We start from the raw sequence: 144,179 nt of genomic DNA on the forward strand, positions 1-144,179 counted from the left end.
TTTTGCGATATTTCGAGACACTAAACGGCAGTTGCCATTTTGCAGCCAAATCGAAAGAGCAGCTCATTATATTCTCAGTTGGTATATTCTCTGCAATTTTTGAAGCTACTGATGTGTCTGCTTTCTTTGAAAACGTGCATCTGCCAACTTTTGGAAAAGAGAGCTCACAATATGCTTTGTAAATGGTAAATTTAGGAGCCAATTACATCAACATTACAGTGGCTCAGTCTGTTAGGCAAAGTTATGCAGTGACAGAGGTCGTATGTGTGAAGCAACATCAGGTCAGATTTTTCTTTAAATATTAAAATTGCCTCCAAGTAGCAGCGTGCAGTGCAGTATGGAGTCCACATTAAACTCGACACAAGTAGGGAATTACCTTCAGAAATGGTTTATTTGTCAAAATTAAACACTGAAATGTCTAAAGCCAAAGCATGTCCTCCATATTGTCAACCAACTACACATATCATTGAAGAACAGCATCAGTGTAGCTACATTTACACTGCCCGCAATGCGATGCCGAGCCGAGCGGAGCGATGACGCGCTGAAATCGCGTGACAGTGGGTAGGCTTGGTTCAAAAGTGGCAACAGAGCGGTGCCCGTTTAGACTGCAGGCTGGGCCGAGCGATGTGATGCGGTGCGATTCGATGTCTCCGCTGTAGTCGCAACCGAGTTTGCGTTACGCGCGAGTGTTTGGAGCGATTGCTTGTTTGCGCTTGCGTCTGGAGTAATTGCTTGCTTGCGATGGACGTCGAAAGACTAATTAACAATGTGCGTGAACGCCCTGTGTTGTGGGACCAGAAAAATAAATATTACCACTACAGGGATTTTGTTCGTCAAGCATGGAATGAAATACCATGTGATTGTGGAACAGACAGTAAGTACAAAAAAGTAAAATAAATAGCTAGAAGACTCCAAGAAATAAGTAACAGTAACCGTTTATTAGATGTGTATAGATACTATTACAGTATTTTGATAATGAAATGACGTTCACAATAGTTACAGTATTTGATAATTTCGACATGAAATATATTTGCATTAATGACTGTTGACATAGTTTTTGAAGGCCTCTCTGACACTCCTCGCTCTTCTTGAAGCACTACTATTTGCTCTGTCATTTTGGAAGCATGCTGCTAAAGCACTGTGTTCTGTTATGTCCTGGTAAATAAACAATTGAAGGGAAATAAATGTCAGGCCCATCTTTATCGATTATTATATTGTGCAAGACACAGATGCACTGAATAATAATGTCTGCACGTTCTACAGAAGTTTCGAATTCCTTTCGGAGAAGACGCCATTTGCTGGCCATAATTCCGAAAGTGCGTTCCACCACCGTTTTAGCCTTCGACAGCCTCCTGTTAAATAACCTCTCTTCCTCAATCAGTGACAGTCCAGGGAAAGGGTGCATTACGTTTTCCAGTAGTGGAAAGGCTTCATCTCCAACCAACATTAATGGGGCTTTTACTCAAGTACCTGGTAGTTCTTTCGGTGGAGGCCAATTTTCAGTTTCGTTCAAAATATTATTCTACAAGTTACTTGCTCTAAATATGCCACCATCTGATTGCTTCCCATAGCCTCCAATGTTAACTGCTGTTAATCTACAGTTAACATCGGCTACAGCTAGTACAGCAAGCGAAAAATATTTTTTGTAATTGTAATACATTTGTCCCAGAATGAGGGGTTCATTTAATCCGAACATGCTTACCATCAATGGCCCCCACACAATTCGGAAAATTCCAGTTGACATACATGTGTTTTGCAGCGGTTTGAAGCAGTGGTATAGTAGGAGAAAGCAGGTGTACAGCGCTCAGAATTTCACATATTGTGGGGCACGTTTCATGCACACATTGTGCGAGTGTAGTTAGACCCATCCGAAACGACTGTGACAGTGCATGGAAAGACATCTGAACCGACAAATATCTGAAAAAGAATTAAATGAGCGTAATTGAAGGATGTGTAGGATTTGCAGTTAATGTGCTAAGGACAAAAAATGTATTAAGTGTACAGTGTACTTAATTATTTACGCATATTTTCACGTCTATATTTTCAGGTGAGGTACTGAAGAATAAATGGAAGAACCTACGTGACAGTTTCCGCTCTGAACTAAAAAAAAAACTCGTGCTGAACGTTCAGGAGACGAAGGTGGCATGCCGCCTTTCCAATCCAGTTGACTGTGGTACGAGCTAACGACCTTCCTGACTGACATAATGACGCCACGGAAGACGAAAACTAATGCTCATCACAGTAAAAGAACAGCATCGCAACACATCGACGCACACGAAGACGTACCATTCTCACCAGCTCTTACAGAGAGAGAGAGAGAGATTGTTTCACCTGGTGAAACCAACCAAGACTGACTGTAAGTGCAGAGGGTAGCGTTTCGATTCCCCCTCCCTCACCCACCCTATTCACAAACCAAAACAAGATATCCAAGAAATCGACAAACTCTGAGTCGCTAAATATAGAGAAGCAAAACTTGAGGCTAATTGAGCAGCAAATGTCGAGATCAGAAACGCAAAATGACAGCTATCATTTCGTAGTGAGTTTGCTGCCAGCAATGCGAAAACTATGACCAGCACTTCAGTTGAGAGCCAGGATAAAAATTCAGCAGGATCTTTTGGAAGAATTGGAACACTCAACCACTTCCACTGCACATTCACTGATGTCGCCCTATGCACCTGAAAATCCAGTTGAAATCGTAATTGCTGGAAATCCGCAAAATGAAATAGTAATTTCTGAAATTCAACCTGATGACACTGTTATTTCAAGCCACCAAGATTCTGAAAACTTTGATACTTAAGTGAGTGAACTGTGATGTATTTTACTTCTCATTGTTTGAATCTATCACAATTTGTAAATTTTTCATAATAAAATGATTGCTGTAAACTTAATATTGTGTACTTACCTGATGGTGACCATAACTTTCTCTTCAGGGGTAATAACCATTCTGAAATTTGTGTTTTGCTTCTGTAATCTATTTGAAACAGAGGACACTACATAATCAAATGTCTCTGTACTCATTCTGAATGTTGTTGTTGTTGTGGTCTTCAGTCCTGAGACTGGTTTGATGCAGCTATCCATGCTAATCTATCCTGTGCAAGCTCCTTCATCTCCCAGTACCTACTGCAACCTACATCCTTCTGAATCTGCTTAGTGTATTCATCTCTGGGTCTCGCTCTATGATTTTTACCCTCCACGCTGCCCTCCAATGCTAAATTTGTGATCCCTTGATGCCTCAGGACATGTCCTACCAACTGATCCCTTCTTCTAGCCAAGTTGTGCCACAAACTTCTCTTCTACCCAATCCTATTCAATACCTCCTCATTAGTAACGTGATCTACCCACCTAATCTTCAACATTCTTCTGTAGCACCACATTTCAAAAGCTTCTGTTCTCTTCTTGTCCAAACTATTTATTGTCCATGTTTCACTTCCATACATGGCTACACTCCATACAAATACTTTCAGAAATGACTTCCTGACACTTAAATCTATACTCGATGTTAACAAATTTCTCTTCTTCAGAAACGCTTTCCTTGCCATTGCCAGTCTACATTTTATATCCTCTCTACTTCGACCATCATCAGTTATTTTGCTCCCCAAATAGCAAAACTCATTTACTACTTTAAGTGACTCATTTCCTAATCTAATTCCCTCAGCATCACCCGACTTAATTCGACTACATTCCATTAGCCTTGTTTTGCTTTTGTTGATGTTCATCTTATATCCTCCCTTCAAGACACTGTCCATTCCGTTCAACTGCTCTTCCAAGTCCTTTGCTGTCTCTGACAGAATTACAATGTCATCGGCGAACCTCAAAGTTTTTATTTCTTCACCCTGGATTTTAATACCTACTCCAAATTTTTCTTTTGTTTCCTTTACTGCTTGCTCAATATACAGATTAAATAACATTGGGGAGAGGCTACAACCCTGTCTCACTCCCTTCCCAACCACTGCTTCCCTTTCATGCCCCTCGACTCTTATAACTGCCATCTGGTTTCTGTACAAATTGTAAATAGCCTTTCGCTCCCTGTATTTTACCCCTGCCACCTTCAGAATTTGAAAGAGAGTATTCCAGTCAACATTGTCAAAACCTTTCTCTAAGTCTACAAATGCTAGAAACGTAGGTTTGCCTTTCCTTAATCTTTCTTCTAAGATAAGTCGTAAGGTCAGTATTGCCTCACGTGTTCCAACATTTGTACGGAATCCAAACTGATCTTCCCCGAGGTCGGCTTCTACCAGTTTCTCCATTCGTCTGTAAATAATTCGTGTTAGTATTTTGCAGCTGTGACTTATTAAACTGGTAGTTCGATAATTTTCACATCTGTCAACACCTGCTTTCTTTGGGATTGGAATTATTATATTCTTCTTGAAGTCAGAGGGAATTTCGCCTGTCTCATACATCATCTTCACCAGATGGTAGAGTTTTGTCAGGACTGGCTCTCCCAAAGCTGTCAGTAGTTCTAATGGAATGTTGTCTACTCCTGGGGTCTTGTTTCGACTCAGGTCTTTCAGTGCTCTGTCAAACTCTTCACGCAGTATCGTATCTCCCATTCCATCTTCATCTACATCCTCTTCACATTTCCATAATACTGTCCTCAAGTACATTGCCCTTGTATAGACCCTCTGTATACTCCTTCCACCTTTCTGCTTTCCCCTCTTTGCTTAGAACTGGGTTTCCATCTGAGCTCGATATTCATACAAGTGGCTATCTTTAATTTTCCTGTATCTATCTTACCCCTAGTGAGATAAGCCTCTACATCCTTACATTTGTCCTCTAGCCATCCCTGCTTAGCCATTTTGCACTTCCTGTCGATATCATTTTTGAGACGTTTGTATTCCTTTTTGCCTGCTTCATTTACTGCATTTTTATATTTTCTCTCCCCCATTCCTGTCAATTGTTCCCTTATGCTCTCCCTGAAACACCATACAACCTCTGGTTTAGTCAGTTTATCCAGGTCCCATCTCCTTAAATTCCCACCTTTTTGCAATTTCTTCAGTTTTAATCTACAGTTCATAACCAATAGATTGTGGTCAGAGACCACATCTGCCCCTGGAAATGTCTTACAATTTAAAACCTGGTTCCTAAATCTCTGTCTTATCATTATATAATCTATCTGATACCTTCTAGTATCTCCAGGATTCTTCCAGGTATACAACCTTCTTTTATGATTCTTGAACCAAGTGTTAGCTATGATTAAGTTATGCTCTGTGCAAAATTCTACCAGACGGCTTCGTCTTTCATTTCTTAGCCCCAATCCATATTCACCTACTATGTTTCCTTCTCTCCCTTTTCCTACTGTCGAATTCCAGTCACCCATGACTATTAAATTTTCGTCTCCCTTCACTACCTCAATAATTTCTTTTATCTCATCATACATTTCTTCAATTTCTTCGTCATCTGCAGAGCTAGTTGGCATTTGGCATATAAACTTGTACTACTGTAGTAGGCATGGGCTTCGTGTCTATCTTGGCCACTATAATACGTTCACTATGCTGTTTGTAGTAGCTTACCCGCACTCCTATTTCTTTATTCATTATTAAACCTACTCCTGCATTACCATATTTGATTTTGTATTTATAACCCTGTATTCACCTGACCAGAAGTCTTGTTCCTCCTGCCACCGAACTTCACTAATTCCCACTATATCTAACTTTAACATATCCATTTCCCTTTTTAAATTTTCTAACCTACCTGCCCGATTTAGGGATCTGACATTCCACACTCCGATCCGTAGAATGCCAGATTTCTTTCTCCTGATAACGACGTCCTCTTGAGTAGTCCCCGCCCGGATATCCGAATGGGGGACTATTTTACCTCCCGAATATTTTACCCAAGAGGACGCCATCATCATTTAACCATACAGTAAAGCTGCATGCCCTCGGGAAAACGTATGGCTGTAGTTTCCCCTTGCTTTCAACCATTCGCAATACCAGCACAGGAAGGCCGTTTTGGTTAAGGTTACAAGGCCAGATCAGTCAATCATCCAGACTGTTGCCCCTGCAACTACTGAAAACGCTGCTGCCCCTCTTCAGGAACCACATGTTTGTCTGGCCTCTCAACAGATACCCCTCTGTTGTGGTTGCACCTACGGTACAGCTATCTGCATCGTTGAGGCACGCAAGCCTCCCCACCAACGGCAAGTTCATGGGGGGCGGTCATTCTGAAATAATTCCAAAATTTATCCTCATCTTTTCTCAAGTCACTGTAGAAATGATGAAATTCTCCTAAAGCCCTCCTCTCCTTGTTGATTTCATGCAACCATTCACGACTGCGTTGAATTCTCAGAGCACTGTTTTCTAATGAAAAAGTATTTACTGGGTCGAGGAAAAACAACATCGTGCCGAGATTGCTCAATAACAGCTGGACAGATCACGCGCGCATGCTGTATCGTGTGCAATGTGAACGCTCCATCACATTGCATCGCTTTGGCCGTTATGCCTCACATCGCATCGCGTCGCGCCACATCGCATCACAGGCAGTGTAAAGGTACAATGTGTCTGAAGTTGCCCCAGTACGTTAGTGTATTAGTAAAGTTTTCAACCTCACTAGGGAGACAGACTGGTGCCAGTCTGGCTTATTTGCTGAGAGACATCAGGGAAATCAGTAGACTATCTCTGACGCTAAATTTAACTTTTCATTTAGATTCAACACATTTTTGCAGGCATACTTTCATTGCAGATGATGATAAATAATGGACTGAATGATTCTGTTTACGAGGAAAATGGGTCAAAGGTATTAAAATACATGGAAAAATAATCTATGGCATCTTATGCCATTCTACATCTATGCTTCATGTGTCAGGGCAGATTACTTTTCTTAAACACAGTGTCATTAGTCATGTCCCAAGCTTTTAGGATTGTGATGAGTAATGTTAACGAAACTTCGCATCTTACTGACATCATATGTGTAACTGGTCGATAAAATGGAGAATATACTTTGGCGTTAGACATTTATGTCTCTAATTTTAACAACTGAATCATTTCTGAAGGCAATTTCCTACTTGCGCCGAGTTTAAATTCTGTCCCACGCTGCTACTAGGCGGCAATTTTTGTATTAAAAAATAATAAAAATAAATAAGAATAACAAAATGAAAAAGTGATCCTTTCTTAATTTTTAAAGACAGGGCTTCTTTCAGTGCACAATTTCATTTAATTGAGCATGATGCCACTGTAATGTTGCAAACACTCCTATATTTACCAGTTACTGTGAGCTCCTTTTTTTTCAAGTTTGCTTGTTCACATTTTCAGAGAAAATAAGCACATCAATACTTTCCAAAATTGCAATTAATAATTGAGAATAATAATGAGCTGCTCCTTTAATATGTCTGCATAAATGGCTACTAAAACTTAGCATCTCGAATGATCAAAAAATTCAATACATGGTCTCTGTCGTCTTTGATGCAATTGGTACACATCATAATGATATCACATGTGATGCTACCAGTGTGCAATAAGATTTACCCACCCAATTCCCCTAAGTATAAACTCTAAGATGGTAGACACAAGGGCAGACTTGAAGATGTCAGAATCCAAAATGAAAGTCCAATATGGTGGACCTTGGGGTACAGGTGTGGGCTGCACAGTTTTCAGGTCAGTTATGCTAAGCGTAGAAGCATGTATAAAATGGTGGGAAATTCAAAAACGCACTTATCCTAAATGTAAAATGGTGTCACATTAAACATTTACAATGTGTGTTTGTGTAACAGGATACGAACAACTACGTTTTGTTTAAACATATGTAGGACATCACAGGGAGTGCCTCTTCTGCAGCCACCACTTGCTTCACATCATGCCATGCTGTGCTGCAGAGTGATGTGAGTTACGCTGCCACCTGTTGAAGAAATGTAACATTACTTTCTCACAGATATTTAACCTTGGAGAACGGGAAATAAATTGTCCATGACAGTTCAAAGTGTGTATACATTTTTTGATGCACCCTGTATTTATTAAAATTCACTGCAAAAAATTAATGTGTGGGAGGAATGTCAGCTATTAAACAAGCCATTCTCGTTAATAGCTAGATCTAGATGTGTCAAAACAAGTGAGGCTTATATGCACCAAGCATGCACCCTCTGCTTTTGAGAGCTAAACTCGTTCATATGAAGTCACAAGTTGAATCGTAACTACCAAATACCTTTCAAATACAGGTTATGAAAAAGATCAATATGGCATTAGAGTAGCAGCCAACAGGTTAATTGCATACAGCATTTCAAGACAAGAAAACTTTGCCATCATTAGCAGGAGAGTGCAACGTCATCTAACAGATAGATGCTGAGGCTGTAGCCAAGTGCTCCACAGGTAGGTTAATGGCAGCGAGCTGATCTCATGCATCACTGGATTGTGAGATGCCACACAGTTGGATGGCAATAGTATCAGAGCAGCAGCTGTAAGCTGTGAGTCATCCCTCAGTTAATCATTTCTCCTAGACAACCCCCCTATTACATAGACGAATTTCAACTAGTAGCCTGTAGAAAAACTAGCTTTTAAGTGTAGTTGCACGAGTAGGTCTAAAAATAATATATTCATTAATGTTAACACTGATCATGTACACAAATCTTGTAAATTGACTCATTCCATATCATTTCTTTAAAGAAATCATTCAAGTGGTCTATGGAACCTGTAACTAACTAACTTAAGGAAGACATTGAACCAACTCAAAGATATGCGGTCATTCTTTTTGTGTAACATAAGTCAGAAATTTTAAAGAAGTTACATCTATGACAGACTGCAGAACGATTTCCTGCCACAAATGTGTAACTCACATAATAACATCAAAGGCAAGAACAATTACAGCTCATACGGAAGCACATAGATGTGTCCATCTCACTAAAATATCATTACTTGATGGTTTGATAGTCCAAAACACATCCTACAGCACTTGCAGTGATATGCTAGCTTGTTAATTTTTTTGCCATGGAATTTCTAGGAAAAAGACAGAAAAATGACAAAATGTGATAGTCCAGACAACTGTTTTTATGTCCGCTGCCATGCAAATATAATGAAAAGGATCTAGATCTAGATCTACATATCCCACAAGCCACAGAATGGTGCTTGACGGAGGGTACCATGTGCCACTATTAGTCATTTTCTTTCCTGTTCCACTCGCAAATAGAGTGAGGGAAAAACGAACCTCTATATGCCTCCATATAAGCCATAATTTCTCGTATCTTATCTTTATGGTCCTTACACATAATGTATGTTGACAGCAACAGAATCATTCTGCAGTCAGCTCTAAATGCCAGTTCTCGAAATTTTCTCAATAGTGTCCCCTCCAGTGACTCCCATCTGAGTTTCTGAAGCATCTCTGTAATACTCACATGTTGTTCAAACACATTAGTAACAAATCTAGCAGCCTGCCTCCAAATTCCTTCGAAGTCTTCCTTGAATCCAACCTGGTGTGGATCAAACACTTGAGCAGTACTCAAGGAGAGGTTGCAGTAGTGTCCGACACGTGGTCTGCTCTACAGATGAACCACACTTTCCCAAAATTCTCCCAATAAACCAATGTCATCCAGTTGCCTTCCTTACCACAGTCTTCACCTGCTCATTCCATTTCATACTGCTTTGCAGCATTACGTCCAGATATTTAGACAACATGATTGTGTCAAGCAGGATGCTACTTATGCTATATCCCAAAATTACAGGCTTGGTTTTTCTACTTGTCTGCATTAACTTACATTTCTCTACACTTAGAGCTAGCTGCCATTCATCACACCAACTAGAAATATCTTTGTACGTCCATAGTTGAAATGGAGGACAGTGGGACATTAGCTGGTATAAATTTATATTAAAAATGAAGAAATTCCTCCAGTTATATTTAAAGTGTCGATTTTATTTTGGCAACTGGTTTCAGTGTTGTAACACTGTCATCTTCAGGCCCTATAAAATATACCATACATACAACAACCAATGTGACATCAGTAATCTATGAGTTATTATGTAAACAAATATCTTATAGACATATTACATAATGGACGAATACAATAAATTTAATTACATTTTGGCCATTTTCATTAAATGCAATCATTCTGGAAATTAACAATTTGTATGTGATTCTTGAGTTTCTCTCGGCGTATTTGATAATCAAAATATCCACGGGCGTACTGCCGGTCTACAGTGTCCAACGGGCACAATATTTCAGCGATCATACATGTCGCCATCATCAGGTGAACTGACGGACTGAGCTCCTGTGAACGTGCCGGCAGGGAGATCCGTACGCTATGACTGCTCAGAGGGAATTGGGTTCGGTCGCGGCGGCGGCCGATTTAAATACCCTCCGCCCGCGGCGCGCTCCCTCCGCTGTCCGCGCCCCGGTCGCGCGGTAGAACAGATTGCGACGGCGTCTGAGATAACGTCGGAGTGATGGCTCGGTCCGCAGTGGTCGTCACAACTATACGTTTGCTCGATTTACTCTTGATTAGCCCACTGATCTGTATTTGCACGCAGACAGCTGCCACCACCCTTCACAGAGGAATGGGGTACTTAAAACTCGAGTACATAGGGCGCGCACTATCTCTGACGCAGAGAGTCTACCGCAGGAATTGGAACATCTGAGAACTGTATTTCGAAAAAATGGGTATACAGAATGGCAGATTCAACGTGCTCTCCGCCCAACCACTACAGCACAACCTGTGGAGATGGATGAAATCGTGAGGGAGGAGGTAGGCACAGCGTTTATTCCATATACAGGTGCACTCTCGGGGAAAATCACCCGCATTTTGAAGAAACACCGGGTCGGAACTGTGTTTTGTCCTCCGAATAAAACTCGTGCACTGGTGGAGAGCGCCAAAGATGACCTCGGTTTTAGGAAGGCCGGCAGGTACCAGATTCCGTGTCAATGAAGCAAGTCGTATATTGGTCAGACGATGCGTACCGTCGAGGATCGATGCCGTGAACACCAGAGGCACACTCGACTGATGTATCCGAGCAAGTCGGCGGTCGCTGAACATTGTTTGTCGGAAAATCACGCTATGGAGTATGAACGCACAAGGATTCTAGTACAGACGTCGAGATACTGGGACAGCGTTGTTAGAGAGGCCATCGAAATTCGCAGCAATGACGACCTTATAAACCGTGACTGTGGCTATAATCTTAGCAAGGCTTGGGAACCAGCGATTGGGTTAATCAAGAGTAAATCGGGCAAACGTGTAGTTGTGACGACCACGGAGGACAGAGCCGTCACTCCGACGTCATCTCAGACGCCGTCGCAATCTGTTCCACCGCGCGACCATGGCGCGGGGCGCGGACAGCGGAGGGAGCGCGCCGCGGGCGGAGGGTATTTAAATCGGCCGCCGCCGCGACCGAACCCAGTTCCCTCTGAGCAGCCATAGCGTACGGATCTCCGTGCCGGCACGTTCACAGGAGCTCAGTCCGTCAGTTCACCTGATGATGGCGACATGTATGATCGCCGAAATATTGTGCCCGTTGGACACTATAGACCGGCAGTACACCTGTGAATATTTTGATTAACAATTTATGTGGTTCCAATAAGTACAAATGAAATTATATATACATGATCGTGTTATTGCAGATCAATGTCAAGCATTAAATGAAATGGGAGTATACATAAAAAACCTAGGTGACAAGCCGTTACGCTTACGGATAATAAACGGTGCTAAAAAGAATATGCATTGCTAATCAGACATATATAGGGTAAGATCCATTGTTAAAGAATAGTAAAGGACAGGAAAGGTAGAAATAGTTATGTTTGCATAACACTGCATCATACTAATGTGACAGTGAAGCAAGTTACTGAAACCACGTCAATCATAATGTCACAAAGCGAATAATAAGAAACCGGAAAAGAAGTATGGAAACTAGTTAGTGAAAGGTACTCTGTGGAGTAAAACACATGCTAATCAATCTTAAACCTACTTATTCGAATAAAAACGTAAGTTAACATGCCACTGAAAAACCTTTTTTCAACGTCTTCGTCTCATTGACAGCAGTAACCTTGGTGACAAGTAGTGTAATTCTAGTATGCTTACATGGTCAATAGAATGATCAAGCTCATAGCAATACTCCATAAGCTCTCATTCATTTCACTTATCCATATACATCAGTTCTTGTGCAAGACTAATAATTGAAATATAAGCTGTCCACTGACTATGAGAACAAGCACTGAGAGTGGGAAGTAAAATTATTCTGAACACAAGGCCTCTTAAGTGATTAAGATGAAACTGACTCATAACAGCGAAAGACGATAATGTGTCCAGTATGGAGTTTGACAAGGGAAAGCGAATTCTCTATCAAATTGATCATATAGTGAACTCCATAGTAGGTATAACCGAGCACAAACATATGAACTACTACCTTATAATCAATACTAATGGATAAATCTCTATATATAGGGGTGTCAATCCAAGTACATGAATTCACATAATCTAGAAGCCAATCATCAACCACAGTATGGGAAAACATGAGAATCTGTACGGATGATTGGCATCCCGTAATTGTTAACAGGTCGACATCTCTCATGATAACACGTCACGTAATCAAAGGAACAACATCGGTCCTACTTACACCACAACTTATGTAAATATTTATGATACTGGTTATCTGCACTATCAAAAATATTTACATAAGTGCAAATGTGCACCTGTTGGCTACATCATTTGAAGTAGCCAGTGTCTGACTTTCACCCCCCACCCCCATTTTTCACCCAGTATAGCAACACAGTGCATTGACACCGAGGACCATCAACAAGGAAATACAGCAGGCAAATGTCACAATGAATACATAGTTCATACAGAGAAATTTATGTGGTGCATGTGATAAAAGAATAATAACTAAAATTAATTATAGAAGACTGCAACTGGTCTATGCCTTTATGGTTTTGGCTAAGCTTAATATGCTTCTAAAGAATGGTATCTACAAAAATGGTGGGACAGGAATTGTAGAAGGCATACAGTGATATGTGGTGTAAATTGTTACAATTTTGCTAAACATAGAGGTGTATTGGGTATTTTCTAACAATGTTGTTGTGACATGTGCAATATGTTACTATTTTGCTGTAATACAGGGTAGTTTATCATAATTGTCTGTCAAATGCCAATGTATGAAGCATTTTGTTTTAATTTTGCTATTACTTGACAATGTATGGAGTTATTCATTACAATTTTTGCTGTAACATGGTGATGAATGGTGCTGTTAGTGAAGTTTAGGATGTCCGGGAATATGACATTGTGATAGAGCAGATATGTAAATGTAACCTAGCAGGAATGTTGTACAATCTATTTTTAGAGCCCACTCAGCTCAAATCAGCTCCAGGTCCGCAGTGATCTGTAACTGCAAGTTGGTCGGAATGCTGTTACATATCTTTATTTCTCTGGCAGATGTGAACTACACAATTTAGTTTTAAGTATTTTGAACAAACTACTAGAGTGACTATGGGGAATCCCTTATCCCTCATAGTCACCTATTTCTCTATGGAAAATTTTGACAACAGAGTGCTGAGGATGGCTTTTTTTAATCCTGTCTGTTTTTGGAGGTACGCCAGCAAAATGTTTATCATATGACTACGTGGACAAGACACTCTCAACTGTTACTGGGAGCACTTTAATTGCCCTCACCTCAACATCAAGTTCTCAATGGAGGTTGAAAGGGATACACAGGTTCCTTTCCTGGATGTTCTTATCTGTAGGAAGGACGATCGGACTTTGGGATACAGTGTCTATAAAAAATCAATGTACACATTACCAGTAATTGCATGTGATGAGTTGTCATCTGCCATATCAATGCACAGGGAAACTGTGGATGTTAGTAAGGAGGGCTTATGCAGGTTTGGATGAAGAAACCTTGACACAAAAACCAGAAAACAGTAAGCTTGTATTCAAGCAGAATAGCTATACAGACAAACAGATCCATCACGCTTTCGCGTTTGGACCTGTGCCAGGACCATTATGAGACATATGTAAATAGATTTGTTTCCCACCATATTTTGGTAGCATATAATCTATGATAGGAAGGATTTTTAAAAAAAAGATTTAATATTAAAAGTGTGTTTCATCCTCCAGCCAATATTAGACCTCGTTAAAGATGATCTGGGATTGAAGTAGTTCAGCATTAACAGAATACTTTGTCACTGTGATAAAACAAATGTTAATCAGAGGATTTGTACTATTCACAGCCATTGCTGCAATGATTACTACAACCTGAGGAATCTGCAGTGGTGGGGTACTGTCTTACAGGGACACAGAATGATCTACGGTGAGGCAGATATGTGCTCCAGCATCCTGCTATTGGGACTATACCTGAAAAGAATCAATTGAAATTAGACTAGTAGATAATATTATAAATAGAGACAAGAGTTATCCTTTAAATAAAATGTGGAATCCCATTTTATCTATAATTACAAAGCAATGGTCTTTGACTTGGCTATCGGAGGCTCATATTCTTTTCATTGTTTCTGCCAGCTTTCTCCACTGGGGCACTGTACCTTCACACTGCATTATGGGGCAGCAGCAACAATGTCTCTCTCAGGTGGTTTGGTTCTCTGTGGTGTAAAAAAGGGTTGATGCTTGTGGCAGGAATACGTTTTGGCAAGATTTAACAAATGGAGTCTTCACCTGAAAATGGTTGCCAGATGGGCAGTATGATCTGGCTGCAGACGTGAGAAGAATGTAACAATAATAAAGCTTTACTATCCAGCCAAAACTATTTTAAGTGCTATGATAGATAGTGCTGTCCCTAGCAGTGGAACTTGTGCAGATGTTTTAACGTAGAGGGCAAAACTGAGGCAGAATTCTGCAGTCACAAATAAGCTCCTTGGGTTTCTCATTTTGCAGAGGGTATGGAAATTAATACCACCACTTGCCAGTACAGCACCCTGGCTGTTTGAAATTGCACTTTTCCCAGGTAACCAAACCATTGCCTTCCAGAAAGACTCCAGAAAAGCAGCCAAACAACTAAACATAGAGACTAACTACTGCACTAAGTGTTCAGCTTTGCTCCGTTCAACACTTCATTTGTTGGGTATGTACGTCATCAGATCTCAGTTGTAGGAGAAGCCGTGGTCATCTCAGAATGCAAAGATGTGCCACATTCTGTTTGCATGATTGCTCGGAATAGTGCCCACATTAACCCTCAAGCAGATGCACCTATGTAAAAGTGTACCAAACACAAATCAAATTATTTTACACTGTTTGATTGTTGTTTCACAAATGAGGTGACACCTATTCCTTCATTATTGCTTCAGCTAACACAGTGATAAGTTGTGCTGTCATACATCCAAGTGAGCAGCAGTAATGTAAAATAAAAAGTGAGCTAGGTTAGAAAAAAATAATGATTTGTGCAAGAAAATGATCCACATTATGAGCTAGCAGCACAATCCTACAATGAGGCTGCTGTCTACTAGATGATGAGTAATCAAATAACCAGTCGGCTGGGATATGATGCAACTGCGCTGTTTAATGCTTCAAGTGGGTCATTACTGTGTGGTAGCACCTGTCTGTGGAGACAGAGTGCTATAATGAAAGTTTAGTTCATTATTGTGTAATTAAACAGTCCTTCATCTCATATTATGCAAGTTTATTTTATTGTTATTAGTTAAACTAAGATTAAAATATTATTTTGCTCTTACACGTTTACTTTGGTAAAATAAAGACAGCTGTTTTTTGTGTGTACATGCATGCCCGCTTGTGTTATGCAGATCGGCTCACTCACTTGAGGGTTAACAATATGTTTAGCCTGGATACTTTTCAAGCTTTTGGGTTAAAAATTTCAAACCTAGACAGTTTTTTTACTGCAGCAGACAATGTTGCAAAGCCACCATGGGAACTGAGACTTATACTCACTTCATACCAGCCTCAATCAGGTCTGTCTACTCAATCCTGTAAATTAGTTAGTTAGTTAGATACATATTCCATAGATCATTTGAACAGTTCTTTTATGAAAATGAGGAACGAGTCAGTATGATGCATATACATAATTAGTATTAATATTAATTGACACGTTATCATTTTATTCCTACTCATGCAATTACACTAAAAACAAGTATATGCACAGTTACAACTAAAAGCTTCAGTTTGCTGTGATCTGGTTCATGGTCCTTTTTAGTTGCTTTCTGTGCAGTGACATGTTTCTTTCATAGTATTTCAGTCATAGCACGATTCTGACACCATAAAGCGCATGCCAACTACACTCTTCATACCTGTAATCCTGATCCTAGAATTCACAGATCCAATATGTTTCCTTTATTGGATGTGGAAAGCAAGATCTTGCTCAAGAAGATGGACAAACATAAAGCAGAATAGGGGCATTCCTCTTGTGCACTCACAGCAACGCCATTCTCAGCAGTCTTGCCTTTATATGAAAACGGTCACCACCGCCACTCTTATTGTAGGGGACCAGTCCATTGCAGCATTGATGGCCTTCCATTCCAGGAAATCCTGATTCTGCTCATACAGTAGCAGACCACTGTCACAAAGCTACCTCTTGCTGCCCTGCCTTCTACTACAACCAGCAACACCTCTGGCACACCGCAGTACCCAGGGCCAGTGGCCATTTCAACAGCTGTTAAAAAATGGTGCAAATGGCTCTGAGCACTATGGGACTTAACTGCTAAGGTCATCAGTCCCCTAGAACTTAGAACTACTTAAACCTAACTAACCTAAGGACATAACACACATCCATGCCCGAGGCAGGATTCGAACCTGCGACCGTAGCGGTCGCGCGGCTCCAGACTGTAGCGCCTAGAATCGCTTGGCCATTCCGGCCGGCTCAACAGCTGTCAAGGATACTAGCACTCAGTATTTCACTTACGGACCTTGACAAAGTACAGGCAGTCATAACCGCCAAGCTGCTGGCAGCAGGTACAGCACTGCCCTTGGCATCAGTGGATCACCATTGTCATTACTGCCAACACAGTAGCAACAAGACAACAACATCTGATGAGTTATCACCACACCAGTAACCTCAGCACAGAATCTTTATAGTAGTGCCTTGGTTGGAAACTGGGCACTGCGTCATTCATGCAAGAAAACCATGTGTTCATAGTGGCAGGTAACATCAAACAATGAAGACCAGTCTTTTCCCAGAGTGTCCCATTGTTCACCAATGCAAAACCATGTGCACAATACATCAATCAGTGATGAAGGGCATGACTCTTATTGGCCCCCAAACAGAGATACACCTGTGTGTCTTTTAAGAATAGAAATAATCAGTCATCAGCTGCACAAATTTTTATTAAATTTACTTCTTGACTAGTTTCAGCAAATTAATTAGCCATCCTCAGAACATCATACAATTAAGCTTACATTGGAAAGCAATCATCAAGCAAACTCTGGACTATAGAGTCCACTGTTAAAATTTTTAAATAGTATTGTCAAGCAATTAAAAAGTAACATAAAAAATGTGAGGATATGGTGACCAAGCAACATTGCATCGTAAAAGCAATATTAAAAAAACCGTGAGACATATGATGATTAGTACCAACAGACTAGATTAGTCTGTTGGTGCTAATCATTGTATGTCTTGAGGTTTTTAAATATTTTCCTTACAATGCAAAGTTTTCTGGTCACTATATCTTTGCATTTTTTTTACATAACATTTTAACTGTTTGACAGTACTATGTAAAAATTTCGATGGAGGACTATATTGTCTAGAGTTTGCTTGATGATTGCTTTCTGATGTAAGCTTAATTGTATAATATTCTAAAGATGGCAAATTAATTTGCTGAAACTAGTCAAGAAATTAATTTAATAAAAATTAGTGCAGCTGATGACTGATAATTTCTATCCTTAAAATGTGCTTCACAGCTGCTGACTGACAACCATGAATAAAATTTTATACCTGTATATCTGATAGCCCAGTCACAGGGAGGAGGAGGAGATTACTGTTTAAAGTCCCGTCGACAACGAGGTCATTAGAGACGGAGCACAAGCTCGGATTAGGGAAGGATGGGGAAGGAAATCGGCCGTGAAGGAACCATTCTGGCATTTGCCTGAAGTGATTTAGGGAAATCACGGAAAACCTAAATCAGGATGGCCGGACGCGGGATTGAACCGTCGTCCTCCCGAATGCGAGTCCAGTGTGCTAACCACTGCGCCACCTCGCTCGGTGCCCAGTCACAGCCATGACTAGTGGTACAGCTGCTCTCACTGTCTAGCCAGTGCTCTCCACCCCCCTGTCCACCTTCATGACCTGCCTGCCATAGATGATGACAGCACTAATGCTTTGCCCACCATCCCTGCCATTTCCTCAATCAGCTTTATCATTGTGGGAGCAAAGCTAGCAGCCATGCCACCTCTGTGACTGTAGGGTGCAACCACATCTACCAGTGCCATTAATCTGTTACCACGACCCACAGATGCAGCCACTGCCGCAGGACCAAAAGTCGCAGCCACTGCACTACTCATGAATCCGGAGCTACTGTCTCCACCAAAATTTCCAGGCAACATCTGACTAAGAATGTTGCAGGACCATCATCCACACAGAGATCCTGGCTGCAATGGCCAGCACACTGAACACTGAGGAATATGGTGTTCTAGCCAGAGACAAATGGTTTAAAAGGGCATACCAGAAGAGATGAAAACCTCTATGCCGTTACAACCATGCCTGAGTCAATGGCAGTGCCCCTGCACTCAGAAATGGACACAACATCTGGTAGATATCTGACTCCTGAATAGAACAAACACTGCAAGATGACCACTTGTCGCCATACTGAGTCACTTTGGTTAGTCATGAGTGTGACTCTTGGATTTGTTTGTGGTTTATTTCTTGCAACCATTGGACTTGTTTGTGGTTTGTTTCTTGCAATATTCTCTGTGTATTTTGTAGTTTGTTTATCTTAATAAAGTGTAGCATTCAAGATAGAAGACATACCAGCCACAGTCAGAAGAATAATGGGACAGCCTTAGTAGAGAGTAGAGATCAGGGTGGGAATTGAATAAATGAAACCCCATGCATAAAAGTCCTCTGTATCCAATTGGCCAATAAACTGAGGTGATACTGTTAACCAAGAAGCTCAGTCTTGCCTACTTTACACTTACAAGTTGCTTTCACTGTGTCTATCTGTGAACAGGATGCCTGGGATACTTTCACTTGGTACTGTACTATGGTATAATATTCTGGGGATATGCATCAAATGTCAGGAAAGTATTTACTCTGCAAAAGTACGCATTTAAGAATACTGTGTAAAGTTGGTAACCAAACACTTTGCACCAGCCTCTTCAGGGACCTATAGATTCTTACTCTTGCATGCCAACACACATATTCTCTAATGGTATTTGTAGTGAATTTAATATGAGAAGTGAAATCCACAAACACAATATTAGAAGTAGAAATAACTTCCACATAACTGTAAGTTTCTGTCAGGGATTCAGAACAGTTTTATATTCTGTTGCAAAAGTCTGGAAAAGATTGCCAGTAAACATCACGTGGAAGATTGTAACCTTAAAGATATTTAAAAATAAAGTAAAAGACTATCTTATCAGCCACTGTTTCCATAATTAATAAGAATATTTGGATCTAGGGATGTAAGGTTTATTAACTGATTCAGTATATGGACAGCTGATAATGTTCTGTGAAATCAATAAAGTTACATAAATGCTATGAATGAAAATAGTACCTAAAAACAGAAACTGAATAGTATTAAAGAGAGCATAGTATAATCTAGAAATTCCATAATATCAGTGTGAGTAGATTAGCATTATTCAAAAATTGTTGTTAGCTGACGTTGTAGAAGTGGAAGCATTGATTTACTCCATATGCTGGAAACATGTCACATTATATCAATTTCAGTTACATGTATTAATGAAAAAATTAGATGTATGAAACAACTGGTCTCCATTCATGAACAAACAATGAACAAGGGGTAACTTCGATTCTAAGGTTTTATGACAGATATACTATGTGATCAAAAGTATCCGGACACTTCCAAAAACATATGTTTTTCATATTAGGTACATTGTGCTGCCACCTACTGTCAGGTACTCCATATCAGCGACATCAGTAGTCATTAGACATCATGAGAGAGTAGAATGGGGCGCTCCGTGCGGAACTCCTGGACTTCGAATGTGGTCAAGTGATTTGGTGTCTCTCGTCTCGTACGTTTGTATGTGAGATTTCCACACACGTAAACATCCCTATGTCCACTCTTTACAATGTGATAGAGAAGTGGAAACGTGAAGTGACACGTACAGCACAAATGCATACAGGCTGACCTCGTCTGTTGACTGACAGAGACCGCCAACAGTTGAAGAGGGCCGTAATGTGTAATAGGCAGGCATCTATCCAGACCATCACATAGGAATTCCAAACTGCATCAGGATCCTCTGCAAGTACTACGACATTTAGGCAGAAACTGCATCAGGATCCTCTGCAAGTACTATGACATTTAGGCAGGAGGTGAGAAAACTTGGATTTCATGTTTGAGCAGCTGCTCATAAGCCACACATCACGTCGGTAAATGCCAAACAATGCCTTGCTTGGTGTAAGGAGAGTAAACATTGGATGGATGAACAGTGGAAAAATGTTGTGTGGAGTGATGAATCAAGGTACACAATGTGGCAATCCGATGGCAGGGTGTGGGTTTGGAGAACGCCATTTGCCTGCGTGTCTAGTGCCAACAGTAAAATTCGGAGGCAATGGTGTTATGGTGTGGTTGTGTTTTTCATAGAGGGGGCTTGCACATCTTGTTGTTTTGCATGGCACTACAACAGTACAGGCCTACATTGATGCTTTAAGCAACTTGCTTCCCACTGATGAAGAGCAATTGGGGATGGCGATTGCATCTTTCAACACAATCGAGCACCTGTTCATAACACACATCCTGTGGCGGAGTGGTTACACAACAATAACATCCTAGTAATGGACTGGCCTGCACAGAGTCCTACCTGAACCCCATAGAACACCTTTGGGATGTTTTGGAATGCCGACTTCGTACCAGGTCTCACCAACCAACATCGATACCTCTACTCAGTGCAGCACTCCATGAAGAATGGGCTGCCATTCCCCAGGAAACCTTCCAGCACCTGACTGAAAGTATGCCTGTGAGAGTGGAAGCAGTCATCAAGGTTAAGGGTGGGCCAACACCATACTGAATTCCAGCATTACCGATGGAGGGCACCATGAACTTTTAAGTCATTTTCAGCCAGGTGTTCGGATGCTTTTGATCATATAGTGTACCTCAATGTAAATTTTGAAAGAAATATCTCTCACAGAATATGGAGAAAGGAGGAGCAGAAAATGTGTGTGCATTTTAAAATGAAAACTTTGGTGAAGAAATGTGAGCCTTCTAATGAACAATAGAAAAGAAAGGTTTGAATTTTGTAAGACAGTAACTCTCATCTGGTGACAGTGACAATGGATTGGCCCGATACAGAGGAAGTACTGAAAATATTTTGGAACAATATAAATAAAGAAGAATCCTATGATTTTTTCTGAGTAGTGACAGGAAGGAAGACGAATTAAGTGATTGGGAGATAAGTAATGTTGAATAGCAAGAACAGAATGTACTTAGTTACAAGTTTCTACGCTGTAGGAAATAAAATCATATTAAAAGTGACTTATTTATATCTTATGTAATTTTAAGGAGGAATATACATCAATTTCAAGGAGTATCTATCTTGTTAATAAGAACACCAATGGGATCAATAAGAACAGTTACAGAAAGAGTGAGCATGGAGAAGTCCAACTGTGATAGAAACCTGATTTAAAACTGAAAGAGAAAGGTAGGTGCTGAAAATTGGAGCACATTAACTTCAACACAATGTTAAGAAAGTTGATATAACAATGCATTCAGCAACAAAGGAACTGAAATGCTTAATATGCAACTGATGTGTTCTGACCAAGAAATATGGAACAGGTGAAATGGTGGAAAGAGTTCATAAACTAGCTGTGAATTTGTATTGTAATACTCAAGAGTTCTCATTTTTTAAGTGCAGAACAGATGACACATCTATCTCTTCCATTAAGCTGCCTCTAAATGACTTTTTGGGTCAGCCATATACCAGATTATTTCAGTTAGATGCATGTTACAGTAATGTCAATGAGAACATTTGTCAGTTTTGTGAAGTATGTTTAGAAATAACCAACAGGAGGAAATATGCAACAGGACAGTGACCTAAAACATCCTTATGCACGATGCAAGACAAATAGTGTGGCATGTATGGTGAAAGTGGGGTGGGAATGTGGTGCAGACAAGACATGGACAAAGCACAGTGGACTAGCACTACCAGGGTAGGAGAGACGGTCATGGTGTAAACAGTATCAAACTATCTCATCTTCATCTGACAAGGTTTGTGAGCCAGTAGATCATCTTATAAATATTTAGCAATGAAGAAGACATCCATCATAGTCACAGAAAGGTGAGAAATGTGGCACATTACATGTAATGAAATAACTGAACATTGGTTTCAATCTTGTTGAGAACTTCCACAGATTCTCTCAAAACTGTGTTGATAGTTTTGACCATTTAATATATAAAAGTAAAGGTAGCACTATGTTTGTGACCTGCCTTTTTGAACAACAAATTATTTTTTAGCTCTGTGCTTTGGGTTTGCAGATGCAGATAGTTCTGGATGAAGTTTGCAACAATGACATCATAATTTACAGCAATTAAATTAATTACTTGGTAAAACATTTGATGTTCCTTTCTGCACTGTGGCTTACAAGGTGCTCTCCTTTGCACAAATGTAATGAAACATTTTGTCAAGGAGACAATCTGCATTTGGTGCATTATCAAAATTCAGAGCTATTGAGATGCCATTATGTTTCAATACTTCCAAAGTTGTTGATGTCACTCAAGCTGTTTGTGTGTTAAACAATGTTAATCTAGAACTGTGACTGACCACCTGCTTAATATGATGTTGGCCCGCCTTTAGAATGCAGTACAGCAGTGATTCTTTGTAGCATGGATTTGGCTTGGTAGGCTTCCAGAAGTATGTATCACAAGATATCTATGCACAGGTCACGCAGTTCCTGTAAATTATGGGCCAGTGGTTTATGGGCGTGGAACTGGAGTTTGATAGCATCCCAAATGTGTTCCGTCAGGTGATTTTAGTAGCGAAGTTATCACCATGAGTTCAATATGATGCACTTCAAACCACTGTAGTCCAATTATGGCCTTGTGATGTGGGCAGTTATGTGCTAGAAGATGCCACTGCCATCAGGGAACACATGAAGCATGGTCTGCAATAATGTTCACATAGTCCACAGGTGTTACGGTGCTTCAATTATTACCACAGGATCCTTGGAAGCCCAAGTGATGTCCCCCATAGTAAAATACTTCCTAATTGGCTTGTGTTTGTATCTGAATGCACGTTTTGACCAACTTTTTACCTGGACGACAGCATATCCTGACATGACCTGGTGTAACAAGAAACATGATTCAGCTGACCAGGCATGGTCTAGTCTCAACGATCCCATGCCCACTTCAGTCTTAATTGATGATACTGTTTTGTCAACATGAGAAATGTAAGGATAATCTGCTACAGAGTCCCATGTTCAATGGTGTGCACTACGTGGTGTGATCTGAAGCTCTTGCACCAGCACTGACCCCTGCATTCTGACACACACACACACACACACACACACACACACACACACACACACACAGTCTCTGGCAGCCGAAGCCACACTAGAGATTTCACAACTTACTAGTGCTTTCACCATCCTTCAATCACTTTCCACAGATGCTCACTGCAGTAGCACGTGTGCAGCCAATCAACTTTGCCATTTCTGTGATGCTCATTACCAGGCACTGGCCCATCACAATCTGTCATTTGTCAAAGCGACTTACGTTTGTCAATTTCGCCAGTTGTGACCTTTATCATTGCTAGAATTGTTCCCCGTTCATCTCTGCTCCTTTTATATACTTTCCTCACTGAATGTTGTACCCCTCAGAGCCTCAATACAGCATTCAATCTTGTGGTGCACAGAAGTCATGATATTTTGTATTATCCATGTATTACAGAATATCTATTTTTCATGCTTCCTATAAAGCTCTACCATTCCATTTCAGAATAGTTATTGCATTAACTAATTTGCTACAATGTTGCAAAATGGTTGTTTAAGTACTTCATTTGAATCTAACACTAAAACGAAATGATTCTGATAAGAATTATTTTTATCATATAAATCTATTTTATGCATTCAGTTAAGTCTGGAACTTACCAACTCGCTCAAGTGCCACTATTGTTGTGTTCAGTTTAATTATTTGTATATGTCAGGTCATATAGTAATGCAGTTGGATGGAAGAGTCACCTATTCCAATGGTAATCATTTGGTGAGAGATGGATATTTTGGAGTATCCAGTTTCGGAAGTGGCTACTTGCCTTTCAAATAGTTAATTTGAACTTTATGTTGTACTGACATTACCCACACCCACAGATGTAGACTTGGAGAAAAGTCATATCGTTGTCAAGTTTGATTCGGCCTGTTTTTGTTCATGAAGATTTTACTTTCCCCAAAAATTTTTCAGCGTATGCTCACTGTTACTTACGTTATTATTCTTTCTATGTTCTTCTTCCTACTATTATTGCAATTAGAAACTGCAGGTCATTCGGGCAATGCACATAATGAATTTGGGTGGACAATAGGGGATGACCTTGATGAGGAAGAACATGAACCTTTGGGCAACAGTTCATAATTATTTGCAATATCAACAATTCAGTTTAATGACTGGCCTATCTCATTTAGTTCTCTAGTGATATTCTCCCATGAACTGCATTTTACATTATGTAAGTTACAGTCTGCACAACTTGATAATATACGTCAGAATTTCTTTCTATTATTTCACTGAACATAATAAACACTAACCCTCTCACATTACAGCAGTTCACATTAGTAAAAACAGTAATGAGCAACTTCAGTGTCTTCATTTCTTATTATAAGGGCAATTTGAAAAAGGGTCACTTTCTCCACACAACTGTGCCAAAAGTCTGTGCCATGCCACCAGACTGAAAGGATTTTATTAGAGAAAGTGCTATTCCTTCCTATACTTTATCAACTGTGCAATAAAAGTGTAGTGAAGTGCTGATTACAAATGTTCCTATATTACTGCCTAATGATGAGATATGAGAGATGGCACAGGGATGAAACTTACTCTTTTCTGAACTGGAAAAGGTTGTACATTATTGTAATAAAGTAACTATTCAAAAATTTATGGAGTTATAGATATAGTGGGTCCCTTGGTTTTACCATGAAATCACAACCTGAAAAGTAACTGATAAATGTACCATTGAATGAAACACAAGATGTTGGGGCACAAACATATATAGAGTACAACTTTATTTAATAACCACAAATACAACAGTTGCTGACCACTTGACACACATATGTCATAAACACATTCACAATTTTGCTTGTATCATTACAACGTTCAGAATTTTGCTTATATCATTATATTTCACTCATAATTGCAGTTTCTTTGTAGATATAAAGATCATAAAATATATTCCCAGATGAAGCTATCACTAAGCAAAATTTAATAAGCCAACTACCTAAATTTTGCAGTAATGGTGTGATATTTGTTTATTACTTTAGTGTCATCCATTAGAAAGAAACCTGGTGCAATGTGTGTGTCTTTTAAATATCTAGACACTGTATTTTTCAGATAACAGCTGTGTAAACTTTTTGTTAGACACTAACATTTTTTGTTCTCTGGACATTTAACTTTTCCAATTCTCTTTTAAGTTCAGCTGTAATTATCTGAGAGCTGAAACTAATAGGGAGCTGGCATTGGACCTTTGAACCAATTTACAACCTGCCTGTCACACCAGATGTATTCACCACGGGGCGATGATACACCTGGAGGCAAAAGTGCCAAATATACAGGAGCATCAGCACCTGTAAAATCAGTATTCTCAGCACATAACTAAAACACCAGAAAATAGCAACATATAAAAGTATCTAATAGAATTAATGTACAAAATCAAAAGTAGTGAAAATATTAAGTCAGTTTCAGCTTCATTACAATAATGGAAAGCTAGCCGCTTGCCTGTTGATAACGATGAGTGAAGTATAGACACATGCAACAGGTTATAAAATCGCACTACTCAATAAACAATGACAAGGATATTTAAATTAAACATACCTTGTTCAACAGTGAGGGGACCTTTATGGTTTGACATATCTGTTGATACATAACCTGGATGGACAGCGTTCACAATAATGTCAGGACGCTCATCTGCATCAAAAGCTTTTTGCTGCATGAAAGTGAGGGCAGTAACTCCAACTTTTGAAACACCGTAAGCTGAGTTTCGCCATCCGTGCTTTTCATGCTCACCTTTCTTTGCTGCCCTAAATAATGATGAAGAGTTACAAAACCAAATCGCATTTATCTCTTAGCATTTTGTTTTTCTATTGTTGAAAGACAAAATCACAGTTAAACTACAGTAAGTGTAGCAGTACTTAACATGACCCTTTGTGAAAACACAAATAAAAACATGAAGTAGTGGAGACAATTGGCTATTAAAAACTGTAACTTCAGTATATCAAAGGAATTTATGATTATTAAGAATTAAACTGAGCCTAATTAAACAATCTGTGAAAGCCTCATCCAAATGGAGAAAGTTGAAGTATCTCTGAGGGAAATTTCCTCAGCTATCAGAGGTGAAATTGATATATGGTGTTTTTGTTGGACCTGGTTGCTTTACGGCAGCTATGAGAGGGAAGCTTGGGTTTCATTCAAGATGTCTTTACTAAGTTATTAAGCAACAAAAAGGGTCCATGTTATATTTCTGTTGTTGTCAATATGCTAGAAACTTTACAGAAGTTAGACTTTGATGAGTCTTAGATCCAACATTTTATGAGTCTCCTTGATTTTTACCTTAAAATCTGGGATATAACAGTGACAAATAGGGTGAGCACTTTCATTAAGACTTCAAAGTGATGGAAAGACAGTATTACAGCTACTGAAACACCAATACTTTAGCTGCCTCTCCTAGGAATGTATACTCTCAGAATGTCAAGAGCAAACCTCACTGTGTTACACAATGTCTTTCTTGTAGTTATCTGTCATTGAAGCTGGTTGAGTATCAGAGCGAAACTTTCATAAATACTAAATGATCATGAGACAAAAAACACTGTTCTTATTTGGATCTTCCCTACTGCCCAGGCTGGAGAACAACACTCAATTGTTGGTAGCTTGAGGGTTTTCTAAGCTACCTTCTTCGTAGGTAGGCTACTCTTATTTCAACTGAATCTCAGTACGGCTTTTGAATTTCCAAAGATTCGTTTTGTGTGTTCATTCCACTTTTAATCATTCTGTATGCATTCTTCCAGATGTTTAATGGTTGTGACTCTTTCCAGTGACTGTTCAGCAATTATGGAAACAAACAATAACAAGTCTTTCCATTTATTGATGATTAAAAATAAGTTTTGATGGAAGATATAAGAAGCAACGACATATACATGAATAGGAGCTGATGGGCAGTGCTGGTCAAACATGGCCAGCAAAAAGGCAGTTAAGGGTGATGATAATGATGGTGGAGATGATGGCCAAGATGTCAATGGTAACAGAAACAACAACAATGATGGCAGTGGACTTCAGAGAGAGCCACAAGAGAACTCATGATCAAAGGTCTTTCCTGCTCAGTCTCTGACTAACCTTCTTTTCTGACAGATGAAGGAAACTGTGTGTACAGAACCATTGTTTCAGAGACACATTTTGTTCATGTCTATAAATTTTAGCACTTGGTAAGCATTAAATTCTACTCAGTCTGTGATTTAAGTTAATTTGTGGATTTCAGTAATGATTTCTAAGGCAATTTTTGCTGTAATGGATGTGTATCGATCAAGTTAAAACTCTTCACTCTATCTTAACTTCAGTATTACCATAACTGGACTAATAATTTCATTTTCTTTCTTTTGTGTGTCTCATCATGTTCATCCATTTACACAGGCTCTACAACACTTCTTCATTTTTAATTCTCTTTCTGTATTCGTTATTCTTTTTGTTTTTTTATTTTGCTTTCTTCTTACATTTTTTAACTTTACTGTCAATCCACCTATGTTTTTCTTCTTAAGATGTCACCCACCTCTGTACACAGTTCTTCCATTCGCATAATTTCTCCCACACAGGATTTTCTCATTCACACTTTTCTTTGCTTAATGTGTGCACCATTTACATTTCTAAGGATATTCATCTCCTATAATTACTTGTTATTCCTCATTGTCTCCTCCTAAATAAAGCAGAAAAGAACTAATTACTAGAGCAACCTTCTCTGCTCTCAGAAATAGGGCCTGAAAGACGTGAAAAAAGTGGCAGAATAATTACAGCTGAGTTGGAGTCAGTTATGAGGATGAAATTTGTGTTGGTAACAATGCAGATGTTAAAATATGTGTTACAATTAATAATGAATAAAAATAATGTATTTCTCAGAGCAATCTTCTTTTATGGGGCATTTACTTATTTTATGAATATTTCATCAGTTAAGAAAAATCATCTCTGGATCTTAAAAAGTTTCTACATTCAATAACACCAGCATCTTCAGTCAAAAACAAGATTTTTTACAAGACAGTTTAAGATACCTCTGACAAAATTATTTTGTTTTTCCATTAGGTCAATCTTATGAATGCACCCTTCTTTTTGATACATCTACATGTGTGCACATTATTACTCTCAGTATGAGTTTGTCCACATTACATATTCTTCAAAAATAAGAATATGTAATGTGCACTAACCCATACTGAGAGCAATAATGTAGATGTTTTTATAGAATAACATGCAGGCCTGTAAGTTTTATGAAACAATGAAAATTCCGGGTAGGAATATCAACAACGTAGGAAACGACAGATTGCTGCTTACCATAAATAAGACACATTAAGTTGCGGACAGGCACAATTAAACAACACTTACACAAAGCTTTTGGCCACAGTCTTCATCCCAAAAGAGAAACACACACCATTCAGACACACATACACACTCATCTCACACCCACAAGACTGCCAAAGTGTGCTTGCTTGTGTGTATGAATGGATTGTGTTTCTCTTCTACTGATGAAGGCTGTGGCCGAAAACAGTAAGTAGCAATCCATCATTTCCTACATTATTAGTTTCACAAGTTAATCTTGGAATGGTACATTACAACAATTACTCCTCACCAACCTTCCCCAACTATTTCCTCCTTTCTTCACTAAAGAAGGTCATTACTGACCTGTTCCCTTTCTGCAACCATTTCCTATTTTCTGTCCTGATGGGGCAACCTTTACTTCCAATAGTTACGAGTATTTATTTATTTTTACATGTCTATTGACTTTATTGGGATTTGCACCTTTTGAATATCATGTAATGATTTGAAATACTTCAGCTGTGATAAATTTGGGCCATAAATGGAGTATATCCATCCAAAAGGTAATTGAAAACTTTTTTATTTATAGTCAACAATTTTAAATAACACCATTATCACAATTATAAGTTTTAGCTAAATATGACCACCACAGATGTGTAGCAATGAAATAAACTAAGTTGAAATTATTTGGGAAGTATACTGTAATGTTATTCTGCATATATTTTGGTTTGACAACATAATCCTTCAAAGACAAAGAATCTCGTTAAACTCCTTTGTTTCCACTAGAGCTTTATACATGCGTAAAAAATTTGCTGTGTTGAAATAGTTACAAGCTGCAGAATCCATAATATAATTATGATTGCGAAGGGAGGAGTAAAACTAACTGCCCACTGTACAGATGTCCTGACTTGGCCTAAAACACACAGAAAGCTCCACAAATATTCAGGCATACCTTGACAAGATTTTAATGTAGTGCAAATAGTGTCAACTTGCTTTAAATGTTCAATAATGGAAACATTTACACTTCAGAAAATGCAAAAACATAAGATAATTATGACATAATGAGTCACAGCTGGAATTACTCAACTACTGGAAATGTCTGGATGCAACAATTTGTAGGGATGTAAAATGGGATAATCATGTAGGCTCTATCATATGTAAAGCAGGTGGTAGACTTCAGTTCATTGATAGGATACTGGAAAAATGCAATGAGTGTACAGTGAGGTTCTCTACAAAACGCTTGAGCAAACCATCCCAGAACATTGCTCAAACATGAAGGACCCACACCAAATAGGACTAACAGGGGATTTTTACACAAGGAATGGCAGCACATAATGGCTACAGGTTTGATTGATCCATAGCAGAGTGTCACTGAAGTGTAGAAAAGCTTACTAGGAGATTCTTCAAGACAGATGTCAACTGTCCCATTATAGCCTACTTATAAAGTTTCAAAAACCAATATGAAGTGAGAAATCTATAAACATAGCTCTCTTGTATGAACCATGAATAGAAGGCTCAGCTATTAAGGCACACACAAAGCCATCTGAGCAATCATTCTTCCTGTGCTTCATATGTAAAGCAAATGTGAAGAAACCTTAACAGATGGTAAAATGGGAAGTACTCTCTGCCATACATCTCTCGATTGTAAACAGAATTTTTCTCAAATAAGTTGCTTGACATAGTCAATTTTCTAACAGAAATGGTTTCTGCTTTTTAAATGCCCATAACTGTTTCTAAAATTCTGTACAATCTAAAATAAGATAACCAAACGAGAAATTTAAATACACAAATGGTTCCTCTCTTCTAGATCATTTTGTTCTACTCTCAAACAAGACTAACAATGATTCTCAATTCACTCAATGAGAAAAAGTGGAATATATGAATATGAAAAAAGTTACATTTCAGACATTAGAACAATTAATAGAGGTACAATCAATATAATCATCAAACATTTCAGCAGATTTCAAATTGTGATAACCTTGTTTCTTATTTTAATACATGTTGCACACAAATTAAATGCAAACAGTTATTACTTACTCAACAAATTGCCTCATTAAATCACAGAGTTCCTCTTCTGTCAAATCAGGATTTGAAAATTTCTTTCTGAGGCTGTCACCAGGAATTTTTGTCAGATGCCCTTCAGAGCTTGAGAGATTAACTACACGAGCATGAGGTCGAAGCAGAGGAAACAATGCTTTACATGTTGCCAAAACTCCAAAAAAGTTCACTCTTATGGTGTTTTCTGCTTGTTCTCCAAATGATACAGTTGATTCGACCTTTGAAACAAATAATTAAAAGAGAAATTTTGTAAAAATATTTCTGCAAGTTGGTTATGAAATCATGCTGAGTTTTTAAAGTTAAAGTTTTTTTAAAGCTAAAGTTTTCTCAGTCTAGCTAACCACATTGTCATACTGCACTCACTTTATAACATTTTGATAATAAGCTCTTGCACCACATTACACAACACTGTATTCCTTGTGATATCTTAATGCAGAAATTTCGCAATGGCATTCTTACCGGATAAGCAATTGCAGCATTGTTTACCAGAATGTCAAGTCCTTCATAATTTTCCTTTAAAAAGTCACTAAACCTGTCAATACTATTTTGATCATCAATATCAAGCTGATGGAACTTCACTTTCAAGCCATCCTATGGGGTAAAAAGAAAGTTATAAATATTTTTGTTTGATTTATAAAGCCCTACAAATAACAAAATATCAAATCATTACATCTAAAATGGATAAATGAAAGGACTAAACGTCTCATAAATGTTTTCTATCATTTGGTTCAATATGGTGGCCATTTAAGTATAAGGTACACTCACAGAAAGCAGTTATTTAGGTTGGAGTAGCACAGGTAGTTACATAGGATTATAAAGAAAAGAGTGCCTGTCCCACACTGTTCTACAAATACTGTTCCTTTGGACTAAGCAAGGTCGGCAGTGGTAAGACAATGGCTGGTATTTGTAATGGCTCAAATCTCCACCCAGATGTAAGTTTTCCATGTTTCCCTATGTCACTTAAGACGGGACAATTCCTTTGAAAATGATACAATTTATTTCTTTCCCTGATTTGAGCGTGTGCTCGATCTCTAAGGATTTCATGATTGACAGCCTGTTAACCATAATTTTCCATTTCTTTGTTCCTTCAGCAATAAGCACAGAAGGAATGACTAAACACAAATGTCATCCTGTACGAATGTATAGTTTCACAAGGACACACGCCTATAAAATTCTGTTGAGCCTCCATCTGCATCAGGGGGTTTAAAACCCATGAGCTTTCAGCCAAATGCTTCTTGGCCACTATCAGGTGGTAACTGTCATGTGGTTGCTGCTGCTGTTATTATATAACCGTGCTACTGCCTGTGATGTTCCTATTCCTGTGACATATAGACAATGTCTGGGTTGCAAGACTCCTGTGCTCACTTCAGATCTTCCGATGACCAGGTCCAAAGCTGTGGTTAACTGCAGACTACTGTTAACTATTGAGAGTGTTTTCAGAAATTTTTATCTCAACTGCTCCTTTCATAACACAATCCCAGAAACCATTTGTCCATTTAATAACAGATGTTTTGTCAAATGCAATTTGATGTCTGTTTTCCAGAGTGTTCAGCTACCATTGTTTTCTCAGGATACTGTAAGGTGGAAACACCTTTCTGTCCACATGCATAAGGTATTTTGTGCATTTCCGGCCTACTGAGGCCTACATCACCTTTCACCAGTCATATACACTCATTAGCCAAAACATTATGACCACCTGCTCAATAGCTTGTTTGACCATCTTTGGAGTGAAATACATCACTGATTCTGCACATCAGGGAGCCGACAGTTTGCTGGTAGGTTTTTGGAAGTATGTGGCATTAGATATTTATGCAGAGGTCATTTAATGTGCATAAAAAACAGGCCGCTGATTCGCGTTCAAGGTGATGGCACCCAACAGTGATCCAGGTGGGTTCCATAAGATTTATATCATGTGAATCTGGTTGCTGAGACATCAACCTGAGTTCACTATAATGCTCCTCAAACCACTGTAATGTGGTTCTTGTTCTGAGACACGAAGTGCTAAAGGATGACATTGCTATTGCGGAAGACATCAAGTATGAAGGGATGCGGGTGGTTCACAGTTTTCAATGTGTCTTCCATTATTACCACAGGTCCAATGCAAGTGCAGGAGAACATCTCCCATAGCATAATACTGCTCTCACCAGCCTGCATCTGTAGGGCACTGCACAATTCAAGCAGCTGTCTGCCTCAATGACAGCATTTGTGGAGACGACCATCGATCTAGTGTAGCAAAAATGTGATTCACCCAAAGAGCTGAAACATTTCCACTGATCGACAGTTGAATCCTGATGGTCCCGTGCCCACTGCAGTCATTACCAATGATGTTATTGGTTCAACATGTGAACATAGGGGAGGTCTGCTGTGGAGATCCATGTTCAACAATTTATGGTAAATGGTGCACTCTGAAACACTCATGCATGCTCCAGCATTGTGCTCTTTCTGCAGAGTTGCTGCAAATCACCTACTTTATAGACCAGACAAGCCTCTGAACCACACGTTGTGTGAAGAGTTGTAGACGTCCAACCATTTAGCACCTAGTGGTAGCTTCATTGTCCTTCTACCTCTTTCTGTACATGCTCATGGCAGTAGCACATGAACATTTGACCAGCTTCAGCATTTTTGAGACACTCTACATTAATAACCTGCCCTATGTCAAAGTTGCTTATCTCAATGGATTTCCCCATTTGCAGCCCTTATCTTTGCTACAGTGCTCTACCATCTGTGTCTGCTCCACTAACATAATTTTGTTAGCACATTATGTGCCTGCAACACCCCCAAGCAGCATCCAGCATCATGGTGGACAGTAGTCATATCGTTTTGGCTCATCAGTATAAGTCATTGAAGCTTTGCTGGATGCCTGTTATGGTTGAATCAGTTATATGCCCGTTTGGGAGCCAGTTCATCTTTGCTGTTACTGAGCCATAGAGTGGAAAAATAAAAGCTGCTGCTTCTCCTCCTCTGAGGCCTCCTGCTTACTAGTCTTCAATGAAATGGCTTGCAAAACTTGTTGGTTGCAGTAGCAGTTTTCTTTGATCAATTTATGTAAATGGCTCATTTCTTTCAGCTGGTTTTCATCATCTGAAACAGGACAGAATGTTTCTGTGTTGGGAGGTGGCAGCCAGCAGCTTGCAGATGACCACCCAATCAATAACAGCTGAGGAGAATTCGAGCGAAAGCTCATGGGTTTTTAACTTCTTGATTGGATGGAAGCTCGAGAGAATTTTATCAACAAGCGTCATCAGTTTTCCCCAACAATTTTAACTGTTTCCAAGCATAATATGGGAACTTTTTCTAAAGATGTATGTTTCATTTGGCCCAAAAGTTCCCTAATATTCATAATAATGCAGGAAATGAAGGGCAGTAGATGCATAATTGTTAATACTGTCTGTTCTTTTTTATAGTGTGGTGTCAAAAAGCTGTTTATCCAATGAGGAAAATGAATTTTAACTGGAAGAAACTACACAGCCTGACAAAAAAAACATGGTTGTATGTCATTGTAACTTTGTGCATACACACACTGTCGGTAGTGACGGGAACAACCAAATGAAACTATTGATTCACTCAGTTGTTGAAAAACAATTGATTCATTTGATTGTAGTCTTCCATATTAATTCACTCATTCATTCATTTGAGTGAAACCAGTTTGTAGGAGCAACCAAATGAAAACAGTCAACACCAGTCTGGCACATTCAGTTATGACTGGAAACATTCAATCAGTTTGCCATTTTTACATCATTATTGTTCACTGCGCTCTGTTACCACTTTTGTCACTGTTATTACCAATCCAGTACTTGATTTTTATTGAGTGCCAATAAGAAGAAGGTGTTTTCTTAATAGTGAACTATCTGTCTGGATCAGAATATTGAAGGGCTCAGTGGCACAGGAATGGAAGAAATCATATGACTGAAAAGAATGGATCCTTGAGATGAATTCAGTGTCCATTACAGTAACTACAACAATGATTCATATTATGAACATCCTGATACTGCATATATTAAAGAAATTCACAGAAATTTAATGAATGATGACAAATATTTCTTGAAAAAAAAAAAAAAAAAAAAAAAAAAAAAAAAAAAAAAAAAAAAAAAAAAAAGAGCAGCAGCTTCTGACAGGCGACAGTATATTCTTGAAAAGCAAGTCATTAAGTCACCAGTAAATTAAAAACAAGTAATTGTTCATTTATTTAAACAAATTTATAGTTTAAAATCAACCAAAAATCCTTATTTAAGTAAATATGGCCACAGCTGGATAGTGATCGAGGAAATCCTGACAATAAAACCGTATACCATGGACATCCTGCAGCCTCTCTGTTAACTTTCATGTGATGCTCACTATTGTGGTGCCATTTTTCAAAAGGACAATGGTCGCCACACATGGAAAGTGTCTCCATAAACTGTCTGTGTGACAATGAGGTACTACTGTGGCTAGAAAGATCCCCAGATCTGTGCCCAATACAATATGTGTGGGACCAGCTTGGACGTCAACTCCATCCCAGTGCCAGTATCCAAGATATCAACATCCAGTTGTCACTCAGCTTGCTCATTAGAGGATAAAGTTGCTTCACAACACCCTTCCCAAGTGATCCAGTGCATGCACCCAGGGAAAGAGGGTGCAAAATCAGTCTGATAAATGGGTTTCACGAAGTTCTTTGTAAATTTGACTTAATTTTGTAATCACTGAAATAACATCACACATTCTCTCAACCCATAAAGTTTCATTGTGCTCCCTCCTCCCCTTCTGGGTGCTTCACTTTTCCCCTTCCCAGAGAGTGTATTTAGAATAAATTCAGTTCACATCTGAATGTCCCTCATATTATGTTTTTATCACTGAACTTCATTTACTTCTCATTCCTTACACTAACTGAAAGATAAAATAGACGTAAATGTTAAATTCTAGATGACAAAATATAAAGTACTTTTTCTAATTTATATCCTCATTCATATTGAATACAGAATTCACTAACTTTCATATTTATTCTACATATCCAAAACAGAGAATTATAATACATACTTGTCTCCAACGAACAAAAATCATTGCCAACACTTGGTCACAAACCTTTTTTAACTCATCTACAGCTGCTTCACCACGTTTAACATCTCTGGCAGTCAGATACACAGTCCCATCAAATTTTTCACACAGTGATCGGACAATGGCCAGACCAATCCCTTTGTTTCCTCCAGTGACCTACCACGAGTAAAAAGATAAATGTGACAAGTGTATTTTATGTATAAAAAACCACCACTCACAAAAAGTAGCATAAATGTGACAAGTGTATTTTATGTATAAAAAACCACCACTTACAAAAAGTAGCATAACCATACATTTTATGACAATAATATATTTATTTCAGAGTAAATATAGTCCAAGCAATGTAAAAATCTTAAAATATGCCATAAATCTCCTCTTTGCCTAAAACAGAGCCCATGTGGCCAAACCCCAGGATTCACTGCTATCGTAATATATAAAGCCTCAGTGGAAATGCAGGAAACTAAACTGCCTCAATGTAAAACCTAGTCAACATGTGGATACAAACTTCTAAAGAAACAGAGATTACTGCATAACATGTGTAAATCAAAGTGTAGGGCTATAAGTAGAGAGATGCTAAGTGAAATGTGGTGGGCTGTCAAATTCTGGTCATATGTAAAGACTGCTAACAGTACCAAAGTTAATGTCCAGTCCTTAGGGAATGGGACAGGAACTGAAATTGGGGGTAGCAAAGCAAATGCTGAAATGCTTAGCTCCATTCCCAAATGCTCCTTCACAAAGGAAAACCCAAGAAAATTACCCCAATTTAACCTTCATATAACTGAAAAGATGAATGAAATAAATATTAGAGTCATTGGTGTTGAGAAAAAGCTGAAATTGTTGTAACTAAACAAAGCTCCAAGGCCTGATGGAATCCCTGTCAGATTCTGTACTGCAGCTGAGTTAGCCCCTCTTCTAATTATAATCTATCATAGATCGTTCTAACAAGAAGTCATGCCTAGTTCTTGGAAAAAAGAGCAGGACACATCCATCCGAAAGAAGGGTAGTACAAGTGATCCACAAAACTAGTGTCCAATATCCTAGACATTGGTTTGTTGTAGAATCTTAGAACATATTCTGAGCTCAAACATAATGCAGTATCTTGAACAGAATGGCCTCCTCAACACCAACCAGCATGGATTCTGAAAACATCAATCATGTGAAACCCAGCTCGCAGTTTTCTGACATGACGTACTTAAAGCTTTGCATCAAGCCAATCAGACCAATGCAGTATTTCTTGATTTCCGAAAAGCATTTGACTCGGTACCACATTTAATGCTTATTGTCAAAAGTACAATCATATGGGGGTATCAAGTGAAATTTGTGGATGGACTGAGGACTTTTTGGCAGGGGGCACACAGTATATTATCTTGGATGGAGAATCATTGTCAGATTTAGATGTAACTTCAGGTGTGCCCCAGGGAAGTGTGTTGGAACCAAATGATATTGCAGACAATTATAATAGCAGAATTGGACTTTCTGCAGATGATGCGGTTGTCTGTGATGAAGTGTTATCTGAAAGATGCTGCATAAATATTCAGTCAGATCTTGATAAAATTTCAAAGTTGTGAAACTTGCTTTAAATGTTCAGAAATGTAAAATTTTGCACTTCATGGAACAAAAAAACATAGTATCCTATGACTATAATATCAGTGAGTCACTGCTGGAATCAGCCAACTCATACAAATATCCAGGTGTAACACTTTGTAGGAATATGAAATCGAATGACCACATTGGTTGAGTTGGGGGCAAAGCAGGTGGTAGACTTCAGTTTATTGGTAGAATACTGGGGAAGTGTAATCAATTTACAAAGGAGAATGGTTACAAATCACTCGTGTGAATGGTTCTAGGATACTGCTGAAGTGTGTGGGGCCCATACCTGAGAGGACTAACAGGAGGTATTGATAATCAAGTGAAATGAATCTTAACACTATACTGTCTGGCAACACCACAGTGATGGCATGAGTGAAATGGCAGTCAATGGCTGGCACAACCACAGTGGTGTCGTGTGCATAAAATTGCTCAGTGGCCAGCGACACCACAGTGGTGTCGTATGCTTATTAAGTTCTTGTGCCCTTTCATCATTGTAGATGAAAGAGACAATACGATTATTTACAAAGAATGTGCGGATGTCTTGTCTGATGTTCCGAATAACTTGGCCAATTGGGAAGAAGACACTGGATATCAAAAAAATGAAAGTGAAGCAGAATCATCAGAAGATAGTGAAATACATCCAAGAAGAATTCAGCGAACGCTACAGTTGCCAACTGATTCAGATGAAGAAGACAATGCACAGTGGCCAGACTTTGATTTACCAAGGACCAATAATAAATTTGAAGGATCCTCCGGGTTCAAACATATTTCCCAAAGATACACAGAGCATCGAGGATATCGTAGAATTATATATTGGGAATGATCTATTTGAATATGTTAGCAATGAAACCAACAAGTACTACAATCACAATTGCAATAAAAGGAAACTGGATTTAAAAAAATTACAAATTTGTCGATGTTGCGGGACCCAAACTTAGAAAATGGTTTAGGCTTGCTACCCTTATGGGAAATGTCAAAAAAGTAAGGATCAATGATTATTGGTGAATGAATCCATTAATAGACACATCGATATTTTGCAGAATGGTGTCCCGCAACCAATTTAGACAAATATTATCATTTTTACATTTTTCCAATAACAACAACAACAATAAACTGGGTAGTGTTGACCGGCTTTTCAAAGTGCAATTCATAATTGATTATTTTTCCAAAAAGTTTAAAGAAACTTTTAATCTAAGTCAAAACATCTCAGTTGATGAAGTAATGATACAGTGGCGTGGATGGTTAAATTATAAAGTTTACAATCCATCAAAAATTATGAAATATGGCATATTCATTTGGGTGGTGTGTGATTCGAGTATGGGATACATTTCCTCATTCAAGATATATTCTGGCTCTGGACAGCCTTTAGCAAAAACAGTGATGGAACTACTGACACCTTGAAACTTCCTGGCAGATTACAACTGTGTGCCGGACCGAGACTCGAACTCGGGACCTTTGCCTTTTGCGGGCAAGTGCTCTACCAACTGAGCTACCCAAGCACGACTCACACCCCGTCCTCACAGCTTTACTTCTGCCAGACGGGGCATGAGTCGTGCTTGGGTAGCTCAGTTGGTAGACCACTTGCCTGCGAAAGGCAAAGGTCCCGAGTTCGAGTCTCGGTCCAGCACACAGTTTTAATCTGCCAGGAAGTTTCATATCAGCGCACACTCTGCTGCAGAGTGAAAATCTCATTCTGGAAATACTGACACCTTCTTATGGAAAGTGGCATCATCTCTACATGGATAATTATTATAACAATGTAGAACTTGTGCAGAAGTTACTTGAAAAGAAAATTCGAGTTTGTGGAACTATACGGCAAAATAGAGAATTTCTGGAAAAATTAAAGTGCGCAAAAGTCAATGTGTTTGAAGCTTGTTATCAATGGAAAGGTGAAGTACTCACTTCGAACGTAAGATGATATGAATGATCTCTACAATACATAATGCCACTTTGACATTCAAAGAAAATGTAGAAAAACCAATTACACAATTGAAAAAAAAAACCTTAAAGTGTATTAGACTACAACAAATAAATGAAAGGCGTGGATCGGGCAGACCAATATTTGAGTTATTACCCTATATACAGAAAACTATAAAATGGTCAAAAAAGGTTTGCTATGTACCTCCTTAATTGTGCATTATTTAATGCATTCCATACATGTCAATATTTCAATACAGAACACAAGAGTCTTCGATTTCACTATTTTTTTATTGAAAGTGTCTGATTCGTGGATAAAAGACCATGTACCTGCTTCTAAGCAAAGCTTGGAGGTTGCCACTACATCGCGTATGTCTCATCGTGATCTGAGTGACAGACTTTTCAGTAACATAAAGCAACGTCAAGTAACACTTATTTCCAAAACAAATAAATGAAAATAATGCAACTGCCATGTATGTTTAAAAGAAAAAAACTTAATGTGCAAGTCTTGTGGAGTTGCATTACATCTTGGAGACTGTTTTGCCACATATCATATGAAAGAGAAATACTAAGTACCAAAGACAATGCAAATAAATATACCAGACAAACAAATTTTGAATTTTTTTACATATGTATATCATCGAAATTTCATGAAAGTAGGGGAATAGAGTTGAGAACTTATGAAGACTAACAATGAGATTAGTAAAACTTAACAATTTATAATATCCCGATAATGTCAAGAACAGTTGGCGACAAGCCAAGTAATCCGAATTAGCACTGCCGGCGCAAAGCGAATAAACTTGTATGAGATGTGGGGATGGCAAAGTGTTAATGAATTGTTAAAAGCTACTAATATTATAAAATGATTTATGTATATATACTAATAACTTTACTATAGCTCTTAGGTATAATAGTAACCTACCAATAGAAAATTTTAAGTGAATAACTATTAAACATTAAGGATGACATAAGTTATGTACACCCCAGCAAAATTATGATCTTCACAAAGGGCATGTCTTAAAAATCAATAAATTTGTTGTATAAAAAAAGAGCAATTTCAAAATCTTGCTGCCTTTCAGATACATTTCTGTGCACACTCACACAAATGGCCAGTGTTCCTTTGCCATAAAAATTATACATTTCTGAAGACGTGCTCCCTCATCATTTTGAAAAGCATCTGTACATCATACTGCAGCATTGTACAATTACATTGTGACATTTATCCTCTTATCATCATCCTCATTTCTTTGTTGTTGTTGTTGTGGTCTTCAGTCCTGAGACTGGCTTGATGCAGCTCTCCATGCTACTCTATCCTGCGCAAGCTTTTTCATCTCCCAGTACCTACTGCAACCTACATCCTTCTGAATCTGCTTAGTGTATTCATCTCTTGGTCTCCCTCTACGATTTTTACCTTCCACGCTGCCCTCCAATACTAAATTGGTGATCCCTTGATGCCTCAGAACATGTCCTACCAACCGATCCCTTCTTCTGGTCAAGTTGTGCCATAAACTTCTCTTCTCCCCAATCCTATTCAATACTACCTCATTAGTTATGTGATCTACCCATCTAATCTTCAGCATTCTTCTGTAGCACCACATTTCGAACGCTTCTATTCTCTTCTTGTCCAAACTATTTATCGTCCATGTTTCACTTCCATACATGGCTACACTCCATACAAATACTTTCACAAATGACTTCCTGACACTTAAATCTATATTCGATGTAAACAAATTTCTCTTGTTCAGAAACGCTTTCCTTGCCATTGCCAGTCTACATTTTATATCCTCTCTACTTCAACCATCATCAGTCATTTTGCTCCCCAAATAGCAAAACTCCTTTACTACTTTAAGTGTCTCATTTCCTAATCTAATTCCCTCAGCATCACCCGACTTAATTAGACTACTTTCCATTATCCTTGTTTTGCTTTTGTTGATGTTCATCTTATATCCTCCTTTCAAGACGCTGTCCATTCCATTCAACTGCTCTTCCAAGTCCTTTGCTGTCTCTGACAGAATTACAATGTCATCGGCGAACTTCAAAGTTTTTATTTCTTCTCCATGAATTTTAATACCTACTCCGAATTTTTCTTTTGTTTCCTTTACTGCTTGCTCAATATACAGATTGAACAACATCGGGGAGAGGCTACAACCCTGTCTTACTCCCTTACCAACCACTGCTTCCCTTCCATGTCCCTCAACTCTTGTAACTGCCATCTGGTTTCTGTACAAATTGTAAATAGCCTTTCGCTCCCTGTATTTTACCCCTGCCACCTTTAGAATTTGAAAGAGAGTATTCCAGTCAACATTGTCAAAAGCTTTCTCTAAGTCTACAAATGCTAGAAACGTAGGTTTGCCTTTCCTTAATCTTTCTTCTAAGATAAGTCGTAAGGTCAGTATTGCCTCACGTGTTCCAGTGTTTCTACGGAATCCAAACTGATCTTCCCCGAGGTCGGCTTCTACTAGTTTTTCCATTCGTCTGTAAAGAATTCATGTTAGTATTTTGCAGCTGTGACTTATTAAACTGATAGTTCGGTAATTTTCACATCTGTCAACACCTGCTTTTTTTGGGATTGGAATTATTATATTCTTCTTGAAGTCTGAGGGTATTTCGCCTGTTTCATACATCTTGCTCACCAGATGGTAGAGTTTTGTCAGTAGTTCCAATGGAATGTTGTCTACTCCGGGGGCCTTGTTTCGACTCAGGTCTTTCAGTGCTCTGTCAAACTCTTCACGCAGTATCATATCTCCCATTTCATCTTCATCCTCTTCCATTGCCATAATATTGTCCTCAAGTACATCGCCCTTGTATAGACCCTCTATATACTCCTTCCACCTTTCTGCTTTCCCTTCTTTGCTTAGAACTGGGTTTCCATCTGAGCTCTTGATATTCATACAAGTGGTTCTCTTTTCTTCAAAGGTCTCTTTAATATTCCTGTAGGCAGTATCTATCTTACCCCTAGTGAGATAAGTCTCTACATCCTTACATTTGTCCTCTAGCCATCCCTGCTTAGCCATTTTGTACTTCCTGTCAATCTCATTTTTGAGACGTTTGTATTCCTTTTTGCCTGCTTCATTTACTGCGTTTTTATATGTTCTCCTTTCATCAATTAAGTTCAATATTTCTTCTGTTACCCAAGGATTTCTACTAGCCCTCGTCTTTTTACCTACTTGATCCTCTGCTGCCTTCACTACTTCATCCCTCAAAGCTACCCATTCTTCTTCTACTGTATTTCTTTCCCCCATTCCTGTCAATTGTTCCCTTATGCTCTCCCTGAAACTCTGTACAACCTCTGGTTCTTTCAGTTTATCCAGGTCCCATCTCCTTAAATTCCCACCTTTTTGCAGTTTCTTCAGTTTTAATCTACAGGTCATAACCAATAGATTGTGGTCAGAGTCCACATCTGCCCCTGGAAATGTCTTACAATTTAAAACCTGGTTCCTAAATCTCTGTCTTACCATTATATAATCTATCTGGTACCTTTTAGTATCTCCAGGGTTCTTCCAAGTATACAACCTTCTTTCATGTTTCTTAAACCAAGTGTTAGCTATGATTAAGTTGTGCTCTGTGCAAAATTCTACCAGGCGGCTTCCTCTTTCATTTCTTAGCCCCAATCCATATTCACCTACTATGTTTCCTTCTCTCCCTTTTCCTACACTCGAATTCCAGTCACCCATGACTATTAAATTTTTGTCTCCCTTCACAATCTGAATAATTTCTTTTATTTCATCATACATTTCTTCAATTTCTTCGTCATCTGCAGAGCTAGTTGGCATATAGACTTGTACTACTGTAGTAGGTGTGGGCTTCGTATCTATCTTGGCCACAATAATGCGTTCACTATGCTGTTTGTAGTAGCTTACCCGCATTCCTATTTTCCTATTCATTATTAAACCTACTCCTGCATTACCCCCATTTTGATTTTGTGTTTATAACCCTGTAGTCACCTGACCAGAAGTCTTGTTCCTCCTGCCACCGAACTTCACTAATTCCCACTATATCTAACTTCAACCTATCCATTTCCCTTTTTAAATTTTCTAACCTATCTGCCCGATTAAGGGATCTGACATTCCATGCTCCGATCCGTAGAATGCCAGTTTTCTTTCTCCTCATTTCTTACAAACAGAAATTAGAAGCAGAACTTTTTAAAGTAACTGCTTGCTCCTTAGAGCACATTTACATGTCTTCAGTATCAGCAGCAGAATCATCATTATCAGGCAAAGACTGTGTTCTGTTGCTTGAAATGTGACCTTTTTTTATGGCTTATCATCTTCATCCTTTAACTTTTTCTTCATTGGAATAACTGGCACAAACATAAATGTTCTATTTTTAGCCTAATACTGATTCTTAAATATTTCAATTGGTTTGTTGCATAAGGCTTAGTATAGATATTTTATTTTACAGGTCTCAAAACAAACTGCATATTTAGTCACTTGTTAGACTAAAATTGTAATTATATTCCTTTGAGCAATGAAGGGCACTGTTACATTCTGGATATGTTCTTGGATGTTTTATACATTCTTGTGGGGTCAGAGCAACACGCATCCCATAAGTTGGTTGTTTCCTGTACCCAATAAGACACTTGGAAATGCATCAGCTAATACCTGATAGGCAAACACAATTCAACAAGATGACCACAAAGGTAAGAAAAATTGATAAAAAGAAACATGCAGAGTGCCTACACTGTTAACACAGAGCACAGTGTTGCCTATAACATATTGTAACACAACAACCATGACCATGGTACTGTGTCACCACTTAGATTCTGCTTCCATCACACATGACTTCACAGGCAGTGACTTGCTCTACACAGACAGGGTAACAATGTCTGGAGCACCATGGACTGTCAGCACAGTGATGACTGCTGTGGCTTCCCTTTGTGTGGCAACAGAGGGAGGAGCAGAGGCAATGCTGCAATCAATGACAACACTGGACACAGGAGTTGTACCATGTCATTTTTTCAAGTGAGTCCTCATTCTGTGCACACCATAATGATGGATGTATGCATGTATGTATGGAGGTTCCAAGGAGAACAAACATTAATAGATTACTTTTGTCATCAACATAGTGGCACAGCACCTAGAATGGTGATATTGAGTACCACTGGATAAGCAACATAATCTCCTCCACTCACATAGTTGGTAATTTTGACAGCAGGCATTAAATTTTGCATGCTTAGGGCAGTGGCCTATCTTTGAGGGCTCTCTGACGTTACCTGTCAGTAAGATAAAGCAAAACTGCATGTTGCCTATACTATCACAACATACCAAGATCCAGAGGGCACTCAACTGTTGCCCGGCACAGAATGTTCTCCTGCTATCTCACCTACTGGTCAAGGATTGCTGATAACTAGCAAGCTACCACTCACCAGCCAATATAATTGAAACTTTGGCAAAGAGCTGAAGCAACATGGAATGGCATAGTAGTATATTGTCAAACAAGCTCAGTCTGACTCAAGTCATTGTTACTGCGTTCATTCATTTATTCATTCACACACCATGTTCTGTTAATTCTACAATGAAGGAGAGCCTTCAAAGATATTGAATGAACGAAGTTATGCACTGACTGGTAGCAACCACTCCTTGCTACTTCTGTAAAGTACACTAACAACAAATTATGATTAACACTAATCTATTAAAATATAACTACAGTAATTGATTCTAGATTACATTGTATATATATGTGAGGAGGAAAATAGCTACTTTGAAAAGAACCAACCCCCCTCCTCCTCCTCCTCCTCCTCCTCCTGCTATACCACTCAACTGCTGTTGTTATCTAATACTTAAAGCATTTATGTATGCTGACCACTATCAGAAATGTGTAGCACTGATCATGTGTGGGCATAATAGTGTGAGTCTGAGCGGTGAATTGCAGCTGCATGGCCAGCAGCTGAGTGCAGGATGTTTTCTCTGTATTGATTCAACAAGACCAACACAATGTTGTGAGGCAGTTTAGCTTACTGAAACAGTGGAATCATTGGTGCTGCAAAGAGTCATACAGCAAGGGGCAAGGCATATGTGCACACTGGCAGTAGCAGTGGCAGTAATATTTTAGCATATACACAACAGGCCTGCCAGCGGCAAGTGTGAGTACTGGCCATTTTGTAACAAAATTATTCTCCATCTTACAGCACTATCAGGACATCATGGCTGTGCCAGATGAGTTTGCCACATGGAACTGCCAGAGAAGACATTGGTTCAGGCCAGGGTGGGTCAACAGTCCCTCCTGGACTGGTGCAGCGGGCCATCCTAGGTCTACTCCAGCAGAATGTCCGACTCCTACCCAGGGGGTAGCAGGTTGCTCCCCATGCACACCAGCCATCTTCCACCATAGCAGAACAAGCTCCTCATTGTGGTCAGCTTCCTCCACTTTGAAGCAGCCGAGGTATCATTTGGGGTCGCAGCAGGTGCAGCATCGTTAAGCATACACATTGCTGGTGCAGAAACCTCACTGCCAGCTTACATAATGAGGTTGCCAATGCACAGCTGAGATTCTGCGTCGGCACTATGAGATGTGCAAGCAGGCAGCCAAGCACAACTCAGCAGTCAGCCAACCATTGACCTGGTATACTACACAGTGCAGATGCTTTGATAAAAAAACTCATTAACTTGGCAACTGCCTTTCTCTGGAGCTCGAGAGCCCCCACCCCCACCCCCGACCCCTCGCCCCCACCAGCTTTACAGCCATCCCCCTCCCCGTGTTGCATTAAAGAATGAAGCAAACTCTCAAAGCACAATTGTGGAACCTGTGGAAGATTTTGCAGGCAGGACAGAGAAAGTTTATGAGAATATGTACGATTTGGGGCAGATTGATGCAGCCAATACAATTTTGATGCAAGAAGTTGAGAAGAGGGCATTCTGTGCTTTTCTGAGGAGTTTCCCATTGGACACAGCAAGAAGGGTGCGTACAAGTGTACCAAAAGATCTACTATTAGGTTAGTGATGGAATGTCAAGAAACTGACATATGAAGAGGGGTACCCCCTATGGTATTTTCTGTGAACATTAAGTGTTACAGGTATGGACAAATGAGGCATTTACAAAGGCAATGTTGCCAACCATAGGACAACAGAGGAAAAGGAAGGTATCAGTAGTAAAGTCATCGTGATGGACACAGGGGTACATAATGAGGTGATGAGCAGCTGTTAAATGCAAGAGGAACTCAAAGTCCACCTAAAGGCATTCCTGTTAAAATTTGATGCAACAAATACATATGCAGAGATGAAATGTGCAATAATGGGTGTTTTAAGAGCCAAAGAGTACAAGTTTTTGTTCGATACAAGGGTGCATGTGTTGTTTCCCAGTAGAGACTTGGTCAGCCATAGGTAATGGAAACCATCACAATACAGGTTATGTGGGATCAGGGATAACAATGTGAGTCCACAGGGATTGGTGTGCACATTTTTTGTATAGGGACAATTCGGTTGTTAGACTTTTGTGTCATCATTGCACTAAAACTGACTTTCAGCAATGTACAGTAGAACTTAATAGAATGATATTGCAGCTAGGGGAAGCTGTTGCTTCTGTAGAACTGTCATGAGGGGCATCTAGTGTATTAGACAAGCCAGCTGAACTGTGTACTACTGCACTAAGGAGGGAGTCATATGCTTGTGTGCCAGGTGGCAGAGATCTACCTGCAGATATGTTACGTGCTGTAGAGACTCTGTAACAGAATGATATGCTAGATATCTAGCAAGTTGTTTCATTAAGAGAAGTGCTGTACACCTACAAGAGAGGAATGGCGGGAGAGTGATAGCCATAAGTATAGATAAATTTTTACACTGAAGAAGTTAAGTTAGGGAAGGGGATGTTAATAGCAAGTTTAGACATTCTGGATGAGGACGAGTGGAGCATGAAGCAGCAAATTACAAGTAGCTACAAGCTACCATTAAGACTGCATTACGTAGAGAAATGGAGCAGCTAATGGAACAGAGAGAGAGCACAGGTGGAAGAACTGCTGTTCAAATTTGAGTATTTGTTTGTCCCAAAGGGCCTATTGCCAGTAACATCTATGATTCAATATCAAATATCAACACGGAGCTAAGCACAGGTGCATCCATGGGGTGCAGGAATCATGCCTGCACCAAAAAAGTCTACAGATGCTTCCAGAAAATACTAGTTCTGCTATGATTATTGTCACCTGAACAACAAGACCATAAGAGATATATATCATACCCACAACCTTACTGAGACCATTTATAGCTTGAAACGATGTCAGAACTTTTTTGACTATGCATTTAAGGAAAGGTTACCATCAATTGTAAGCTGTTCCCAAAGACAGCATTTCCTGTACCATGGGGGCATCATCAGTTCAGAAGAATGCCATTTGGATTCAAAATTGCATCTACAACATTTCAGAGGTTATTGGACAGTGTGATGAGAGGTTTGAAACTGCACCAGTGTCGAGTTTACCCAGGTGATATCATCGCATTCTCAAAAGACATGGAGCAGCATAGACCACACCTGAAGGAAGTGTTAAAGAGATTGAGGGTTGCACATCTGACATTGAGCACAAAGATGTGTCATTTTGCATAAGAGGAGGTTGGCTATCTGGACCATGTAATTAGTAAATATGAAGTATGGACAGACCTGAGGCTAGGACAGCTGTTCAAGAGTTCCAATGCTTAAATTGATTAAGGAACTTCAATCTTTTTTGGGGATCTCAAATTACTGCAGAAAGGTCATGAAAGAATGTGCTGACTCAGCATGACCACTCATACATTTTCTAAGAAAAGGTGTGAAATTCATGTGGCCAGAATGTCAAGGTGTGTTTGATGAATTAAATACAGTTTTGACATCAAGCCCAGTTCTAATATTTCCAGTCTTTCAGAAGGAGTTTATCCTTTCATGTGATGCATCTAATCATGCTTTGGGATATGTCCTAAGCCAGGAGATTAACAATGAAAAGTATCTGGTTGCCTATGGATCAAGACAGCTCAATGTAACAGAGTAAAACCATTCAAAAACATTGGAAGTGATGCTGAGCCTCATTTATGGCATCAAGTACTCTTGATGTTATCTTTAAGGGAAAAAATTTCATGTAGTAACCAACCACACTGCATTGAAGTGGCTGAGACTGAAGGACCCATCTAGTAGGCTGACAAGTGGGTGCTGAGACTCTGCAAGTTTGTCTACGAACCAATACCCAAGCCAGGAAAGAAGCACAGGAATGTAGATGCACTGAGCAGGAAGATAGCAGTGTTGAAACATCTGGCTCATAGTCTTGTACAGGACGCAATTGCAGTTTAGTATGTGAAGGACTCTTGTGCAAGGAAACAAGGCTAGGGCCACAGGTAGTAGTACTAGCAAAGTTTAAAGAGGAGATACTAAAGGAAGCATGTGTAACAATACATGGGGTGTCTAAAAAGTTTGGTGAATGCTATCAGACAACAAACAACACAAAAGATACAAACAAATGTTCTTTATTGCCCTTCAAAATAGTCGCAACCCGCTAAAACACACTTTTGACGATGTTTTTACAGCTTCTGAAAACTCTCAGCAAAGGCCTCCTGTGGAATCGATCACAGAATGGCTGTCACATGATCTTTGATGGCATTCACATTTGCACAATGTTCACCTTTCAAGGCCGCCTTCAAGTGGGGATACAGGAAGAAGTCCGCATGAGCCACATCAGGGGAGTATGGAGGATGTTCAAGGAGTTACTCTCTTCTGCACCAGTAATTGGTGCACACGAATCATGCAGTGTCCAGGGGCATTGTCACAGAGCAGCATCCATTTTCCAGTCCTGTGCAACTCTGGCCAAACCCACCAGATACGCTGTAGCAATTGGTTCAAAATGGGCTGTAAAAATGAAGCATTAATGGTTTCAACTGCAGGAACAAATTCCTTCTGGATGATGCCATTGTTGTTGAAGAAGGTGGTCAACAGGGTTTTCAACTTGGATTTTTGCAGATGGCTTTTTTTTTTTGGTCACGAGAAAATGGCGAACACCATAACATCGACTGATTCTGGGTCGAATTGGCAGCACCAGGTCTCATCTCCTGTGATGATGATGTTCAGAAGCAATGGATCCTGATCACACATGGAAATGTGATCACCAGCAGTTTCCGTTCATTTTATTTTCCGCTCATCTGTGTGGCACAAATCAGTAGCATATCTTCCACTTACCCAAATCATTACAGATGATGGTGTGCACTGTGTCCTTGCTAACAACCAATCCCTCCGCAGTCAATCTGAGAGTGTCACCGACCTTGTGCCAGAATTTGTCACACTTTCTCGATCTTTTCTGGAGTTCTGCTTGTCGACGGCCAACCTGAAAGTGGCTCATTCTCAGTTGTTTTCTTCCCTTCACAGAAGCTTTTAAATCATTCATAAACACATTTTCTGCTCATGGCTTCCCTCCCATACACCTGCACCAACATTCTGTGTGTCTCCGTTGCAGACTTCCCCAAACTGTAACAGAACTTTATGTTTGAAATGTTGCTCCATTGCACTGTGACACTTCCTCTCACACTAACTATGTTCAAATGGTTGCAGTCTGTTTACACAGCCAGTCACATGCAGTGCATGCTCTGTATCGATTCTCCTCAAGTCTTTGAAGAGCCATGTGCATGCATGCATACACACACACACACAAAATTGCTGCTTAGATGTGCAGTCAGGTGGTTAGATGGAGGACAGAGGTAAGGAAGGGGTAGCAGAAAAGGACAGAAGTAAAAAGACTGGATGTGATGGTGGTATGAGGGCTGTGTAGTGCTGGAATGGGAACAGGGAAGGGGTTGGATGGGAGAGGACAACGACTAACGAAGGTTGAGACAGGAAGGTTATGGGAATGTAGGATATATTGCAGGGAAAGTTCTCACATGTGCAATTCAGAAAAGCTGGTGTTGGTGGGAAGGATCCATATGGCTACAGGCTGTGAAGCAGCCATTGCAATGAAAGATGTCATGTTTACCAGCCTGCTCAGCAACAAGGTGGTCCACTTGTTTCGTGGCCACGGCTTGTCGGTGGCCATTCACTGTGGACAGACAGCTTGTTGGCTGTCACACCCACATAGACTGCAGCACAGTGGTTGCAGCTTAGTTTGTAGATAACATGACTGGTTTCACAGGTAGCCCCGCCTCTGATGGAATAGGTGATGTTTGTGACCGGGCTGGAGTAGCTGTTGGCAGGTGGATGTGTGGGACATGTCTTGCACCTAGGTCTATTGCAGTGGCATGAGTCATGATGTAAGGGGTTGGAAGCAGGACCTCTGTAGGGATGGACAAGTATATTGCGTAGGTTCAGTAGTTGGCAGAATACGACTGTGGGAGGAGTGGGCAGGATAGTGAGTACGACATTTCTGATTTCAGGGCATGGTGAGAGGTAGTTGAAACCCTGGTGGATAATGTAATTCAGTTGCTCCGGCCCTGGGCGGTACTGAGTTATGAGGGGAATGCTCCTCTGAAGCCAGACAGTGGGACTTTGGGAGGTGGGGGCAGACTGGAGAGATAAGGCATGGGAGATTTGCTTTTGTACAAGGTTGGGAGGATAATTACGATCAGTGAAGGCTTCAATGAGACACTCAGTACACTTCAAGAGGGACTGCTCATCATTGCAGATGTGACAACCACAGGTGGCTAGACTGTATGGAAAGGACTTGTTGGCATGGAATGAATGGCAGCTGTTGAAGTGAAGGTATTGCTGGTGGTTAGTAGGTTTGATATGGATGGAGGTGCAGATGTAGCCATCTTTGAGGTGGAGGTCAACATCTAGAATGATAGCTTGTTGAGTCGAGTGGGACCAGGTTAAGCAAATGAGGGAGAAGTTGTTGAGGTTCTGGAGGCATGTAGATAGTCTGTCCTCAGCCTCGATCCACATCGCAAAGATGTCATCAATGAATCTGAAACAGGTGAGGGGTTTAGGATTCTGGGTGTTTAGGGAGGATTCCTCTAGATGGTCCATGAATAGGGTGGGATAGGATGAGGCTATGTGGGTGCCCATAGCCATACCCCAGATTTATTAGTAGGTAATGCCTTCAAAAGGAGAAGTAATTATGGGTGAGGATGTAGTTGGTCATGGCGACTAGGATGGAGGTTGTTTGTTTGGAATCTGTCGGGCGTTAGGAGAGGTACTGTTCAATAGCGGTAAGGTCATGAGCATTAGGGATGTTGGTGTAAAGGAGGTGGCATCAATAATGATGAGTAGGGCACCGTGTGGTAAAGGGACAGGAACTGTGGAGAGTCGCTGGAGGAAATTATTGGTATCTTTTATGTATGAGGGTAGGTTCAAGGTAATAGGTTAAAGGTATTGGTTTATGACAGCAGAGAATCTCTCAGTTAGGGCACAGCAACCAGTCACAATGGGGCATCCTGGGTGGTTAGATTTATGGGCTTTAGGAAGCATCTAGAAGGTAGGAGTGCAGGGGGTGGTAGGGGTGAGTAGAGAGATGGCCTCTGTGGAGAGGTTGTGGGATGGGCCTAAGGATTTGAGTAGTGACCAAAGATCCTGCTGGATTACTGGAATGGGGTCATAGTGGCAAGGTTTGTCAGTGGAAGTATCTGACAGTTGGTGGAGTCCTTCTGCCAGGTAATCCTTGCAGTTCACAACAGTGGTGGTGTCTTTGTCCTCAGGAAGGATCATAAAGTTGAGATGAGTTTCTAGACGGTGGACTGCGGTTCTTTCTGTGGGTGTAAGATAAGTTTGCATGTTGAAGGATTCGGGTATGATGATGACTCAAGGTTTGATGTTAAGAAATTCTGTTAAGTTAACAGGAGGTGATTTGGGGGCAGGGAGGAGGGGGGGGGGGTGGATCACCGTTGGATGTAGGAGTGAACTGAGTTAGTGCAAGTTTCAATATTGGTCTTTGGTTGAGTCTGATTAGTAGGATTGGTGGCGAAAAAGTGTTTCCACTGTAGGGATCAGGAGAAGGAGAGGAGGTCATTAACAAGTGCTGCATGATTGAATTTGGGAGTGGGGCAAAAGGTGAGGCCTTTGCAAAGGACTGATATTTCTGTGGGGCTAAGACATTTGAAGGAAAGGTTCATGACTGTGTTGCGGGTCTGTTTAGGTTCTGGATTCTGTTTAGTGGTGGGAGGGAGTTTTAGAGGGTGGGGTAAATGTAGGTGGTCTGCAAGACAGGGTTTGTAAGCTATGAGGGAACATAGAGGTTGTTGTAGAGGTGGTGGACAGTGGTACTCCAAGGTGGGAGGAGATAGTGAGCAGGATGGAGAGCCTATTGAGGTGGCGGTGTGAATGGTGCTCTAGTTCCTGCGGGGTAAAAGTTTCAGAGGTTCCAGGAATTTTGGATTGCGTAGAAGGAGAATTTTGCAAGGTACTGCAATGAGGTTTGGGCTTGGCTGACATGGTTTTGCAAGACTATGTTGGTAAGGACTAAGGATTAGTGGAATCTGAACAGGTGGAGGTCATTGTGGAAGGAGGGGTGGCAATCGGAGATGGGTAATTTGATGGTAAGGCCACTTTGGAGGATTCCATGAGCCAAGCAACAACACAGGAGTAATATGTGGGACTGGGTTCTGGCTAAGAATAAGGAAACTTTACTGTACTGATGCAGATGGGAGGAATAAGGGTCCATGGTGGAGGAGAAAATGCGAAAAATTACGTAAATAATGCAGAATTACGTCTGAAGAAATTTGCAAAAATACACCCCATACGCGTGAAAAATCACGTGTAGCATGAAATGGGTGCAACAGATGGAAGCAAGATGAAATCTGAGGGTGAAGTCACAATGACATCAGAGAAAAGATATAAATAAGAAAAAGAATATACGCATATATTTTGCTGTGTACAGCAAGTCTGAGGGTGGATAAGTATGAAGAAAGGGAACAGCAGATGTGACTGGATGACGCAGAACTGGGACAGAATGGAGAAAGAGTTGGGGGTGGGAAGGGGGTTTTGCAGGATGAGATATAAGATCATGTGGCACCGGTAACATGCGGGGAAATAACACCCGAAAATACAGGAGAGTGGCGCAGGAAGAGTGATTAATTTGAAGGTGTAGGATTAATTATATCACTGGAAGTAAAGTGGGACACAAGATGCTGCACCAACAATCAGCGTGGTTTGTAGCCATCTGTTGTGAGCAGACGATATGGTTGCTAAAGTGAGGCTCATAAGCAGAGTGTGGAGTGAGGTTTATAAGCTGAAAAGAGAAACATGGGAAAGAAGAGAAAGAAGGACAGACGTTGAATACAGAGATGCATTAGAAAATAGTAACAAAGGAAAAAAGTACCAAGTTAGAAACAAAGAAAAGTCGTCAGGCAGAAATCCAGGCTGCAAAACCGTACCAACTGAGCTAAAACCCCATTACAGTACCTTCTCTCCATCTGCAAAATTCTCCTACTATACAATCCCAAATTCCTGGAACCCATAACACACATTCATACACTTGCCCTCCGGGAACTAGAGCAACATGCAGAATGCCACCTGAAAAAGCTCTGCACCCTGCTCACTTCCTACTCCTGCCTGTGAGTACCATTGTCCATCACCTCTACAACAACCTCCAAATATCCTCCACGTCCCCTCATAGCTGACAAACCCTGTCTCACAGACCTAATACATTTACGCCACCCTCCAAAACTCAGTCCCACCACCACACAGAACCCAGAACCTAGACAGACCTGAAACACAGTCATGAACCTTTCCTCCAGAAGCCTTGGCTCGGCAGAAATATGACCTTTTCAAAGGCCTCACGTTTTGCCACACTCTCAAATTCAATCCTGCAGGACTTGTTAAAGATCTTCTTTCCTTCTCCCAGTCCCTACAGTGGTAACACTTTTTCGCTACCATCCCTACCAATTAGACTCAACCACAGGCCAATGTTGAATCCTGCCTAACTCAGTTCACTCCTCCACCCAACAGTGATACCCCCACTGCTCTAAAATTATCCCCTATTAACTTACCAGAATTTCTTAACCTCGAACCTTGCCTCACCATCATTCCTCAAATCACTCAACATGCAAACTAACCTTACGTCCACAGAAAGAACCACAGTCCACCATCTAAAAACTGATCTCGACCTTATAATCCTACGTGTGGATAAAGGCTCTGACACTGTTGTTTTGAACCACAAGGATCACCTGGTAGAAGGACTCTGCAGGTGTCACATGCATCCACCTACAAACCTTTGCAACTGTAACCCCATTCCAGAAATACAGCAGGATCTCCAGACTCTCCTCAAATCCTTAGGCCCATCCCAGAGTCTCTACCCAGAGCCCACCTATCTGCTCACCCCTACCACTCCCCGCACTCCTACCTTCTACATGCTTCCCAAAGTCTGTAAACCTAACCACCCAGGACACCCTATTGTGGCCGTTTATTGTGCACCCACTGAGAGAATTTCTGCTCTCGTAGACCAACACCTTCAACCTATTACTCGGAACCTATCCTTCTACAGGGTGTTTCAAAAATGACCGGTATATTTGAAACGGCAATACAAACTAAACGAGCAGCGATAGAAATACACCGTTTGTTGCAATATGCTTGGGACAACAGTACATTTTCAGGCAGACAAACTTTCGAAATTACAGTAGTTACAATTGTCAACAACAGATGGCGCTGCGGTCTGGGAAACTCTATAGTACGATATTTTCCACATATCCACCATGCGTAGCAATAATATGGCGTAGTCTCTGAATGAAATTACCCGAAACCTTTGACAACGTGTCTGGCGGAATGGCTTCACATGCAGATGAGATGTACTGCTTCAGCTGTTCAATTGTTTCTGGATTCTGGCGGTACACCTGGTCTTTCAAGTGTCCCCACAGAAAGAAGTCACAGGGGTTCATGTCTGGCGAACAGGGAGGCCAATCCACGCTGCCTCCTGTATGTTTCGGATAGCCCAAAGCAATCACACGATCATTGAAATATTCATTCAGCAAATTAAAGGCGTCGGCTGTGCGATGTGGCCGGGCACCATCTTGCATAAACCACGAGGTGTTCGCAGTGTCGTCTAAGGCAGTTTGTACCACCACAAATTCACGAAGAATGTCCAGATAGCGTGATGCAGTAATCGTTTCGGATCTGAAAAATGGGCCAATGGTTCCTTTGGAAGAAATGGTGGCCCAGACCAGTACCTTTTGAGGATGCAGGGACGATCGGACTGCAACATGGGGCTTTTCGGTTCCCCATATGCGCCAGTTCTGTTTATTGACGAAGCCGTCCAGGTAAAAATAAGCTTCGTCAGTAAACCAAATGCTGCCCACATGCATATCGCCGTCATCAATTCTGTGCACTATATCGTTAGCAAATGTCTCTCGTGCAGCAACGGTAGCGGCGCTGAGGGGTTGCCGCGTTTGAATTTTGTATGGATAGAGGTGTAAACTCTGGCGAATGAGACGATACGTGGACGTTGGCGTCATTTGGACCGCAGCTGCAACACGGCGAACGGAAACCCGAGGCCGCTGTTGGATCACCTGCTGCACTAGCTGCGCGTTGCCCTCTGTGGTTGCCGTACGCGGTCGCCCTACCTTTCCAGCACGTTCATCCGTCACGATCCCAGTCCGTTGAAATTTTTCAAACAGATCCTTTATTGTATCGCTTTTCGGTCCTTTGGTTACATTAAACCTCCGTTGAAAACTTCGTCTTGTTGCAACAACACTGTGTTCTAGGCGGTGGAATTCCAACACCAGAAAAATCCTCTGTTCTAAGGAATAAACCATGTTGTCCACAGCACACTTGCACGTTGTGAACAGCACACGCTTACAGCAGAAAGACGACATACAGAATGGCGCACCCACAGACTGCGTTGTCTTCTATATCTTTCACATCACTTGCAGCGCCATCTGTTGTTGAAAATTGTAACTACTGTAATTTCGAAAGTTTGGCCGCCTGAAAATGTACTGTTGTCCCAAGCATATTGCAACAAACGGTGTATTTCTATCGCTGCTCGTTTAGTTTTTATTGCCGTTTCAAATATACCAGTCATTTTTGAAACACCCTGTATATAAAAGATACCAACCATTTCCTCCACTGACTCTCCACAGTTCCTGTCCTTTTGCCACAAGGTGCCCTGCTCTTCACTAGTCATGCCACCTCCTTTACTCTAATATCCTTAATGCCCATGGCCTTACCGCTACTGAACACTACCTTTCCCAATGCTCGGCAGATTAGAAACTAACAACCTCCTTCCTAGTCACCATGACCCACTATATCCTCACCCACAATTACTTCTCCTTTGAAGGCATTACCTACTGTCAAATCTGGGGTATGGCTATGGGCACTCACATAGCACCATCCTATGCCAACCTATTCATGGGCCACCTAGAGGAATCCTTCCTAAGCACCCAGAATCCTAAACCCCTCACCTGTTCCAGATTCATTGATGACATCTGTGTGATATGGATTAAGGGTGAGGACACCCTATCCATATTCTTCCAGAACCTCATCAACTCCTCCTCCATTTGCTTCACCTGGTCCTACTCCAACCAACAAACAACTTTCCTATTTGTTGACCTCCACCTCAAAGATGACTACCAGCAATACAGCAGACAGCTGCCATCCATTCCATGCCAACTAGTCCCTTCCATACAGCCTAGCCTCCTGTGGTTGTCACGTCTGCAGTGATGAGCAGTCCCTCTCAAAATATATTGAGTGTCTCACTGAAGCCTTCACTGATCGTAATTATCCTCCCAACCTTGTACAAAAACAAATATCCCATGCCTTATCTCTCCCTAAGTCCCACCGTCCAGCCAAAGAGAAGCATTCCCTTCATAACTCGGTACCACCCAGGACTGGAACAACTGAATTACATTCACCGCCAGGGATTCAACTACCTCTTGTCATGCCCTGAAATGAGAAATGTTGTACCCACTATCCTTCCCAGCCCTATCACAGTGGTATTCTGCCGTCCACTGAACCTACACAATATCCTTTTCCATCCCTACACAGCCCCTGCTCCCAACATCTTATCTCATAGTTAATACCTCTGTAATAGATCTAGATGGAAGACCTGTTCCATACATCCTCCCACCACAATTAGTCCAGCCCAGTTGCAAACATCACCTATCGCATCAGAGGCAGGGCTACCGGTGATACCAGTCACGTTATCGACAAAGTAAGTTGCAACCACTGTGCTGCAGTCTATGTGGGTGTGACAACCAACAAATTTCTGTCCACAGTGAGTGGCCGCTGACAAACTGTGGCCACGAAACAAGTGGACCACCCTGTTGCTGAGCAGGCTGCTAAACATGACATCCTTCATTTCAATGGCTGCTTCACAGCCTGTAGCTATATGGATCCTTCCCACCAACACCAGCTTTTCTGAAGTGCACAGGTGGCAACTTTCCCTGCAATATATCCTACATTCCTGTAACCCTCCTGGCCTCAACCTTCATTAGTTATTGTCCTCTTCTATCCAGCCTCTTCCCTGTTCTTTTTCAGCACTACACATCAGTCATTCCATAATCAAACTCAGTCTTTTTACTTCTGTCCTTTTCTGCTGCCCCCTCCCCCTGCCCTCCGTCACTATCCCTCCCCCTCTCTGCCCCAGCCTTCTCCTTGCCCCAACCAGTCGACACTCCCATCATGTACTGGTGCTGCTGCTCACATTGTGGCTTCAGTTGCCTGAGACTGCAGTTGTTTGTGTGAGTTTCGATTGCGTGAATGTCTGTGTATATGTCTGTTGTCCATTTCTGATGAAGCCCTTACTGGCCGAAAGCTTTATTTGTGATGATCTTTTTGTTGTACCTATCTTCGACTCAGCATCTCTGCTATATGGTGAGTAGAACTTTCCTTTTCATAATATTGTTACATTTCAGCCTGAATTTTCCATTGTTTGAAAGGAAGCACATGATTACATGTTATCTAATGATGGAGGGTATAGGGCAACAAACCAGAGAGTGATTGAAATATTGGTGGAGAGGAAGGAAACTTGATGTGGTTCAATAGGTGTGGAATGGCATGCGGGGTGCACAGCGAGCAGACATGAATTGTAAGTCAGTGCTATTGCAGAGTCTACCAGAAGCATCAAAATCGTTTGAAATTATCGGAATTGATACACTGGGACTGCTCAATAATACACCAATAGGAAATTGATTTGTGTTAACAATAATAGGTCATTTTCTCGATATGTGGAGATGGTTGCTGTGCCAAACCAGCAGGCGGTGATAGACACACAAGAAATGGTTAGCAATTGTATGATGAAGTTTGGAGCACCAGGTACAGACAAAATTCATGTTGGACATATAGAAGGAGCTGTGTCAGTTATTGCAGGTGAAGATGCTAAGAACTGCACCAATCTGCCTGTTGCGGCAAGTCTGGTTGTTATAACAGGAGACATAGGCGATGTGTCCGTGTCCGTAGGAGAAGGAGGCTAGTAGAGTTGCTCCGACAGATGATGGTCATCTGGTTCCTGCATGGGCACATCTCCTGGTGGCGTCAGTTCTTGTGCTGGCACCGATATGATGGTAAGAGGACTGCGTTGTGAGTAATGAGAGATTCCAGTATCCCAAGCATCAGGTAAAGTCGAAGGTGGTATAGCGGCATCCGGAACATGCGTTGCCGGCACACGAGGCCGAAGCTGGTCCGAATGATGCACAACAACACCCATGTCCGTCTGGATTTCATACAGGCGTTGGCCATGGTGTCATAAGATGCGGCCAGGACTCTGTTTTGGCCGCCTGCCATATCCCTATACCCATACAATGTCGTCGACGGTGAACCGGCCAAGCAAAGGCAACCGCAGCCGTGAGGTGGAAGGCCACAGAAGATGAAGTAAAGTGCGGGGCTGTTGGCCACGTAAGAGCTCAGCCGGGCTGTCGCCGCCCATGGAGGTGAAACGGTAAGAGGCCAGAAATTGGAGAAGTGCATCATCAGTAGAAGAAGAAGTCAGGAGTTTCCTCACCTGAGCCTTAAATGTACGGACCAGTCGTTCAGCCTCACCGTTTGACTGTGGATGGAACGGAGGGGCCGTGACATGCATGACACCGTGACAGGCACAAAAATCCGCAAAATCGGAATAGGAAAATTGCGGACCACTGTCAGTAACAAGAGTAGAGGGAAGGCCTTCCAAAGAGAAAATGCGAGCTAGAGTATTGGTGGTTGCCACGGTGGTAGGTGACGTGCAACGGACAATGAAAGGAAAGTTAGAGTAGGCGTCAATAACGAGAAGCCAATAAGTACCTAAAAAAGGTCCTGCGAAGTCAGCATGAATATGCTCCCAGGGCTTCTCAGGGGAAGGCCATGGTGACAAAGATGACTTCGGGGCGGCGGCCTCTGATGCCCAAGAGCAGCAGCAGCGACCATGTGTGCGATTTCAGAGTCGATGGCGGGCCAGTACACATGACAGCGCACCAGAGATTTTGTGCGACACACACCCCAGTGCCCTTGGTGAAGGAGGCGCAAGACCAAAGCACACAAAGATGCAGTTACCACAACACGCCGCGAAGCATTTTCAGTGGAAAACCCTTCCGAATACAGTGTAAAACCCAGGAGAGGATAGGGTCAGAACCCGTAGCATCTGCCAGCCGGTCTCCGGTGATGGGGAACCTGTCCACAACCCGCTGCTCGGCAACATCCAGGTGGAAACACAAAAGTTCGTCCCTATCGAATGCCAGATCAGGACCCATGGGAAGGCGAGACAGTGCATCAGCATTCACATGTTCAGCCATCGGCCAGAAATGAATCTCATAATTCAAACGAGACAAGTAAAGAGCCCAACGCTGGAGGCGGTGTGCAGCCTTGTCGGGAAGTGATGTTGATGGATGAAACAAGGAAACAAGTGGTTTGTGATCCGTAAAAGATGAAATTTGGATCCATAAAGAAAAACACCAAACTTATGAAGAGCATAAATAATGACCAAATCTTCTTTTTCAATTTGAGAATACTTTTGTTGGGCATCCGTGAGCGTTTTGGAGGCATAAGCAATGGGTTGTTCAGAACCATCAGGAAAACGGTGTGCAAGGACAGCACCAACCCCATATTGAGAGGCGTCCGTAGCAAGAACAAGATGTTGGCCAGGTCGATAAGAAGCCAGGCACAGGGCCTGTTTCAGCATAGTCTTCAAATTCTGGAAATGCGCATTGCATGAAACGGACCAATGAAAAGGCACGTTTTTATGCAACAGGCGATGCAATGGCTGAGCCACCGCAGCAGCAGACTGTAAAAACTTGTGATAGTATGCTATTTTCCCCAAGAAGGCCTGCAGTTCCTTAAAAGACGTAGGGCGAGGAAGGGCATCAATCGCAGCGACAGTTTGCTGAAGCGGACGAATACCATCCCGAGAGAGTTGAAACCCAAAGTATGTGATAGATGCCTGAAAGAATTTTGATTTCTGAAGATTACATTTAAGACCGGCAGTCTGTAAGACATGAAAAAGTGTGCGGAGATTCTGAAGATGTTTGTCAGTGGTGGAGCCAGTGACAACAATGTCATCCTGGTAATTTATACACCCAGGGACAGTGAGCAATAATTGTTCCAAGAATCGCTGAAAGAGAGCAGGGGTGCTGGCAATCCCAAATGGCAATCGTTGGTATTGATAGAGGCCGAAAAGCGTGTTAAAGACCAGAAATTGCCGGGAAGCAGTGTCGAGAGGAAGTTGATGATAAGCTTCTGACAGGTCAAGTTTAGAAAAATACTGGCCTCCAGCAAGTTTAGTGAACAATTCTTCAGGTAGAGGCATAGGGTAAGTGTCGATAAGGCACTGAGCATTTACAGTGGCTTTGAAATCGCCACAGAGACGAATATCACCATTTGGCTTAGCAACGACAATGATAGGAGAGGACCACTCACTGGACAGGAAGCAAGGTCCCTGGAGCAGTGAGATGATCCAGCTCCCATTTGACCTGATCACGAAGGGCCACAGGAATGGGCTGAGCCCGAAAAAACTAAGGCCGAGCAGTGGATTTGAGCATGATATGAGCTTCAAAGTCGTTTGCACGGCCTAACCCAGGAGAAAAAAATGGACAAAAATGTCGTTGACAAGGAGTCCAATTGAGCATAAGGAATAGCATCAGAGACAATATTGACAGAGTCATCTATGGAGAACCCAAAAACGTGAAAGGCATCGAAACCAAAAAGATTCTCCGCGTTACTATGGTCGACTACAAATATGGGAACAGTGCGAACGACAGATTTGTAAGATACCTCAGCATCAAATTGTCCCAAGAGAGAAATCTTCTGTTTATTGTAAGTCCATAATTGCCTAGTGACAGGTGACAGGATTGGAGAACCCAACTGAAGATACATCTGAGAATTGATGATAGTGGCAGCAGAACCAGTATCCACCTGCATGCGAACATCTCGACCAAGTACAACACAGAATCAGAATCAGCGTCATGGTCATGAACATTATGTATGCAGTCGGATTTGCAAACAGATGACATATGACACTTTTTTTTTTTTGCATTTGTGACACACAGCCCAACGTTGTGGACAATCTTCTCGTGAATGTTTCGTAAAACACCGCGGACATGAAGGAAGTTGCTGTGGGTTTCGCTGCAGTTTCTTAGAGGTTTGTTTACAGTTAGGCCAAGGCTGCGCTTGGGAGTGTACTGCGGCCATGTTGGCCGGCGAGGACATGCCACACGCTTCGTCAACAGGTTGTATTTCCCCAACGTCGCCCCATGCCTCTATTTGCGTGCCAGCGGCGTGAGAAATTTCAAAAGACTGAGCGATGGATAGGACTTTATCTAGAGTCGGATTTGCCAACTGAAGGGCACGTTGCCTAACTTCTTTGTCGGGCGCCAATCGGATAACAGCATCCCGTACCATGGAATTGGCGTAGGATTCTTTGTGAACTTCAGTAAGAAATTGACACTCTCTACTGAGGCCGTGAAGTTCAGCAGCCCAAGCGCAATAGGAGTGATTCGGTTGTTTTTGACAATGATAAAAGGTAACACTAGAGGCTATCACATGTGTTTGCTTTTGAAAATAGATGAACAGAAGTGAGCACATTTCAGCAAAGGACAAAGACGCAGGATCTTTCAAAGGAGCCAATTGCGACAACAACCGATACATTTGAGGTGAAATCCATGAAAGGAACAGAGACTTACATGTTTGTTCGTCTGTGACATGAAATGCCAAGAAGTGCTCTCGAAGACGTTTTTCGTAATCAGACCAGTCTTCCGCCGTCTCGTCGTAAGGAGGTGGAGACGACGACGAGAGACGTCCCGCATTTGATGCCACGACGAAATCACGAATCACATTTGTGAGAAGCATTTGCTTGCAATAGTTGCTCTAAAGTAGCCATGGAAACATGTAGGTCAACAATGGAAAAGAAAAATCACTACCTCGTCGCCAATTGTTATAACTTAAAGTTGAACAAATATATTTCAAGGACGACGCAATACATGAAAGTCACAAATCAAGTAAACAGATTAAGACATGTGTACACTTTAACAGTCAAATCATAACTGAGTCCAAGTCTAGCAGCCGCTGACTGGCTGGCCGCTTAGGTGGCGCTGCTGCTGCATGGCTGGCAGACAGTGCTGCATGTAAACGCGCGTAACCGCGCGGCGGCACTGAAAGATCGGCCAGTCATAACACATTGTCTATTTGCATTTCAATTTGTTTTATATCATCTGATTTTGCGTTAACTTCCCCTATGTCTATTCTTTAAATTGCTTGTTCCACTTTTTCTTGAGATTTTCACCATTCTCCTTGAATATTTATTTCCAGACGGATTTGGTTCCGAAGTGGTGTTTGGTCTGCAGACCAGAGAGGTGTTATGTTCCCCCTGGTTGGCCTCCTTATAAATGTGGTGTCCATTGCACTTTTCTGTTGTGGGGTACATATGTTGTATGTTGGGACTCTTAACAGGATAAAGTCTATTCCCTGCAACTTTTCCACATTATTTTTGCTTAGTAGTTTTGTGTATCAATTTTGCAGTCTCTGGCAATCATTAGTGGTTTTTCATGTTTACTTTGAGTGATCAGCTGACCTATCTCATCTATTATATCAACAGCTGTTTCGTTTGGTTGGATGTATGCCAATATTATTGTCATGTGTTTTGTTTCTGCCAGCAGCGTATGCTCCTGTTTGATAGTTGTGGTTACTCGTGTTAATTCTGGTATTATGAGCACAGTTACTTCTCCCACAGATCTTCCTGTGTTGTGTAGCTTATTTGAGACATAGTTTAATGAGTATTCCAGTTAAGATTTTGTTCAAGACATATACCTAGATATTAAACTGTACTTACATTTGATGGTTCTTGGTTATTAGGGAGTTTTTGGGACTTCTCAATTTAGTGGTGACCAGTAGAAACTGACTTCAGCTGTTTTTGTACGTTTACAACAACAGTGTTCTCACTGAACCATTCACTCAGTGAGAGCATAATGGATTTCATTTTTTTAACTTTTTATTTTGGCCAGCTTTGTCACTGCACGCCATCAGAATAGTTTTCTCATCAACAAATAGTGTAGTAAAGCCAGTAGTCAGTTTTGTGTTTGTCAATTGTGTATAAATAAAATAAAGTGCAACCAACAATCCAGTCTTGAAGTATACAATATATACCTGGCATTGACTCAGAGTGCACACTACACTGATCAAAGTTATTACCGTTTTTCTCAAATTTCATTTTATCTCTCATACTCTGTTTGATTGATATGGTTCAAATTGTTAGTTTGCAGATTCTCTCACTTTTTTTTTTTAAAAAAAAAGATCATTTATTCACTGGTAGTGTTCATATGTCCCATAATGAAATACAGCCACCAGGAACACGGAATGAGTCAACTTCTATATCAATGGGCAGAAGCACTCACAGGATACCGTTGTAAAGTATGTTAACAACAAATTTTGATTACTGATAATCTACTTATATCAATAATTATGGGATTTACTTCTCAGTTACTTTGTATATATTAGAAGACATGCTACTTTGAAAAAAGGTCATTGCTCTTCTTTTTCTTACAGTTCTTAGCTGCTGTTCTTATTTACCAATTCATACTAGGTGCCCATGCAACTTTACTAATTTCAGACACCACTATCAGCATTCTGTACATCAGAAAAGTTAAAATCTGTCTAATATGAACATTAATTTTAACTGAAATTCCCATTCATGTATCCACATATTCTGATTAATTATAGGAGGAGTAGGTAGTAAGGTACTGGGGTTCTTTTACTTTATTTTTGAATATCTGTAATTTTCTGCCTGATGTTAGTCAGCCATCAAATATTTTTACACTAGAATTAAAACTCCATTCTGAACATAGAAAATATTTTTTGATGATTTGTTCAATAAATAAATTATTTTATCTCTAGTATTGCAGTTGTAAAATTCATTTATGAGTAAGAGCATTATGGTAAGTTACAACAATAAAATTAGCAGCCTTGATTCACATTGTCTGAGAAGCATCTAACAAGTAACATACCTGACTCCGTAAACTTAGTAAAAGAATCAAATAACCTCTATAGCCCAGCTTAGCACTGTTACATAATATAAAAACACGATAAAACATGCCCAATTTATGAGCGTTCATCAGAGTGTTATCATGTTTTTCTGAACTCACAGCTAATTAAAAAGTTTTACATTTTGTGCCACAAAATTGAAATTTTGCAGCACAGCTCTCTTCCTGCAGGGCACACCTGCGAGTGTCAGGTGCTATTCTCTTCTCAGAGGGCATATTGGGTGACACGCAGTCTGCAGCAGCACCAATCCCAGGTTTCCTCTGCTGATGTGTCAGAACAGAATGGCAGTCTGCTGTATGGAGGAATTCTATCAAAATCATCTGGAGAACAGTGCCATGACTGCTGTGGAAGTGGCCGACAATCTGCTGGTGCATTGCTGGGGCCAGGCATTGGCATGATGGCTAAGTTCTCTCTTTCGGCAGGATGGCACTGGATGTACCAGTCCGCAGTATGGAGCAGATACGGCATTGCAGCCCCCAAGTAATCACCACAGGCCACAGTTTGGAAGAGTTTGTTGGCAGACCCCAAAAGAGACAGAAAGAGGAAGCAACAAACTTGTGCCATGGAACTGGGCAGCACGTGGAGGGTCATAACAATCAACGCAGAGTGTTGCCAAACTATACATGGACATCGCCTATTTGCAAAGTATATGGTGTCTTTTTCCCAATGTCCAGAAGAAGACAGCAGACTACAGCCACAGATGAGGAACCCTGAAGAGTATATTTAATGTGGAAATATAGATACTATCAAGCATTATGCTTTCATGACCCATTGGTGGGTGGCTGACAGGTTCTGTCAGAGTTGAGGGAAAAAGAAACTAGTAGGGTACATGGAAGGGATTCATGTGAGTAGATTGTCTCTAGTTGTTACAGTTGTTCATTTTTAGTGTATAGTGTGCCCGATAGTCAAGTTACTCAGGCTGAATAAGATTACGGTTTAAGGATGTTGTATCTGCTTAGAATAAGATTATTATTATTATTATTATTTCTTTCCTTTCTCAGACGTTATGTCTGGTTAAAAATGGAAAGTGACGTGGACCTTGATCAAGCGTGACTTCCTTTTAACAGTACAGTATATGTTACATTGCATTTAGGAACTTTCAGGTAATTTAACATGTATCAATAATTACAGATTTCTGTAGCTGTATTGTGTTGCTGTACTGGTGGATATTGTGTCGTATGACTCCTGTAGTTGATAGTATAATTGGTATAATGTCAACTTTATCCTGATGCCACATATCCTTGACTTCCTCAGCCAGCTGGATGTATTTTTCAATTTTTTCTCCTGTTTTCTTCTGTATATTTGTTGTATTGGGTATGGATATTTCGATTAGTTGTGTTAATTTCTTCTTTTTATTGGTGAGTTATGATGTCAGGTTTGTTATGTGGTGGTGTTTTATCTGTTATAATGGTTCTGTTCCAGTATAATTTGTATTCGTCATTCTCCAGTACATTTTGTGGTGCATACTTGTATGTGGGAACGTGTTTTATTAGTTTATGTTGTATGGCAAGTTGCAGATGTATTATTTTTGCTGCATTGTCGTGTCTTCTGGGGTATTCTGTATATGCTACTATTGTACATCCGCTTGTATTGTGATCTACTGTTTCTGTTTGTTGTCTGCAAAGTCTGCATTTATCTGTTGTGGTATTGGGATCTTTAATAATATGCTTGCTATAATATCTGGTGTTTATTGTTTGATCCTGTATTGCAATCATGAATCCTTCTGTCTCACTGTATATATCACCTTTTCTTAGCCATGGGTTGGATGCGTCTTGATCGATGTGTGGCTGTGTTAGATGATATGGGTGCTTGCCATGTAATGTTTTCTTTTTCCAATTTACTTTCTTCGTATCTGTTGATGTTATGTGATCTAAAGGGTTGTAGAAGCGGTTATGAAATTGCAGTGGTGTAGCTGATGTATTTATATGAGTGATTGCTTTGTGTATTTTGCTAGTTTCTGCTCGTTCTATAAAGAACTTTCTTAAATTCTCTACCTGTCCATAATGTAGGTTTTTTATGTCAATAAATCCCCTTCCTCCTTCCTTTCTGCTTAATGTGAATCTTTCTGTTGCTGAATGTATGTGATGTATTCTATATTTGTGGCATTGTGATCGTGTAAGTGTATTGAGTGCTTCTAGGTCTGTGTTACTGTATTTCACTACTCCAAATGAGTAGGTCATTATTGGCATAGCATAACTATTTATAGCTTTTGTCTTGTTTCTTGCTGTCAATTCTGTTTTCAGTATTTTTGTTAGTCTTTGTCTATATTTTTCTTTTAGTTCTTCTTTAATAATTGTATTATCTATTCCTATTTTTTGTCTGTATCCTAGATATTTATAGGCATCTGTTTTTTCCATCGCTTCTATGCAGCCGCTGTGGTTATCCAATATGTAATCTTCCTGTTTAGTGTGTTTTCCCTTGACTATGCTATTTTTCTTACATTTGTCTGTTCCAAAAGCCATATTTATATCATTGCTGAATGCTTCTGTTATCTTTAGCAATTGGTTGAGTTGTTGATTTGTTGCAGCCAGTAGTTTTAGATCATCCATGTATAGCAAATGTGTGATTTTGTGTTGGTATGTTCCAGTAATATTGTATCCATAATTTGTATTATTTAGCATGTTGGATAGTGGGTTCAGAGCAAGACAGAACCAGAAAGGACTTAATGAGTCTCCTTGGTATATTCCACGCTTAATCTGTATTGGCTGTGATGTGATATTATTTGAATTTGTTTGGATATTAAGTGTGGTTTTCCAATTTTTCATTACTATGTTTAGGAACTGTATCAATTTAGGATCTACTTTGTATATTTCCAATATTTGTAGTAACCATGAGTGGGGTACACTATCAAAAGCTTTTTGGTAATCAATGTATGCGTAGTGTAGCGACCTTTGTTTAGTTTTAGCTTGATATGTGACCTCTTTACATCCTCGTGCTCCTTTGCAACAGCCTCTTTACATCCTCGTGCTCCTTTGCAACAGCCTTTTTGTTCTTCATTTATAATTTTGTTCTGTGTTGTGTGTGTCATTAATTTCTGTGTAATGACTGAAGTTAATATGTTGTATATTGTTGGTAGGCATGTTATGGGGCGATATTTAGCTGGGTTTGCTGTGTCTGCTTGATCTTTAGGTTTCAGATAAGTTATTCCATGTGTAAGTGTATCAGGGAATGTGTATGGGTCTGCAATGTAACTGTTAAATAATTTAGTTGGATGTGAATGTGTTGAGGTGAACTTCTTTAGCCAGAAATTTGCTATTTTATCTTTTCCAGGAGCTTTCCAATTGCGCATAGAATTAATTGCTCAGGTAACTTCATGTTGCAAAATTATCACTTCAGGCATTTGTGGTATCATCTTGTATGTGTCTGTTTCTGCTTGTATCCACCGTGCATGCCTGTTATGTTGTACCGGGTTTGACCATATGTTGCTCCAGAAGTGTTCCATGTCTGTTATGTTTTAATGTATGTTATGTTTTAATGTGTGTGGTATCTATTGTCTGGTAAAATTTCTTTTGGTTTGTGTTGAATGTTTGGTTTTGTTTCCTTCTATTTTCACTTTTTTTGTATCTTCTAAGTCGTTTAGCCAATGCTTGTAATTTCTGCTTCTTTTCATCTAATTGCTCTATCGCTTCTTCTTGTGAGATTTTACCTAACCTTTTTTGTTTTCTGTCTGATATTTCATTTCTTACAAATTGTGTTAGCTGTCCGGTGTCTTTTCTTAGTTTTTCTATTCTGATCTGTAGCCTGTGTTGCCATGCTGGTTTTGTGGGTTTCTTCTGTGTGTTGGTTGGTTCTGATCTCTGCCTAGTGTGTATATTTAGTGTAGTGAGTGCTCCTATATAAACCAGTAGTTGTAACTCTTCCATAGTTGTATTTTCATTTATTTAGTTGTGTATGATTGTGTTGATAGTTGTTATTGTTGTTTCAACTTGTGGGTTATTTGGGGGTCTATGCAAGAATGGTCTACTGTCTGTATTTGTGTCTTTGTATTCTATACATGTCAGCTGAAATTTTTCTTCTATATCTAACATGTGTGTCACTTTGTGTTCTATATGTGCTTGTTCTGGTGGCTGTCTTAAGATTTCGTTTTCCTCTGATTGTTCAATTGATGCGTTGTGTTCTTTGTTTGTTTGCTCTGGGATGTTTGAGTCCATTACTGTATTTTCTTCTTCTTCTGATTGTACATTATTTTGTTCCAGTATTTGTTGGACTTCTTGTTTGATGTTTTCTAATTCTGACTGGGGTATCCTGTTATTTTTTATTATCACATGGATCTGATCAGCTAGTTGTTGTTCTGTTAAAAATTTTAATTCTGGGTATCTGGTAATAAATGTTGTGTATACTTGTGATCTGTATCCAGTTGTGTTGGTTCCTAAGATTGTTGCTTGGTAATAACAGAACATGAGGCGTCGGTTAACGTCATCTGACCATCTCATCCTCTGTCTTTGTTTTCCTTCTAGAGTGGTTGCAGGAAGCATATCCTGCAAAACACCTCTATTTGGATTTAAATCATTTTCCGTGTGGCTAGCAGTGTCATTACCATTGTGGCCGGGCATAGGGTTCAAGCGTCGTCCCCGACCATGACAGCACTTGTCCGAGGCTTCTTTAGTTCTGTCCTGAACCAACTAATCACACTAAAAGGGGGGGTTAGCCCTATTAGCGGTTTGTTCTTTTCGTCGCCTTTTACGACTGGCAGAACATACCGGAGGCCTATTCTTTTTATTATTATTATTATTTTCCGTGCTGTACCCACTTTAAAGAATAATTCCTAGGTGGTGTAGTTTTTATTTTTTTATGTTAACTGTCATAGATTCTGTTAATATCATTTGAGCTTTTATTTTATAATATATGTTTGTTAAGAGAGGTTATTTCAGTTTAAGTCCACATTTGCCAACTCCCAGCCAGAAACCCTCCCTGTTTAAAGCCCGTGCCACAATATTAATTGCTCACTGCTCTTCTGTATAATATATTTGTTCTCAAATGGAAGAAAGCTGCACTGGAAGATGGGTTCTGAGGTGGGGAAACAAGTCAAAGTTGTACATTTAATTCAAGTGCAATACATTGAAATGAATTAAAATTGCCAAAGACCTCTGTATTGCAGTGTTAATTATAATTTAAAATAAACTAAAACATTTAAATTCAAGAGTTTCTTTGAAGATACTCTTTTTGCTGGCAAAAGTTGTCGCCAGCACATCAGTTGGTAAAGATATAGTGTGAAGATCAATAGTAGGCACTGGATCAAGCGCACCTATCTGGAAAGAAACCAAACACACTGGCAAGCGAAACACGCTGCCAAAGCCCTTTCAACTGCAAGTATTTAGATTGCCGCCGCTGACTGGAGGGCCTCAGTCACTGACTCAATTCGCTACTCCAGGTCGGCGTCTGTCATTCATTTGAAGAGCAGCATAGTTCAGCTTAGGCTACGACAGTACATAGCAGGACCATATCAGAGTAATAGCAAAGATAATTGATACTGTCTGCAAGAGTACTATTATGGAAAAGCCTGTACCACAACACGTCGACTCTATTGAAGTTAAATAGCAGCTGTCTGTACATGTAAATAAAGAACTGCGATAATCCACATGTGCATTTATGTTGTGTCATGTTGCTACCTTGGTGCAAATCTCTACACTGGCGATGCGGACACAACAGTGGGGAGGAGGATAATTTAGTGGCGATCAAAGATTTTGCTTGCTTCTTTTGTGTTTTAGCTAGCAGGGGGCTCATTTCTGTTTGCTAATTTATTTTTGTGTTCTTGCATGTATTCCAGGAAGGCAGCTGCAAACTAATCAAATTTCTCTTTTCAGAGGCTTTTCTTGCTTCTTGCATTAACAGATATGTGTAAACCATGAATTTCCCACCCCCACCACTCCCTGCCCCTGTGTCTCAGCTGCAGACAGCCAATGTGGCGAGTCTAGCACAAGCTTTTCAGTTTCAGAACTAACAAATCACAGCCTTACTAACAATAGTACAACTACTGGCTGCACAACCAACCAACCAACCAGCCAGCCCAACAAGGGCTGCTAACCAGTATACTAATGTTCCTGCAATTTAAGGAAAAAGAGTATGAATGGATTGAATACCTGACCTAGTTTCAAACACATTGTCAGGTTCCTTGTGTTCAAGGCACTGTAAAGTTCCTTCTATTGCAAAGTCCCCAGGGTTCAGGTTAATACAAAAACTATTCCCAACCATTTCTCCCGACGAACTCAGCTATGATAAGGCAATCAATGCATTAATGAAGTATTAAGACCAGGAAGTCCATGTAGATGCAGCTAGATATCAGTTCTTTTGCTTGCAGAAAAAGCCAGAACAGACGTATCATCACTGGTACACAGAATTTACGGGCATGACTGGGAAGTGTAAATTTAAGTGTAATTGTGGCAACTTTTACAGTGATTTCATGACAAGAGATACAATAACATTCAGTGTCCCAGATAGCAGAATACAGGAACAGGTCTTAAAGTACTCTGATCCATCACTTCCTCAAGTACTGAAAATCTTAGAGCAATATGACTCGGGTGCCATAGTGGTCGATAAGTTTGACCAGGCCCTGATTTGTTGGTTCAAGTCGCCCATTGTTTGCGACCACTCCAAGCAGCCACAACAACGAGCACATACACAACCATGCAGACAGCTCTGTATGCAAGTAAAAAAAACTTGTGAACTTAGTGAAGTCTTGCCCTAGACGTTTTGCTCGCCATAGAAGACAGGGCTGCCCATCACATAACACAATGTGTTACACATGTAGGAAGGAAGGCCATGTCCAAGCAGTCCGTTTGCAACAGCACAAAAACGCCAATTTTGCCCGCTCCCAGAAAAAACAGGCTCATGCAGTTGCAGTGAACGCTGTGTTTTTATAAACCTATGACAGGTTCTGACCAAAGTAAGACTAAAGTTGTGCCTCCTCCTCACCCTAGTGCTGTGCAGTGACATTCTAACAAACTATTTATCTCATTACTATTTATCTCATTACGAGTGGTGGCCATTGTGTGAACTTTCAGTTAGACACAGGTACCTCAGTAACTTTGCTTAATCGTGCCACACGCTAAGAGTTTCTAAATCTAGTAAGTACCTAACTGCTTACAACGGACAGGAAATTCCAGCACTTGGACAGTGTAGTTTGCCTGCCACTTACAAATCTCACACTATGGCAGTGAGTTTTACTGTGTTGAAATCGAGAGACAGTGAGAACACATTCAGTTTGGATGCCTTTGATTTGTTTGGACTTAGCATCCACGACACCGTACTTTCCGTATCTGCTTTTGCACCAGACAATGTAGCTAGCTTACTTAAAGAATTTCCTGAACTATTTTCAGAAGGAATGGGAAGAGCTAATAATATTGTAGCTCATGTTACACTGAAAGACAATGCACAGCCTAAGTTGTTCCAGATCTGCACCACTCCAGCTGCCTTAAGAGACAAAGTAGCCAGTGAATTGAAAGAATTGCAAGATAATGATGTAATTGCTCCCATTCAAGCTAGTCAATGGGCAAGTCCTCTCGTTTTGTTGCCTAAGCCTTTTGCTCGGATTCGTGTTGACTTCAAGTTTACAGTCAACTAACAAACCGTAGTTGACACTTATCTGTTACCTCGCCCTGTGAAACTCATGGACAGGCTTAGTGCACAATGTTACTTTTCTAAGGTTGATTTGCGTGAAGCTTACTTGAAAATTCCATTGAATGAAGACTCACAGAAAGTGTTTATTGTAAATACACACTTAGGACTGTTCAAGTATTTCTGTCTGCCCTTCGGCAGTGCTTCTGCTCCCGCCATTTTTCAATGTTACTTGGAACAGCAGACTGCACAAGTGCCATTTTGTCCAAACTACCTTGACCATATTGCTATCTCAGGTCATACACCAGAGGAACACATTGCCAATTTGTGTACTCTTTTTTGAGTGCTGTCAGAAGCAGGACTCAAGTGTCATCTCAAAAAGTGTGACTCTTTCCAAACTGAACTACAGTACTTGTGTGATAAACAGTCCGGGTGTGCACCCCCTCCAGTCTCATTTGCTTGCAATCCACGACCTGCCTGTTCCTCGCAATGTGTCTGAAGTGCAGTCAGTACTAGGGAAGATGACATACTACATTCGGTTCATATTGAATGCTGCTCAGATCGCAGCTCCACTGCATCACTTGTATCACAAAAATGTACTTATTGTGTGCACTAAAGGCTGTCAAGATGCATTTCAGAAACTCAAAAATGCTTTGCTTAGTGACAGATGTTTCGTGCATTTTGACCTTGCCAAGCCAGTAGTTTTTCACATCAATGCTTCTTCCTACAGAATTGGCACTGTGCTTTCACACAGAATTAGAGCACAAGACAGACCCATTGCTTTTGCCTCAAAGTTGTTAATGCAGACTCAGTGCAGTTATTCACAAACTGAAAAAGAAGCTCTCACTATTGTGTATAGTGTGACAAAACTCCATCACTATTTGTATGGGCACAAATTCTATTTAATGACAGATCACAAAGCCTTTGCAATCCTTGTTTCATCCATCAAAGTCAGTTCCTACACTCTCAGCTCAAAAAGTGCAAGATCAGGGTCTGTTGCTTTCGCAGTATCAGAATGAAATTGTGTACAGATCTACGGCAAAGCATGGCAATGTAGATGCCCTATCTCGCCTTCCAACTGACCCAGACTCTGATGCATCTGCCACATCTTGTTGGCAAATCGAAGCACAGGACTGTGAATTGTTGGAATCTTTTCCCTTGGACTACAGAAAAATTGCACAGACAGTGGAAGCAGACTCAGATCTCAAGATTTTGTTGCATCAAATTCACAAGTCTTGGCCTTGTTCATTTAACAGTATCCAGAACTCACTCGTGCGCTGATACATTGTACGTCAGCATAACCTTTCAGTTAAACAGGTGTGATTCTAGTTCAAAATGACAGTGAATAAAGTGTGTGCTTATTCTCAAAATGCTTCAAAAGGATGTGTTGCAATTGCTCCATCAAGGACGAATTGTTCACACTAAACAGTTAATGTGCCAGCACTGTATACGGCAGGACATGGATGCCCACATTGAACAGAAGACGTCACAGTGTTTTGCTTGCACAGAAAAACAATCCGCCACAGACATTCTCAGCTTGACCTAAGACTCAATCACCATGACAATGAGTGCTCATAGACTTTGTATGACCTTTTTCGAATACTCGTTGGCTCGCATTGGTAGACTCTTTTAGCAAGTTCCCATTTGCGGTGCCCATGGCTTCTACTGTATCACATAGCACCATTCAGGTGTCATCCTCCGTATTTCGCACAGAAGGTTTGCCAGAAGCACTTGTTTCGGACAACGGACCACAGTTTACATCCGTGATTTTGAATAGTTTTATGAACGAAACAGCATTTGTCATCCAACCAGTGCTCCGTTTCATCAGCAGTCCAACTGAGAAGCAGAACGCTTTGTACGCAGCTTTAAACAACACATGGCCAAGCTTCGCATCACCCACACATGGGAAAAGGCGCTGCAACTCTGTCTTGCCTCCTATTGCTCAAACCCACAAGATGGACCATCACTGGCGGAACTTCTGCAAGGCCACCGCTATTGGATGCTGCTACTCACGCTACACCCACTGCAGCATCCAGTGCCGCCAGCGGTCTGCAAGTATCGCTTTGTGCCACATGATCTTGTTCTTTTCACGGTTTATGTCAACCATGGGCGCTGGGAAAGAGGCATGATCCAGGAACACATTGGGTCTTTTATGTACTTGATTGCAAGTCCTGATGTTTTTTAGTGCTGCCACCAGAACCAAATTTGAGCATGTCATTTGCTCTGTGATTCTGCTGCTTTTCTTCCTCCAGATTCATGGCCTCATGGGACCCTGTGGCCTTTGTAACTGGCCGCTGGTACCACCAGCTCACCCCACAAGGATTGGATGGATGATTTGCCCTTGCCCACACCATCCCTGCTCGTTGACCCGATGGACGTGAACTGTCTTTCTCTTCAGCATCATTGCCTAAGGACATGCCCTCAAGCCTAATGTGTGCCCTGGCAGCAGTTTTACGGAGGATGTTCCTGTTGCCTCACAAGCCAGATGGCAGGGTATGGCCGGGAGTGTGCCATCCTCCAATCACTACTCCCGGTTCAGCTCTATGTCCAGTGTCCTGCCTCCCCCCTCCCTCCGTTGCCATTCACATCCTCCCTACACAACAACAGTGCAGTTTTTTTTTTTGGGTGGCGGGGGGGGGGGGGGGGGATGTGCTGACATAAGCTGTCACCAGCACACCAATCAGCAAAGATGTAGCATCAAGATCGATAGTAGGTGCTGGGTCAAGTGTACCTATCAGGAAAGAGGCCAAAGATACACTCACAAGCAACACGCTGCCAATGCCCTCTCGACCGCAGGTATTTAGATCGCTGCCACTGACTGGAGGGCCTCAGTCAGTAACTCAACTCACTATTCCAGGTTGAAATCTGTCATTTATTCAAGGAGCGGCATAGTTCAGCTAAGGCTATGACAGTATGTAGTTGGACCAGATCAGAGTAATAACAAGATAACCAATATCGTCTGCAAGAGGACTATTATGGAAGAGCTTGTAGCACAACACATGGACACAAAGTTAAGTAGCAGCTATCTTTTCATGTAAATAAAGAACCATGTTAATCCACGTGTGCATTTGTGTTGCAATGTGTTGCTTGGTATAAGACTCCACAGTGGTGACAAGGACGCAGCACTCTTCAACAGAAAAGGGGTTGCCTAACAGAAAGTCCTTTAATTCAGTCTTAAAATAAAGCATGTTATCTACATAAAACATTTAATGTGCTCTGTTAGTTTGTTGAAGATATTTGTACCCATACACCCGATTCCTTTCTGTATGTCCATCAATACCTTGATGTCTTTGTAAATGCTGCTTTCGGTCCTAGTGTTACATTCATGCTTTCCTCATTATTTTTTAAGAAAAGAGCAGTATTAGTAAAGACAAAGGAAATGCACCTACCCCCCCCCCCCCCCCCTCTCTCTCTCTCTCTCTCTCTCTCTCTCTCTCTCTCTCTCTCTCTCTCTCTCTCTCTCTCTCTCTCTCTCTCAAAATACTCTACCTGCAAGATGTTGTTGATTAACATCAGAGATAATTCTTATATCATGCTCTGTATTCCTTAAATACTGCCCCTGTACATCAAATTTCCCCCCAAAAATGATTCCGTAACACATATATAAAGATATGCAAATATGCTCAGGCTGTCTAGGCTGCAGCCTTGGAGCCTGCATTTTTACAATCACTTAAGACATAGACATAATTTTTTTTGTATGAGGTTATGCAACAACTTTTTAGCAGACAACTGATATGAACCAGCTTTCATCTCTCAAACTCTGCACTGCCAGATTCCTAGCAGCCATCATAAAATATGTGGAACTTCATTTGGCAAAATTGTTATGACTTTTAAAAGAATGGTTAATGGAATATTTGCAGCTGAAAGTGAATCTGATTTCTCAAAAAATATATATAGCTTTCTGTCACCAGATTCGGATTCTTGAGATCTATTTTCAGATAATGAATAAAGTTATGAGATTTTAGGATACGTATAAGATGTCTTAATACCCATAGTGTCTGACAGATAACAACTTTATTTGTGACTTCATAATAAGGACAAGCTACAACTATGAGCCTTTTCTTATGAAGATATAAGGGGCATTCAATAAGTAATGCAACACATTTTTTCCTGAAAGCAGGTAGGTTTTATTCAGGATTCCAACATACCATATTATTCCCTACTCTTTTGACTACAAAATCCTATTTTTCAGTACAATCTCCATTCAATGCAACGGTCTTACGCCACCTTACTGAGAGAGCCTACATGGTACCACTCTACTGTTTGATGACGTAGCCTATGTCTTGCTGTGTCAATAACCTCCCCATTATCCACATACATGCTTCCTGTCGAGTACATCCTTCTTGGGCCAAAGAGAAGTTGGAGGGTGAAAGATCTGGGATGTAGGGTGGATGAGGAAGAACACACTATTGAAGTTTTATGAGCCTCTAGGTACGCATAATTGTGTGAAGCCTTGCATTGCCTTGGAGAAATAGTTGTCTGTTTGCATTTCTTTGGTGACAAACACATTGAAGTCATATCTTCAATTTCCTGAGAGTAGTGTGATACATTTCAGAGTTGATTGTTGCACCATGAGGGAGGTCATCAAACAGAATAACCACTTCAGAGTCCTGGAAAACCATCACCATGACCTTACCAGCTGAGTGTGTGGCTTTGAACTTCTTCTTCAGAGGTGAAGTGGAATGGCATCACTTCATGGACTGCCATTTTGTTTCTGGTGTAAAGTGATGAACCCATTTCATCACCTGTGATGATGATCAACAAAAAATTGTCACAGTTAGCCTCATAATGTGCAAGCAGTTCCACACAGATGGTCCATCGTTCCTCTTTATGGTCTTCTGTTCAGTGGTGAGGAACCCAATGGGCAGACACCTTTGAGTACCCCAAACGGTGGGTGAGTGTGTCAGCACAACCAACTGACACACCCAGTTGCAACAGCGAGGTGTTTGTGATCCGTCGATCACCTCGAATGAGTGTGTCTGCACGTTCCAGAATTGCAGAAGTCACAACCTCGTGTGGCCGGAGGGCACGTGGGAGATCGGAGATGTCTGCACGACCTTGCTGCGATGATAACAGATACCTCACCCAACGACACCGTGCTTTTTTTCACTGCCAGGTCTCTTAGGCATTCTGCAGGCACCTATGAAATCTGCAATGCTCTTGTTTTCCACCAAAAGAAACTCAATGACAGCTCTCTGCTTGGAATGCACCTCCATTACAGACACCATCTTGAAGGCTACATATAGCACCACCACCACCTATGGGACATTCATTTTATTAATTTATTTTTTATTTTATTTATCTACAAATTCCATAAATCCTGTTAAGCGTATGACGCTAGGAAGTAGAACGACTTGAGTAATATATGTTCATGAAGCTATAGGGGCTAAAGTGGGAATATTCGATAATTTCCCATAACATATTCTGCATTTTTTCAACTGAAATTGCTTGACAATAAAAAAAAGTGTTGCATTACTTATTGAAACATCCCTGTATTATAAGTAACTTCACTAGTATGAATTGTAAGTGTAAACAAATCAGTCAATAAGATAATATGTAATTTTCATTTTAATGTTGGCTCGAATAGTATTAAGTTTGAACTAATTATAATTAAAATTTTCTTGCTGTTACATCCCTTTTATCATCTTGCAATTGCCTAACAAGCATCTTTCCTTATAGTTTCAATATTTTATTTTTAAAGTTGAAATACTGATGGGTAGATCAGGAAACTAATGACGAGGTACTGAATAGAATTGGGCAGAAGAGAAATTTATGGTACAACCTGACTATAAGAAGGGATCAGTTGGTAGGATACATTCTGCGCCATCAAGGGATCACCAATTTAGTACAGGAGGGAAGCATGGGGTGGAGGGGTTGTAGAAGGAGATCAAGAAATGAATACAGTAAGCAGATTCAGAAGGATGTGGGTTGCAGCATGGAGAGCTGCATCAAACCAGCCTTTGGACTGAAGACCACAGCAACAAACAACATCTAGTGTTTAATACCTTAATGGTAGTAGTTACTTCAGTTTTTAATCTTCTTAATTTATTAAATCATCAACTGTACAGTAAAATTAATTTACACAATTAGTTAATAAATCTTAAATGTTACATTATAGGCTTTTAATAAGAAAACAGCTCTAAAATGGTATATTCCCAGGTTAGGTATCACAAAATTTCCACTGGTAGGGTCTTCACCAAAGTTTCAGCCAGGAGGCCTACAGACACTAACACGGCTCTGTACATCAGTAATCACGAGCACTGCAAATGTTGCCAAAGCAAGATGCTCCACACCCCAACACAGCCCTTTTAGCAGTAACCACAAGCACTGCAAATGCTGCAAAGCAAGATGCTTCAGTGATTCTTGGCACTGGGGTTTTTGAACTAAGATAATTACCTATTTGCTGTCCCAAAGAATTAACACTTTCTATTTCCTTATTTGAGAAACCCATATTTATAACTTGTGGAGTTCTATGAATGTATTACACTGTATGTATTGAGTTATGCCAAAATTTATTAGCAATACATTTGTCTTCAACCCTCTGTCAATATTTTTTAACATTTCATCATCTGCCTTTACCAAGGGAATGGGTACTATTATTTATTCCTACATTTGTATCAACGGCACAAAGGATAATATTTGCTTCTTCTGGATGATTTATATAAAAAACGATAGAGGGCCCAATACAGAACCTTGTGGAATAACTTAATGCATTTATCTGCTTCACATTCTGAGTGCCTGGTGGTGAAAAATTCCTCAGCATTTATAAGCTGGGGCAAATTCCCAAAATTCATAAATGCCCAGGCATTGATATTTTGTATTGGAAAGGTGTTTTTCAACACTGCTTCATTAGTGGTTGGGTAACCAAGCTAAGCTGCTTGAGAGTTAGTGGACAGTTACTAGGGGAAATAAACTGGACTGTAAACTTCCAGTAACTAAGGTCAGTTTCTGAGGTAGTACATAATATAAAAAAAAAAAAAAAAAAAAATATGGAATAACGCTCACTCAAGTTTAGAAGTAATTTTTGAAATATTGTTTATATAAAGTAGCTACCCTGTAGGGAATATTTTTACTTATACTGTACTACAGTAAAAAACAAAAAATTTGTTCCCAGTCAGTTTCCTGATCTTCATAAGTTAAAGAAGAATCATGAAATTCTGACTGTCACAGATTCTCCTGAATCTGATTCCTCACTGACTATTGGGTTCCTTTCTGTTTTGTTTTTGCTTGGATTGTTCAGTGTGTGTTTTTCCTCGGGATCAACAGGCTTAGGTCGTTTTCATACTCCATTTATCAACTTTTTTACACGAGAGGTATGTTGTTGTTAGTTTTTCAGCTCTCTCTGATGTGAGCGTGTGGATCCCTCTAAGAGTGCTGAAGGAATGCTCTGTAGCATCAGATGCAACAGGAGCACCCAAAATCTTTACAACAACTTCTGCCAGTTCACAAGTCCCTTCTAAACTTCTCCGCCACAATAGAGGACTTAGACAATATTTTTTATCTTCCTGAGGGTGAGGATCCACTCCTTCCCACACAAACTGTGTGGACAAAAGTCCTTGTTTGTCCCCATCACCAGCCAAGCACTATCTAACCTGAATAACATTTAGTCCGCTGTTCTTTGCTGTGCCATGAAGCTTATTGCATTAAGAATCTCTACGGGCTTCAGGTTACTTCCTTGTACTGCTGGATCAAGATGATTAACTGCAAGATGGGTAGAACACACACCAAATTTCTTTCTACCTTAGAAGTAGTTGCTCATTCAAAATTTCATCTACTATTTGCAATAACAGTAATAGCATTAATATTTACTTAGAATAGCTGGTACTAGAGTAAAACCAAAAAGTTTATCCATAATGATTTTAATTAGGGATGCCAAATGTGTCACGTGCTGATCCAGATTCCAAGAAGAGACGATTCTCTAGGAATTGACTAGCAAAGGAATCAAATGATTCTAGTGTCTTGGGCATCAATTCCTTGTAAATAATTTTTTTTTTGTTAGTGTTCTAATTTTGTCTTCACAGCAGTGCAGTCAAATGGAAAAAGATAAAGAACAGAAAACTATAGTCAGTCACAGATGTCACTACATATGACAATGAAGCATTTTTGTTTTTCTTCAATAATCACGACATAAATGTTAAAGTGTGTTATATTAAGCAGCTATCAGCAACATGTGCCATCCCATCCCTTACTATTTTAATTGGCAAATTATACATTCTAGCTTTAAAAACTTTGAACAGCACGTTTTTACAACTGCCCAGGTTTTGGGCATTTAAAACTGCTTTGGATGAACTCCATGGCAAATGCCAAAGTATAAATGTCCTGCTCACTGGGCATTTGTCTGGCCCACATCCCTATGAGTGCCTATAGCTATGAAATACCATGGTACTAATAGTCTCTGCTATCTACCATTCAGATAGATAAAAACCATAACAAGTTTGTTTGTGTGGTCATTTTCTGCCCCAAGTACTGTATATAAATGTCTGTTTTACAACTTCAAAATGCATTTTACTTGCTGGAATACTGCAACATGAAAAAGGCATTTTGAAGTTGTAAAATTAACAAAAACCATGAGTTCATGTTCTTATTATTCCATAATATTTTAGCTTTTGCTTGAGGACATCACTGTTCACACAATAGCCATAACAGTAATTTCTGATTTACTGACTGTAATATTTTGAGGAACAAACAACTTGCTATGATTAAGACAATTATATAAGCAAGTTATTTGTTCCTAAAATATTACATTCCATAATATTTGCCACTCAGCATGTTTCTTGTACATAAAGCACAGGAGGGCACATGAAAAACTTGCCCCAAATACTACACTGCCCATTGTCACCTGCCAACCGTCACTTATCGTTTCAAAGTTGTTCTGACCTTCACATTAGCTTATTTGTTATGTCTTTATTATCTAATTATTACATGTTTATCTATTTGCTGCTGTATCTGGTAGTGGCGGGCAACAATTCATCCATAACTGGAGAGCAGGTTGCACTCAGGGCTGGTTTTTTTGCGTGCCATTCCTTATACTGTACATGATTTTTTTTTTTTTTTTTTTTCAAAAAAATTGGCTGTAATGATGAGAAAAGGTTGTAATACTTTACTAATGTTTAGTCTACTTTTTAGTGAAGTCTGCTGACAATAGTGGGTTCAAGTATTTCTAAGGTATCACTGTGAAAAAATTCATTATATAAGTAATTTTATGCACTTCTAGGTTAATACTGACTTATTACTGACTTCAGTACAATTAAATCTCATTTTTGAAAGACGTAATGACACTGATCGCTTCTTTTGCAGAGGCAAGACCAACCTGAATTTTATAATTTTGGATGACATTTCTAAGAAACAGTAGGCTATTCACCAGGGAAGTGTTCAAATCTAAATAACTTTTACTGATGCAATTTCTTTATAAGTTTCTGCAATACTGGGGCTCTCTATGGTCGGTTCACTATCTACCATTAAATAAATTTATTCCCGATTGGTTTTCCCTATTCATTGTAACTATATTCCAAACAGTTATCAAATGAACTTATTTTTTTCCTAGAACATATGTACATTTTGAGGCTCTGATGATTTAGCTTGCAATTTTACTGTACAGTTTGTAATGTGATTTAACCCTCTCAACATCTGTGTCCATTGATGCCAAGGAGAGCCTTCTTGCAGCTTTGCATGATATGCTGATTCCATTTGTAACTCATGTTCGAGGTGCATTTAATCTGTTTCCACTAGTTAAGTTCTTAGAAAAGCAGTTTTCAGTTTGACCTGACTGTTAAACAACACAGTTTTTGTTAACACCAGCTTGCACAGAGTACATTTTTCCAGTCTGTATTATGCAAATTATTCTTGAATTCCTCAATTCATTTTAATTTATTACCCTTACAGTTTCGAAATATTTTTGTTATGCACCCTGATACTTACCATCAGCAGTTAATCATTGCGGTCTGTGAGGTCATTAACTGTGGGAATCACGCTATGACTTTCCAGCCTGAACGAATCTAAGCCCATAAAAAAATGTTGTCAATAGTATTATTGCTGGTGGCCACAATTCTTGTTGCAAATTGTACTAGGGATTGTAGATTGTTACTATTGCCACTTAATATTACCTCATTCTGCTTGGAAGTTAAGAAGTTTACTAATCCCTCTAGCCGTTTCATGATGAGCATGATAAGTTGAAGATAAGGAACTCAGATTGTAAAGACTCAGCTACTTAACATAATGCAGCAGTTACAGATATCAAAACTAAGCTATTAAGTGGGCAACACACAAGTCGTGGAACTAGAAAGACTGGGATACAGACTTACTCATACTGGTCAGCTTGTGAGTATACAGTGAACTTAAACTAAGTAACACAAACAAATGCAAGATGAATATAATATTAGTAAGTCACAGTTTGAACATGTAAAATTGTACAAATATGTGGGTGCAACGCTTAGTAAGGATACAAAGTGAAAGCATCATGTAGGCTCTGTCGTGGGTAAAGCAGACAGCAGGCTATGGTTTATAGGTAGGATACTAGGGAAATGCAATTGGTTTATGATGGAGATTTCTAAGCAGTCATTTGTGAAACCCTCCTAGAATATTGCTCAAGTGTGTGGGACCCATACCAAAAAGGAATGTCAGGGGAAATCAAACGTGTACAGAGAAGGGCAGGACGAATGGTCACAGATTTGTCTGACCCATGGGAGAGTGTGACAAAGATGGCAAAGCAACTGAACAGGCAGCCTCTACGATAGTTTCTCCATCTGCATGAAATAGGTAAAAGTTCTAATAACTGGTACAATGGAATGTACCCTCTGCCATGCACTTCACAGTGGTTTGCATAGTATAGACGTAGATTAACGTGAAGGTAAATCGGCTAAGTACAACAGATAATGAACTTAACAAAATTATTTGGATGAAAAAGAACTCATTTACTGCAACAAATAACAGTAAATTTAGGCATCCTAAGAATTATATGGTTCATGTTTTTAGTCTGGGTTTATAATAGAATATTTACAAACAGTATTAATAAAATCATATCCTCAGAATCGTAAGCAAGTTGTTTGTGTAGGGAGAGAAATGTCAAGTATAGAACAAGTCAACGTAGGTGTTCCGCAGGGATCTGTGCTGGGGCCCTTTTTGTTCCTGATAATGATAAATGATCTGCCGTCATTTATCAAGTCCACCACTGTGTTGTATGCAGATGATACAACATTTCTTCATGCTAGTGATGATTTCAATAGCCTTAAAACATGTGCAGCAAAGACAATTGACCAAGCATCCTATTGGTTCAAGGCAAATGGATTCCTGCTGAATGAAAACAAAACACAGCAGATGGTCTGTAGTCTTAGAGACAAGCTTCTGTCAGATGATCCAAGTTATGTCAAATTTTTGGGGGTATACATTGATGATAAATTATATTGGGGTCAAACATGTACAATATATTAGTGGTAAATTGTCAAGAGTTATTTACCTGTTAAGGCGACTTATGGATGGTGTTCCTGAGAAATATGTCTGAACATCCTATTTTTCATTCTTTCAAAGTATAATAACATATGGAATTATTTTGTGGGGGAACTCTAGCTGTGTACATGACATATTAATAATGCAAAAACAAGCAATTAGGATAATTACTGGTTCTGCATATAAGGCACACTGTAAACCATTGTTTTGTGAACAGAAAATCATGACTGTTATAAACTTGTACATATACTATGTTCTAATTTATACGAAGAAGAAATTACCAGAAACAAAAACCAGAGAAATTGTACATAGCCACAATACAAGAAGGAATAGGTGCCTCTATATTCCTCACCACAGACTGTCAAAGTCACTCAACAGCTACAAAATCATGTGGTACAAATTATTTAATAATCTTCCTCAATTAATGAACAATTATTCAAACAAACAATTCATGACTGGCTAGTCCTCCATCCATTCTATGATATAAGAGAATTTATCAACTGTAATATAATACTATAATGTTAACAACAAACCTGTTGTTTCTTTCAAACTATTAATTGTATTTTAGTATGTATATGACATTGTCTATTGCTGTAATGGCTGAATGACAATAAAATTATTATTATTATTATTATTATTATTAATGTCTCTGTTTACTGCTGTGAGGATTGGTTTTGTGGACACCTGCAGCCTGAAATTTAATCACCGACTACTTCATAAAAACTGGGATCAACTTGTCCAGGCACCCCAAGATATAGTTTTTATCAAACACATTAGGCCCTACAAGCATTTCAGAAAGCTTAAGCATTTTGCTATGCAGTTCTGAACAATCATTGTGGTCTTAAAATTTTTAAATTTTGCTCGAGATGAAAAATTGTATCAGAACAGAAGAAAAGTGCCAAGATCTATATAAGAAGGAACCAGGCTGAAATCTCTTCCCATATATCCCCTGACCCCTTCCAATAAACACTAATTTAAGCACTTCAATAACAATATGATCAATTTTCTTCCTTATTCTCCTCATCAAAATTGCTCCTGTCACTTACTTGTAACTTAATGAGTGGCACACTGAGTCGACAGGGAAAATGGTATAACAGATTTACATCTTAGCACTGTTATCACAGCAAAATTTGACAAAACACACTGAAGATCACAATGAAAAACAGAATCTGGTTCATATCCAGTAACGTGATCTTGTATACTACAACATAAGTGTTAGTATACAACAAAAGTGTTGTTAAGTGCTAAAATGGAATATATTAACGTTGTCGAGCCCTGTTGGTGGAGTGGCCCAACACAGAGTTGATCAATGAAACCAACCTGCAAAATGGGTTTCATAGTTTTTGTAATATTCACTTGGACGCTGAACAACTTAGATGAGTTGTTTATTCATTTAATATTTATTAACGAGATCAATCCATGGAGGGGGCAATTGTGGCCTGTAAACAGCAAATTATCCGACAAGCTTTGCCAAATTTAATGTCAACGCGTTACTAATCCCTTAAGAAAAAGTTTTATCGTGAAACAGCATCCTGCAGAAAATTCTACTGGACGATACTTAGCACACAACCATTAATAAAGATATCATAAACAAATAAAGTACTGTCGTAAAAGAATCGGAACTCTGACGTCAATTCAAAACTTCGCACAATTGACCACACCTCCTTCAAATAAAATTGACGGGAGGAAAATTTTTAATGACGAACTGAACTCACCACTGCGAGTTTCATTGTAAAATATTGTTTCCCGCGTGCACCTGCGTGACGACTGATTCATACGGGCATTAACTAGCACAGACTCCAATATACATTACGTAAACAAGATACTGGAACACAGGTGTTAGCTTAACGGATTGTTATCTAGCAAAATACGCATGTCCATAACTTCAGCTGACGTTGAGTGGAAATTTTATGCCTCTGGGGCTACGAAATACCATCAAAAGCTTTAACACTGCTTCTTTAATGACCATTTAAAGTCTTAATGTGAGGACGTTCTGTTACTCTTAAGCTTGACGCGGCGTCTCGACGCCACCACGCCCTCTTTTTAGTAATAGGCTGAACTTCCTTTTACAAATTGCACATCGACTATGTCGACAATCGAAAAGATATAATATTGGAGAGATCAGAGAACTACGAATACGGGAATATCACTATATTAATAAAGCGAAATGGGTGAAGAGACAGTTTCTCAACGCAGCAATTGCTCACACAGATAAAATTTCGTGGCAGTATGCTCGACAGTCAAAAAAAGAATACTCTAACTGATTTTGATGTACCACAATCTAACGTAGGACTGTGGTTGTACTCTTTACATAGCTGTTATGCTTTGTATTCCCCGTTGTTGTTATTGAGAATAGGCATACTCCAGTTACAAAACGGAACATTTTTGCTCATTATAAGTTACTGTTTTTTAATCAATACTTCTAATTTGATGTTTACATCAGATAGAAATTTTAATTTTTTGTTAACCCTCCATCAGGCGCACTTCTGGGGGCTCTGTGTTCGGGCGCAATGAGTCTCACAGGCACAGATTTTAAAATCACCTGTTTCATGTTTTCAACTTTACCAGAAGAAACACATTGGCACACAGAGAAGCAAAACTGATAGATCATATTTGCATGGGATAAGCATATTGCTTTGAGGTAGTTTTTACATTTGTCGTTTGATATCCTTCTGAGACCCATTTCTGTAGTGCAGGTGGTGCATCCACGTCTTTTGGGGTGAGGGACAGGTGGTGGTTTCTTCCTGTCTTCTGTGGAGATAAATCTTTTGATTCATATTAGCAAGCTGGAGGATATTCCAATCTTCTCTATGCTTCTTCTGCATAGCTCTCCAAGAACAAGCTGATGTGCCAGTGATTTTAGGTACACTCTTCTATGCAGTTCCTCCAGTTGCTTTCCAAGGTAAATAACATGGAGTTGATACTACCCACATTTAACAATGTGAAAAAAATGACCATTGGTCAACACTTTGTGTTTTGACTCACACTATAAGTAGTAACCATTTGATCCTCAGTATTAGCACCACATTTTGTTGAACTGTAGAATGTGACTATCTCTGTTTTACTTTTATCTCCAGATGTGGGATTAATGGCCTCCTCATTATGGAGTGAAGATACATGAAACATTTCTGTTCTGGCATGGTATGCAGGAAACCAAAAACTTACCAACATTAAAGCCAAACATACTGCTGTGCTGTTTCTTCCCTTCTATATCAACAAAAACTGATGGCAATTATCTTTTATTTAAAAAAAAACATTTGCCATGAAAATGTGGAAGCATTTTATCTATTGAGACATTATCCCTGATGTAATAGCTCTTTTGACAATTTTCAAGAACTTTTCAAACACTTCACAAACAGGGGCTATCCAGTCAAATTCTTTCCATAGGGCTCTGGTAGTTTGGTTGTCAAAATGAAGGCAATGTATTAGACTCTTTTGAGGTTCGTCACAAGACTGAGTTTTTCAGTGCCATCACCTTCAGTCCCCCAAAGTTTCTCGAATTTTGACAATTCACTCTGTATGCACCTACAAGTTACAAGCCAATAAAAACTCTTAGTTCAGTTACATCTGTGGAACTTCTCTCTCTCTCTCTCTCTGGAGAATTGATTCCTGATAATGTCAATGTGTTGGTTTGTGTATTTGATGACTGTGTCAAAGGTGTCATCAATGAATAAATTATTCCAGCATTCAACTGCACTTTTAACATATTTAGCCTTTCCTATGACTCCAGAAAGGTGAGTTATGGTGTGAGATCCTATGTGATGTCTTTTCCCAGATAGTTTTTTGGCTCAGATGGTCTTCTCATCTCTTCCCAAATAAAAGTTTCTTTTTTTGTTATCTCCTTCTTCTTCATCTTCAGTAGCAAAGCCCCTTCATGTTCTTCCACCTCATCTTGTAAAATGGAAATGCCATGTGGCTAGGGCCTCCCATCGGGTAGTCCATTTGCCTGGTGCAAGTCTTTCGAGTGGACGCCACTTCAGCGACTTGCGTGTCGATGGGGATGAAATAATGACGATAAGGACAACACAACACCCAGTCCCTGAGAGGAGGAAATCTCCGATCCAGCTGGGAATCCAACCCGGGCCATTAGGCATGACATTCGGTCGCGCTGACCACTCAGCTACCAGGGGCAGACACCTCATCTTGTGAATCAATGTCACTCTCATCACCAAGATCCTCAGAGAGTACAGGCTCTTCCTCATCTCTGCACAACAGCAAAGCCTATATTTCTTTGAGGTGACTTGTATTAGACAAATCGTAATGATTCTGAGCCATATATGTAGAGAATCTGGACCGCAAAAGAAAGAACAAGAGGATAATTACATATTCAGATGTATGTGCCTGAAACGCCAAGATCAGTACACTTTGTATTTTCACAAAATATTGAGAAAATTCAAATCAAGTGAGCAAATTAACACCTCTGATGAAAACTAAAAACACACAACTCTGTAAGTGATACGCAATGGGGTGCAATGAGCTTGGGAGGCCACTAACGTGAAGTCTGCTCTCCATGGAGGTCATGCAAAAACTAATGAGGTGGCTGTAAACAGAAACTGAAGGTGGGGAGGTACTAATGGTGGGAATCTCCCACACAGCCTAAGTTGGGAGAGAGGAACAAAAGCATGTCAGCTGTGCCCATCAGGCTGATTGTGCCTACCAGAGGGTCAAACATGGCCCTACTGCACTTTGAGTCATGTTGTCCCCTGAAACAAGTAAGAGAAAAATTGAACATACGTAAGGGTAATTTGTGGATAACTCCTGAGATATAAGCATCACGTGCTAGCAAAAGAGCTCTACATATTTCAGAGGACAAGAAGTAGTCACAGATTTGAAGCTACATTACCACCAGTATTGTTGAATCTTCAACTCTTTTATTAGGAAAAAAAAAAAGAATCAATACTTACGTACTATGCTCAAAAAATAAAACACTCAAGAATAAGGCAAAAACTATTTGGAATATTATCAAACAAGAAACTGATAAAAATTGTAACCCTTATGAAAACGAGCTCCCAGATGATGGTTCCAGCAGAAATGGTGACATGATTAAATCACTGGCCATCAAATTCAATGACTACTTCCTTACTGATTTAACTGATTTTTGCGAACATTACATTCACCACCAACAGATATTAGTTTCGAAAAAATCTAGAGCAGAATTTATCAAGTCACTAAACGTAATACGAGGGTCATTTGAAAAGTTCTTGGAATCACCATATGACGTCAGCGCTAGCACAATAAGTTGTTCATGTCATATTCATTCGTCTTTTGCCTGTAAGCAGTGCTCTTGGAATAGAGCTATGGTGTTGATGTGGCTCTGTTGTTGTTCCCACATAGTGATTTGCAAAGATTGAAAAAATTGAGATTTGAGCAGTGATTAAGTACTTCGAAAACAAGGGTATAAAAGCCAAGGACATTCATGCTGATTTCCAGAAGACACTTGGGGACACTGGTCGTTCATATTCAACTGGTGCCAAGTGGACAGATGAATTTAAATTTGGTCAGGAGAGCTTAGATGATGATCCGTACAATGGTCGGCCAAGATGTGTCACTACTCCAGAAATCATTGCAAAAATGCTCATGGAGGATTGCCGACTGAAAGTGCATGAAATTGCTCACGCTTGGCAGATGTCATCTGAAAGGGTATATCAGATTTAAACTGAATGATTAGAAATGAAAAAATTGGCCGCAAGATGGGTGCCACGACTCTTCACACTGGATCAAAAACACGTGAGAATCGACATACCGGAACAATGTTTGGTCAGTTTTAGGAGGAATGAACAAAATTTTTGTGGCAGTTTGTGACCACAGATGAAACTTAGGTGCACTACTATACCCCAGAGACAAAACAACAGTCAAGGCAGTGGAAACATGCTGAGTCTCCATCATCAAAGAAAGCAAAGACAATTCTTTCGGCGGGAAAGATCATGGACAAACCACAACAAAAGACCACGAAAAAAGGTCAGGTTTAGCAAGGAAGAAAGTCATCTTCCATCAAGACAATCCATACCCGCACATACGTGCCATCGCCATGGAAAAATTACACGAATTAAGGTATGAATTGTTGCCACACCCGTCTTATTCACCAGATATGGCTCTGTCAGACTTCCATCTCTTCCCAAAACTGAAAATTTTTGTTGGTGGATGAAGATTCACTTCAACTGAAGAATTGATAGCCAAAGTTGACAACTATTTTGCAAGCCTGGAGGAAACTCATTTTCGACATGGGATCAAGGCACTGGAACATTGTTGGAACAAGTGTATTAAACTACAAGGAGACTACATTAAAAAATAAAAGAAGTTTCAGTGATGTAAATACTTTTTTTCTATTCCATTCTGAGAACTTTTCAAACCACCCTTGTAATTACGCTAGCTATGTTTGTGATTCTAGCAGTATATTAAACTCTTGTGCTGATTTGATAGAATTACCCTTAAGCTATCATTGTAATCAATCAGTGGCATGGGGTGTAAACATCCTGACAGACAAATATGCTATAGAAACACAAATCTATAAAACTGGAGATAAGCAGATTACAAACCTGCATCACTTCTCCCAGTCTTCTCTTAACTGTTCGGTAAAGTTGCCTGTAATAGAATACTGACTCATTTAACTGTCAGGACCTTGTTAAATGCCTCTCAGTTTAGTATTCATAAAGGATTCTCCACAGATAAAGCAATACAAGACATCACAAATGTAATTATGCCACAGCTAAACAAGAAAAATTATCCACATCTACATCTACATGATTACTCTGCAATTCACATTTAAGTGCTTGGCAGAGGGTTCATCGAACCACAATCGTACTATCTCCCTACCATTCCACTCCCGAACAGCGCGCGGGAAAAACGAACACCTAAACCTTTCTGTTCGAGCTCTGATTTCTCTTATTTTATTTTGATGATCATTCCTACCTCTGTAGGTTGGGCTCAACAAAATATTTTCGCATTCGGAAGAGAAAGTTGGTGACTGAAATTTCGTAAATAGATCTTGCCGCGACGAAAAACGTCTTTGCTTTAATGACTTCCATCCCAACTTGCGTATCATATCTGCCACACTCTCTCCCCTATTACGTGATAATACAAAATGAGCTGCCCTTTTTTGCACCCTTTCGATGTCCTCCGTCAATCCCACCTGGTATGGATCCCACACCGCGCAACAATATTCTAACAGAGGACGAACGAGTGTAGTGTAAGCTGTCTCTTTAGTGGACTTGTTGCATCTTCTAAGTGTCCTGCCAATGAAACGCAACCTTTGGCTCGCCTTCCCCACAATATTATCTATGTGGTCTTTCCAACTGAAGTTGTTCGTAATTTTAACACCCAGTACTTAGTTGAATTGACAGCCTTGAGAACTGTACTATTTATCGAGTAATCGAATTCCAATGGATTTCTTTTGGAACTCATGTGGATCACCTCACAATTTTCGTTATTTAGCGTCAACTGCCACCTGCCACACCATACAGCAATCTTTTCTAAATCACTTTGCAACTGATACTGGTCTTCGGATGACCTTACTATATTGTAAATTACAGCATCATCTGCAAACAACCTAAGAGAATTGCTCAGATTGTCACCCAGGTCATTTATATCGATCAGGAACAGCTTCCCTGGGGAACACCTGATATCACTTCAGTTTTACTCGATGATTTGCCGTCTATTACTAAGAACTGCGACCTTCCTGACAGGAAATCATGAATCCAGTCGCACAACTGAGACGATACCCCATAGGCCCGCAGCTTGATTAGAAGTTGCTTGTGAGGAACGGTGTCAAAAGCTTTCCGGAAATCTAGAAATACGGAATCAACTTGAGATCCCCTGTCAATAGTGGCCATTACTTCGTACGAATAAAGAGCTAACTGCGTTGCACAGGAACGATGTTTTCTGAAACCATGCTGATTACGTATCAATAGATCGTTCCCTTTGAGATGATTCATAATGTTTGAATACAGTATATGCTCCAAACCCCTACTGCAAACCGATGTCAATGATATAGGTCTGTAGTTCGATGGATTACTCCTACTACCCTTCTTAAACACTGGTGCGACCTGCGCAATTTTCCAATCTGTAGGTACAGATCTATCGGTGAGCAAGTGGTTGTATATGATTGCTTAGTAGGGAGCTATTGTATCAGCGTAATCTGAAAGAAACCTAATCGGTATACAATCTGGACCTGAAGACTTGCCCGTATCGAGCTATTTGAGTTGCTTCGCAACCCCTAAGGTATCTACATCTAAGAAACTCATGCTAGCAGCTGTTCGTGTTTCAAATTCTGGAATATTCCATTTGTCTTCCCTGGTGAAGGAATTTCGGAAAACTGTGATCAATAACTCCGCTTTAGCGGCACAGTCGTCGGTAACAGTACCATCGGCACTGCGCAGCGAAGGTATTGACTGCGTCTTGCCGCTTGTGTACTTTAAATACGACCAGAATTTCTTCGGATTTTCTACCAAATTTTGAGACAATGTTTCGTTGTGGAACCTATTAAAGGCATCTCGCATAGAAGTCCGTGCCAAATTTCACGCGTCTGTAAATTTTAGCCAATCTTCAGGATTTCGCGTCCTTCTGAACTTCGCATGCTTTTTCCATTGCCTCTGCAACAGCGTTCGGACCTGTCTTGTATACCATGGGGGATCAGTTCCATCTCTTACCAATTTATGAGGTATGAATCTCTCAATTGCTGTTGCTTCTATAGCTTTGAGTTTGAGCCACATCTCATCTACATTTGCATAGTCAGTTCAAAAGGAATGGAGATTTTCTCTTAGGAAGGCTTCTAGTGATACTTTATCCACTTTTTTAAATAAAATTATTTTGCATATGTTTCTGGTGAATTTGGAAGAAACGGTATTGAGCCTAGCTACAACGACCTTGTGATCACTAATCCCTGTATCAGTCATGATGCTCTCTATTAGCTCTGGATTGTTTGTGGCAAAGAGGTCAAGTGTGTTTTCGCAACCATTTACAATTCGCATGGGTTCGTGGACTAACTGCTCGAAATAATTTTTGGAGAAAGCATTTAGGACAATCTCGGAAGATGTTTTCTGCCGACCACTGGTTTTGAACAAGTATTTTTGCCAACATATCAAGGGAAGGTTGAAGTCCCCACCAACTATAATCGTATGAAACTGCTCAAAATAATTTTCAGAGAAAGCATTTAGGACAATCTCGGAAGATGTTTTCTGCCTACCACCAGTTTTGAACAAGTATTTTTGCCAACATATCAAGGGAAGGTTGAAGTCCCCACCAACTATAATCTTATGAGTGGGGTATTTATTTGTTATGAGACTGTTGGTATATTCTGTGTCCTTGCTAAAGCCTTTGATTGTGTGGGGTCAGAAAATTCAACTTATCAAACTGAAGTGTTATGACATTGAAGGCATTCCTCTTTCATTGATGGGATCTCATTAGAGAAGAAAAAGAAGGTTTCATTAATTGCAACTGACTCATTTCACTGTGCATAACTTGTTAAATATCTCTTAGTTTAGAATACATAAAAGGTTCAAGAATCATAAAAGAAGGTTGTATACCTGGAAGAATCCTGGAGATACTAAAAGGTATCAGATAGATTATATAATGGTAAGACAGAGATTTAGGAACCAGGTTTTAAATTGTAAAGACATTTCCAGGGGCGGATATGGATTCTGACCACAATCTCTTGGTTATGAACTGCAGATTGAAACTGAAGAAACTGCAAAAAGGTGGGAATTTAAGGAGATGGGACCTGGATAAACTGAAAGAACGAGAGGTAGTAGAGAGTTTCAGGGAGAGCATAAGGGAACAATTGACAGGAATGGGGGAAAGAAATACAGTAGAAGAAGAATGGGTAGCTCTGAGAGATGAAGTAGTGAAAGCAGCAGACGATCAAGTAGGTAAAAAGACGAGGGCTAATAGAAATCCTTGGGTAACAGAAGAAATATTGAATTTAATTGATGAAAGGAGAAAATATAAAAACGCAGTAAATAAAGCAGGCAAAAAGGAATACAAACGTCTCAAAAATGAGATCGACAGGAAGTGCAAAATGGCTAAGCAGGGATGGGTAGAGGGCAAATGTAAGGATGTAGAGGCTTGTCTCACTAGGGGTAAGATAGATACTGCCTACAGGAAAATTAAAGAGACCTTTGGAGAGAAGAGAACCACTTGTATGAATATCAAGAGCTCAGATGGAAACCCAGTTCTAAGCAAAGAAGGGAAAGCAGAAAGGTGGAAGGAGTATATAGAGGGTCTATACAAGGGCGGTGTACTTGAGGACAATATTATGGAAATGGAAGAGGATGTAGATGAAGATGAAATGGGAGATATGATACTGCGTGAAGAGTTTGACAGAGGACTGAAAGACCTGAGTCGAAACAAGGCCCCCGGAGTAGACAACATTCCTTTGGAACTACTGACGGCCTTGGGAGAGCCAGTCCTGACAAAACTCTACCATCTGGTGAGCAAGATGTATGAGACAGGTGAAATACCCTCAGACTTCAAGAAGAATATAATAATTCCAATCCCAAAGAAAGCAGGTGTTGACAGATGTGAAAATTACCGAACTATCGGTTTAATAAGTCACAGCTGCAAAATACTAACACGAATTCTTTACAGACGAATGGAAAAACTGGAAGAAGCGGACCTCGCGGAATATCAGTTTGGATTCCATAGAAATGTTGGAACACATGAGGCAATACTAACCTTACGACTTATCTTAGAAGAAAGATTAAGAAAAGGCAAACCTACGTTCCTAGCATTTGTAGACTTAGAGAAAGCTTTTGACAATGTTGACTGGAATACTCTCTTTCACATTCTAAAGGTGGCAGGGGTAAAATACAGGGAGCGAAAGGGTATTTACAATTTGTACAGAAACCAGATGGCAGTTATAAGAGTCGAGGGGCATGAAAGGGAAGCAGTGGTTGGGAAGGGAGTGAGACAGGGTTATAGCCTCTCCCCGATGTTATTCAATCTGTATATTGAGCAAGTAGTAAAGGAAACAAAAGAAAAATTCGGAGTAGGTATTAAAATTCATGGAGAAGAAGTAAAAACTTTGAGGTTCGCCGATGACATTGTAATTCTGTCAGAGACAGCAAAGGACTTGGAAGAGCAGTTGAACGGACGTGAAAGGAGGATATAAGATGAACATCAACAAAAGCAAAACAAGGATAATGGAATGTAGTCAAATTAAATCGGGTGATGCTGAGGGAATTAGATTAGGAAATGAGACACTTCAAGTAGTAAAGGAGTTTTGCTATTTAGGGAGTAAAATAACTGATGATGGTCGTAGTAGAGAGGATATAAAATGTAGACTGGCAATGGCAAGGAAATCGATTCTGAAGAAGAGAAATTTGTTAACATCGAGTATAGATTTAAGTGCCAGTAAGTCGTTTCTGAAAGTATTTGTATGGAGTGTAGCCATATATGGAAGTGAAACATGGACGATAACTAGTATGGACAAGAAGAGAATAGAAGCTTTTGAAATGTGGTGCTACAGGAGAATGCTGAAGATAAGGTGGGTAGATCACGTAACTAGTGAAGAGGTATTGAATATGATTGGGGAGAAGAGAAGTTTGTGGCACAACTTGACTAGAAGAAGGGATCGGTTGGTAGGACATGTTTTGAGGCATCAAGGGATCACAAATTTAGCATTGGAGGGCAGCGTGGAGGGTAAAAATCGTAGAGGGAGACCAAGAGATGAATACACTAAGCAGATTCAGAAGGATGTAGGTTGCAGTAGGTACTGGGAGATGAAGAAGCTTGCACAGGATAGAGTAGCATGGAGAGCTGCATCAAACCAGTCTCAGGACTGAAGACCACAACAACAACAAAAAGATTCTCCACAGATAAAGCAATACAAAATACAAATGCAGTCCTGGCAGTGCTGAACAAGAAAAGCTATCCTGTTGGAATATACTGTGTCTTTGGCAAAGCCTATGATTGTGTTGGGTCACAAAATTGTAGTTATCAGACTGAACTGTTGTGACTTTGATGACATCCCTCTTACATTGATGGTATGCCAGAAGAGAAAAAGAGGGTTTCATAATGAAATGTGACTCATGCATAAAACTAAACTCAGACACGGGAAATATAATATGTGGAGTACCATGAGGTTTTGTCTGGTGCAGTTAAAAGGGTAGTTCAAAAACTGTAATGTTTGCTGATAATTCAAGTGTAGAAATGAAAGGTTTAAAACTCAATCTTAGCACATACTCTTCAGATGATAAATGAATATGCCTACAAGCGATTCACAACTAACAGTTTAAGTCTTATTGTATTTGTTTGCTATTACTTTATTGCTACTATAATTTATGATTTGGCAAATAGTCTGCTTGTTATAAAATATGAGAAGTTAAGTTTGAAATAGTAAACACAATTTATACATAGTATGAGTTTGAAATAGTAATTCACTATTTGTTACACATTGGTAACATAATAATGAGAACAAATAACGTGATTGAAAGCAACAGTTAGTGTTTTAGGGCACAAAAGGTGTGGTTATCAGTGGAAAGCCATAAGTATGGTTAAGAATCTTTGATCAAACAATGGAAAATCCAGGATGGAACAATGACAATTTTATGAAAAGGGCAGATTACACACACACACACACACACACACACACACACACACACACACAGACCACTGTCTCTGGCTGCCAAGGCCAGAAAGTGAGCAACTGCACATGATGGGGAAGCAGTCCGGGTGGTGGGGGTAAGGAGGAGGTTGGTCTGGGCAGGGGAGGGATAGCAGTGTAGGGACAATAAATTACTGCTTGTGGGAGCATACAAGAAGGTGGAGAGGGTAGGCAGCTAGGTGCAGTTGGGAGGTTAGACGTGGGGTGAGGAGGGGATGGAGTGGGGGGAGTGGAACAGGAGAGAAGTAAAAAGACTGTGGGTTTGTTGGTGGAATAGAATGCTGTGTAGTGCTGGAATGAGAACAGGGAAAGAGATAGGTGGGTAAAGGACAATGACGAACGGAGGATGAGATCAGGAGGGTTATGGGAAAGTAGGACACATTGTAGGGAGAGTTTCCACATGCCCAATTCATAAAAGTACAATTGGTAGGAAGTATTCAGAAGTACAGGCTGTGTAGCAGTCATTGAAATGAAGAACATCATGTTGGGCAGCGTGCTCAGCAACTGGGCAGTCCAGCTGTTTCTTGGCCACAGTTTGTCGGTTGTCATTCATGTGGACAAAGCTCAAATGAGGCTCATCATATCTGCTCAAAAGGTGACACACTATTCACATTGTTGTATGACACTTTCTCACCAGTGTTCCTTATGGCATCCCCAGTTGTGTAATGAAGGTTACAATTAAAACTGTTGGCTACATCACTACTATTATTAGATTATCTTCTTTCTCAAGATCATTCCCCAAAAAGCCAAACTCACAGGTGACATAGCTGAGCCATTCACTTTCCTTAAAAATAGTAGTTACTTGGTAGTAATACAAATAACTAAAAAAATGTTTATTCAGTCACTAAAATAACACACTTGACAAAGAAAATTTCTGATTTTTGTTGCATTGGGTCTTTGATGCAACTCAATGGTGGCAGATGAAAATTTGTGCCAGACCTGGTTTCGAACCCAAATTCCCCTCTTTACACGAATAGTCACCTTAACTGCTTCAGCTATCCAAGCACATTTCCCACCCAACCCAAATCTCCATACACTGTGCACTCTGTCCATTATTCCTTTCCCTTGCAGCCCTGATGTATTCCCGCAAGAGGTCAAACATTACTGTGCATCTGCACTGAAAGCTCAGTATCCTGTCAGAGGTCCAGTGTGGGCTGCAATTATGGCTGTCGAGAAGAGAGACAGTGCATTGCTAGTGAAACTGCTTTATGTGAATGGTAGCAATTACAGTGCTGCATTGAGAGAGTATTGCCAACTGAAAGACCTGAGGTGTGGCCTAGTGTCATTAAATCATTTAAAGAATATGATAATTAAACTTGGAAACACAGGTGAGGTTCACAAGGCACCTGGATGGTGAAGGCATCCTATCCCAGTGGAAGTTATTGATGAAGTTGCTGTTGCTTTAATTGGCCATGTAGCACACGCCCTGAGCACTGGTGCTTGTACAGTGCCATGAGAATTGTCCTTTCCATAGTCAACAGTATAGGAAGTGTTATTGTCTATTTTACACTAATACCCACAGAAGATTCAGACAATGCAGCAACTGAAACCTCATGATTTTCAGCAAATGTTCTGAATTTGCTCTTCAGTTTCTGGCATGGACCAAAGTTGATGACATGTGGCAGGCAATATTCTATGGAGTGACAAGGAACATACACAGAACTGCTGAATTTTGGGTACTGTTAAGCCATGTACTGTGCACGAAGGGTCATTTCACTCACCGTACATGACAGTGTGTTGTAGATTCACAAGCACCTTTATTCTTGGTTTGTTTTTATTCAAAGAGAATATACCCAGGGGGCCCATCAGGTGGACCATGATTTCTACTCATTATCAACATCTCCTTGCATAGCATGTGATTCCTGCTTTGGAAGAGTGCAACTGTGTGAAAACCACTGTTTTCATGCAAAATGGGATGATGTCTCATGTTTCACACACAGTCAAAGATCTCCTTAATGAAACCTTCCAAAAATGTATTACCTCCAGAAGTTTTCCAGATGCTTGGCCTGCAAGGTCACCTGCTATGAATCCTCACTTTTGGCTCAGGGGATATCTAAAGGAACATGTTTACCAGGGACACATTTAGTCTCTCCATGCTCTGAAAGCCAGTATACAGGAACACATTGCTCAGTTTTCATCGGAACTGCTGTAAGCAACTATTGATCATGTTGTTTTTGGATGCAGCATCTTTTCAACATCTCCGGTGCTCATTTTGAACAAATTGTCTAATCAACAGTTAATAATAACATGAATATTATACCATTCTCACTTGTTTGACCTTTTCTTTCATGTCCCATTCCTGATCCATTACATATGGAAACATACACCTAGTGCCCAAAATTGAAACTAATTTTTTTTTCCACAATAAGTCAGTTGATATAACTCAATGAAGGTAGATGAAAATTTATGCTGGATCAGTAACTGAATCAAGAATTTCCACTTTATGCAAGTGGTCACCCTAACCTCTTCAATTACCTGAGCACAATTCCTGTCTGGAAATGTCATGCAATGACGCTACAGTGTGTCCAAGCTATAGGCCCTGGCACCTGCCATTAGGCCTCCCCTCCAACAGCAGGAGTGAGTTTGTACACATACAGACCACAAGTAGAATGTCTCGCTGTACCTTAAAGCAGCCTGGATGTTAGATGGTGTTGAATGTGGCCTTACCTCTCACACCAACACTACAGAGACCACTAACAGTGGCAAAAGGGAATGATACACATATGCAGTAGAAACACAGCACTCAGTTGTAGTCTTTCATGTGCTGCTTGTGTGCCGGATCATGGAGACGTTCACCTGGACTGAGCAGCACAACATGCATTTTGTGTACGATAAGGCAAGAGGCAATGGGCATCCAGCATAATATATCTGTGGCCAATGATATTGAAATAGGTGTCAGCCGCACTACACCATATTTGTGGCCATCCATCAGCATCTGGGTGAAACGGGTGGTTTCATAGGCCATGGCATCATAGAGGTCACGTGCAAAGTGTATGCACACCATGATTCACTGGGGACATACTAGAGATATTTGGTGCACACACATCTGTGAGCATCCGCACTTTGGCACATGCAATGAATAGCTCCCAGTCAGTGGTTTGGCAGTTGCTGCATGAGGAGGGAAGGCATCCAACCTGTCTTCAGAAGACATGGGCACTGTCGGCTCACGGTTTTGCTGTACATGTTGAATTTGGGCAGTAGTTCCTGCAGAGTTGCACCAGGCAATCATATCATGCTGCATATTTGTTTTTCACAGATGAGGCATCCTTCACCTTTGACAGTGTGTTCAATCCCTGCAATTGCCATGTATGGTTGGAGGCAATCCCCTCACCACCCAAAGTGATGTCATCAGGAAATGTTCAACTCAACATATGGGCCAGCATGGTCTACAATTACTTGACTGGACCCTGCATGCTTCCCCCTAGAGTGACAAGTGACATCTGCACAATGCTCATCCAGGAAATGCTGCCAGAATTACTGGAGGAGGTGCCACTTGCAGTCTGTCGACCTTCGTAGTTCCAGCACAATGGGACATCCACACACTTAGTCAAGCACCCAGAACCCAGATCGCTATATTGGCCAAGGTGCCCCTATAATGTCCACATTGGTTACCTTATCTCAACCCACTGGACTTCTTCCTGTCAGGCTATCTGAAGGTGTGTACAAAACTCTGCTGAAGTCAGTGGAAGACCCAATAACAAGGCTATATGTAGCATGTGAGATAGTTCGCACCATGCCTGATATCGTTGAGTGAGCACAAAAATCAGTGTTATGCAGATGTCAGGCATGCTGTGACACTGGAGGCAATCATTCTGAGCAACTACTCTAATTGTATTTAATTCTTAAGTGATGAAATTATAGTTGTGGGGAGTACCAGTGATCCAATAAACTAATATAAACAAATGAAAAAAACCATCTGAATCGAACATTTAGTTTTTAACATTAGTTTTTCATGATGTTCACCTTGCACAAAGTTTTTAATTTCCTGTAGCAACAAAATAAATAGTAAACTTCATTCCTTGGACCCTACTATCTGATACCTGGCACAGTATCTGCACATATGGTTCCTCCCCCTTTCCTTGAATTCATGGTTCCTATACTTTAAATTCAATAAAGGTTCAGTCAACTCAGAATGTTTGCCGTTTATTCATTTCATGCCACCAATTGCTACACACTCCAGCGGAATAAACAATAGTGGCTGCTGCATAGGCTGACAGGCACCTCCATAATTTCAGCACTATTGTTCTCTGACTTTTACATCCTGTATACTACACCACAAAACATTGGACATCATTTTGAGGACTCTGGGAGACAAGAAACTGGGGATGGAAGCCCGCTTGCAACACTGTCAACCACCAAGTTAATAGAGCACCACACTCCATCTACTCCACTGCCAGTCATGGCAATCAGTCAATCACCGAATACCAAAAACCTCAGGTCTCAACCTGGCTGTGAGTTGTTCCCATACAATGTCATGCCTGATGCCAGAGGGGAGGCCTAGCAGCAGGTGCTGGCATCTACATGAGGGAATTGCTGTCAGGTATGGTTGATCGTAACAGCTGATAAAGGGACAATACAGCAAACCTCCCACTAGTTCATGGTTGGACAAGAACAACCAGTCAGTAGCCATACTATAGAGAACTAGTTCCATATTATAGAGTGCAGAGGCTACTGCAATCCCTACTGTCTTACTAAGTACATTCACTTGTTTTCTTACAACAATCTGTAGGTCACCTATATCTTCAAGACAATAACTCCCAAATCTTGCTAGAAAGGTTTGTGAAGCACTCTACAGACAAGTGGGTGCTTGTGTGTCTGTCCAGTCTCATAGAGTTGTGGTTAGAAATTGAGGCGGCATGGCTCAGAATGGCCAATGGTGCCTCAGCACTTTTGTTGTCTCATGGATTGTGTACTCTGACACAGCTCTCATCAGAGCAAATAGAATGTTACTTGCTACTAGGTAAGCGAGTCTTAATTCAGGTGCTTAAAGTGTGTTTTGTACTATAAATAGAGTGAAACTATTTTTGTACTACATTTCTCTATTTCTGTATAGCTTGATATTTCTAATATGTTAGTGTACAGTGACAAATAAATATTATTACTAATCAGTTTTTTATGAAAAAATGAGCAAAACCGTTTTACTCCTGTTTCAGCAAAGACTAACATTTCACTATGAGCAGTTTTGCTGTTGCACTAGAAAGCATGAGTATTTATGCTAGCAGTATTTACGTAGTCTGTGTTGGTGTGTCTAAACAGGCATTTTAACCCTTAAACATAAACATAGGTCGAATGTACATAATTGGAAACATCTGGTCAGAGAGACCTGATTCTCCCTCCAGCATATTTTTTCATGAATTTGTCATTTTCATTACTGTGTTTAAGCTTTTAGGACAATATTTTTGTATGAAACATCAAATTGAGTATTATTTATTCAAAATTATCTGTAGTTATTGCACAACTGTTGTGCTTCATTGTTACTGAAAACTAATATTGTAATAGTTTATGAAAACCAGTGTTTATTCATTTCTGACTGCACATTTTCCTACCACACTCCAGGCAAATTAGCTTGTTGCATTGTATACACTTGTAGGAAGTCTTCTGAGCTTTGGAAGATGGACACTAGGAGCAGATATTTCTCTTCTCAAGTTTACTGCTTGGAACTTGACCATCTCTTCCAGCAATAGATTCCTCTTCATGGATTTTTTGCAGTACGATGTTCTTAATATCATTGGACAGAGTGGCAATGGTGAACTGTAATCTGGTGTGTGGTTCTACCAGAGTGGGCCAATCTTTTGATGAGCCTCATCCTTTTGACTGTAGCACAAGTAGAGTATGAAACTGTTTACACAAGTTATGCTTATAAGTTTAAAAAAGAGCTAATGGTCCTCTCTTACCACTCTTACTGGAAGAGTACAAGGCACATTTTAAGTCCAGAATGTCTATCCCACCTTTCATTATGTTATAATAGCAGATCATTTCAGGTTTCCTCTTGCTGGGATCATTTTCAGTGCTGTGGTGCACAGAAGATATCAGAACAACTGATTTTTTTTCTTGGGAACCACAGAAAAAAAAAAACAGGTAAATAATTTGTGAAACCACAGAGAACTGATCCAAGTGGTCTACATTTATCAGACTTGAGTTCTGGAGGAATAACAGTTTTGAGTTTTTTTTGCGGGCCCAATAAATGTCAGACATCATTTCCTCAGTTCTTCTACTAGATCCATGGATGAAAACCAGTTATCTGCAGAGACATTTCTGTTTGAAACTTCACTATATTTGCATTAGATCATTGTCACATGAGTAGATTTCAAAAGCTTCTTTCCTTCTTCAAGTAGTCCAATGCCATCACTGTCCTTTCCAGTCTAAATGTAAGCATTGAAAAGTTATGTACCAAATGAGTCACCTACGCATTGTACCTTGATGCCATACTGGGCGGGTTTCTTTGGCATAAACAAGCAAAATCCGCACCTCCCTTTGAAAGGAACAAGCATTTTATCAACTGTCACATTCTCACTTTGGCGATAATGGAACCTCATATTATCCATTCCAGAATCTTACTTGTAGTGCCAAACTCTCATTAAACAGAACAACTTATCCCATATAAATCAATGTAAAATATGATAATGCATTCCATGCAGAAAAAGCACTAAAAGTTTTAACTTGTTCGTGCCATTTATTCAAAGAAAATTATACATATGGTATTATGTACTTTATTGTTCATGATACATAACAAATTCTTTTTTACTAGCAAGCTATCTATAGTCATTTGTTTCTGCCGATGCTTCAACATCTGGCAAAAATGTGATACAGGTTACCATCAAATAAATTTGTAGCACACTAACCAATGCTTTATTGGGGCGATAATTTTCAGTGTCCAATGCAACAGATTCCCATGCTTTCAGCATTTCTCTTATTGTGCCAGCAGATTTCTGCTTTGCTGTTACTGCCTACTCTTCCTCCTCTGAAGAACTCTCCACGAATTCTTGATGTGACACGCACTGCAACTTCATAAGCACTTCAGGGTGATCTTCCTCAAGCTGATCGATATCTTTGTAATCCTCTTCTAGTTCCATGCTTTTGGCTAAAGAGACAATCTCATTGACTACATACTCCACATGTACTGACTCAAATGCCTCAGTCACATTCGCCAATGTACTCCCGCCAAAACTTCTTCCAAGCAGAAGTGAGACCTCTCTTGGTAACCCCTTCCCATGCCTTTTCAACCATCTTGATGCAGCTGGGGTCACCTATATTTTGAAGTAATATTTCCAAAAGTGTCTGAGAGCAAGATTGGTGGCTTCAGCCAACTCAAAGCAATGCTCAAAGAGTGCTTTAGTGTAGAGCTTCTTAAAGTTAAAAATAGTCTGCTAGTCCATAGGCTGGAGTAATGGAGTGGTGTTGGGAGGCAGAAATTGGATCCTGATGAACTGAGATTCTTCAAGGAGGTGGTCTTATAGGCCTGGAGAATGGGCAAAAGCATTTTCCATAACAAGCAAGACATGGAGGGGCAGATTCAATTCAAGCAAATATTTTTTCACCAAAGGACCAAACATTTCATCGACCCATTCACAGAAATTATCACGTGTCATCCAAGACTTGTTGTTGGATCCTTACATCACATTCAACATGCTGTTCTAGACTTTACACTTCTTGAAGGCCTGTGGAGTTTCTGAATGATAAACAAGCAGTGGCTTAATTTTCAAACTGCTGCTTGCATTGGCACAGGATAGCAGTGTGAAACGGTCTTTGATTGGCTTTTGACCAGGCAATGCATTCTTCTCTGTCATTATAAAGGTACACTTTCACATCTTTTTCCAGAATAGACCTGTCTCATCACAATTAAAAACCTGTTGCGGCATATAACCCTCAGAATTTATGAGTATCTTGAAGTTGCTGACAAAGTTCTCTCCTGCCTTTGTGTCTGAGCTGGCTGTGTCACCATGGCTCACAGTACTGTGGATGCCAGTTCTTCTCTTAAACTTCTCAAACTATCCACGGCTTCCCTTAAACACTTCTTCAGCTGCTGATCATCCTTGGGTCTTCTTAACGACATCAGCAAAAATCATTCTCGCCTTCTTACAATGTTGTTCTCGTTAATAGCATCACTTTGCAGTTGCTTTTCATTTATCCATACAAGGAGCAACCTTTTGACATTGTCCAGAATATGAAACCATTGTTTAGATACTCTTGTCACTTCTTTTGAAGCAACATCTCCTTAATCTTGTCCTTGTTCTTGAGGGCAGTGCAAACAGTTGATGTAGACTGATTGTATGTGTGTACTAATATTTTTCAATGATTTCATGTTTAATTTTCTTTCTCTTATGGTTGGCTTCTTGCAACTTTATCTTCAGGGATGTTTCTCCGAAAGGTGTTAAAATTTTCACACAAAAAACACTGTGTGAACAAAAGTTTAGAAAAATGTGTGATCACAAGCTGCACTAAAGATGGTAGCAGAAAGAATGCTAAACCCAGACTGCACTACATACTAAAGACAATGTTCATATGACGCTGTCAACAGTGAAATGTGTACATGCTATTGAATGTTTCCCACACCGTGCACGGACGGCTGGTGATGTCACACTAAATCATCACTCGTTATGCGAATTGCCTGCTGTGGGAGCTGCTTGTTAAGTGGGGTTCCACTGTACATCTGCTGGGTATGATGTATGAATCTGTTGAATATTTCAGAAATGGCAGCTGCATGGTCACTTTGTTTCCCCACTTCATGTAGAGTTACCAAACTGTTTGACAGACATGGTTGTTTTAAATACTGGTCTTCCATACAGGTCCTAGGCAAATAGAGAGGTCACATATTCATGTCCAGATTTGAAAATAGATGTGAACAATAGAAAACCAATCAAGGGATGAAAGTTTCACAGAATCAGTGTTGCGATAGGTAGATTGGTTTGTTTAGTCTTCGGGTTGGTTTTCACTGACAAAAGTATGCTACTTGTTTGTAAAGCAATATTTTACATCATATCTTGGTTGAGCAAACACGCCCAAATTGCTAGCATGTTTGGATTACTTAAATCAGTAGCTTCCCTAGTCAGTCAAGGTAATGGTCTCACTATGTTACGATTTGGTGTTCTTATTGTTCTTTCTGGATCTATTCAAAATATTTCTTGATGTTTTTTCCAACAGAAGATATGGCATGCCACATTGTTTTCAATGTCTGGTATCAGTAATTATTTCTTGTTCACCTTCCAATATACTGCCACAATTGTCATCATCATCTCCATCATTACTGCTCTCACTTGTCATTATATTATCATTCTTTTTTCTTCTCAGATCATCTTCTTTCACATCAATAATTGTGAAGTCAGAATAAGCATCCGAGTAATCATTTTCCACCTCGGAATTACCACTGCTCTCCTGCAACCTCTCTGTACTCCCTCTTTCCTTGTGGCTCTTGTTGATTTATGAACACATACTGAAGCATTATGCACCATGGCATTTCCTAAAACAAAAATCCACAAAACAGGAGTAGAAGAAAAAATAAATTACATGTAATGCAAAACATCCTGTCTAATAGACTGAGGCATTTCATGTGTAATGCGGAACACCACATCAGACAGACCTGTACATTTTATGATATTATAGTAATATGTAACTGACAATGAGAAGCCACAAACTGAACTGCAATGCTTCTGCTACATAAATGATTTGCTGATGAGAAGATACTGTGGAGGGGACAGTGGCAAACAGGACAGTGTTGCCACATGACACATTTAAAAAAAAAAAACTCTTAAGATCCCACAGACTTTTAAAGGTTGAGCCAAAGTTCCTGCAGGCAATTAAAGGTTGCTTTGCATGTAGACCTTCCTTGCTTGGGTATATGATATTTACCCAGTTTCTTTAACATGATGTATTTCCCTTTTCTTGGTGGAAATAATGTATTCGCTACTCCATATGCACTGATTCCAGAACACATGGCGCAAAATTACAGTAATGGACAAGCAATTTCTTTGTGAAAAGCTTTCCTTTCCAATAGTTGTTGCTATAATTCCACATCTAACATATGCCTTTTTTCCCTTCTCTGCTCTCCATTCCCTGTGTATACAATGTACATGTGAAATCTCAAAATTCTTATCCAACCAGTATTTTTTTGAAGCATGGTTCAGTATATAGTTTACAAGCTGCTGATAGCGGTATAAACAATGAACTAAACCTTTTATTTACAGGAATATTCAGACTTCATGATACATTAAAACCACATCCACTTCAACATTTGACTGCATCAATAACTCTTTTGAGATTATTTGAAAAGCCTAATTCTAATATTTCTCAAGAACATCTTTTCTGAAAAATGTGTAATTCAAAAATTTTCTTTATTCAAAATTATCACTTACCAGACTGTTCAAAACTTAAGAAGCAATCTTTTTGAAAATTCAGTGTTTTTCTGTTTCCAAAAATGTATAATTTTTCTAGAATAACATCTTAGTTTATGAAACATTTCAATTACAAAACTTGAGTTCACATAACAATCTTGGTGGGCTTTGTAAATCCCAGTGCAGACACAAATTTCTCCCACTTATAACAGAACCACCATTTGTACCAATTTCAGGGCAATCAGCCACCTATTAGCAAAATTAATGTATGTCTAATAAGAATGTATATTCTATACTTTTATATTACTACTTGAAATGTAATAACTTTATATTTTAATATTCCATAATATTTTTCCTATGCATGTCTTTAAATGAGGACCAGGCACAAAGACATACCCAGTCTATAGCCAGAAAAAAACAAGAACAACCACTATTTAATGTTCCAAGTCAGCCAGTATAATATTGTTTATAGCTGGTCCCTGGTTAACATGCAGTAAAATGAAATGAAATGATTGTATGGCATTTATTGGCCGTGATATCCCCTTCGGGTTTCGGCCGCCATATTGCAAATATTTTTAGTTGACGCCACTTCAGCAACTTGCATGTCAATGATGATAAAAATGATGATGGGCATACGACACCCAGTCCCCTGCTGGGAAGCAAACCTGAGCCCCTCGTGTACAGTATACAAAGTTCTAGTCAATCTGAATATGTTTCAGTGATACATTATGTTATTATTGATTGTGCAGTTATTTGTTAAGTTTGCAAACCTGTTAACCGAAACAGATGAACACTGATCTACAGCCAAACATAACTGAGAGAGATGTATACATGGTCCAGTCATATTAATGCGACCACTGCCTACGTTAGAGATAAATGTGCAATAAATTGCTCACAGATGGCAGCAGTTGCAGTGGAGGGTATATAAAGTGTGTTGGAGGGACACGGAAAACAGTGTAATAGTTGTCATAATCTGGAAACACAGCAATTTATCTGACTTCCAACAGGGCATGATCATTGACTTTCAGATCAAGAGCGAAAGCATTTCTCAAACAGCCAAGTTTTTGAACTGTTGGCTTGTCACTGCAGATAAAGTACAGTGTGCATGACAAAATGGCTCTATTAGAAAGTGGCGCCAAGGCAACTATGATGCACCATGGGCCATAGATGGTAGGGATGAATGAGGCTACAGAGATGTGTGTGGGTTAACAGATGTGCAGCTGTTGAGCAGCTGACCACCCAAATGAACCTAGGAGCTATCAACAATGTTCAGCGTATGTTGCTAAGTATGGGACTATGCAGCAGGAACATGGTACATGCACTTGTTTTTCACAGGCAATGAAAGCTGGAATTTGCATGACAATGCTGCAACTTGATGTCCACTGAGTGGCCTTTTCAGATGAAATGCATTTTATGCTCCACTGCACAGATAGCCATAAGGAAGCACAGTGTGAAATGTCTGAAACCAAACATTGTGCAACAGCTGTTGGAAGGGTCCAGGCCAGAAAGCATTCTTTAGTTGACCTCATCACTCTGGAAGGCACAATGGATCAAAACAAGTATGCATCTATCCTTGGAAACTATGTCCACACCTACATGCAGTTTCTTTTTCCTTGGCACAATGGCATCTATCAGCAGGTAATGCAATGTGTCACAGAGCTTGCTGTGCACGTGCATGGTTCAAAGAGGACCAGGATGAGTTCACCATACTCCCCTGGCCACCAAACTCCCCAGATTAAAGCCCAATTGAGAATCTTTGTAACCACCTCAATCAGACTGTTCATTCCACGGAACCTCAACTGCGAAACGTAGTGCAGCTGGCCATGGCAACGGAGCCAGCATGGCTTCACATCCCTGTCAGTTCCTGCACCTCTCGCAGCAGTCTGCGCTGCAAAAGGTAGTTATTCAAGTTTTTGACAGATGATCACAGTGTGATTTGACAGTGTATAAATGTGAAAATCATGACAACATACACTTAATCAGAAGCCGCCCCAAATCATTATCAATTGACAAATGAACTTTCAGAGGAATACAACTACCACGGAGCACAACTGGCAGGTCAGTAAGCTTACAGCTTGTGTGAAACAGGCTATATTTCGTCTGGCCTTGAAAGCAACCGGAGAAATAATTGGAAACACACAGAGTCTTCACAGTGCAATAAAATGAACATTACAGCAGCTGACTGCAGAGCGATATGTACAGTACAGACAAAGATACAATTGTGCTCCAGTGACAAAGACCATGGGACGGTCTTATCATGTGTCATTGAATATCCACAGAAAACCTCCACACTGCTGCAAGACCCAACAGAAGGAACTCACAAATGGTGTGCTATTGGTTGTGACAAAGAAGACTGCTGCTCTTTTGTACTCTCAGCTCACAGCTATAATAACTTGTCAAATATCTGGTAAAACTACTGAAACTTGTATCCACCGCGTGAAAATCTCACGAGTTCATGGAATTGCTGGAGGGTATCCTACTTGACAAGGATGACCTATTGGTGAGCTTCGATGAAGTGTCATTGTTCATGAGTGCCTCTGAAAGATTAGCAGACATCAATAGTGCATTTTGACTCACAGAAGATGAGATTTTTCTAGATGTTCTCACAATCACTTACTTCCAGTGTGGCAGGCATTGTCATAATCTAGGGACAGTGAGGTTATGATGTATCCCCTACCATGAGGAAGAGCCTATACACAGTGCATTCTGAGGAGATAATTGTTGAGACCACTTCAAAACCAAACAGTTCTACAGATATGTAGATCTTATCATCGTTGTGTGACCATACATCAGGGATCAATTTCTTGGAAATATCAATTCTTGCCCACTGAACTCAGATCACAAGTGATCAGGGAACCAGCCTACCAAACTGCAACAACTGAGAGGTGTCTTCCAGAAGAATGGAACAGCAACACACAAAGATGGAAGACAACATAAACAACATGCAGTGCACCAAATTGACTGAGGAAGAGAGCAAGTGACTTGCATTTCTGCGGCCACCAACACGATAAAATTGCAAGGGTATTGAAGTACTCATTGTTAAAACTTACCTTCTGACCACTGTGATACATCGAAAAGACACAACATTGATCTACAGTACTGCTTGGAGTATGCAAGCCATCTTCATCTTAGACAGGAAGCTAAATCAACAGTCTCTGAACACAGCTTACTAAAGGTTATATGTTTGATTTTGAACCACTTGGAGTGTTGTGAAGGGTCATTGGATTTTGGAGCATAATAATGAAGAAAGCCATCACAATTAGAGCCAATGATAGCATCATGTACAAAGATGGAAGTTACCAACCGAGCTCTCTCTCTGACCTGTTACCACTGCAAGCACCCCTAGCTCAGACACATCCAGACTGCACCTGAGATGGAGCCGACCAGCCATATAGTCACCTGAATGCAGCTTTCCCCTCTACTCTATTCTACTGGTATGGTATGGATCACACCCCTTCCACAATGCAGCGAGTGAGCCAGATGTACTGAATGGAGGTACGTAGAAGAGAGTATGACACATTCTGCTTTCTATGTTATTATTATGGAGTACCAAGTGCTGTTTTGTTTGTGTTACATGGACATTTGGAAGCAGGAATCAGTGAATTTTGATCTATCCTGAACTGCGAGTCTTTATGAGTGCTGGAAAATGCAGCAAGCTGACTATGAACTTTTAATCAGGGTGTATATGCGAACAAGGAAAAAAAAATTCCCGGATTTCCCAGTTAAAAATACACTTTCTCCTGGATGGAAACATAGTTTTTCCCTGTTAATTGACAGTATATTTTCTCTCAGAACTGTATAACTTATCAATCCTTTGAATGGTTATGGTTTTATACTCGGGTGTAGAATTTCCCAGCACCTTAGAAAACGAAACTCAGGGGAGAAAAACACCTTTTGGAAAGATGTTTGATGTGCAGTAACATGTACGCTGCATATTTTCGTATTATGAAGGTATAAATTCGAATTCCACCAAACACTGCATGTTACTTTCCGAAGCATTGAAATCGAGATTGCGATGCGTATTTGTAAGCCAGTCATAGCTCATGTCACGTGATCTCGCCAGCTGATAACAATGGATATTCAGAGCTTCGGACACGTCGTGTAGTCATCCAATAACATCACTGTTAAGTAGCACGAACAGGAAAAGTTAATGGTTTAAATTAATATATGTAATGTTGCTACAAGAAAAACAAAGCTTTCACATACAATATTGCTCTCTAAGGCCAATACGCTGCAAGAGAAGCTAAGCTTTCACGTATAATGTTGGTCTTTAATGCACATATTACATTTTAAGATATATCACACAAATATGCCAGTAAATTTTTTAATAACGACATAAATGTGTGATCTTCTGGGCTCTAAATTCTTCTAAATGGCTCGTCGTCAAAGAGCTGATTTTTAAATGAGTCACAGATTCCCAGTGAAATAGGCCTCAACCTGATATTAAGCTTTTCAATGTCGTTTTCAGGATGTAAATTTCCTTGGGTACCAGTACTTTGTTATCTCATGTTTGGTTCTTTGTTATGGCAAAATACCATACATGCTAGAAGATGAAAACGTACACTTGAAATGCACCGAACAGTTGAAACTAGCCAATAGTTTTGAATTAAACACTTCGTTTCAAATATATTGGCTGCCTCAGCGAAAAAGATTAATAAAAGAAAATTTCTTCTACAAACCGATAAAAATAACTTCATTGTTTTGCATGGCAATTAATGCTTGACTGTCAGAAAGGTGGAAATAAAATAAAATCTGAAACTAATACAGTATTTTAGCCTTCCGTAATTATGTGAATGTATTTTAATTCACATGATAGCTCCCCACCACAGAAATCAATTTTGTTTTAATTTGACGTGATTGCAGTAGACAAAGAGGAAACAGCAAAATCACTAAATGTAAACATGGGTCACATGGACACTACCCGCTTCCATATTATAACTCAGACTGCTCTGCGCATCAGACCTGTATCTACGATATTTCCAAACCGGGGCAATAGTAGATAGTGGCGTCCTTCGAGCGTTTGAGATAGGACGTCAAAAATTTAAAAAAAAAAAATCGGATTTTCCAAAATATGTTCATTTTGTAGCGCACATTTTTCTGAAGAGTCTGATACATAAAACATACGTATCCGAGGAATTGTAAGACATGTTATTTGATCTTAAGGATGCAAAGTGCAGCACCACACCTCTTCACACAGCATTCTTCTATCGCACGTCACTGTATTTTGGTCTGTGGAACTGAAATGTGTATATTTTGTACTGGATGCCATCAAACTGTATTGAGGACGGTGCGGTGGAAATTAAAATGTCCTATGGTACCTCTCCTGCTTCCAGTCAGCTGGTTTGACGTCCTAAGAACCCTCTTCAGAAAATTTGCATTCTTTATTCTCTATTAGCTAACAACTTGCTGCTTTGTGTGACATAAAATTAAGTACAGGATACATAAAACCAGTAAAGACAAGAAACAAGCAAGACAGTACACATTTTTTCAATCCTTAGCTCCTAGATTTTTTCTCTCTAATCTTGATACAGCTTTACATGGCGTGCTTTCCTTTCTGCGAAAGAATCTGTTACCTCATCATAGTTCGTCAAACGTTTTGCTACATGAAAAATCGAAATGTCGTCGTCTAATACTGAAAAAGCTGTAATTACAAATAGGCCCAAGACTGGTGTGGTTTCTCGACCTGATTACCAGTATTTTGTCACTGTCTGCGAGATAAAACAAAATAAGCCTTTCTAATACTGCAGCAATTGTAACACATGCCAAATAAGCGAGACTGTTTTGGCAGAAATGGTCATTTTTATAACACGGCAGAATATAATTAACAAAGTACTAATATCAAATGCCTATTAGGCCCACTACATGCAAAAAGCTTTACGTTAGGAAATAGATTTACACTTCATTCATATACTCCAGTTTCTCAGGCATGAGATTGAAAAGTAGTAGTGTGAAATTTTTATATAAATTTGTAATCGTATTCTTCCATAATTTAAGTGATGTCACAATTTCTTCTCCTTCTTCGTTCTAACAAACAGTGTTGTCATCACTAATTCTGTATCTATTCCTGCCAATTTCAAAGCTTATTTGCCGGCTAACTTCACTAACTCTGCCAGAATCAACAGTTTAGTTACCCCACGATTATTCTCCGGTTAGGCATTGTTACGTGTTCATACAACACATTTTCTGTGCTACTTCCAGAATAGACCTTAAAGCGGCTGCTAGCCAGAGACTGAACAATTGGCCCTTACTAGTATAGTGATCTGGCTAAAAATTTTCTGTCAAAATTTCATTTTCTTGGATACACAGAGAAGATAACACGTAATCTTTATTACCCGTTATTCCTGTTAGTCATTTATTCACACTCTGGTAGTCTGAATCTATGGATTTCGCTGGTAATCATAACAACGCTCATCATTCTCAAACCCAATCTGCCACATAATCAGACAGTGGTTGGCTTTCTTTCATTCGGCTATACTCTACTCAGCTTGTATTGCCACTTTTGTCTGCAGAAAAGTTTATTTCTAGATGTGACAGGGACTCCACTGACAGAGACATCACGTACACTATGCACGCATTCACAAATCAACTTATGATTCATTCCGAAATCAACTTAGAATGAGTTCAACAATGTTCAAAAACCGACAGGGACAAGTTTCAAAGTCATACGAATAACCGATAGACCAACGTGCGGTGGATGCTAGGTGCTTTGTGAAACAAGGTTTTTTCCTCATGAATATAAGAATATGAATTTGCTAACACCCCCCCTCCTCCCCCTCAACTCCTAGATCCAGGGCTGCTGCACATGCATGGACCAAGCAGCTTGGGTGCACCAGTAAAATTTTTCCCGGTAGGACCTAGCTGCCCCCCCCCCCCCCTTTTTTTATGTGACTGCTTACACAGCCAACAGCCACATTTCTGTAGCCAGAAGCAGAAGAAGATACTACTAAACTGCGCATGCCCATGATCCCACTCATAACTGCTAAATCAAATCTAATGTTAACAGTAGTGACGTCGTGCTCATAGGAGGCAATTTGTTGTTACAAAGCATTGCATAGTCTTCCTAAAGCCTTTGACTCATTTTGCTGTTGGCAAATGCTTGTATGAGCACTGTTTTGTTGCTGTATATGACACGTTTCCTTTTCAATTCAAGTTTTATTTTAGTTTTTTCTCTCATTCATGTTTTATTGCTACAGTATTCTTTTGCAGTAGCAGGATACAGTAATATCCTTTGTTAGAGTATTGGTTCCTACCAGTCAAAATTACAAAATTTAACAGAGAACAAAAACAATGAAAAATTCCTGGAATTCAAAAAAAAAATTATCTGGTTTTTCCCAGATGAAAAAAATCCCGGGTTTTTCCCAGATCGTAGACACCCTGTTAATGTAATTCTGTTTTGCTTTGTGTGTGTTTTTCAGTGACTTTTTTGAGTCTACTCTTGTTGGCCATGGTGACAACTGATTGTTTTGTGAGTATATAGTTTCGGACTTTACTGTTGTATTAACTCTGATGACAAGCTGCACCAGAATTCTGATCACTGAATGATGTAGACGTCCCGTTACAGTGATGAAGTCGTTGTTCTAACAATTAAGTAGTACCTACACAGAAAGACCAAGGAAACTGGTATAGGCATACGTATTCAAAGACAGAGATATGTAAACAGGCAGAATACTGCACTGCTGTCAGCATGCTTATATAAGACAATAAGTGTCTGGCATAGTTGTTATATTGGTTACTGCTGCTACAATGGCAGATTATCAAAATTTAAGTGAATTTGAATGTGATGTTATAGTCAACGCTCAAGGGATGGTAGCGATGAAGTTGGGATTTTCCCATACTAGCATTTATGAGTGTACTGCGAATACCAGGAATTGGGTAGAACATCAAATCTCCAACATCGCTGCGGCCGGAAAAAGATCCCACAAGGACGTGGCCGACAAAGACTCAAGATTATCGTTCAATGTGATAGAAGTGCAACCCTTTTGCAAATTATTGCCAATTTCAATGCAGGGCCATCAACAAGTGCCAGCATGCGAACCATACAACAAAAACATCATTGATATGTGCTTTTGGAGTCGAAGGACCACCCGTGCTCTGTTAATGACTGCATGACACAAAGCTTTATGCCTCATCTTGACCCGTCAACACCAACACTGGATTGTTTATCACTGGTAACATATTGCCTAATCGGATGAGTATCATTTCAGATTGCATCCAGAGAATGGATGTGTACAGGTACAGGTATAGGTAGAACCTAATGAATATATGGACCCTGCAGTTCAGCAGGACACTGTTCAAACTAGTGGAGGTTCTGTAATGGTATGGGACCCCTGATATGTCTAGATATGACTCTGACAGGTGACACGTACTTAAGCATGCTATCTGATCACCTGCATCCATTCATGTCCATTGTGCATTATGACGGCCTTGGTAAATTCCAGCAGGGCAATATGACATCTCACACATCTAGAACTGCCATAGAGTGGTTCCAGCAACAGTCTTCTGGGTTTATGTGCTTCTGCCGGCTACCAAACTCCCCAGACATCAACATTATTGAGCATATCTGGGATGTCTTGCAGCATGCTGTTCAGAGGAGAGCTCCCCTTCCTCATACTCTTATGGGTTTATGGACAGCCCTGCAGGATTCATGGTGTCACTTCCCTCCAGCACTACTTCAGACATGAATCAAGTCTATGCCACATCGTGTTGTGGCACTTCTGCGAGCTCACGGGGCTCCTACACGATATTACACAGGTTTACCAGATTCCTTGGCTCTTCAGTGTAATTCCTTATTAAAGTTCAGATTGGGTGCAAGTTTGTTGTAATATAACTTAATATAATGTAATAAAAAGTGATACAGCTGTTAACGTGCTAACTGTCTTGGAGATGTGGATCTCTTTACTACAAATGTCCTGTACTTTACAGATTTTCTAATGCCTACCTGCATCCAGGACACCACACAGAAACTGAAATCTTATAAATTAAAAGTTGTGCAGTGGATTTCTCAAGAGGGCACTACAGTTGTGCTCATTTTGTTGGTTGAATTTTAATATGCTTGGTGGTCTATGCAAACCGCTTTTGAGTAGTTGACAAACAACCCTGAATTCGAAGGAGTTTCCATGAACAGCTTAGGAGACAAGACAGTCTGTTCAAGCAGAGGCCTACGAATAGCAACTTAAATTAGTTAGGGGTGACACTAAGCAACCAATTGCTTCTTCATCTTACTTTACATAGTAACTTTCATTTTTCATGATATACTTTTGAATAGCTGAGGCATCATTACAATCTCAGGCCTACAGTAGTTGAGCTAATCTTTGCACAAACAATGTTGAATAGTTTTTGTCTCCATAACGAATTTTCATTCAACATCAGTATGTGCAGTGATATGAAAATTCGCTTGGTGGAAGGTACGAGATGAGGTACTGAGGCGGAAGTAAAATGGATTATGAACCATGCTTAGATAGTGCAGCTGGTAGTGCACTCAACCATGAAAGGCAAAGGTTCCAATTTTTGTCTGTTACTTAGTGAAAGGATGAAAGTTCGGAGCTACCCATTATAAATAACTTACTTATAACATAATGTTCTTGCCCCAAGAGACTGTGATCTGTGGTCTTTAGATTCATGTCCCAATGTAACAGCTTTAAATCCTGATGACCACCTCAGATTTTTCTGGGCCGATACTGTCTCAGATGGTGCCATTCAGTCTCGTCAGACTAAATAAGATGTTGCTTGAATAAAGATGAATGGAGCCCATGTTTCTTCTTGAGAACAATTAGGAAAGGAAGTGGATGTGAACTTATCTGTGTTTTCAAGATTTAGAAAACTCAACAGAAAATTAATATTTGGTTTAGATTTTGGATTGCAATCAGCAAAGGTTTGTACAAGTTTAGCCAGAAGAAACAAAGATTTTTCTTGGATTGGCTCTTATTTATCAATGCACAATACATACAAAAATAAGACTATATTACATTAAAATTATGTGAACAGTATGTTCTACTTCATGTGCAGAAGCTATATAAAATATACAACAACAACACTATGCATAGAAAAGCGTCACATATTTTATAGGGCTCTTAATGATGAATAATGGTCTACAGCTGTAGAACAAAATTTTGAGATAAAGTACTCACACAAAAGGTTTTTTTCTTTGATACACAACAAAAGAAAGTGACTGAGAATGGTCCATACAGACACTTAACAACAGTTTAATAATAACAGAGTAACATACATGGCTACGTCTCTTGTTGGCAGTTCACAACAATTTGTGCCTGGTAAAAATTCAGTCCTTTCAAATAGGAACAAAAAATGTTGAATGCAAGTTCTTTATTTATGGAACGAGCTATAGAAACAACAAGTGTGACAATGATACATTCTCCTGACATTTTTACATACAATAATATTATCAACCAAATATTCCACAATTCACTGCAACAATCACAGTAAATTCCAGATTTTCATACATTGTAATCTCACAACAAATCACAGTACAATTAATTCCACAATCATTCTTTTCTCTAGTATTCACATTGTCACGTCAGCGGCAAGACACACTCACAAAACCAGAATATAAGAATCACATGTACTTTACAACGAATATACGCACTGTGTTCACACACAATTGCATATCAATATACTCTGAAAGTCACATTCTGAAAATGTCTTTCATATGTTCACCTTGGCAGCCACAACTTTTTGTTTAATGTCTGCACAATACCAGGATGAAATACATGTAATAAAGATACAGTGATACATAGCAATGGCACATTTATACTGAATATCTGGCACTTGACAAATTTTGAAATAGTGTTTGTCCAAACTTGCCTTCATTTTACTTAGGTTATATATTTTGCATTAATAAATAGAAAAAGGCTCATCTGTGATTTTGTTTTATTCACAACTTAAACAACCTTGCAATATCACTGTCACTTCAGTTACACCACACTCCATTCCTGGTAAAGATTACATAGTCACTATGATGTCATCATATCACTCACTGATGCTGCTGTCATATTAGGACCCTTCAAGGAATCATTGATATCTCGCCGAAACATGGACAAATTCTGCGTGAATCTGAAAAAAAAAAGTCGTTACGCAGTTTATATACAGTAATTCCTTATATTTTTCTGCATTGGTCCTATTACGCCCTTAAATATTCTAATTTACTTAGGTATAAACTAGACCCAGCAAACAAGTCTCTGTCAACAGCTACAGAAATGTACGTTGTGTTTTGACAGTCCAGTCACATGAATGTGCGCATATGTGACAAGGAGGTAGAAATGTAGAACAAATGGATTCTGAGAACTACATAAACACTAAACAAGTTTCCACCACAATATCACGCCAAATTGCACAAATGCTTACTATACCCCTGTTTTTTAAGACATGATAGAGTAGAGAAGAAACAGGTGACAACCTACTCAATGAAATAATGACAGAAAATATAAAAACGGGTTGCATACAGAATTACTGTCTCCCAAAGACCACTATCATCTGAACCCTTCCAAAATGCTTCTATTTATTTTACTTCTGTTTTTGTGTACAAAGTTATTTATAAAAAGTGCATGAGTGGTTTGTTACTAAGGGCCACAGGGGCCTGGCCCCACCAGAAATTTTGTGATATAATTTTATTCTGCGTATTTTTTTTTTCAGTATTATATCAAAGAATTTCAGTATGACATTATTTTGGCTTAGTACAAGTGACAGAAACACGAAATTACTGAGCTGCTAGCAGCTGTACCAGGGCTTGCTTCCACTCCTCCCTCATCTTGGTGCATCCTTCCACAGTGAGTCATTTTCCTTACCCACCAACTTCTAAGGGTCAGTGTTAGGTGGCTCATACTCCCTCCACACTCTGACTACTAAAGCTGCAGTGATGTGACTAATATGTTTCCCTTTCTCCACCTTGCCCCTCAGAGTAGCATACTTTAGGACCACCTCAGGTGGGCCCAATTGGATGGACAAGCTCACACATACTCCCTATTTCCCACATCTCAGTGAACACTGCTGTCTTTCTTCCCTTCTTTTTTTAGCTGATCAGTTTCTGCACCACCTATGCGGGCTATCTCACCATAGCCTTGGTATGGACCTGCCCAAAGCCCAAATTTTCATTTGCATCAACTTATGCTGCTACCTGCATCTACCTCACCTTACCCTACTTGACATTTATTAATTGAAATATTTAAAAAGTGTTTATTTCAATAAATCAATACAAATTGCTTTCATTAATTAAAATTAAACAGTGGTGTGGTAGTTAATTCTTCATTAATAGTAAACTACTAAATTTGAATACTATTCAACCATCTCCAGACATCACAAAAATAATAATAATAATAATAATAATAATAATAAAGAAAGAAAGAAAGAGAAAGGGGGACATCACAACAAACACTGTCAGTTTACCACTATCTGGCCACTTAAAAATGTGTAGCTTACATCTATTAATGATATCTTCAATTCTTAGTGAACGACTTTTGTCAGGCCTGTATGATTTTCTCATATGCAACTCACCTGAAAACACTCAGGCTCCAAGGATTCTTACGCACAATCAACACAAGAGTAATATCCAGTGGCAGGTTGAGAGGAATGAGTAAGGAATGAATATGAATGGGCCTCTAAGCAAGAGATTGTTTCCAGTAAATGCTTAACTGGTTTCATCTGGAATCATGTATAAATATTAAACAAAACCAACTGCAACACTTGGGTGTGTTGTTTCAAGATACTGTTCCTCTCTTCTTTCCTAAAAACAAGTTTTAAATGGGTCTCTCATAAAATTCTGCATGCTTCGTGGTGATGTGCACAATGTATCTCATTAGCACCACTGTATAGCATATTTTCTTAGGACTTGGTTGGGAATACCTACTGTTTTAGAAATCAGCTCTTTTAAGTCTACTGACAATGTTGTCTTAGCCAGATATGCGGATAATCTATTTTCACTGTCATTTTATCTGTGTTCAGTCATTCCTTTGTTGCTTAATCTATTTTCAATTTATGGTTCACATGATTATGTGCGTATATCTCATATTTTATTCACACTGCATATTATATTTGCAGCAAACTTTCTTTTTGAATTGCAGAATGCTACAGTGGACGAATTAAAACACTACAGGTATCACTAAAACAAACCATCTTTTAGAATTTATTTCTATTTTGAAGAGCATAAATATTTGTGTTTGTCATATATATATATGGGGGGGGGGGGGGGGTGAGATGAGGAATAATTCACTACCAAAATTGCAATTGCACCCTCAGCATACAAAGCTGTAATTTGGTTTTAATTGGATCGCTATTACAAGTGACAAAGTGATGGCACAACACATTTGGATTAGCAGTCAGTCCGCTGAGATGAGTGGGAAGAGTGCACATGACAGAGGTGTGGTGGTGTTCAGAGTTGGAAAGTATCTCTTGGAATACCGATGTTGTATGCTCAATTACCTATTTGTAATATTTCTATTCCTGTTATTGTGTTTGCAGCATTTTTCTTGTATTTGTAAAACACTCTAAGTATATGGTTTGGATTTTCATGTGGTGTGTATGAAGGTATGTTATGGTACAAATCAACCAATGTTAATGTCCCCTTCTGATATAAAGGATGTTAAAAAATAGCAAATATTTTGAAACGTGGTAGTATGGACTCTTGCAGTTCACATGGGTGCTAAAATTCGTAACTTAAGAACTATGATGAGCACTTGTTCAGAAGAGGAGCTGTGTTTCCGAGTAGTGAAGATAAACTAGTGCACACAGCTCTTAAGGCATCCTTTCTAGAGCACATGTTTACTGGACATTTTCCGTACCACCACCTCTCACAAACTATTGAATATTTTTTTCTTTTTAACACCCTGCACATATGTGTGAGTTGTTCTTAGATTACACTTCAATCACACATATTAAGTCTGTTTTCTCTTGTTTATGAGAATTTCCTTTGTTAGTGTTGATTGAGCCACCACACGGTTTTAATGGGAGAGAGAATTTGTCTATTATTTCTATCATGACATACCTATGAGCTTGCTTATCCCTGTATATCTTATGTAAAATTTAAAGATTTCATTTTCTCCTGATCCATAATCATGCTAGATGTACAGCGTGGTTATAATTAAACTTTCACTACTTGAGAAGGGCCTACACAACAAAACAGTGATTGCAGGACAATGAAACTTGGTGGAAACATTTTTAAGGACATGCGGAAGAGAAATGATGAATAAACCATTGAAAGAAACACACTTTTATTTCCACAAGAGAGAATAACATTTGATAATTGTGTACGATGTTTACATCCCAGGTTACAAATGTTGCTCAATGTCACAACCATCTGTACCCACGACAGACTGGAACTGCACTAGAGATTGCTCTACAAATGCCAGAAACAACAGTGGCCCATTGAATATTCAGCTAAGACAACATTAACTTCTTCAATAATTTGTGGTGCAACTGGTCACTGGTCTCTCCCAGGAGTGATTCCGAAACCGTCCTCAATTTGAACTTCCGAATCATGTTCTTCAACCGTAGAGCGGAAAGAAAGAAGACCTCTCTGTGGTTTTTTAATACATCGACACTTGCGAAAATCAGCAGCACTATTGCCCTTTTGATAGAACAGCTGTACAAGTGAAGCCCTACTCACAATGCCCAGATGCATGTTGACTGTCTCAAGGTATCCTGTGAGTGATCATTTTCAAGTTAAGGATTTTTTCCAGGTTTTTAAGGCAAATTTTTTCCATGTACCTTTTTTTATTGAATTTGAGACTAAAACATTCTTTTTTCAAAACTTTATATTGATAATTATTGGAATATGCATAATTAATTACAAGTTACTTCTTTAGTAGTATACATCACAGATACAAATTAAAATTTTAATACTGAATCTTGATTTACAGGTAATAAAAAATACAAAATAAAAAAGTACAAAAGTTAGGAGAGAGTGTTGTCAGATATTTCCCGCCGTTTTGTCAGTAATGCTGACGATATATGAGCAACATATGCACCCCTCCATTGCGCAATGCATAATTATCAAATTTCTTGTTTGTGAAGGAGTTACAGCAGTGGAAATTTGCCAAAGATTGATTGTACAATTCACTGATAAAGCATTATCAAGGACGCATGTGTTTAGCTGGCATGAAAAGTTCAAGGAAGAACAAGGACGCGTGGAAAATCAGCAACAAAATCGCCATCCTCCGACCAGCATTACAGACAAAAACATTCATGCGGTTAAAGACATTACTGACAATGATTGAGGGGTGAGAGTATCAGAAATTGCACAAAAAGTCAGAATCAGCTATGGCAGCTGTCAAGCAGTCATCACAAACAACCTACAGTTCCGTAAAGTGTGTTCCAGATGGGTCCCTAAAGCTTTGACTCAAAATCTGAAGCTGAGACCTTTGGAGGACTGTAAGAGGCTTACAGCAAGGTTTGCGGAAGAAGGTGATGCATTTTTGAGTCGGATCGTCACCTGTGATGAAACATAGGTTCACCACCACTCTCCAGAATCCAAACAAGTCAGTAAGGAGTGGCGGAGAAAGGGAGAGGCAGCACTAGTGAAAGCCAAGACTCGACTGTCAGTTGGCAAGGTTCTTTCAACGGTTTTTTCGATCAGCATGGCATTTTGCTGATTGACTTTTTTGTATGAGCGACGCAAAATCAATACTGCTTACTACTGCGAACTGTTGAACCAGGCGAGAGTTGCATATCGCTACAAAAAACAAGACCACTCCATTCAACAGGTCATCCTCCTCCATGACAATGCGCAAAGCTCTAACTGTCTCCAACCTACAGGAAATGCACTGGACTACACTTGATCATCCTCCTTACAGCCCAGACTTATTGCCCTGCGATTTCCATTTATTCGGACTGCTTAAAAAAGCTCTAGGAGGGCGATGATTTGAAGATGACGAGAGCGTGGAAGACTATGTGCGCAACTGGCCGGTGACACGATCCAGTTCTTTTCATGATGGGGCATCAAAAAGCTGCCCATACGCTGAGCCAAATATATTTCCAAAGATGGAGATTATGTGAAAAAATAAATTATAATTGCCTTCAGTAAATGAATTTAAATAAAAAAAAAATCCCATTTATATTTGATCCACCCTCGTGCATTGAAACTTGCTCATTACAGGGACAAACTGTAGAATTTAGTCATGTTAAAAATGAATGAACAGTTTCTTTAAATTTTCTATCTCTGCCAAAATCTTTGAGGCTTCAGTCAACAAAGGTACTCTTTTCGTTTCTAATTCTTTGATTTCAGCTTGCTTTTGTTTGTTCAATAATCACTCCTCCTCTTCTCTTTCACCTTCCTTTATCTTGTGTTTCATATCGTCTTAGTACAAAGAATGTGCACTGCGAAAACAGTGTATAATACTTCTGTTGATGTTGAAATTGTCCACTCCATTTGCTTTCTTGACTAAGTCATATACATATCTTTGAACAAGAGGGCTTTTTTCTGTTTGATTTTCAACTATGATTTCGGAGTTTACAAAAACAGCTTACTCAACAGAAGCATTCCCATGTGAGATTATTAAAATAATTTGCACAAAATCTCAGAAATTTGGGCATGCCTTTGAAGAATTTGATTATATGACTACAGAATTTATCAAGATGATTTTCACTTCTCCTGTAACATTTTATCTCGTCTTCAATTCTCTTTTCTCTGCAGATATTCACAAATTCAAGTTTGACACGGTCTGCCTTTGAATCCAACATTCTTCCATTTCATACCAAAATTTTAAGAGATACTGTCAATCTTCTTTGAGCTAATTCCTGGTTTAACAAAATTTCTTGATTCTAGCAGGAAATCACATGCGCAAAGTTGTATTTGAGCGGTGATCTACACTCCTGGAAATTGAAATAAGAACACCGTGAATTCATTGTCCCAGGAAGGGGAAACTTTATTGACACATTCCTGGGGTCAGATACATCACATGATCACACTGACAGAACCTCACGCACATGACACAGGCAACAGAGCATGCACAATGTCGGCACTAGTACAGTGTATATACACCTTTCGCAGCAATGCAGGCTGCTATTCTCCCATGGAGACGATCGTAGAGATGCTGGATGTAGTCCTGTGGAACGGCTTGCCATGCCATTTCCACCTGGCGCCTCAGTTGGACCAGCTTTCGTGCTGGACGTGCAGACCGCGTGAGACGACGCTTCATCCAGTCCCAAACATGCTCAATGGGGGACAGATCCGGAGATCTTGCTGGCCAGGGTAGTTGACTTACACCTTCTAGAGCACGTTGGGTGGGACGGGATACATGCGGACGTGCATTGTCCTGTTGGAACAGCAAGTTCCCTTGCCGGTCTAGGAATGGTAGAACGATGGGTTCGATGACGGTTTGGATGTACCGTGCACTATTCAGTGTCCCCTCGACGATCACCAGTGGTGTACGGCCAGTGTAGGAGATCGCTCCCCACACCATGATGCCGGGTGTTGGCCCTGTGTGCCTCGGTCGTATGCAGTCCTGATTGTGGCGCTCACCTGCACGGCGCCAAACACGCATACGACCATCATTGGCACCAAGGCAGAAGCGACTCTCATCGCTGAAGACGACACGTCTCCATTCGTCCCTCCATTCACGCCTGTCGCGACACCACTGGAGGTGGGCTGCACGATGTTGGGGCGTGAGCGGAAGACGGCCTAACGGTGTGCGGGACCGTAGCCCAGCTTCATGGAGACGGTTGCGAACGGTCCTCGCCGATACCCCAGGAGCAACAGTGTCCCTAATTTGCTGGGAAGTGGCGGTGCGGTCCCCTACGGCACTGCGTAGGATCCTACGGTCTTGGCGTGCATCCGTGCGTCGCTGCGGTCCGGTCCCAGGTCGACGGGCACGTGCACCTTCCGCCGACCACTGGCGACAACATCGATGTACTGTGGAGACCTCACGCCCCACGTGTTGAGCAATTCGGCGGTACGTCCACCCGGCCTCCCGCATGCCCACTATACGCCCTCGCTCAAAGTCCGTCAACTGCACATACGGTTCACGTCCACGCTGTCGCGGCATGCTACCAGTGTTAAAGACTGCGATGGAGCACCGTATGCCACGGCAAACTGGCTGACACTGACGGCGGCGGTGCACAAATGCTGCGCAGCTAGCGCCATTCGACGGCCAACACCGCGGTTCCTGGTGTGTCCGCTGTGCCGTGCGTGTGATCATTGCTTGTACAGCCCTCTCGCAGTGTCCGGAGCAAGTATGGTGGGTCTGACACACCGGTGTCAATGTGTTCTTTTTTCCATTTCCAGGAGTGTATCTCGCAACTTCTCAACTATGCAAATAATGCATAACCGCATGTTTTCCTTCAGCAACAATATCTCCTCTTCAGACACATTCTTATTTTAAGCGCACTTCTTGTAGCAAAAATTCAGATTTAACTGTCTTGCTGCAATATCATTCTTTATATCCCCTAAGTCGATTTTCATCAAAGATGAGTTTTTGCTCTTTTTTTAGGTGTCTAGTTTCACAACTTGCTGCATCAAAATGTTCACAAGATTATGTAGTACATCATACAGACATTGAGCCATTGGGTCATCTCTCTGAAAATCGAGTAAAAATGGTTCCGACAAGTGTGCTGTTGAATTGAAGAATGTCAATTTTGGAGCTAGCAATTTATCATTGACGGTTTCAAAAACAAATTCGAAACTTGATAACTGAGGAATAGTTTTCGATTTATTTATCTCAATAACGCAAGTTCAAACGTATTCAAGAAATTCTACAGCTTTAGCAGCCTATCTAGTTCTACAAAATGACAGGAAAAGATGGAGATCTGATTGTCACAGTGTATTGTGATCTTCATGCAAATAAATCATTACATAATTAATAAAGTGTTCTAAAAAATGACAATTCCCAATTAGTTTTGGATATGCCACATAATACATGCAAACTGCAGGCACCAATTGGTAGCAGTTGAAGACAATCGAAGGGTTCTTTTAGTTCCTTGTTAATGTAATTCAAAAGTTTTAAATTCACATTTGGTCCATCCATTGATAACAGCAACTTTTTTTATTTTAATTTTTTCCAAATTCAACGATCTTTTTACACTTTCAAGTAAATAATTTGCCCTTGTATGTTTCAGAAAAACAGAAGCCAAGTTATGTGTTATTAACGATTTATCACAGTCCCAAAATCGTACATGAAACCCAGATGGATATCTGGGTTTTTCGAGGAACAGTATTCATACTTTCATCAAATATGAGTATGATCATTTCACATTTGTCAATAAGGTCAGCAATTTTACATCTCGTGTATGATGCCAATCAGTGTCCAGTGCTGTAACACAGTTTTGATTTTTGCAATGCATTTTCTTTGCAATCTGACTGGCGGAAATAACAAAGGGAACAGAGCTACACAGCCTGCTGAGCTCCGAATGGACAAATGACTCCCAATGGTGTGCAAACCCCACACAATTTCAGCACGTGTAATGTCATCTGATAGTGCATATGACTGCACTGTAGACTGATTCCATGAATCGTTCTGTGGCTTTGAACATATTACTTTGTTTCATACTGGACCTCCTATATCTATATTAGCTAATAAATAACACACATTCACAAATTAATAAACTACTCAAGACTGAAAGTAGTTTATAATATTCCTCAAAGTTAATATGAAATTTCCACTTCCATCAAAAAACAGAAAAAAGAATTTTAAGAATGCAACTGAGGTTTTTTTGTGTCTACTATTGAGATTAATCTTGTATGCATGATATTATGTCAGTCTGCCACCACTGAGCAGTCATTCAGCCCCATACATCTGTTCAACGCGTATTAGTACAAGTCATTACTCTTCATGACTATGATGTCTTGTTTTTGACTGTTAATACACTCCTGGAAATGGAAAAAAGAACACATTGACACCGGTGTGTCAGACCCACCATACTTGCTCCAGACAGTGCGAGAGGGCTGTACAAGCAATGATCACACGCATGGCACAGCGGACACACCAGGAACCGCGGTGTTGGCCGTCGAATGGCGCTAGCTGCGCAGCATTTGTGCACCGCCGCCGTCAGTGTCAGCCAGTTTGCCGTGGCATACGGAGCTCCATCGCAGTCTTTTTAAACACTGGTAGCATGCCGCGACAGCGTGGACGTGAACCGTATGTGCAGTTGACGGACTTTGAGCGAGGGCGTATAGTGGGCATGTGGGAGGCCGGGTGGACGTACCGCCGAATTGCTCAACACGTGGGGCGTGAGGTCTCCACAGTACATCGATGTTGTCGCCAGTGGTCGGCGGAAGGTGCACGTGCCCGTCGACCTGGGACCGGACCGCAGCGACGCACGGATGCACGCCAAGACCGTAGGATCCTACGCAGTGCCGTAGGGGACCGCACTGCCACTTCCCAGCAAATTAGGGACACTGTTGCTCCTGGGGTATCGGCGAGGACCATTCGCAACCGTCTCCATGAAGCTGGGCTACGGTCCCGCACACCGTTAGGCCGTCTTCCGCTCACGCCCCAACATCGTGCAGCCCGCCTCCAGTGGTGTCGCGACAGGCGTGAATGGAGGGACGAATGGAGACGTGTCGTCTTCAGCGATGAGAGTCGCTTCTGCCTTGGTGCCAATGATGGTCGTATGCGTGTTTGGCGCCGTGCAGGTGAGCGCCACAATCAGGACTGCATATGACCGAGGCACACAGGGCCAACACCTGGCATCATGGTGTGGGGAGCGATCTCCTACGCTGGCCGTACACCACTGGTGGTCGTCGAGGGGACACTGAATAGTGCACGGTACATCCAAACCGTCATCGAACCCATCGTTCTACCATTCCTAGACCGGCAAGGGAACTTGCTGTTCAGACAGGACAATGCACGTCCGCATGTATCCCGTGCCACCCAACGTGCTCTAGAAGGTGTAAGTCAACTACCCTGGCCAGCAAGATCTCCGGATCTGTCCCCCATTGAGCATGTTTGGGACTGGATGAAGCGTCGTCTCACACGGTCTGCACGTTCAGCACGAACACTAGTCCAACTGAGGCGCCAGGTGGAAATGGCATGGCAAGCCGTTCCACAGGACTACATCCAGCATCTCTACGATCGTCTCCATGGGAGAATAGCAGCCTGCATTGCTGCGAAAGGTGGATATACACTGTACTAGTGCCGACATTGTGCATGCTCTGTTGCCTGTGTCTATGTGCCTGTGGTTCTGTCAGTGTGATCATGTGATGTATCTGACCCCAGGAATGTGTCAATAAAGTTTCCCCTTCCTGGGACAATGAATTCACGGTGTTCTTATTTCAATTTCCAGGAGTGTAGTTGAAAGGGCTACAACAGGCTTAATGTAATTTTGGACACTGCACTAAACTGACTATGAACGTCTCTATAAACGCTTTTACAAAAAGTTTTACATGTGTATATTTTTACCATAGTAGCTGATCTGTATTTTAAGCCAGACTGCGAAGTAATGAAACCTCCTGTCTCTCCCCACCTCTCACATGGTAGCACCAATTAGCTTCCTTGGACACCAGCCTCACACAACATCTCAGCGAGTATAAAACAGGTACAGATTATTGGGTAAATATTGGATCACTAACGAGTATTGAGTATATAATGTGTATATTCTCATTTGAATATTTGAATGCTATTTGAAATACCACATATGGTTTAAACTGATACTACTTCAATATTGGTGTGGCACAGAAATTTTTTAAAAAAATCAATGTTTTTAAATAAAATCTGTTGGTTTTTACATGTTTTTCTGATTTTGAAAATTCCTGGATTTTGCAAGATTTCAAGGTTCGCTGGACACACTATGTCTGCACCTGCAATGCACACTGATGCATATGTTTCAACCTTACGTTGCCATACCAGTACCGAAACTAACAGTAACTCATGACACTAACACTATCAGAACACAAATCCTGCAGCACAGTCAGGACAGCATTCCCATAAAGTTGAGTACCCCTTTGGTACACAGGTTTCTGTCTACACTGTCTCAAGTAGTGGAATTTTAATTATAACATCCAAGTATTTTTGTTATTCATGTGGTCAAGGGTAAAGATTGTATCTACTCAGTTCTTGTGTCACGTAAATGTTCTCATAATTTGCACTAGCCTTGTGGAAACCTTTCCTTATTTAAAAATAGTCAAGATTCCTAACCCTGTGTTTGTGTTGTTGTCTTCAGTCCAGAGACTGGTTTGATGCAGCTCTTCATGCTACTCTATCCTGTGCAAGCTTCTTCATCTCCAAGTACCTACTGCAACCTACATCCTTCTGGATCTGCTTAGTGTATTCATCTACTGGTCTCCATCTACGATTTTTCCCTCCACGCTGCCCTCCAGTACTAAGTTGGTGATCCCTTGATGCCTCAGAACATGTCCTTCAAACTGATCCCTTCTTCTAGTCAAGTTGTGCCACAAATTCCTCTTCTCCCCATTTCTACTCACAAGGGAACCTCCCCATCGCACCCCCCTCAGATTTAGTTATAAGTTGGCACAGTGGATAGGCCTTGAAAAACTGAATACAGATCAATCGAGAAAACAGGAAGAAGTTGTGTGGAACTATGAAAAAAATTAGTAAAATATACAAACTGAGTAGTCCATGCCAAGATAGGCAACATCAAGAAGACCGTCAGCCAAGGAGCGCCGAGGTCCCGTGGTTAGCGAGAGCAGCTAAGGAACGAGAGGTCCTACGTTCAAGTCTTCCCTCGAGTGAAAAATTTAATTTTTTATTTTCAGTTTATATGACAAACTCTTATGTTTTCATCACTTTCTTGGGAGTGATTATCACATCCACAAGAAAACCTAAATCGGGCAAGGTAGAAGAATCTTTTTACCCATTCGCCAAGTGTACAAGTTAGGTGGGTTGACAACATATTCCTGTCATGTGACGCACATGCCGTCACCAGTGCAATATAGAATATATCAGACGTGTTTTCCTGTGGGAGAATCGGTTGACCTATGACCTTGCGATCAAATGTTTTCGGTTTCCATTGAAGAGGCACGTCCTTTCGTCTACTAATCGCACGGTTTTGCGGTGCGGTAGCAAAACACAGACACTAAACTTATTGCAGTGAACAGAGATGTCAATGAACGAACGGACAGATCATAACTTTGCGAAAATAAAGAAAGTAAAATTTTCAGTCGAGGGAAAACTTGAACCAAGGACCTGTAGATCTGCAGTTGCAGTTACTCATGCTAACCACGGGACCATGGCGCTCCTGAGCTCACATTCTCCTTGATGTTGCCTATCTTGCACATGGACTACTCAGTTTGTATATCTTACTAATTTTTATCACGGTTCCACACAACTTCTTCCTGTTTTCTCGATTGATCTTTGTTCAGTTTTTCAAGGCCTATGCACTGTGCCAACTTATAACTAAATCTGAGGGGGGGGGGGGGGGGGGTGCGATGGGGAGGTTCCCTCATCAGTACCTCCTCATTAGTTATGTGCTCTACCCATCTAATCTTCAGCATTCTTCTGTAGCACCACATTTCAAAAGCTTCTTTTCTCTTCTTGTCTAAAATACTTATTGTCGATGTTTCACTTCCATACATGGCTACACTCCACACAAATACTTTCAGAAAAGACTTCCTGACACTTAAATCTATACTTGATGTTAACAAACTTCTCTTCTCGAGAAACGCTTTCCTTGCCATTGCCAGTCTACATTTTATATCATCACTACTTCAACCACCCTCAGTTATTTTGCTCCCCAAATAGCAAAACTCATGTACTACTTTAAGTGTCTCATTTCCAAATCTAATTCCCGCAGCATCATCCGATTTAATTCAACTACATTCCATTATTCTCGTTTTGCTTTTGTTGATGTTCATCTTATATCCAGCTTTCAAAACACTGTCCATTCCGTTCCATACTCTTCCAGGTAATTGGCTGTCCCTGACAGAATTACAATGTCATCGGAAAACCTCAAAGTTTTTATTTCTTCTCCATGGATTTTAATTCCTACTCTAAATCTCTCTTTTGTTTCCTTTACTGCTTGCTCAATATATACACTCCTGGAAATTGAAATAAGAACACCGTGAATTCATTGTCCCAGGAAGGGGAAACTTTATTGACACATTCCTGGGGTCAGATACATCACATGATCACACTGACAGAACCACAGGCACATAGACACAGGCAACAGAGCATGCACAATGTCGGCACTAGTACAGTGTATATCCACCTTTCGCAGCAATGCAGGCTGCTATTCTCCCATGGAGACGATCGTAGAGATGCTGGATGTAGTCCTGTGGAACGGCTTGCCATGCAATTTCCACCTGGCGCCTCAGTTGGACCAGCGTTCGTGCTGGACGTGCAGACCGCGTGAGACGAGGCTTCATCCAGTCCGAAACATGCTCAATGGGGGACAGATCCGGAGATCTTGCTGGCCAGGGTAGTTGACTTACACCTTCTAGAGCATGTTGGGTGGCACGGGATACATGCGGACGTGCATTGTCCTGTTGGAACAGCAAGTTCCCTTGCCGGTCTAGGAATGGTAGAACGATGGGTTCGATGACGGTTTGGATGTACCGTGCACTATTCAGTGTCCCCTCGACGATCACCAGTGGTGTACGGCCAGTGTAGGAGATCGCTCCCCACACCATGATGCCGGGTGTTGGCCCTGTGTGCCTCGGTCGTATGCAGTCCTGATTGTGGCGCTCACCTGCACGGCGCCAAACACGCATACGACCATCATTGGCACCAAGGCAGAAGCGACTCTCATCGCTGAAGACGACACGTCTCCATTCGTCCCTCCATTCACGCCTGTCGCGACACCACTGGAGGTGGGCTGCACGATGTTGGGGCGTGAGCGGAAGACGGCCTAACGGTGTGCGGGACCGTAGCCCAGCTTCATGGAGACGGTTGCGAATGGTCCTCGCCGATACCCCAGGAGCAACAGTGTCCCTAATTTGCTGGGAAGTGGCGGTGCGGTCCCCTACGGCACTGCGTAGGATCCTACGGTCTTGGCGTGCATCCGTGCGTCGCTGCGGTCCGGTCCCAGGTCGACGGGCACGTGCACCTTCCGCCGACCACTGGCGACAACATCGATGTACTGTGGAGACCTCACGCCCCACGTGTTGAGCAATTCGGCGGTACGTCCACCCGGCCTCCCGCATGCCCACTATACGCCCTCGCTCAAAGTCCGTCAACTGCACATACGGTTCACGTCCACGCTGTCGCGGCATGCTACCAGTGTTAAAGACTGCGATGGAGCTCCGTATGCCACGGCAAACTGGCTGACACTGACGGCGGCGGTGCACAAATGCTGCGCAGCTAGCGCCATTCGACGGCCAACACCGCGGTTCCTGGTGTGTCCGCTGTGCCGTGCGTGTGATCATTGCTTGTACAGCCCTCTCGCAGTGTCCGGAGCAAGTATGGTGGGTCTGACACACCGGTGTCAATGTGTTCTTTTTTCCATTTCCAGGAGTGTAGATTGAATAACATCAGGGATAAGCTACAACCCTGTCTCACTCCCTTCCCAACAACTGCTTCCCCATCATGACCCTCGACTCTTACGACTGTCACCTGGTTTCTGTACAAATTGTAATAGCCTTTCGGTCCCTGTATTTTACCCCTGCCACCTTCAGAATTTGAAAGAGATTATTCCAGTCAATATTGTCAAAAGTTTTCTCTAAGTCTACAGATGCTAGAAACATAGGTTTGCCTTTCCTTAACCTAGCTTCTAACATAAGTCATAGGGTCAGTATTGCCTCACGTGTTCCAACATTTCTACAGAATCCAAATTGATCTTCCCCGAGGTCAGCTTCTACCAGTATTTCCATTCGTATGTAAAGAATTTGTGTTAGTATTTTGCAACTGTGACTTATAAAACTGATAGTTCACTAATTTTCACACCTGTCAGCACCTGCTTTCTTTGGTATTGGAATTATTATATCCTTCTTGAACTCTGAGGGTATTTCACCTGTCTCATACATCTTGTTCACCAGATGGTAGAGCTTTATCATGGCTGGCTCTCCCCAGGCTATCAGTAGCTCTAATGGAATGTTGTCTACTCCCTGGCCCTTGTTTCAACTAATGTCTTTCAATGCTCTGTCAAATTCTTTACACAGTATCATATCTCCCATTTCATCAGTATCGTATCTCCCATTTCATCTTCACCTACATCCTCTTCCATTTCCATAATATTGCCCTCAAGCACATCGTCCTTGTGTAGACCCTCTATACACTCCTTCCACCTTCTTGCTTTCCCTTCTTTGCTTAGAACTGGTTTTCCAACTGAGCACTTGATATTCATACAAGTGGTTCTATTTTCTGTAAAGGTCTCTCTAATTTTTCTGTAGGCAGTATTTATCTTACCCCTAGTGATCTATGCCTCTACATCCTTACATTTGTCCTCTAGCCATCTCTGCTTAGCCATTTTGCACTTCCTGTCAATCTCATTTTTGAGATGTTTGTATTCATTTTTGCCTGCTTCATTTACTGCATTTTTATATTTTCTCCTTTCATCAATTAAATTTAAAATCTCTTCTGTTACCCAAGGATTTCTACTAGCCCTCATCTTTTCACCTACTTTATCCTCTGCTGCCTTCCCTATTTCATCTCTCAAAGCTACCCATTTCTCTTCTACTGTATTTCTTACCCCTGTTCTAGTCTATCATTCCCTAATGCTCTCTGAAACACTCTTCAACCTCTGGTTCCATCAGTTTATCCAGGTCCTATCTCCTTAAATTCTTACCTTTTTGCAGTTTCTTCAGGTTTAATCTACAGTTCATAACCCATAGATTGCAGTCATAGTCCACATCTGCCCCTGGAAATGTCTTACAATTTAAAACCTGGTTTCTAAATCTCTGGCTTACCATTATATAATCTATCTGAAACCTTCCAGTGTCCCCTCTTCCACATATACAACCTTCTTTCACGATCCTTAAAGCAATTGTTACCTATGATTAAGTTATGCTCCATGCAAAATTTTACCAGGTGGCTTCCTCTTTCATTCCTTAGTGCTATTCCATTTCACCTATTACTTTTCATTCTCTTCCTTTTCCTACTATCAAATTCCATTCCCCCATGACTACTAAATTTTCATCTCCCTTCACTACTGAGTAATTTCTCTTACCTCATCATACATTTCTTCCATCTCAACATCTGCGGAGCTAGTCGGCATATAAACTTGTACTACTGTGGTAGGCTTGGGCTTCCTGTCTAACTTGGCTACAATAATGCATTCACTATGCTGTTTGTAGTAGCTTACTTGCGCTCCTATTGTTTTTGTTCATTATTAAACGTACTCCTGCATTACCCTATTTGATTTTGTGTTTATAATCCCATATTCACCTGACCAGAAGTCTTGTTCCTCCTGCCATCGAACTTCACTAATTCCCACTATATCTAACTTCAACCTATCCATTCCCCTTTTTAAATTTTCTAACCTACCTGCCCGTTTAAGGGATCTGACATTATTACACACTCCGATCTGCAGAATGCCAGTTTTTTTTTCCTCCTGAGTAGTCCCTGCCCAGATATCTGAATGGGGGACTACTTTACCTCCAGAATATTTTATCCAAGAGGACGCCATCATCATTTAACCATACAGTAAAGCTGCATGCCCTCGAGAAAAATTATGGCTGTAGTTTCCCCTTGCTTTCAGCTGTTTGCATTACCAGCAAAGCAAGGCCGTTTTGGTTAATGTTACAAGGCCAGCTCAGCCCCTGCAACTACTGAAAAGGCTGCTGCCCCTCTTCAGGAACCACATGTTTGTCTGGCCTCTCAACAGATACTCCTCCGTTGTGGTTGAACGTATGGTACGGCTACCTGTATTGCTATGGCACGCAAGCCTCCCCACCAACAGCAAGGTCCATAGTTCATGGACTCCTAACTGTCTGATCCATTTTATCAGAACATGACTCCATTGCTTATTATGTTCAACAGAAAACTTCTGATAAATAACTTTCCTGTACTATGTAATTAAGGAGGTTTCTTACCAAACATTTAAATCCCAGTATAAACTTTTCACAAGATTCCTGTTAAAGTATGAGTGTTTCAAGTTCTGGCATTGCTGTTTTATTCTCAGTAAGATAAACATGGTTTTAAATGATGATCATAGCTGCCCAAGAGAATTTCAGAAACAGAAAATCAAAGAACTAGAATTGATAAAGTTTTTAAATCAGTACTTGTAATATATGACTAGTACCTGCCTGGAAAAGTGAATGATGCTTGAATGGTGCAGCCTGCCTTCAGTACTTCAGTTATTAGTTGAAGTATGAGCTTGCAAATTGCAGTTCTGTGTTAAGTAGCACAGTTCAACACTCACATAACTGTTTTAAATTTTTCAGTACAATGCGACCCACAAATTTAAGTCATAGTAGTAAAAATTAGTTTTCACAACAAATGTCATATTTATATCCTAAAGTTCAGGACCCTTCTTACACATCTCTATATCTTTAAAAATCGCATTGTGAATGAAAGTCACAACATTTTGAAACTAGTATATTTTAAAAGTTTTTGCGTAAAGTACTTCTTCCCTCTGTGTACACATTAGAAACAATGTGTTGGTGTTGCTAAAATCACGCTGAAAGTTATTTGTGGGTTCTGGATCCTACTTACACATCAGTGTGAATTTAGGAAGGATCTTGTTATTAAAAGTTAACAACAATTAACAAAATTTGTCTTTTAATTTCCCCTCCCTTTCATACTACATGTTACAAAAAATTTGTTACCATTACTAGGATTAAAAGGGTAATTGTTTTATTTAAGCTCTATGTTAAGGCCTATTCTTCAGCTGTTCCATACATCTAATACCCATTCCATTTTTTCACGATTTTACGTGCTGCGGACTTTGTTCTTATGACACATCAATAAGTAACTTATGTTTAATTTATCAGAAAAATTATCCGCAAATGAGTATTACATAAAGTTGGAAATCAAATCCCCCCCCCCCCCCCCCCCCCCCCCGCCCCCCAGGAATAAAGAACCTGGAACTTTGCTCAGCCAAATGAAGTCATATGGAGATTATGTTCAGAAATAAATGTTATTTTTGTGAAAATAATATTAACTGTTTTTAGCAAATTTACTGATTAATTTTCAATTAATACAATCTTAACCTAGTATCACTATTGTTCTACATATTCTGTTGAGGTGTGATACCAAAGTTGTGTGTGTATGTGTGTGTGCGTAGGGGGTGAGAGGAGAGGGAAGGATGAGTACCTAATTTTCGATAACTAAACAATGATTACACATCACCCAGTAAGGAAAGTTTTCGGAGCTTAGCCTAAACATGATCGTCAGTCCCTTTGTAGGCTACTTTCTTTGTTGATGGACTACATTTCTTCCTGAGGATTCTTCCAATAAACCTCAGTCTGGCATCTGCACGAGTCCGACTAATTTTACGTGGTTGTTCCACTTCAAAAACACTCAGTATGCACAGTCCAAGATATTTTATTGACGTGAGCACTTTGAGTGACTGTTCTGAAATTTTATCACCATACAATAAACAGTCTTTGTGTCACTGAATTCACAATATGTTAATATGTTACATTTGTTTATGTTGAGGTTCAGTTGCAACTCCCTGCACCAAGCTTCAATCCCCTGCATGTGTTCCTTCATTTCATTACAATTTTCTAGCATCACGATTTCTCTGCATACAACAGTATCATCCGCGAAAAGCCTCACAGAGCTTCCGATAATATCTACAAAGTCATTCATATTCACAGCATTTGTTTTAATACGAGACAACTGAATATTTCGGAAATGACGCATCATGAAAACAAAACAGTTCTAGTTGAAAAGTTAATATTAGTACAGGGGACATCTGTCTGTGTTATAACTGGCCAGCTCCTAACCGCTCAACTTCATATAGGAACACCATTTTTACTGCATATTTGGATTCTACACAAAAAATATCTATTGTTTATTAAACCTATTGTTTTCCATTCACGGCAGATGGCACTGTGATCAACAAACAACAAGTGCATCTGTTCCTGCAGTTAAGAACAGACACATTTGATTCTACATTTCATTTGTGACGTATATGTAAGACTTTGTGTTCTAATAGTTCAATTTATGTTCAAAACTTATTTTAGAGTCACAAATTTGATTATACAGTACAACAAAGCTGTTTCAATGTCTCATTGGAAACTATATTTAGCATGATCCACGAAAACGATATTACCTCTCACAATTGGGGTGCTGGATTTCGGTGAGTCCCATTGCTTCTCACCGTTGGGGTGTTTGATTTTGGTGAGTATCCATGGCAGATACACTGGTCACATCATGTCATGGACATTTTACATTATTCTTGTAACAGATCTACATCCACAAAGATAATCTGCAGTCTACCGTACAGTGTTTGACGGAGGGTACCCAGTACCACTACTTTTCATTTTCATTCCTGTTCCATTCACAAACAGAGAAAGAGAAAAACAACTCCTTACATGCCTCCATATGAGCCCTAACTTCTTGTATCTTACCTCTGTGATCCTTACGCGTAACGTATGTCGGAGGTAGTAAAACTGTTCTGTAATCAGCTTCAAATCCTGGAAATTTTCTTGATAGTGTTCCTTGAAAAGAATGTCGTCTTCCATCCAGGGATTCCCATTTGAGTTACTGAAGTGTGTGCATAACACTTGTGTGTTGTTCGAACCAGCCAGCAACAAATCTAGAAACTTGCTTCTGAATTGTTTTGATGTCTTCCTTTAATCAGACCTGGTACGGATCCAAACACTTGAGCAATACTCGAGAATAAATTGCACTAGTGTCCCATATGCGATCTCCTTTACAGATGGACCAACCTTTTCTAGAATTCCCCCAATAAAGCAAAATTGACCATTTGCCTTCACTACCATAATCCTCAAATGTTCATTCCATTTTGTATTGCTTTGCAATGTTAAGCTCAGATATTTAAATGTCGTCATTCATATTCCGCTGATATTGCATAGTGACTAGTGCAAGAGTTACGGCATGGAATAATACACCTGATAGTTGATATAGTGCCATCTACTGTGAATGGGGAACAACTGCTTGAGTAAACTGTATGTATTTTTTTTTTTTTTTGCACAGAACTCACATATGCAATAAAATGGGAGGGGGAGGGGGCTTTCCCATCACAAAATATGATGCTGACCTTGCCCACACAGGAGGGGCAGTTAGATGGCCAGTTGTAGCAAAGGCAGAAACCCCCTTTCCTAATATGAACTTTTCACCTAGAATTTTTTTTCCTCCATATGATGCGTTGGTTTAGAGATATTTAGTTGTCTAAAGTTGAAACAAACATCCAGTATATTGTAAAAAAGTAATGGTCCTATAACACTCCCCTTGGACACACCTGAAGTTACTTGAAGACTTCTCTCTATTCAGAATGACATGCTGTGTTCGGTTTGCTACAAAACTCTTCAATCCAGTCACACAGATGGTCTGATACGCCACAAACTTGTATTTTGTTCATTTTGTGCCTTTCGGAAGTCAAGGAACATGGTACCTTCCTACACAGCTACTGTATTCACCAGATTATAAGATGAAGTTCTTTCCCCAAATTCGTCATCAGAAAAACACAGGGTCATCTTATGTTCAAAGATCAACCTATTCCTGCTGAGGCTAACACTGTTACTTTGTTTAATAGAATACAGCTTTGACTATTGAGGTGACATGCAGATTTATTTTGAAGATTTTGGAAGGTTGATGCTGGGAAAAAAATACTTGCTGTCGAACACGCTCATGATTTCCCTATATGCCAAAACTCTCAATATAGTATCAATGTTGCTCAAACAATCATGTGACTTTTGAATTATGCAGCACTAGTGCAAGGGATACATGAGAGACTATGATGCAGCCACTACAGCAGTCTATTTTTCTGCTTAAAATTTGGCAATCTTGTGACAAACAGGACAAAAAAGCACTAAATTCTATCATTTTACAAACTATTGTTGTATCTGATAATATCTGCAATAAAAGTTCTTATATATGTATGGATAAACAAATATTACAGTAATGCAGCTTTTTGAGTAAAGGTAATATTCGAAAGTGAAAATGTTGTCCTTCAAAAAACAGTACTTGACCCTGAACCCTGATCAATATTTTATTTGATTATGAGAGACTGTAATGATTTACTAAGTGGGTTGTGAATGAGAAATCTGGTCACTGTTCACTTCTTAGAACACCGGATAAAAAGTTACCAGCTTTAGAACATAATGGTGACACTCAGATAAAACAAGGAGGATGATTAATCCAGACAACAAACAAAACAAATCACATTAAGCTGTAACTGTTGTTGCTAGAATAAATTACAGCGGCAAGATCTTTCATAGAGATAGCACCAACAGACATCGGTAGGTCACGAGCGAAAGTTTGAGAATCGGATGGAATATGATTACAATCTTTTATTTATGTATTAGTTACTGTTGTTAAATATGAAATGCATCTAGAAGATATTGCAGTTTGTGTCTTGACAGTTGCTCAAGCACAGCACTATGGAAGGTCTGGAGTGGGAACAGTGGTACCAGCTTGGATGAGAGCTAGATGAGTGAGTGAGCAGCAAATTATGTCGTATTGCCAACCATGGAAATCTATACAGAGTACTTTAGCTTTTCAGGAACATCTACCACATTTGAACTGCAGTTAGCCTGAATTTATTTGTAACTGGAATTACAATGACTTTAAAATGGGACAGCTGCATAACAATAGTACTCATTTCTGCAGGAGATGATAAAACTATAGATTGGGGCCAGTGATGTACTTATCTGTTTTGTGCTGCAGTGTTGTCGATGCGCACCGTGGTGTAGGACAGAAATGAAAGGTGGTGTTTCAGCTGCTGGTTCTATGCAGTCAATGAAAGAGCAGTTGGCAGATGATGTGTTTAGAAACAGGAGACATTTTAACATTCTCATGTCAGTATAGAAGTGTCATCTGATATGTATTCATATAAAAACAGCAGTATTCTCAGGTGCCATGGTAACCACAATCTCTGAAATCGCAACATATTCAGGAGAAACATTCAAATATTCGTGATAACACAAGATATAAATTTCACAGTTCTGCTGTTAGGATGAAGATAGTAATACCATAGCAGATAGGGCCAATAAGGCGAAAATGTAGAAAATGAAATTCTCCATAAATTAATGTAAACTATTTATTTTCATTTATTTTATTTCTCCTTGCATTATCGAAATAGGTATAATGTTAACTTTTTAGGCAGATAGTTTACATCAACAATACAGTTTAAAATTTTGATGAGTCAGAATATGTTAAAAATAAATTTTTTTCTCAAGAAGCTTCTAGAAAATATGGGTCGTTTTATAATCAGGGTCATCTTATACATGGGTAAATGTGGTATAGCTACAGCTTTTTCTGTCTCATGGATCAACAGAGCAAGCGGTTTTCGGAACTCATGTTGGTTATCACAGAGGATATCCAAAAATGTCATAATATATTTACCTAGTGAGATGTGGGAAATAGCATAGAAACTGCATCCATGTTTGGGAGGTTCCCCAGCCCTCGAAGTAATCTTTCAGGCAGATTCAATCCGGGTCAGGATCCACAGAAATATACTTTGTCAGACTTGTGTGTTGGGACCCTTGCTGTTCACGTTGCACACTGAAGTGCCAAAGAGACTGATATAGGCTTGCATATTCAAAATACAGATATAGGTAAACAGGCAGAATTGGTGCTACGATCGGCAATTCCTATATAAGACAACAAGTGTCTGGCGCAGTTTTACATTGGTTACTGCTACTACAATGTCAGGTTATCAATATTTAAGTGAGTCTGAACCTGGCGTTGTCGTCGGTGCATGAGCGGTGGGACACAGCAACTTAGAGATAGTGATGAAGTGGGGATTTTCCCGCATGACCATTTACAAGTGTACCGTGAATATGAGGAATCTGGTAAAACACCAAATCTCCAACACTTCTGCCACCAGAGAAACATCCTGCAAGAATGGGTCCAACGACGACTAAAGAGATTTATTCAATCTGACAGAAGTGCAACCCTTCTACAAATTGCTGCAGATTTCAATGCTGGGCCATCAACAAGTGTCAGCAAGGAAACCATTCAACGAAACATCATCAATATGGGCTTTCGGAGCCGAATGCCCACTTGTGTACCCTTGATGACTGCACGACACACAGCTTTACATCTTACCTGGGCTCATCAACACCAACACTGGATTCTTGATGACTGAAAACATGTTGCCTGCTCAGATGAGTCTCATTTCAAATTGTATCGAGCGGATGGACGTGTACAGGTATGGATACAACCTCATGAATCCATGGACCCTGCATGTCAGCAGGCACTAGTCAAGCTGGTGGTAGATCTGTAATGGCGTGAGGCATGCTCAGTTGGAGTGATATGAGACCCCCAATATGTCTAAATACAGCTCTGACAGGTGACATGTACATAATCATCCTTTGTGGTCACCTGCATCCATTCATGTCCATTGAAAATTCCAAAAGAATTGAGCAATTCCAGCAAGACAATGTGACACCCCACACGTCCAGAATTACTACAGAGTGGTTCCAGGAACACTCTTCCAAGTTTAAGCACTTACACTGGCCACCAAACTCTCCAAACATAAATATTACTGAGCATATTTGGGATGCCTTGCAACGTGCTGTTCAGGAGGGATCTCCATTTCCTCATATTCTTATGGATTTATGGACAGCCCTGCAGGATTCCAGGTGTCAATTCCCTCCAGCACTATTTCAGACATTAGTCGAGTCCATGCCACGTAATGTTGTGGCACTTCTGCGTGTTCGGGGGGCCTACACAATATTAGTCAGGTGTACCAGATTCTTTGGCTCTTCAGTGTATATTAACGACCTTGCAGACAATATTAATAGTAAGAAACTTCATAAATATTCAGTCAGATCTTGATAAGACTTCAAAGTGGTGCAACGACTGGCAACTTGCTCTCATTGTTCAGAAATCCTGAACTGGCACTCTTGAAGACAGATGTAAATCATCTCGAGAAAGTCTATTAATGAAGTTTCAAGAACCGGATTTAAATGACTCTAGGAATATACTATAATTCACTATGTATCACCCACATAGGGATCATGAGGGAAAGATCAGAATAATTACTCAAGGTATGCAAACAATCATTCTTCCTATGCTCCATACGTGAATGGAACAGAAAGATCCCTATCACTGGTACAGTGGGATGTACCCTTTGCCATGCACCTCATGGTGGTTTGCAGAGTGTAGATGTAGATGTGTTGTTCTGTTACTGTCATTCTGAGAGCAACAACCCAAAGTGACGACGACAACTTTTCATGAACATTTAACAATTTGTATTCTGCCTTAAATAGAACATTCAAAGTTGCACTGTCACATGCCACAGGACAATTCACTATATGCCCTTGAGTCTAAAGTGTCACTTCAAAGAGCAAAGATTTTTCAGATTAATGTTGTCTTGCAAAGTTGTGAGAGTTACATATGCAGACAAGCTCGAGATTAACATCCGGTGATATAATACACTTTCTTTAAAAATTATCCAAATAGAAAGGGTATCAGTAGATGTAAAGTACATGTATAGACAAACAAATGATTACAATTTAAAAGAATGGATGATTTATTCAAGAGAGAGAGTTTCACATATTGAGCAAGTCAGTAATGCATTGGTTCACTTCTGGTCCTTATGCAAGCGGTTACTCAACTTGGCACTGATTGGCATAGTTGTTGGATATCCTCCTGAGTAATATTGTGTGAAACTCTGTCCAACTGATACATTAGATTGTCAAAATTCTGAGATGATTGGAGGGCCCTACTCATAATGATCCAACTGTTCGCTGTTGGGGAAGTGATTGGTTGGTTTGTTGATCTCTGGGAGGGGACCAAACAGCGAGGTCATCGGTCCTACCGGATTAGGGAAGGAAGTCATCTGTGCCCTTTCAAAGAAACCATCCCAGTATTTGCCTGAAGCGATTTAGGGAATCATGGAAAACCTAAATCAGGATGGCTGCATATGGGTTTGAACCACTGTCCTCCTGAATGCAAGTCCAGTGAGCTAACCACTGCACCATCTCGCTCAAGTGGGGGAGGTGACCTTGCTGACCAAGGTAGGGTTTGTCAACTATGAAGACAAGCAGTAGAAACTCGCACCATGTGCAGATGGGCATTATCTTGCTGAAATGCATGCTCAGGATGGCTTGCCATGAAGGGCAGCAAAATGAGGCACAGAATATTATTGACATCCCACTGTGCTGTAAGGGTGCTCCAGATGATAACAAAGGGGTTCTGCTATGAAAAGAAATGGCACCCCTCACCATCACTTGTGGTTGTCGGGTTGCATGGTGGGTGGCAGTCAGGTTGCTAACCCTCTGATGTCTGTGGTGTCTCCAGACATGTCTTTGGCCTGGAATCTCCTTGACTGGAGTAGAATTGTCTTCATTGATAAGTCTTGCTTCGAAATGGGACCTGATGATCATTGAAGATGTGTCTAGAGACGCCCCACACAGCAGTGTTATACCAAACTGACTGTTGCCCACCAAACAGTCTGACAACGAGGACTTGCAGTTTGGGGTCATTTCTATTCATAGCAGGACCCCTTTGGTTTGTCACCTGTGACAAACTTACAGTACAGTGGTACACTGACAAAATTTTACGTTTCTTGCCCTTCATGGCAATCCATCCTGGGTTTACATTTCAGCAAGATAATGCCGCCGCCCCCCCTCCCCCCCACAAAGCGAGAATTTCTACTTCTTGTCTTTTGGCTTAAAAATTATACCTTGGCCAGCAAGGTCATCGGATCTCTCCCCAATAGAGAACATTTAGGGCATTACGGGTAGGGCCCTCCAACTGACTGTCAATCAATGCTAAGCTGAGTCACTGCTTGCATAAGGGACAGAGGTGGACCAACATGTTATTGACTTACTTGATTTGTGGAGCTCTTTCTCTTGAATTAGAGAGTATATCCTGAATTCCACCAAAGCTGTCTGAATTCCCTTTTCAGTGTTTTCAGTGAACAATGTATGAGGTCAAACTGCAGTAAGAGTATTATACACTGAAATTACTCCTCTGTACCCCAAAATTATTTTCAGGTGGTAGAGTACAAAGCACAGCCTTTTGAAATCTCTACAGACACTTCATTGAAGTAATGATACACTGTTCATTTTCAAGAATAAATGTACTGCAAAACTGACTGGTACTCTTTTTCTACTGTAGTGAGTTATAACTTTTGTCAAATGCTACAACAAGAATAATAGAAGCAATTCAAGTTCTTGGGTAAGGAGCTTGTGTGGACAGAAATAACCATGCAGAAAAGGAAGTCGTGCAAGGCCCAGCAGTAGCTGAATTTTCTTCATCTTCACTGTAAGATATTTTTCACAAACTCATGTCCCCAACTAGTTCTTAGATAAACACAGTGCTGTATGGTCCCCTGCAAAAATGTTGAAGTGGTGAGGTTAGACTGCACATGCAACTTACATCAGTCGATAGAGACCAAATCGATGCGTATGTTAACAGATTAAGGAGGCTGCTTTGCTTTGGGTGGGGTTGGGGGGGGGGGGGGTTTGGAGAACTACGTGAGACAGAGATATGTTACACTGAAGGACACAATTTCTTAGAGCTCTCTCTCACACTACCAGCAAAAAAAGTATTCATTGGGGCTTTCAAACAAAGACTTCATGATACGGGATTATATCATGTTTACCCGCGTTTAAGTCAGTCCTACCTGCAAATACACTAGTCTACAGGTACACAAAAGTGAACAATAGCATCCTTTTATAACTCTTATTAATAAATCAATACTAATTGACCTACCTATCT

The 144,179-nt window shown here is 40.2% G+C and overlaps 2 protein-coding genes and 1 non-coding gene across 6 annotated transcripts in view; all 3 read right to left on the bottom strand.

Moving 5' to 3' along the window:
- Nucleotides 1-25,198: 25,198 nt before the first annotated feature.
- On the bottom strand, nucleotides 25,199-85,484 carry LOC124622888 (carbonyl reductase [NADPH] 1-like). Its single transcript, XM_047148681.1, has 6 exons — nucleotides 85,335-85,484; nucleotides 35,848-35,976; nucleotides 31,249-31,380; nucleotides 30,769-31,007; nucleotides 26,035-26,240; nucleotides 25,199-25,787 (listed from the first exon to the last, which is right to left on the bottom strand). Exons 1-6 carry the CDS (start codon nucleotides 85,347-85,349, stop codon nucleotides 25,663-25,665), a joined length of 846 nt encoding a protein of 281 aa, XP_047004637.1. The 5' UTR covers nucleotides 85,350-85,484; the 3' UTR covers nucleotides 25,199-25,662.
- Nucleotides 38,836-38,910, bottom strand: Trnal-caa. The gene has a single exon. It is a non-coding gene; the product is annotated as a tRNA-Leu (tRNA).
- Nucleotides 85,485-116,448: 30,964 nt separating the features above from the next.
- The window catches only part of LOC124600531 (exportin-7), a 243,836-nt gene continuing 216,105 nt past the window's right edge, over nucleotides 116,449-144,179 (bottom strand). For all 4 annotated transcript variants that reach the window (XM_047136171.1, XM_047136169.1, XM_047136170.1 and 1 more), the window contains exons 21-22: nucleotides 144,174-144,179; nucleotides 116,449-117,612 (exon numbers count right to left, since the gene is read on the bottom strand). The exon at nucleotides 144,174-144,179 is cut by the window's right edge and continues 122 nt beyond it. In XM_047136171.1, coding sequence (XP_046992127.1) covers nucleotides 117,513-117,612; nucleotides 144,174-144,179 — 106 coding nt within the window. In that variant the 3' untranslated portion in view covers nucleotides 116,449-117,512. The remainder of the gene's footprint in view (nucleotides 117,613-144,173) is intronic.

The sequence above is a fragment of the Schistocerca americana genome, chromosome 1 (genome assembly GCF_021461395.2).
Source record: "Schistocerca americana isolate TAMUIC-IGC-003095 chromosome 1, iqSchAmer2.1, whole genome shotgun sequence".
NCBI classification, from domain to species: domain Eukaryota; kingdom Metazoa; phylum Arthropoda; class Insecta; order Orthoptera; family Acrididae; genus Schistocerca; species Schistocerca americana.

What these genes read in the sequence shown, in the direction of transcription:
- LOC124622888 (XM_047148681.1), bottom strand. An exon ending in CTGTAGATGAGTTAAAAAAG is followed by an intron (nt 31,381 to 35,847) that starts GTTTGTGACCAA and finishes TTTACCCCATAG; the next exon opens with GATGGCTTGAAAGTGAAGTT. An exon ending in TCCCCTCACTGTTGAACAAG is followed by an intron (nt 25,788 to 26,034) that starts GTATGTTTAATT and finishes CTGATTTTACAG; the next exon opens with GTGCTGATGCTCCTGTATAT.